Genomic DNA, 141,902 nt, shown 5'->3' on the forward strand with positions numbered 1-141,902 from the left:
GCAATAAATAAAAACACAACATAAAAAACAGCCAATAAACTAATGCAAGACAGTGATTGTGTGCATATGTGCATCTGAGAGAGAGCCTATGTATCAGTCCATTGGCATAATCTACCTATTATGATTCAAAAAAACACATGGGGGGTACCCTTCAATGATACAATAGCAGCCCTCAATTTTCCAAAGCTTAAAAAAAATGGTGCACGGAAATGGCACGAAACAACAGTTCAGTGGCTCCAGCACTGTCAGAATCTTATGTTTTATCTTGGCCGAAAAACAAATGCCTTCATCAGTGTAATGATACATAGCAGACAGGTAACAATCAAAGATCATGCCATCTTAGTGTTGACCACAATACGAAGATAAACATCACAAAATTAAGTCTGGAATTATCAATGATTAAGATTGGAAAAAATAGCATAAGGCACATACAAAACTATATCTTCCAGATACATCCAATGTAAAGTAGATGACGACAAAGAATTATGTCAGTGATGATGGATGCGATGATAATAGAGGCAGTGTATATTTCAGCTCTTTTCTTCTAAAACAAGAAGTAGGAATTGGAAGAAAATTGTTTTTCAGTAAATGGTTTAAAATAAGTAATTTATGGAGGGATTCTATGTAAGTGGTTTTGTGAATTAATAAATAAATAGATACGTAAATAAACATATAGATACTTGACAGAAGACACAATAAAAGTGTGTTTAAGCAAGTTTTTATTGCTAATGTGAGAATGTATCACTAAATATAAGTGTAAAAATAACTGTTTTTTACAGTCTACGGTCATAGTAGAACTACTTTCTGTGAAGCTGGCTATCAGACCTCTGCACATAGGACACTGTAGCCTATTGTGTGTGTCTCAGTCATTTTAGAATTTAAATGTGAAATGTCTGTAATTTGTGTAATAATGTAACATATGACATATGTAATTGTCTCCTGTTTTTGTTGTACTGTTGTTCTTATGTGAAGTGTCCTTGAGTGCTTTGAAAAGCACCTTTAAAGCACCTTTAAGCACCTATCTCTTCATATGTCCCACATTTCAGTCCTTGTACCATCATCTTCCCTTGCTATTTGCAGCATACATTGGAGACCTTGCTTTACTCTGTAACTCCATCTTAGTTGGTCTTCTTGAATGCACTTTTAGACACTTGAATGCTGCAGCCAAGCTTGTCTCCAACCTCTGAATATTATATAACTCATCATTCCTTTTTCCCCGGGATGCCTGCCTATGTTTCAGAACACTGTTGCAGCTATAAGGTTATCTAAATGCCATGATTCAACCTAACACTTTGGCCTCGCTTCTGCACTTGGTTGTTAACTAAGCCTCTATTCTCCGTGCCACATCGTGGTTCTTGCCCTCATTGACACAGTGGAAGCCTGTCCCCACATTGATCAGAGCTGCAGTCAGTCTATTTTACACCATTTACTGAAAACAAATTTCCTTCTAACCCTAACTTCTTGTTTTACCCAACCCTGACCACAGACACTATCCACAAACACTGCAAAGGCTTGTGTCCTTGTTGATAACATATCTGTAGACTGCTGACTGGGCAGATGCTGCTATACTATACTAATGTAGAACTTGCTGCTCATTGCACTCTGAAGTACTCTGCTCTTTACACAGTTGATGCTTGAAGAATCTTCAGTTTTTTTTTAACGCTTGCACTACTCTAGGTAAGCCCTGGATAAAACCATCTGCCTAATGGCTTATTTGCCCAAACTGTAATTATCTTTAAGAACACTAGAGCATGGAAGTGTCTGCTTTTGCATGCCTCATATTACAGAGTGTTATTTATTCTTATTTTTTTCTGAAGTTACATTTAAGTATTCTATAGGGCCATCAGCTGGCACACTCAGTAGTACTGCAAGAGTTTCATTTATGAATGGTCAGAGGGTCAAGTCGACCCACAAAGGATACATGACACACTGAAAACTGTATACCATTTCACTGGTAGTATACAGAGATGGTGTGGTTACAGATAAATCAAATTAGAATATAAGTTATATGCCAGTTATATGTAATGTAGAATGTAAATGAATAACGACCAATACAGTATGACATATCAATGAACAGTACAAACTGTATTTTATATTACTGAAAATAAAAAACGCTGCTTGTAACAGGGCAGCAAGTTAAGTAACCAAAATCTGAAGTTATGAGTGGTAGATCATGTTTGACAAATCAGAAGCATATTGTGTGTGACTATTGCAGGTTTTCAATAAAAAGTAGAACAGCAGTTAGTTCACAACGTCCACTTGGCCATTGAGGTGTCTGCACATATACACATTCAGAGCTAATCTTTAATAGTGATAGTTGTTTTCTTTTATTGTGAGGTGAGAGAGATGGTCAATGGGAAGTTGACATATCTAGGGGCCCCGGATCCATTAAACAGCTCTCTGTGTGTACAGTAAAGGTTAGCCGGAGGACAGATTCATATGGAGCAATCCACTGCATTCATCTCTTATGACAGTTGTTTAGAGTTGATTTAAGATATACATTTCTCTATCAGTATGAAGAGACCATCTGGTCCATTTCAGGCTATGAGTTCCAAGAAGTGGCCTCAGCGGAAGTTAGATAATGTATAGGAGGAGGTAGACTAACTTCTCTTTTTCTATTATTGGATAGATGGACCCTCAATCCACCAAAGTGATCAATAAGAAGAAGTGGGACGATGCAGGAATTAGACTTTAAAAAGGCCCGCACAAGCGGAGAAGGTGGTGGTATTATTTTGTAGTTTTCCAATATCGAAGGTGATAGGAATTCTGTTAGAGCAGAGGGCAAAGCATTGGGCAGGACTTTCTCATAAATTTGAGAAACCTGGGTCACGGCCGTGCCTGGATGGATGCTGGCATTGAGATCTGTTTTCAATAAAGATTGCTCTAACATTCCACCAGCCTTGCCTCCGAAGACTCATTTATCAACATACTATACACCGACACCTTTGATGGAGAAAGCCCAGAAACTACACCATCCTGCTAATGTTGCAAATCCTGGACTGAATCCTGACAAGAGGCTAGCAGCCTAGTGGTTAGCTGACACTGACACTTCAGGAGACAAGCAGCCTGGTGTCTAGCTTACACTGGAGATAACGGGAGGCTAGCAGGCTAATTGTTAGCAGACTCCACACTAAGTTTTGTATGGGAGTATGTGGAGTTTGTCTAATCTTATCCACTCTAGACAAGAGTTGCTTTCTGCAACCAGGGCTTAAACAACTCACCATCAAATTGAATATATAAATGGCTTGTATCGTGTCAAAAATGTATGTTTTATTTCTTAAAACGTAAAAACAGATTGTCCACAGAGACGAGGAAGGTCTAATTTTTCACATCATGTTACAATCCGCTCCCATATGGCCCCCCAAAAAAGAGATTAAAATGGAAAGGCACTTTGTTGTGAGGATAAAGTGTGGCCTTTTCCACTCCACAAGTATAGATTAGACGTAAAAAAAAAAATATACAAATCTACACCTTTCTTTCTTGCCTCTTGGCCCTGTTCTAAACTTTGTTCTTTTAGATTTAAGTTCCTTCAGTGTTACATGATACAAAATCGACAAATGATGCCAAAGGAGGATTACCAAGGCCATGAAACATAAAGGTTTCTTGGGCACCTGGGGATGAGGTTTGCATAAAAAGGACAGATATCTAAAAACGGTGAATGTTCCCTACAAAAGATGAATGCATATACGCCAGACATTCACTGTAATTTTTTAGTCGTCACTCTATGTTATCATTGAAATGTCTTATCATTTTCCAAACTACATACTTTACAAAATGCCACACTATAAAGTTTGTTCCAGTCTCAATGGAACAAGTGCTTTTTGTGTCGTGTGTGCATACTTCATCTGTCATGGAAAAAGTGTCTACAGAACACCCATCGATTTTCACTTTAATGCATAATCATGGGTTTTAATGTGGGCGAATATGGGTGTATGCGGTGCTTGTGACTGTTCATAAACACACACGGGTATATGCACTGTGCTCGTGATTTAGTTTGGTGTGTAGACAGTCCCTGTGGATTGGCTGTGCTGTTGGAAAGGCCAACATCTCTATCAAAATGCCATGTGTTTCTGTGTGTGTGGTAACAGGAGTTTTGAAAAGTGGCCAACAATTTAGCTTAAGCCCTCTATGTGAATGTTCCACACATGTGAGTAGCACTGCTGTTCTCATACTTTAAAATGCTTGAGTAGGTTTGTTAGTGCATATGCCTGCCTGTCAGTAACGGCATAATTTTTTAGACTTTTTCTGTAAGCATCTTGTGTTTTAGTGTACTTAGGCACAATGGCAAGGTTAATGACTGCTAAGGAACTGAGAAGCAACCAGAGAAATTTCCGATTTGGCCTCAGCGCAGGAAGGCAGCAGACACCAGAGCTGCTAATAGACAGAGTTTGGCTGATGTAAAGTGGATTCCCTGTTGTTGCCTCTCTCTTTAACCTACTCAGGGTCATGGATTAAAGGAGTCTGCCAGGTGGTTGTTTGTGTTGCTGCTTTGTTCTGCATCTTAAAAAGAATTCCACCCTCAGATCTTTTGTCCTTGATCCTTTTGTATGTTTTCTATCATCAGTGTGTTCTGATTGTTGCTCTGCAGGTGTTGCAGTATGTTATGATCAAGTGGTATAGTTTACTTTTGCGGTGCTTGGCTTCAACCATCTTGATCTGATTACTAATCAGTTGGTGATTTCTTACTTATTGAAGTAATGACCCATACCATTAACTCAAAACACTACCAATGTGATTGCATTGCATTATGGTCTATGGAAGCTTCTGTTGGTAGAAACAGGACCATTTCTGCCTCGGATTTGAAGGTACTACAGTGTGTAGTGCAGTAATTGAGGGGTGTTCAGATCCAAGTCCTAAGCTTTCTGAACTGCTCACAGACTCATCTATGCTGTCCTGTGCTGTCCTTTCCACTTAAAAATCTGGATGGTTACAATTCAAGTCAAGCCATTTCGGCTTTATGCGCCAATGAGCGGCCAAGGCGTGCCGTCTTCAACACTGTACCCAGCTTGATGCTAGCCCGTTAGCTACATGCTAACCTCCATTTTGTTTAGGTATGCCTCCCCATGAGATCACGTGAGCGGAATCACTGAAGCCACTGTAGGTGTCACGTGTCTAAACCGCACCGGATTCGACATTGCACTTTATTGGGCCATGAGCTTCAAACCTGCCAAGTGTCAAGAAGATTGGATGAACTTTTTTTCGAGATATGTGAATAACATACAAGAGAAAGAAAGACCCACATGGATTCCTTGCTTCATAGTTAGATGGTTGATTCTTATTCTAGAGATTGTGTTTGTTTGGTTTGAATTATTAAAAACGTGACAAAACTTTTTTTTTTTTTTTTTTATAACAAAAAAAGTGAAGAAAATTTGACCTATTTCAGGTAAATGCAGTCATGATCACACAGATTTTCCTTCAACTGAATTTATACTTATTTGCGCTGTGGAAGATGCATCCTGTTTGCTTGGCAACTATTACTGTCTAGCGTCAGAAAACTCCCACCTTCATTGGAGGCGGATCGGGCTGATGCAGGTCATCTCCCAAACACTGCCCTGCATTGTGCTGCTTATTTGAGGAACATAAAGTAGGGGAGACCGGGGAATGTGCGCGCATGTGTGTGAGTGAGTGTGTATGTGTGTGCGCATGTGTGTGTGTTTATACACCTGTAACAAAAGATATCCTAACATAATAAATTAAATACTTTCTATGTTGGGTAATCTGGATTACCACCAAAATGACCATTCACTGCAGTTCTAATAGTGATGGAATTCGGGCACATTTAGTGTTTTTACCAGTGCTTTTAATTGCATGTCATCTTGGTAACTGCCACTACACGCATATTACCTGCTAAATACTGTATTAGCATGTTGAATTTTTTATATTTACATTTACTTTACCATAGCATTAGCATAAAAAGAAACATATTTGGACTGTAACTTGTATCCATCACAATGAGTGTTATTGCACAAAGAGCCTCTTAAGGTCTCAGTAGGTTTCAATTAATCTAGGTTATTGATCAACTGTTTTTTAATGGTCCAAAAATATTTAGGTAAAACACTTAACATGAAAATGATTTACCTTTTTACCAGCCATGTCTGTACTGCTAACACACCAGACTGCAAGCTGCAATTGTTAAAGGTTATTGATATGCAGTAGAGTAGGCTGACATTTACACAGTGACCTCACTATCACAGCTCCTGTTTGGCCTTTTACACCAGCAGTTATGTAAAACAAGAAGTTATTTCCACCAGAAAACATGCTTGGTCATGCCCAGCCAGATAACCTCACATTGAGCTACAGCCAGTAGATTTCTGCTTCATTTCTATTACCACAGTAAGCTTTTCATTCCCTTTCAACTTTTTTGTGAGATTGTAACACAGTAAGGTTTTAAACCTCTCCCTGATCCCTTTACTGCTGCAATGAAGGCACACGTCTGTAATCCTTTGATTGGTGGTGATAAATTCAACCCAAACACACTCAATTCTATAGTATAGTTATCTTAATGTCTTTTTTGGCTGCAAGTAGCACTGAAACTTTTCAGAAAGGAGCTGCTGGCTTTTTATTATCCGCCCAGGCAACCAATCATATATTTGATTCTCCAATTGCTCTGATAATCCAGAAAATCATGGAGAGACTTGTTGTTCCTGTGTCTGTCAATCCTGACTTTAATCACACAAAGACTCTCATAACAGAGACAGAACATCCTTGTGAGAGCAGATTGTCTGTACACTGAATGTTGGTGGTGAGTGTGGTGCTTTTTTGACCCAACGTGTTGTAAGCTTGTGTTTTCAGCATTAGCAGCTGTCTCTCAAAACAAACATTCAGCGTTTTTCTTGTGTTGTGTTTGCTCTGTAGTTGTTACATAACCTTGCACCGCGTATGTGCATGCTTGCGCCTGTGTCACAGGTGCTCTCCTGCACAAACAGCAATACAACTCTGAATATAAAGTAGCATCATATTGAAACTAAAGTATCTGAAAGATTGCGCTTCAGTGCATTATTGAGTAATTATTACATTACATATACAGTTATGTATGCTCAAAAAACAACTGAGACTCAAATCAACTTTAACTGGTTTGCAACTGGTTTTTACACATGGCACTTGAATATGTTACGATTTGGCCCCATTCACCGTGTCATTAGGGGTATCTAATTCAAGTCAAAGACTCTACCAGGTCCCAGCACAGACCAGTCATGGATTGGTTAGGGTCCTGTCACAGAAGAACTGGAAGTTTGAGGGGGCTGCATCTGTAATCTGTGCAGTTGGCACCCTGTGGGGCAGCCACTGCCATCAGTAAGGGTCCTGCAATGAGCTAGCGACTCATTCAGGGTGTAACCTGGCCTTCGCCCATGAGTAGAACTGGATTTGGCCCCAGTAAGCCCCGCAACCCCTCAGGGGGATAAAAACCCTCACGGAAAAGCAGAAAAGAAAATGAACGAACGAATGTTCCAGGGTGGAAGCAAAAAAGGAGGGTAACATGGAGAGTGACTAAAAACAATGTATGAGACAGAGAGAAACATGATGTAGTGGCACCATCCACAGAGAAAAGAGCAACGTCTGCATCCAGTGCCAGGTTTAGGCAATGTGTTGGCCCAGCGTCTGAGAGAGAGAAGATAAACACAACCACACAGGGAACCATGTTGAGGGACACCTACACACTCAGAGCACTCACATCCAGCCAATGTGTACAATCATACAAACAGCAGACACAGTGTGGAGCAACCAGGAGTCAGTTGTAACTTTGCTCCCTAAGGTCTCTGTCACTGATATCTAAGGTCTCTGTCACTGCTATCTTAACAGGGTACAGCTGGATTCTTTATAAAGTCCACTAGGGCCCATCTACTGAAACTTTGTGTATTAAAGCTATTTTAAGGATCAGATTTAGTTTAAATCTTTAAGCCAAAAAAGATAGATCAAAGTGTTTATATAATCATTGTTATTAATGAAACAAAGCAGTACCACTGGAAATCGCAGGGTATGGCCAAATTACATAATTGCCATCAGTAAACAGCTGTCGTTGTCTGTCTCTCACGGCATCCAAGTGAAAGTTCACTGAAGTCTCTGTCAAGAGGGTTGACCGTTGCAGTGATTTTTTAAAGACAATGATTACAATAACACAACACAATATGACAAGGGGTCGTTAGGACAGACAGGATGAGAGAGGCTTTTTCACATGTAACTGAGTCAGAGACAGGGCGAGATGCAAGAGAGGAAAACCTCAGAATGACTTTATTTGCTCCTACCTACTGAATTATCTATATCCATATGTGTGCTTGTGATGGTTGAAGATCGTTTCTTGCACACCGTGTCACATGTCTGAATGAATGATTGTTAATGTATTAATCAATTTATTTGGAGGATCTACACAACCCTATTCCTGACATGTTACATTATATGGATACATCTGCTAAACAAAGAAATAAAGAATTACTATGTATGTTCAATGAAGTTTTTAGGATGTCTGAAGCAAACGTTTTTGGTGGTTTTATTTATCATTTCTGCAGTATCAACACAATTGTAACCATAGTACACTTAATCTAGGGTTAGATGCAATATGTAATTGTAGTTTAGAAAGTTAAAAATGAACTAAAATATTAACAGAATGTGAAAAAGTAACAGGTAGGACATGTCAAAGACATCTATGTACTGTGTTGCAGAGACATCTAATGACGTTTGTATGCTAACCATCTAGCCTTGGGCCTGTGAATCTGTTTTTCCCGGTGGTCTAAAGCGTCCATGCTTGCAGTGTAAACCAAGACTCCTCCAGTAGTCCAACTAGCTGCATGGCTAAAAAGTTACAGTCTGTATGTATAGATTACATTTAGCAGCAGTTAGCAGTTTTTTTTTTGGAGCATAAATTAAACAGGAGGCAACTTCTTACATATTGCACCTTTTAACATATTGTGCGACAATGGATGCATACTACAATGTGGTTGGATTTTGGGCTCAAAAAAGATGCTGAATTTTGCCCAAAAACATGGTCAATGCCTTCCTCTGTCTTCAAGTGTCTCTAAGTATAGATGGTGTCTGCTTTTCTCTGCCAAAGAACAGTGGTTATAATACTGTCTCCATCAAATCATTTGTTTGTAAATATGGAAAATTAATTGTGCACATTTATGCCGACAAGTGAATGTCACCTACTGATTTGGGTGACAGCATCATATTTCCTATATGAGACCATATTAGGTGAAACCTGAAGTAATATCTAGAGTCTTTACACATCAGGACACTGATATTCAAATTATGTTCCTTGAAATACTACTAGGAAGAATGTATTTTGGTTCAATTCAGTTCTCATTGTTACAGCATTTGCATTTCTCCGTTTTCACCCTCGCTATATACCCACTGAAGCATCACTGCAAGCCTCCAACAGTCTCTTTTCCATCAGGATTGGAGTTACTGGCTCAGCGAGGCACTGCTCTGTCAGACATAACTGATGTTGTGGGAAAGTATAGATTTGCTGATGCTGAATTGATGTGACAGGTTAGCATTATTGAATTTCACGGCCGGCAGTGTTGTGGTCTTTGAGAGAGTATTCACTGTGAACTGTGATACTTGACTCTCCTGGAATGTCCTAAAGGAGTTTGCCCTTTGGCCCTCTGATCTCCTCCCTCCTTGACAAAATAGAACTCCTTAGGTTAGGTACTTCTGGAATTGGTCATTTGTTTTTAATCAAAACTTTATTGTATCACTCTCTCTATGATAGATTGTGGAGAAACACTGACAGTGTTTTGCTGAGCACTGAGGTAAAATTGAGAAATGATTTGTCTAATTAACCAGTGCTTCCTTCATGTTTCCTGAATGCTGAATTACTTTTTCACAGCATACTGAAATATTGAGGTTGATCAAATTTGACAAGCTCCACACTCATCCTTGCCTTTTGTTTGGCTGTGGACTAAAAATGGAAATGACAAATTAAAATAAAAATAGAAAATAATATCAGTACCAAGAATGACAAAGTTTATCTATGAAAAATGTTTTGATGAGGCTTGGGGCCAATTAAACAACTGTAGGTCACTTCATTTACCTTTCAACCACTTTCATGAAGACATTGTACGGATGAATGAAAGATGTGACACTGTAGCTTGACTTTATTTGGCTAATTTATCAGGGACTTCTCTCAACAAAAGCTGTTGACCATCATCGGCCACCATCAGGTCTGGTTCTGCTCAATGTTTCTGCCTATTAGAAGGCAGTTTTTTCTCGCCACTGTCGCCCGAGTGCTTGCTCATGAGGGAAATGTTGGGTCTCTGTATATAAATAAAGGAGAATGGTCCACACTTGCTCGTTTTGAAAAGTAGTAGTATGAAGAGCGAGAAAATCCATAGTTGAGGTGGTTGGGTGGGTCATACAGTGGATTTCACTTTCAAAACCAGGACTGATTTATGTTGTGTACATCACATAATTTACACAACTCCCATTCTGAGAATCCTGAGACCCGAGCTTTTGTCTGGTGTGCATTTTTTATTTCTCCTTGCTATTTGGGATAAGTAGGACCTAATAAGCGTAATAACTAAATTTTGTTTTTGTACAGGAAGTAGTTTTTGCAAAAAATGATGTCCTCGTATGAGGACAGTGGGCTTATCATAACGTTAAGAAACAATATTTGCTGTTTGGGACCAGAAGGGCCCAATTAGTGTAAATTCTAAATTTTAGCTTTATACCACAAGTAGTTCTCTCAAAAATGTCCTCATATGAGTACAATGGGTTGATCTTACTGTATGACACAAATAGACACTATTGGTCAAAAAAAGTATGCAACAGTTTAAAATGTAAACACTGTGCAAACAGCTGTTTATTTAAATCCCTAAACGTGGCTTTACGAAAATTATAATCTAGGAAAGTACGTATTGCCTTATAACTCCCATAACACGCATTCAAAAACCTTATATCCATGTGTTCCCTGAATTTTGTTGAGTCTTGTGATATAGGCCACGCCCATTTCTGCCCACTGTTTTTTTTCCGCAAATTCGCAAAATGTCACAAACATACTTTTTCGAACTCCTCACAGGCGATTTCACCGAATTGCACAAAACTTTGCACACAGCATCTGTCAATCCTCGTGATAAAAAGTTATCAAAATAATTTTGATATTTCAAATAATACTCATGTTATTAAATAACAACTTCCTGTAGATTTTGTTCCAAACAGGAAGTGTTGCATATCTCCACATTGGTGTGACTGAATGACATGAAACTCTGACCCCTAGGTGACGACTGATGACCACTAGGTGGCGCTCTTTAAATTGATTTTTTTTATATCTCCACATCGGAAGGTCAGATTAACACGAAAACTTGGTATAATTATTGCCAATGCCCTCCTGACGATAGATACAAGATGACATGCAAATAAAAGGTGAGCGCACTCGCACAGCGTCGCCACCAATCAATAATCCAAAAAACTGGCAGGAGCAGGCCACCAAATCATAAAGGAACAACTTCCTCATTCCTATCTGGATCAAACTTCACTCGTTGATAAGAGTCCTGCCCTGAACACAAAGGCCAATATACAGTCATAGTCACAGTGCCACATGTTGGACACAAGAAATGACATTTAACCCCTTCCTGCACTGTCCGAAATGCAGACAGTTAAGAGATGCATACACAATATTCGGGCAAGTGGACCGGGTGCACGGCACAGCCGGACAGCAGCATGCCCCGACGCATCATCGCTGCTTGCAGCTTTAATTGGTTTTGTGTTCTCTTCTCATGGTGGTGGGCATTTTGTTAGTGGGAGTGGCACCCACAATGGCACAACATGAAAATGGGACTCTCCTCTTCCCGTCCCCCAAGCACCACCAGCAGCGTAGCATTTTTATATAGTTTTATTCAAAAAACATAGCTTGGACACAAACATGTTGGCAGTTATATCCCCAACTTTAGCTAACAACATGGTACAATCAATTACATAACATAATCTCAATGTCCTCAAACGAGTACTTGACATTTACTGATGTTCTAGTTTGCTACTATTAATAAAATGTGTCAAATTTTAATGCCATAGGAAGCTAGAGACATTATTGTACATAAATGCATTGGTTTCATTCATAAAATTTGGATATAATTTCTACCTTGCTCTTTTTTCTTTCAGGAGAAGCTGTAGAAGTCTTTCGCTGATATTCCCGCCATTTTGTTTTTAGTGACATTGGTGTAATGTTGTGATGTCATCACAAGATGACGTGGGCAGTGTCCCTAAATGTGGCTAATGGGTCAAAGTTTTAAAAAATGGAGTATCATGGTGTTAAGAGGCAAAAAAAGGATAAAGCAGGATAGTCCCGAAAAGTCATTATCTGTCATTATATGTGAACTGTTTGTCGGATAGCTTTTCTCTTGAAAGTTGCATATTATGACTTTGCATGTTACGTATTACTGATAACTTTACCGTAGAGCCCTTAATATGCAAAACTAGAGTAGGCAAGGTGAGGTAAAATCATAGATTGAAGCTTGAGGCTACTGACCAAATTTCTGTATTTGCCAAGTTGGGAGTCGGAACTGCAACAGACGTGTGTTTCCATCCTCCCATCATGTGAATATTATTTGGGTGCATCAAGACAGATCTTATACTTGCCACCAATGCAGAGGAACAGTTTATAACAGGATGATGCTATTAAAAAGCATCAGTCAAACCTCAAGCAATAGAAAACATGATTGAAATTATTTAGTTATGTGTTTTATTTGGTTGTTCTTCTGAGCAAACAACGAAAGTAGCCACTTAACTAAATGAACACTACACTCTTATGGCTATAACTGATGAATAATGAATTTATAATCTGAGAAATAACTGAGAGGGACATGCGGAATGTCATTCAGAACTGAGATTGACTTGTCCATACGATGCATTAATGTAATAATGGTGCTGCAGCCAATCGTGATAATGTCTCCAGTTTCTTTGTACCTCAAGTTGAGGTCGATGGTACAATCTTCCCTCTGGCTAGGGGAGACACAGTCTGGTGAGTAATTTAAGCTGTAATTTCCATGTAAAGGGTGAAGGAATACCATATTTCAAAACTTCCATTCAGTAAGATTCCCCTTTAAGTGAACAGTTCAGCATTTTTTAATGCCACTACAGCAAAACAGGGCTAAATCTCTGACTCCCGCTCTCCAAGCCTTCTGCTCTATGAAATATGGATTTTTAGACAGCTGCTGTTGAATGGATGTGGCAGATTAACAATATTGCATTTTAAAGCTGAGAACATTTGACAGTTAGAGTTGTGGTATTTCTGAACACGTATCCACTGTGAACTCTTATTTATGCTATGTTAAACCCCCTCAGATATGCTGCAATGATTCCATCACTTGAGTGGACTAATTTGATAATTTGACCTTCTATTGAGAGATATACACATGCAAGCTGTTTAACAAAATGTTGAACTGTCTGGAAAATAACAATAACCAATCAAATGTTCTAAGTATCAATGATTAAGGTGTCATTTAAAAAAAAAAGTTTAAAGGGGGGCGGATATTCTGAGATAGTGGCAGCGATGCCGGAGCCCCCTTTGTGAAAATCAGCATTTGAACTGTGATCCTGTTGAAATATCCCACAATACTCTCTGTGAAAGCTTTGTCCTTGTTGCTCTTTTCCTGAGTCATGCATCAACACAGACTTTATAGTGTAGGAGGTCATTGGCTTTCAACTTGTGAAACTGTCATTAGTGACATTTTGGGAGTTGTGGGTGAAAAGGCCTCCCTAAAGAAAGACTTGGGAAATCTTAAGCTCGGTCAGCTTCTTTCTCACAACCACAATTATATAATCATGTGTTTTTTTCTTCTAAAATCTGAAAGATCAAAGCATTTAACTAAATAATAAGGTCAATCCCAAGATTATGCCTCCCTTAGAAATTAAACCAATGTTTCTCCTTCTCTCTCAAGCACGGCAATGGAATTCCATCTTAACTTTAATCCCTTTCCCATCAGCCATAACCCCACTTTGCAACAATCCCGTTTTATTTGTCAGTAAAGGAAAAGGGGGAAAAAAATTATTTCATGATAAAATGAAAGGAGAGGAGTAACCAACTCAGGCCATTTCCGTAATAAAAGCTGCTTTTGAACCGTGACCAGCTACAAGATAAATACAATATACCTACACTATCTTATTTTCAGCATAATAGAGGGAGTTATTATCAACACTTTAACTGTTCTCTTTCCCCCATCTTAAAAAATGACCTGTCCTCCTGTGTCCACATATCCCTGAGTGCCCTGGACTGGACATGGAGGGAGGGGAGTGGGTCTTGCTAAATTTACTGTTAATCAGACCACAAATTAGACAAGAAATAGATTTTTAGCTTGCTGTTTTAGTGTTGGGTATAAATTTGGTGTTAATTTGTCTGCTCAAGAGTATTAGTGACCCAGAGAGGAGCAGCAGAAGGCGGGGAAGGAGGCATAAATGGTTGGTGTGTTTTCCTGGGAAACTATAGCTCGGAACCACCATATCAGAACACCAACAAAAACAGATGTAATCAGAGCTATACTGTAAGTTAACAGTTTGAGTCAAACTGTTTGATTTAAGCGTAGAGTGCAACCAACACAGGCAACCAATCAGAGGCAGACTATTTGGATTTGAAAATGGTCAATGTGCCATGGTTAAACTAGCACTCCACTGATTACACACTGAACTAAAGTAACATTTTAAATGCCTAACTAGTTTATATCAAACTTTCCCTCAGCAGGCTCCTTAGTTGAAGTGAGTTGTTAAAGCTTAATTTCCGACAAGTTTCTGTCCAACTTCTGCAGGTCAGTGAATTTAAATGCATTTTTTAACCATTCAAGTTTCAGTGATCACTTTATCATCAAGCCACCATAAATGGAGAATTACTAATAAATACAACTTCATAATCAAGAAGAAAGTGAGTAATTTCCAATTATGAAAACTTCATTTAATCATTTACTATTGGGGCCTAATAATAATGTCAGCTGGCTCCTCTCGATGTGGAGGAGCAGCAGCTCTACTCTGAGCTCCTCCCGGCTGACAGAGCTCCTCACCCCATCTCTAAGGGAGCGCCCTGCCACCCTGCGGAGGAAACTCATTTCAGCTGCTTGTATCCGGGATCTTATTCTTTCGGTCATGACCCAAAGTTCATGGCCATAGGTGAGGGTAGGAATGTCGATTGACCGGTAAGTTGAGAGCTTCGCCTTTCAGCTCAGCTCCCTCTTCACTATGACAGACCGACACAACGACCGAATTACTGCGGCCGCTGCACCGATCCCCCTGTCAATCTCACGTTCCATCCTTCCCTCACTCGTGAACAAGACCCCAAGATACTTAAACTCCTCCACTTGAGGCAGGAACTCTCCCCCAACCCGGAGGGAGCAAGCCACCTTTTTCCGGTCGAGAACCATGGCCTCGGATTTGGAGGTGCTGATTCTCATCCCAGCCGCTTCACACTCATCTGCAAACCGCCCCAGGAAATGCTGGAGGTCCTGGCTCGAAGGAGCCAACAAGACCACATCATCCGCGAAAAGCAGAGATGAAATCAAGTGGCTCCCGAACCAGACCCCCTCTGGCCCATGGCTGCGCCTAGAAATTCTGCTCCGACCCCGTACTCCCGGAGCACCTCCCACAGAATGCCACGAGGGGCACGGTCAAATGCTTTCTCCAAGTCCACAAAACACATGTGGACTGGTTGGGCAAACTCCCATGAACCCTCAAGCCCCTCCTGCGGAGGGTATAGAGCTGGTCCAGTGCTCCGTGGCCCGGACGAAAACCGCATTGTTCCTCCTGAATCCGAGGTTCGACTATCGGCTGAATTCTCCTCTCCAGTACCCTGGAATAGACTTTACCAGGGAGGCTGAGGAGTGTGATCCCCTGATAGTTGGAATACATCCTCCGGTCCCCCTTTTTGAATAGGGGGACCACCACCCTGGTCTGCCAGTCCAGAGGCACTGTCCCCGACTGCCACGCGATGCTGCAGAGACGTGTCAACCAAGACAGCCCCACAACATCCAGAGACTTAAGGTACTCAGGGCGGATCTCATCCACCCCCGGTGCTTTGCCACTGAGGAGCTTCCAGACTACCTCAGTGACTTCAGCTTGGGTGATGAATGGGTCAAACTCTGAGTCCCCAGCCTCTGCTTCCTCTATGGAAGGCGTGTCGACGGGATTGAGGAGATCCTCGAAGTATTCCTTCCACCGCCCGACGATGTCCCGAGTCGAGGTCAACAGCTCCCCACCTCCACTGTAAACAGTGTTGGTGGAGGACTGCTTCCCCCTCCTGAGGCGCCGGATGGTTTGCCAGAATTTCTTCGAGGCCGACGGGTAGTCCTTCTCCATGGCCTCCCCAAACTTTCCCAGACCCGAGTTTTTGCTTCAGCGACTGCCCGTGCTGCCGCACGCTTGGCCTGCCGGTACCCGTCTGCTGCCTCAGGAGTCCCCCGGGCCTACCAGGCTCGATAGGACTCCTTCTTCAGCTTGACAGCATCCCTTACTTCCGGGGTCCACCACCGGGTTCGGGGATTGCCGCCACGACAGCCACAGCTCTGGACAGCCGCGTCAACAATGGAAGTGGAGAACATGGTCCATTCGGACTCAATGTCCCCAGCCTCCCTCGGAATCTGGTCAATGCTCTCCCAGAGGTGGGAGTTAAAGATCTCCCTGACAGAGGGTTCCGCCAGACGTTCCCAGCAGACCCTCACAATACGTTTGGGTCTGCCAGGTCTGTCCAGCTTCCTCTCCTGCCAGCGGATCCGACTCACCACCAGGTAGTGATCAGTTGACAGCTCAGCCCCTCTCTTCAAACGAGTGTCCAAGACATACGGCCGGAGGTCAGATGACACGACCACAAAGTCGATCATTGACCTCCGGCCCAGGGTGTCTTGGTGCCACGTGCACATATGGACACCCTAATGCTTGAACATGGTGTTCGTTATGGACAAACTATGACTAGCACAGAAGTCCAGTAACAAAACACCACTCGGGTTCAGAATGGGGGGGCCGTTCCTCCCAATCACACCCCTCTAGGTAACACTGTTGCTGCCCATGTGGGCGTTGAAGTCCCCCAGTAGAACGACGGAGTCCCTGGTTGGAGCACTCTCCAGTACCCCTCCCAGGGACTCCAAGAAGGCCAGGTACTCTGCACTGCTGTTCGGCCCATAAGCCGAGACAACAGTAAGAGTCCTATCCCCGACCCGAAAGCGCAGGGAAGCGACCCTCTCGTTCACTGGGGTAAACTCCAACACATGGCGGCTGAGCTGGGGAGCTATAAGCAAGCCCACACCAGCTCGCCGCCTCTCACCGCGGGCAACTCCAGAATAGGAGAGAGTCCAGCCTCTCTCAAGGAGTTGGGTTCCAGAGCCCAGACTGTGCGTGGAGGTGAGCCCGACTATCTCTAGTCGGTACCGCTCAGCCTCCTGCACTAGCTCAGGCTCTTTCCCCCCCAGCGAGGTGACATTCCATGTCCCCATGGCTAAGTGTTTGAATGCAAAAATATAGTTGAGACTCAAAAAAATGCATTTGAACACAGTTTTTCTTTGAAAATGTTTTCTTTGATAGAAGTAAAGGTTTTTTGTTTGAAGCAACTTTTTTGAATGTTGTTTTGTGTTTGGGCCATATTATGGGTAGGACATTTGTGTCTTTATAATTCAATCAAAAAAGAAGTTGCTTCAAACAAAAAAAAAAAAATTCCATAAAAAAAATCACTTCAATCAAAAAAAAAAAAAAAAAAACTTTTTCAGTCATAGAAAAAAAGTTTTTGAATGCAAAAAAAAATATTTGGGACTCAAAACATTGCATTGCACTGAATGAATAACTATAGGCCCATTTCAAACCTCCCAATTTTAAGTAAAATAATTGAAAAAGCTGTCTTTCAACAGCTGAACAATTACTTAATAACAAATGGCTGTTTTGATGCTTTCCAATCAGGATTTCGACCACATCACAGCACTGAGACGGCCCTTGTTAAGGTCTTCAACGACATTCATTCAAACACAGACAGCGGAAAAATCTCAGTCTTAGTATTACTGGATCTCAGTGCTGCGTTTGACACAGTCGACCATAATATACTACTGGACCGACTGGAAAACTGGGTTGGACTCTCTGGTACAACACTAAAGTGGTTTAAATCTTATCTAAATGAGAGAGGTTACTTTGTGTCTATTGGTGACTACACATCTGAACGGATGAAAATGACAAGCGGAGTACCCCAGGGCTCCATTCTGGGGCCTCTACTATTCAACATTTACATGCTCCCTCTAGCTGAAATAATGGAAAACAATGAAATTTGCTACCATAGTTATGCAGATGACACACAAATTTACATAACCATATCACCAGGGGACTATAATCCCATACATACCCTGAGTAGATGCATTGAACAAATCAATGATTGGATGTGTCAGAGTTTTCTTCAGTTAAACAAAGATAAGACTGAAATAATTGTTTTTGGATCCAAGGAAGAACGACTTAAAGTCTCTGCTCAGCTTCAGTCTGTAATGTTGAAAACTACAGACCAAGTCAGAAACCTTGGTGTGACTGTGGACTCAGACATGAATTTCAGCAGCCATATTAAGACAGTTACAAAGTCAGCCTACTATCACCTTAAGAATATATCCAGGATAAGAGGGCTTATGTCTCGGCAGGATTTGGAGAAACTTGTTCACGCATTTATCTTCAGCAGACTCGACTACTGTAATGGTGTCCTTACAGGACTCCCTCAAAACTCCATCAGACAGCTGCAGCTGATTCAGAACGCTGCTGCTCGAGTCCTAACAAGAACCAAAAAAGTAGATCACATCACTCCAGTTCTTAGATCTTTACACTGGCTTCCTGTCTATCAAAGAATAGATTTCAAAGTCCTGTTGTTGGTTTATAAAGCATTGAATGGTTTCGGGCCAAAATACATTTCTGATCTGCTGCCGCGTTATGAACCATCCAGACCTCTGAGATCGTCAGGTACCGGTCTGCTTTCAGTCCCCAGAGTCAGAAGTAAACATGGAGAAGCAGCTTTCAGTTACTATGCGCCACATATTTGGAACAAACTCCCTGAAAATTGCAGGTCTGCTCCAACACTCACCTCTTTTAAATCAAGACTTAAAACATTTCTTTTTGCCACTGCTTTTAACTGAAGCAATTCAAGTCTTTGAACTGCATTATTACTCTGAGTTTTTTTTTTTTTTTTTTTTTTTTATAATGCAATTTTTAATGTCTTTTAAATGAAATGTTTGTCTTTTAATGTAATTTGTGTGTGCCTGTAAAGCACTTTGAGTTGCCTTGTGTCTGAATTGTGCTATACAAATAAACTTGCCTTGCCTTGCCTTGCCTTGCCTTGCCTTACTGCGGTCAAGCCAGCCGTGGTTCGCGTTTGCTTGGTCAAATCAGCCGCACGTTGTTTTCTAGTGCGCAAATCTACTAACATTTACAGTAATCGTAATGAAACCGCTCTGAAGAGCTGCTGGTAGTGACAGTGGGGCAGACTGCAGTTACACAGTCAGACCCGTGAAAATTACGATACCTTTACAGTAATTATTCCCCGTAATAAACTGAAGGTATCACAAAGGTATGCGTCCGGATTTCAAAGTAAAGGACAACAGAAAAAACTTAAGGATATTTCACCCAACTTTGACGTGGAATGAAAAGCTTATTTTCCATAAGTAGTCCATGATTCATATACCACTGAACTTAGTACTTCCTAGACTACTTGCATGCATAATATGAAGTACTTTTATTGTGTACTGTTGGAGTAATCCTTACATTTTTTAAATATGCTTAATTAAGTCAATTTAAGTTAGTATCCTTACATATTTAAATTTAAACAAATGTACATATTCATAGTAAACACACATAATATGCTAATATTATCTGTCAATATGATGTAACCAACCTGTATAAAGCATGTAAAGCAGAGAAATTAAGTCACAGTTTAACACACAGACAAAGAGATATTGGGTCATTCTATAATGAGGGGTACATTTCAACCAAAAAGTCAAAATAACAGTATGATTTTTTGATAAATAAACTAGATGTTTCCATAATATACACAATTGGCAAGCTTAAATTAACTTAATTAAGCATATTTAAAAATTTAACTTAAGCTCATTGTTTGGATACACATTTCACTGCTCTTTTACAGAAGCAGGGTATGTAGTCTATTGTATTTATAAGTGTTTTATACATTGTATAACTACACTATATGGAAATGGTGTTTGGAAGCAATTTATGCTGTGAAATTGACCAAGAGAATGTAATGTATTTACAGAAACTCTTTGAAAATGTGAAATTGAACTACATGAACCTGAGAAGAGGTAAAAAGATATGCATTGAGCTTATGTGACTGTTATGATACATTATGTTCAGTGTTGGGCACGTTACTTTTAAAAAGTAATTAGTTATAATTACTAGTTACTTCTCCCAAAAAGTAACTGAGTTAGTAATGGAATTATTCCACTATAAAAGTAACTAGTTACCAGGAAAAGTAACTATTGCGTTACTTTTATTCCTTCCCCCTTTTGAGCTCAGCATTCATTTGAGCGTACTCGGCATCTACATTAGAAAATGTCTTCCTGCATGGCGGACCGGCACCTGTTCTCCCCGATATTTTGCCAGTGAGTGCTCTGAAGGAGTCTGAGTCAACTATTGATAACGGGAGCAAGTTCTCAACAACATACCTGTCTATCATTGCATTCAGTTCAGTCTGTGTCACAAGTTTTTGTGAAGCTGTTAGCGGAGCTCACGTTAGCCACACCTGGCCTGCTGTCATCATCAACAGCGTCAGCAACTGAGTTTTTGGCCAGTGTTAGTTTTGTAGAAGCGTGATCCACTGAGAGATGCTTCATTAGATCAGAGTTGCTTACAACGGACATAGACAAAAGAGATTAAAGTAGTGTATGTACTTTCACTTTGAAAACGTTAACTTGCCCTCTGGACTCGCCATTGCCGTAGTTCACCTCGGTTAGTTTGTGGGTGTGAAGCTGCTGTGTGCGTGTGTGGTTTGTGTGTAAACCGAACATTGCCACTGATTGGCTTAAGAACTCTCACTCAACGTTAGAGAGCCAACCACCATCACTTATGCGGTTGTCTCGCCCCTCCCTCCTGCCTCACCGGAGGAAAAAAATACAGTTCTGCAGCTCCAGTGGCTGAGGGCCGAGTCGGATGACAACAGCTTCAATGATCAGCTTCAGTTTGTAACGCGCCACATTTAATAGTCAGTAACGGTAACAGTAACGGCGTTGTAACGATGGAAATAGTAATTACTTAGATTACCCGTTACTGAAAAAAAGTAACGCCGTTAGTAACGCCATTTATTCTAACACCGTTATTCCCATCACTGATTATGTTAAACAAATCATACAGAGAGGCAATCTGGAAAGGAAACAAGACAAACTGTGTCCTCATTCCCCTGCTTTACCTGCTTATATCGGTCACATAATTGTTACTGTGGTCTCCCAGCCCTGGGATCTTTTTGTGCTCCATCTTCTTGATGTTACTGTCAGCTAGGATTGGCAAATCTATCTCAACTCTTCTCTTCTGCTCCTAGTCAACCACAGTCAATGTCTGATGGCAGATGGTCAGCTGAATTCTCAAGTTGTATCCATGGCCATATATGCTTGGGGTGTTATGACTGTAAAAAGACCTACTCATGAATCCAAGTTTCAGAATTACACAGTGTTGGAGGAAATACTCTGATCTTTTACTTAACAAAAGGGCGAACTATCCTTATTATCCTTGTAATCTGTTAAGGATTTTGACACAGGATTACTCAAACAGTACACAGTAAAAGTACTTAATATTATGCATGCATGTAGCCTAGGAAGTACTAAGTTCAGTGGTATATGAATCATGGACTACTTATGGAAAATAAGCTTTTCATTCCACGTCAAAGTTGGGTAAAATCCGGCGCATACCTTCGTGATACCTTCAGTTTATTACCGGGAATAATTACTGTAAAGGTGTCGTAATTTTCACCGGTCTGACTGTGTAACTGCAGTCTGCCCCACTGTCACTACCAGCAGCTCTTCAGAGCGGTTTCATTACGATTACCGTAAATGTTAGTAGATTTGCGCACTAGAAAACAACGTGCGGCTGATTTGACCAAGCAAACGCGAACCACGGCTGGCTTGACCGCAGTAATCCACTGGGCTTTGTGAGAAGACTCAGGCTCTGCATGACCTGTTGCTGCTAAACAGGCAGCGCTGCGGGCAACAGTTGGCCTGTGGACTGTTGTTTGACCACTAATGGCGTTACTTATTATAACATAACATAGCACTAGCACATAGCAAGCCTCTGTACTTGCAGTGTGCAGGGCCATCAGCTAACGTTATCAGCTAGCCTGCCTGACAATATGAGGGCGTTAGATATCTAACACCATCACACAAATTAGTCAACATGAACTAAGTTAGCAAGCTTTATGTTTAATCGAAATATCAAACAGAGTAGGCTAATAACATGACACCAATCATTTTAATGCTGTAGTTAACAACAACTCCACCACTGCTCCCTGGCTTGCTGGCGGCCATGACTTGCTTGTCAGAAAGACGTTGTTGGTGTAGACACTTGTCACTCAAACATGTCTGACCAATGGAGAAGCACCCACCCACTGCGGGATGTTTGTGTCAAAATAATTCAATAAAAAAAAAAAACGACTTAAACATTTTTTTTCACTTCATTTAAAAAATAAATCACTTCAAATCAAAAAAAATATTAGCTACACAAGCTAATCACAGAATGTAGTGACAAAAAACTTATACTGGAGAGCCAAGGTGCGAACAACCACAGAGACTGACAAAACGATCTGGCAGCCAGCAGTAGGGATCCCAGAGCTTTTAAAGGGAGTTGATTGAAGATAGGATCCACCTGGCTGCTGCCTGTGGAGAGCAAACCACGCCCACATGCAGGCACACAGAACAGACAGGGGAAGGGACACAGGAGGAAAACAGACAGGGAGAACACACATACACAAGAGGGCAGGGCTGCCATGATGGGATCATGACACAAACACTTTTTTCTTTGATTGAAAAGGTTTTTTTTGATTGAAGTGAAGGTTTTTTTTGATTGAAAATACATATTATGATTGAAGCAAACTTTTTTTTGATTGAATAATAAAGACACAAATCTACCTTCATACCCCGCCCATGACTGCCACCCAAATCACACTGCACCAGCCCCTTCTAAACCCTCCTGCGGGTGGTGAGCCTACTGGAGGGTACCTGTGTATACTAACTGTATGTAAGGAGGAGGGCTTGATTGTTGATTGAGAATGTAAATGGTGAAAAAATACTTCTATTTCCTGACCTCTAGAAGTCAGAAGCTTGTAAGAAACTAGAAATTATGGTGCCACAACTCACTTCAATTTAGAGAATTACAGAATATTGTTATCAAATAATGTTAAGGATCATTTTCATTACATTTTGAGGTAGGTGTTGTGGTATTTTGAAGGTAATTTCAAAGAAATTTCAAACATATTGCATGGCAATTACCACGTACATACTTTTTTGCTGACATATAAAATTAATGGACATGTGTATACAGCCGTTTCTGCAGTAAAACATGTTGTCTATGATAAATGCATTTCTGCTAAACAAGGCCTCCCCTATTCAAGACTTGCAGGACCAAACTCGCGTGGACATATTCTTCTCACAGTGAGTTTCGAACCACCTCATTATATAAGTCTTATGACCATATCCTAATGCTCTCTCTATTTCCTTTGCCGACCTTTCTGCCTCTCCAGCACCCTGTACTCCTCCCCTCTCTTCTCCCTTTCTTTCTCTCTCCCCCTCTCTTCCATATGCTGGCTTGCACAACAGAACAGTCAAATCAGTATGGCCGGGGCGATTAATGCGGTGGCGGTGGCGGTGGCGACGTACTTATAAAGAGCTTTCATGGCCCAGTGAAGGATGAAATCACCCTCTGAGTCCTGAGATCTTAAAAACCTGAGTTGCACTGGGCAAAGTCAGGCAGACAGAGAGGGAGAGGAAGAGAATGAGAAAGCAAGGGGGTAGAAAGAGTGAGTGAGATCAGTGCAAAGTTCATTGGATCTCTTCCAATAGGTGAAAATGTAGAGGGATAGAGAAATTTGAAATCTTTGAGGAAGGCATTGGACCTTCTCCAATAACCAAGTAAAAGAGGCATGGGTACACTTTTGACAGCAGTGACATGTTGGAGAAGCTGAACGAAAGAGACTGCAGCAAGGACAGAGAGCTGGAGAGAGAATGACGTGGTTGATAATGCTCTTGGTGCTACTGTAACTCCTCTATTTAACGCTTTGTTGCTGCTGCTAAAGATCTCTGGGACTGAGGACAAGCTTTTACCATGTTAGCAGTCATTGTGATTGTCTGCTTAAATACATCTGACTGGCCTTGGAGTGAATACAGGAAGCAAGACAGTGTCATTAAATATGAGATCAGCTAGTATTTGTCGATAAAAAAAATAAATAGCCCAAATGGATAGTTGATATATAATAAAAACCAACCACCGTTCCACTGCTTCGTACATAACCTCAAAGTTTGTTGTATTAATGAATGAACTGCACTGTAAATATCAGTTAATGCTGGTGTTTTAATGCCAAATACAATAATTGAAATGTACTGTTGTTGGATTAATAATAATGCAAAGTGCAGAATAATGGTACACAAATGAGTGCAGAATGAATATCTTCACAGTGTGTTCAGTTAAGCAATTGTAACTGTCCTCACAGTAAGAACTACAGCATTGGTCCTTCATATTCACAGATTCTTGGCAAATAGTAACTGCTAATTAACGTGGACATATAATAATTGATCAAACAATCAGTGGTCAATCAGAGGACAAACCATGTTCTCAAGAGATGCTGCATCCTGTATTGACAGGATCTCACGTGTTGATCGAGAGATGTTAGTTGCCACCACTTTTTAAAAAGCTCCAACTACACAGTGTTCTGAAATAGATCAGATTTCAAGTAATGTTCAGCAAGACTCAGTGTTGCAACTTAAAGTTAAGTGTGTAAGTACGTAAGCGCAGCGGCACGCTGCTCAGTCAGTCTGTCACTCAGTCTCAGTCTGTAGACACAATGGCAGCGAGTAAACGGAGTCATGTGTGGATTTGTATTTATAAATACTCTGATGTCTCGTATTCTTTATGAAGCTATGAATTGAAATACACTACTTTTTTAGATTTACCAGACACATTAGGTGTGTTTGCACAAAGTATTGGTATCTGATCAGTATTGCCAATACCAGCCTGAATTTTATTCAGTATAGGATCGGAAAGGAAATTGGTGGTATTGAACATCACTAACTTCTGTAACTTTAAATTATAATTGTAAACCTGAGAATGTTACATAATGTTATGTACGTGGCAAACTCCAATATCTGATTAAGTTAAAAGAATTCAGCATTGTCTTCGCTTTTCCACTGGACATTAACAGTGGTCTCCTGAATTTAAGTTCTGTGCTTGTTTAACCCAAACATCCATCCCTGACCTCCTCCCTTCACAAACTTTTAACTCTTTACACTACTTCTCCTCACCTGCTTCTTTGCTGCCTGAAGAATGACAACAGCCACTAGGGGCTGCTGTCTAACGAAACTTAATATGGGTCGTAATAAACTGCTTACTTTTTCAACCTATATGGTCGTTTTCTCTACTATCTTTTTTTTTTTTCTGTCCACATTACTCTTTTCAGAGAGAGGGGTTTTATAATTTAAAATGTGCATAACCTGAAAATAAGCCTGGTAGGACAGGCCTATGGTGCATGTGCAAAATAAATCTGTGGCACATTTAATTGTCTCACTTTCACTGAAAGAGAGAAGTACACACCTGGTAAAAAAAAATGTTTTGTACACATGCTCTGAAATACCAACTTTTAAACTACATAAATTGCATCTAGTGTTGGCTTTGCTGAAATATGGAGTACATTTCACGACATGTTTTTTTCTGATTTAAAAAATAAATGTGTAAATCATGACTTCCTATGAGTAATAATCATTTTTATCATCACCCAAGCCATCAGGCAGCTTTTCGTCATGAAACCTCAATACAACTTCAACCTGTGGACCCACACACACACACACACACACACACACACACACACACACACACAGTTACACACAAGGTGACTGATCGTAACTTCCTTCCTAACTCATGTGTTGTGATGAAATGTGGTGATCAGCCAGAGTCGAAACGGCTGCCCTCCGCATCAGCTGGATGACTGAGGAGGAGAGAGAGAGAAAAGAAAAGAGAGAGAGTGTGGAAGAGGTGCATGGGTAAGATTAGAGAGAGAGAGATGGATAGGTGAAATGTATTTGAGATGGGGGGTGGGTACTGCTGCGGGGCACTGAAACACACACACTTCCATCACATGGACATTAAGGTTGTGGGCTTTATAACAAACACCTTGGTAGATGATGACTGTGTGCATGTGAATGTGTTCATGCCTAAAATTAATAACCTAACTTCTTCCTCGTGCATGAATCCCTCCTCTGCCTCCTTCTCTCCATCTGTTTTTATCTTCCGAATGCCCTCGTTCCTCCTCAAGGCAGAGCCAGAGGGTATGAAGGACACAGGTGACAATCAGGGCCCTACAGTGCAAGTATTTCATCACATTTGCTCCTAAAAATAATTATGTGCAAATCAAAGAAAAATAAAAAAATTTAATTTAATTTGCCCCTGCTGCTAACTGCTCTAAAAGGACAAGTCCTACATTCACAAAGCACAAATTTTATGTGCTTAAACTGGGTGTCAGGTTAGATTAAAGTGAGCAGCACTGAAAGGTGTTGGTACAATAATCTGAAAGTTAAAGTCATGCATGGTGACGTTGCTTAAAATGAACCCTGATTTTGAGTAAAAATGGGACAAAGAAGGGGATTTGCTAGATTCAACTAATAAGGTTTCAAAGATTTGACTGACTTGCTACTGTTAATGTGGCGTTAGTAACAAAAGGGTGGCTAAGAACAACGTTAGCACTGCTACCTTGATTAAATTTCCCCTGTCCTTTATTTTTTCCATTGCACATGTAGCTAAACAGAGACAATATGACTATAATATGACTTGCACCATCCTCCTTATCAGTTACTCCTTATTTATATGCTAGGGCTTTATGATCTCCATTTATCGGTTTCATAACTATTTCAAAATGATATTAAACATCAGTCAGTGGTAGGATTGTCTCTTATCAAGTCCCTCCATTTTGGAACCATCTTCAGACACAAATCTGAGAAGGACGCTCAGTTGACTCTTTCAGAAGTACACTCATAGCACATCTTTTTCACAACAGGACTTTTGATTATATTTAATGGAAGTCTTCAAATCAAATCAAATCTGACAACATTGCATTATATATGATATTATTATTGTGTTTAAAGTTGTACTGTATTAAGTTGTGTTTAACTCTTCTACTTTGAAATATCATGACATAATGTTCAACCCTACCAGTCATTGCATTAACTTGCCTCAATTGTAAAATGTATTTTTGTCTTCATAATGTGTACTTTTCTGTTAAGCTAATAAATACAAGCATTGCCTGTGCCACTTGTTTCAAATGGAATTTATTTATATGCTCATTGTGCCATTGTACCACAACAGCAATGTTTAATCTGTGCAAACAATTAGTAATGTAATTTTTGAATGTGAATGAAGTATTTACCTCCTGCATTTTATGGCATGAAGCACTTCTCCCATTTTAGAAATCAGTCACCTCTTTTGGTTCTGCATGCTCTCCTGACTCTGGCCTTTTTCACAGTCCTCATCAAAGTGCTTTATTGGTGTCAGCTCACCACTGGTCTGACATATTTCCTGGGTTATATAAAATTGCATATTTGTGCCTTGTCTGGCCATGACATATTTTAAAATGTTTACAATTGAAAGCCAATGCAGTGCTGCTGCCAGCCCCAACAACCAGCATGTATGGTCCTTTTCCATGAGATAGAAGCAGCAATAGCATTTTGGACTGCAGTTTCGGTGCCTCTGGGCTGTGTTTGTTTCTGCCTGCTTGCTCTGGAGAGGAAAGTCCAGCAGAATAACATGAGGGAGGTCTGGAGTAGTATGAAGACCATCGCCGGTTTCAGGCCTTGTCCACACGTACCAAAACAATCTTTTTTTCCTCCGTCTTTCTTGACATTGTTTCAAGAATATTTGCGTCCATACGGATCCACTGAAAATGATTCAAAACGCTGTAGTTCATATTCCAGGCGTATAGGGGGCGCTTGAAATTCACAGAGAAGAAGAGACGGAGCATGCGCATTGCGCTTGAACTCTGTATACAAACAGACAGTAGACGGTGAATCAGAACACAACAAGTAGAAGATGAAAATGGCTAGTGCATGGAAACCAGAATCGTTCGCGTGGACCGTTAATGAGGTCGAACTGCTGCTGCGACTTACACTCAACTACAAGGCAAGTATTTTGCAAGAAAGGCTCAATATCTTCTGTGGCACGAACAAAAGCATGTAGTCCGCCATGTGGTTGTCGTCGCAGGGTTCAGAGGTCGAAGGCAAGAGGTCGAGGGGTGGGGCGATGGCGTCATCGTTTTGGAAAGTATGCGGATTCACTGTCCACACGAAAACGGGAGGGCTGCGTTTTTTGGATTTTTCCACCCTGAGACCCGTTTTCAAAAAAGTGCGTTTTCAGGCACTGCGTTTTCAGGATCCATATATACGGTCGGCCAAAGCGATGCAATACATGTGCGTTTTCGCAAAAGAGCGTTTTCGTGGGGACGGCCTCTCAGACCAAATAGCAGTTGAGCTGATGGTACTGTGACAAGGGCCAATGAGTTAACTCTGTATTCCAAAGGGTGACACTGCAGCCCTGGCCCCTGCTGGCTCTCCTGTTGACTGTCTCCAGCCACCACCACTTCTGACACCCCCTCCTCCTCCTGAAAGCACCTCATCAAACTTGATGAGCCCCTCACACCCATCCCCCACTCCTCACACCTCCTCTGGCTCCCATGCTACCTGCCCTCCTCTCACTATGGACTCCAACTCTCCCCCACCTCGACCTGCACTGTTCAGTGCACTGTTAGACCGCTTCATGTTAGGAGACAGGTGAGCAAACTCCCCGCTGGGAAGGCTGCAGGTCCTGATGGTGTCAGCCCACGGGTCCTCAGAGCCTGTGCCGAACAGCTCGTTCCCTGTGATATGGAAGACGTCCTGCCTCGTTCCAGTGCCCAAGATGCCGCAGCCCAATGGTTTCTCGGACTACTGACCGGTGGCACTGACATCACATATCATGAAGACCCTGGAGAGACTCATCCTTGAGCAGCTCAGGCCTATGGTCAGGCTGCACCTGGATCCCCTCCAGTTTGCCTACCAGCCCCGGATTAGTGTTGAGAATGCCATCATCTACCTGCTGAACCGTGTCTACGCCCACCTGGACAAGCCAGGGAGCACTGTGAGGGTCATGTTCTTTGACTTCTCCAGTGCTTTCAATACCATCAGTCCTGCTCTACTGGGTGACAACCTGACGGCGATGCTGGTGGATCCCCCCCCTTGTGTCCTGGATTATGGATTACCTCACTGGCCAACCACAGTACGTGCGCTTGCGGCACTGTGTGTCAGGTGCAGTGGTCAGCAACACCGGGGCCCCACATGGGCCTGTCCTCTCTCCTTTCCTCTTCATCCTTTACACCACAGACTTCAGTTACCAGACAGAGTCTTGCCATCTTGAGAAGTTTTCTGATGACTCTGCTGTCGCTGGAAGTATCAGCAAGGGTGAGGAGGCTGAGTACAGGGCTGTGATGGACAACTTTGTCACATGGTAGCCCCATTCACACAGGAGAGGACGCATAAAAGCCGCCGCCGCGGTTCGCCAATTCTCCACCGATGGTGATAAGCAGCTCCACCTTAAAGATGAACCACCATGAATTCACACAGAAAGCTGGCGCTGCGGCTCCTAAAGAGGCGTGACGGTACACGTCATGATGATAACGTCAGTGTTTTTTCAAGGTGTTTCCCCGGTGTTCCCCTGTCACTCTGACTCCCTCACTTGCGAGATGGAGGCTGTTTTCTGGGGAAAAGTTCGCTGAAGTCTCGGTCGGGAGTGCTGACTGTCGCGTTGATTTATTTTCATCACAAACACTGAGTTAAAGTGTTTTGCCGGTGACAAACGCTGTTTTTTGGGCAGAAATGTGATGAAGAGTCGGTAGGACAGGCAGGAGGACAGACGCTTCTCCACGTATATCTGTGATATTTTTTTCCTCATATGAGTTGCAAAAGACAGTTACAGTTACTACGTTATTTTTGTTTGGTCATGTAACGTTGCTTTGTGGTAAATTTCTCTGTATTAAGTTGAGTGGAGGACCCGTGTAGTTAACGACAGTCCAATCGACACGCCCCTGATACGCAAAGCCGGCCTATTCGTTCACACTGGTTTGCATCACCAATAATATGGCCCTGATACTACCTCCAGAAGCGTATCAGCGCCGGAGCAAAATTTCACCCCTCACCGCCTCCAGGAGATTCACACTGAGACAGAGGCGGGGAATTGGCATACTAAAGCCGCACCCAAAAGCTAGTGTGAATGGGGCTAGTGTGAGCTGAACCACCTGCATCTCAGCACAACAAAGACCAAAGAGCTGGTGGTGGATCTGAGGAGAACCAGGACATCAGTGACACCAGTTTCTATCCTGGGGCATGGCGTGGACATCGTTGAATACTACAAATATCTGGGGGCGTTTATCAACAATACACTGGACTGGATTAAGAACACTGAAGTCCTTTACAAGAAGGGACAGAGCCGCCTCTATTTTCTGAGGAGGCTCTGCTCCTTTAACATCTGCTGGACTATGCTGAGGATGTTTTATGAGTCTGTGGTGGCCAGTGCCATTTTGTTTGCTGTTGTGTGCTGGGGCAGTAGACTGATTGGAGCTGGACACTTTGACAGCACTGTCAGACAGGAGGATGCTGTCAAAGTTTCGGGCAATACTGCAGTATGGCTCTCATCTATGGAGGACCAAACCTGACATAAGTATAAATAAATAAATAAATGCATAAATGCATAAATGCATAAATAAATAAATAAATAAATAAATGCTGAAATAAATGTATAAATAAATTAATGCATAAATAAATACATGCATAAATAAATATATAAATAAATAAATGCTGAAATAAATGTATAAATAAATAAATAAAAGTATAAATAAAAGAATAAATGCTTTTTATTTATTTATACATTTCTGTTTACCTACATTTATTTATTTCTGTATTTCTGTTCACCTACATTTATTTATTTCTGTATTTCTGTTCACCTACACTGTAAAAAAAATTCTGTAGAATTTACGGTAAAATACTGGCAGCTGTGGTTGCCAGAACTTTACCGTAGAAAATACGGTCACAATGTAACTGTAAATTTCACATTAGAGAACTGTTATTTGTTTACGGTAATTTGCTGAAAAATAACAGTTATCATATAAACCTGTTTACGGTAAATTCTTTTAAAAATAACATATATACTGTAAACCTAATTACAGTCCATCAGTGAAAAAACACGGTAAAACTGTAAGATATATTACGGTATTTTATTGCAAAGTTCAACTACGGTAAAATACTGGCAGCTGTGGTTGCCAGAATTTCACCGTAAAAAATATGGTACAACACACATGGAATTACAGTTTGTTGGCGTAGATTTTACAGTCTGCAAATGGTAAATTATAAAGGAAATAACCAATTAAGCCCATTGTAAACCAAAGTACAGACTATAATTGATAAACTTTAAGAACATCTCTTTGCATATACACATTCTCTTTGAAAAACAGAACTTGTCTAGTATACTCACAAGGCAGTGTTGACATCTTCAAAAGACAGTGTGTCCATACATATGAAGGATAGTCCATGGTAGAAGAAATAAACGTCATGAAAAAAGGAGCCACTTGCCCTGTGTTGATCAACACTAATGAGTCACTGAGTCCAGACTTGGCTGAAGAGGGCTCTTAACATGGACATGGTGTTCAAGAAACTGGAACTTAAAGCATTCAGCAGTCACCAGTTCTGCTTGAAGACTCATGTGTTGTCCATCTGGTGTCCACTGTAGACTGGCATGATCCTCTCTGCAGCCAGAAAAAAGAAACAAAGCAAAGGTTAGATTGATGCAGTGCCTGAGCATGATGCCTACAGAGATAAATTCAGCCTTCTGCTGTTAAACTGAGCTCCAATGAGCTATACATAGAATGAAACCAGTACTCTGGAATATAGTTTTGCAGGTCATCAGGAGTATTTCATTTATTTTATTGTATTAGTGTGAAAAGTAGAAACAGTCACTTTTCAGGACTAAGTGATCATCAGTATTTGTTTCACCCTTGTCGAATTGCAGCCTAAATCCTGAATCCTGTCCATAATACTGATGGTTTTTTTTTCTACTGTATGTTTGTATGAAGCTGTTGGCACCGTTCACTTGAGGGAGATCGATTGAGTGTAGTTTGAGTGCTTGCATCTACTCATTTGCTACACTGACATAAACCATAGCTTACCTCTAATTAGCCTTGACAAGACTGGTGTCTGAGTCATTGGGTCCAGACTTGACTGAAGACAGGTGGGACAGAGTCTCATACAGACATGTTACAATGTAAAGGAAACTGGAACTTTGGGCAGGTGTTGTCATCATTTCCTGCTTGAAAATTCACCAGCAGTCTTCAATCAGGTGTTTACTGTGGACTGGCATGAATCTCACTGCAACCAGACAAAGAAAGACAACAAAGAAAACATTGTTAATGATAATAATGATAATTATTATTATATAGCACTTACACTGTTGCAAAGTGCTTCCCGCAACAACAACAACAAAAAACAAAACATTAATTAAACAAGTTGGAACAGAAAAAAAATTTAATGGTGAATGAAGAGTAGGTTTAAAAAATCTCATAAAAAGGCCATCCTATAAATATGATTTCAGGAGGCACTTAAAACAGTTAACAGATTTAGCAGATCTAATAGATTGAGAGAGACTGAGGGAGAAACTGTGGAGAGTGACTACAGCTGAAAACACACAATCCTTTGGATTTGACATCGAATCAGTGATTTTGATTTTTTTAAGGATAGTTCTGAGGATTTACCCTTAAGGAACTCCAGATAACAGGGTAGTAGACATATATGGGAGACATAATTATTGATGTGGCCATGTAAGTATTTGACAGGTATGAAGAAACAAAAACATTTAATGGCAGCACCAGTTCAGAAGCCAATCTATTTAAATGTACTCACTGAAGATGAGTGCTGATAACGATGACGACGAATCAGAGTACTGGCCATACCGCATTCCTGCAAAGTTGATTGCCTTACATTATCCAGCTGCACCGTGCTGTGGAGAAGGTGAAATTATTTGTTAAAAAATTGTATGGCTAAGGTGTTAAAGGGATCATTCTCACTTGTTATGTCATCTTTGAATTCGCCTAGATCGAGTGTCAATAAATGTTTCCTTCGTAATACAGCCAAGTTTCCTTGTATCATCTTTTATTAAGAGTAAACCAGTTTCTCCATTATCAAAGTCTTAACCGACTTGCTACAGAAGTTACAGCTAAACATTTTTCTAGCATTAGCAACGTTAGCTGTAGCTAACGTTAGCGACTTCTCAGAGCCCGTAAGTGACTCTTTTATTCGGCAAAAAGCAGATAGTGACATGTCCAGCAACTTTTAAGATATAGCTACCTGAACTCCTCTGCTTGAAAGTCAACGAATAAGAGCTAACGTGGCTCTGCGGCTAGCTAACGTTAATCAGACAGTCTCAATGAGCTGTGAATGTGCTTACCTGAAGAAGAGACTCTGCTCCTGTGGGCGCCAAGAAATGGCGGTGACCTGAAATTTCAAGCTTCCGTTAACTCGCGGTCCTCTCTCTCTCTCTCTCTCTCTCTCTTCTCTGTCTGTCTGTCTTGTCTGTCTCTATCTATCTATCTATCTATCTATCTATCTAGCTGTGTGTCTGTGTGTCTGTCTCTCTGTCACAACAACAAACACTGCTCCTGTGGGCGCGAAGCAATGGCGGTGAACTGAAATTCAAAATTTCTAGCTTCCGTTAACTCAGCGGTCATCTCTCTCTCTCTCTCTCTCTCTCTCTCTTTCTCTCTCTCTCTCTCTCTGTCGTTCTCTGTGTCTCTCTCCTCAATTCAATAAAGCTTTATTGACACGAACAACTACAAACACAACAACGTTTTCATTGTCATGTTTTACATATAATAAAAAAAGGACATGTACAAGAATAAAATAAAAATAGAAATTGTGTTTTCACTATACAAAAGAAAGATATAAAATAAAATATACTATTATTTAATGGAAGCCCATTTCCGCCACTTGACAAAAATTATGAGATACTTTGACTTAGTATCTCATAATTATGACTTAGCTATCTCATAATTTTGACTTAGTATCTCATAATTTTTTTTCATCAAGTGGCGGAAATGGGCTTCCATATTATTTAAAAAGGATGTGTTAACAATGTTGCAATAAAACTCTATATGATAAACTCTAATGATTGTTGTAGGCCTATGTTTTCCTGTGGGACAATAAAGTTAATCTTATCTTAATTCACTGTGTTTTGACAATAATACAACATTTATAGTTTTCTATTGCATTAAGTGCTTTGTGTCGGCCCGAACAATGCCCCTTAACTGTGATATAATAAGCACATACCACGGCCTGTCATGATGTATTGCTTAAATATACCATACTTTTTAACATTCTACTTTCTATACAAATGATGGTATGATTTAATGGTTGTGTACCGTAAATTTAAACGTAAACATCAGCAAAATCTGTAATTCAGACAGAATGATACCGTCAATTTTAGGGTAATTACACGCTTGTGACATTACGGTATTTTACCGTGAATTTAGCAAACTTTTTATAACATTCACAGTAAATTCCATATTTTCTACTTAGTAAGGCCATAAAATTTAAGTTATTTACTGTTTCTTGATTTACGGTAATTCTTTGTGTAAATACATTTCTTTAATGTATTTACTACAGTGGTATACAATTTTTTATTTTACGGTATTTTACTGTTGCTATTGACAGTTTTTTACCGTAATTTCTACAGACATTTTTTACAGTGTACATATATTTATTTCTGTATTTCTGTGTCCATATGTAAATGAGGAGGTAGGAGGTCCTAACCTCAGTCAAGAGCATGATTGGTCAAATCGGAGAGCCAGACAAAAGCAAACGATTCCTGATCTCAAGCCTCGCTCTCTGTAACGTTGTAAAACAGCTCCAGTTAGCTTAATGGCCTCGACCAGTGTGACAGGTTAACTGGCGTTCATTTTAACTTGCGAGGGTCCCAGATGTGCTGGTGGTGTGGTTTGAGAATCCTGTCTGGAGAGCCATGTCCGCTAACCAGGAAAAACATTCTGCTTATCGCTCCAAGTCATGTATACGTGTATTCGTTTTGACGTGGCTTGAACACTTCTATCCACACGGAGAAGCCGGGGCTGCGACTTGCAAACCACTGCTAGACGAGCGCTACAGAGCACACATCGTCCAAAAGTGCATGTTGTCGGTCTCATATCTTTGTCGTGAATCTCTGTACTCTTAAACAACTCATGTGTGGAACAGTATTAAGCATTTGTTCACGCCGAGCGGCTCGAGAGCGGCGTGGACACCGCTGTTAGCAGTTAGCTGCTAGTTAGCTTTTAGCTGCTCGCTGTAGCGCTAAGAGCGTAGCGTCCAGGTTAACTGTTGACACATGTTACCACCGAGAGTGAAATACATGTCTGGGCTTTCCTGTGAACCATTGTCGCTACTGGTGTTTGTATCACAGGTTGATCTGGACGTCTCACGATTTGCCACAGCTGATTGACCTCACGCTGAGCTCGGGCTGGATGTCAACGTACTCTGCAGACTGTTTGACCAGCAGGCTGTATGACAGTGTACAGTTTTCACACCGACTTAGCTTCAGCTTAATAACGATGTATGCGGCTCAGAACGATGGCTTTAAGCGACCATTTGAACAGTGCGGAATGAAAAATACCCGATGGTAACCTGTGTCACAAGGTAGCCTGGACGCTGCGCTACAGCGAGCAGCTAACAGCTAACATAAGAGCTAAAAGGGGTCTCCGCTCCGCTCTCGAGCCGCTCGGCGTGAACAAATGCCTCAGCCTGTTCCACCCATGAGTTATTTGAGAGTACAGACATTCACGACAAAGATATGAGACCGACAACATGCACTTTTGGACGATTTGTGCTCTGTAGCGCTCGTCTAGAATACACATATACATGACTTGGAGCGATGAGCAGAATGTTTTTCCTGGTTAGCGGACATGGCTGAGCACCCCTCTCTCTCCAGACGGGATTCTCAAACCACACCACCAGAACACCTGGGACCCTCGCAAGTTAAAATGAACGCCAGTCAAATTCATAACTAAACCAGAGCTACATGAACAAATGTCAACAACTGCAGCTAACAGTTAGCTGAGCGGGCTTGCTGGTAGCCAGCAACATCCCTGTACAGTGTACAGGAATCAGCTCTGCTAGTAAGGCAGAAGTAGTAGACCCTCATCGAGCACACTCCTGTAACCAATCATGCTCTTGACTGAGGTAAGGACCTCCTACCTCCTCATTTGCATATGGACACAGAAATACAGAAATAAATATATGTAGGTGAACAGAAATACAGAAATACAGAAATAAATAAATGTAGGTGAACAGAAATACAGAAATAAATAAATGTAGGTGAACAGAAATGTATAAATAAATAAAAAGCATTTATTCTTTTATTTATACTTTTATTTATTTATTTATACATTTATTTCAGCATTTATTTATTTATTCATTTATTTATGCATGTATTTATTTATGCATTTATTTATTTATAAATTTATTTCAGCATTTATTTATTTATTTATGTATTTACTTATGCATTTATGCATTTATTTATTTATTTATTTATTTATACTTATGTCAGGTTTGGTCCTCCATAGTCACCCTCTCCACAATGCTCTGGTCAAAGAGAGGAGCACCTTCAGCCATAGACTAATTGCTCCTAAATGCATCACTGAGCGCCACAGGAACTCATTCCTACCTGTGGCCATTAAACTTTACAACTCCTCCCTCTGATGATCGGATGCATTTTGCTATGTATATATTTATCCCCCCAAAAAATAAAAATATTATCATTACTCATTCTCATTTAATTTATAATGCTAACTATTTCACTGTATATTGTATATATTTCCAGATTGTCTACTTCATTATTTTATCATTTTATTTTACTGTCTACTTAATTATGTTATTTCATTTTATTTTATTGTCTATTTTACTGTTTTATGTATATCTTTATCTTTCGTTTCCACTCATGCTGTATTTCTATTCTACTATGCACGGAGCATCTGGAACAAAAACAATTTCCTCCAGGGGATTAATAAAGTATTCTGATTCTGATTCTGTTTCTGATTCTGATTGCACTTAATCATGTTGCAAACAGTCCTCTGTCCATCACCTTACTTGATGGAATCAGGAAGTTCTGTTCTAGTAAAGCTAGTTTATGGATGGAAGACCCAATTTGTGTTTTGAGTGGCCTGGCCACCATGGGGCCTTACATTAGAAATAATATAAATGCCAATGAATGGAAAGAAACAAACACTTTTTTGATTCTGTTGGAAGTGTGCCATGAAATGCTGGATCTTCAATAAATGGATCTACACATGCACATTGATGACTCACTTTATGACCCTTCATCATTGAGTCTACTTAGTGTAAGTGTGTAAAAGGTTAGTGTAAGGTGTACAAAAAACTACAAAAAAGTAGTAGTATTAGTACAAAGTTGGACTGCATTTCTAAACTGAGGTGTGAAAACATTAGTTAAAGTAAAAGCACTAGCTAAAGCACGAACATTGCTGAGTCAATTCCAGAGTGGACAAAGCTGTCAGACTTGCAACCAAGTTTTAAATAAAACCTTTCTTCAGATTTTGCTTCATTGGGGATGGTGAATATCTGATCAGTACCATCTAAAAAAATGCCTGAGATGGATGATACAAATATGGACAGATGGATCAGGTCTGAACCACATATTCTGGCTTCATTGTGGTCAAAAAAGAAATACTGTCCTTCCAGTTTTATCAAATGTAGTGTGTTAAAAATAATGATGGGTACATTTTTGAAGCAGACACCAGGATAAACTCAGTTTTCTTTTCATCGGAAAAGTTTGAAAAACGCTGTTTTTTGTGCTACTTTCAAAAGTCTTTGAATCAGTTAAAGGATTAATGGAGTGAGTCATCCTCTACATTGGTTGATGTTGGCTTTGACTTTGAGTATGATTGCAGCCAAGGGCTTACAAATAGTAGCTTGTGTTCTGGCTCCTTTGGGAGGATTTTGGAACTTTCCGAGTGGCCTCAGCAGCAACAATATCAAAACCTCTATAAAACATTCCAAATATTGGGGAACATTGTTCCATTTACATCATTCCAAAGGGACGTTGTTTCATTATTCGTGTGGCAGTGATTGCAACCACAAATAAAAACAACCTGATGGCTGTGCGTAAATTGGTCTGAACCAGGTACAACAGCAAGACTTTCATTCAGTAACCACTAGGCCTCCTCTTATTTGGCGGGACAATTACATTCCAAGGAAAAACTTCCATTGTATAACACGATGTGTTTACATGATATGTCATGGCTGGTAAAACTCTAGTTGAAGGTCTACATGTGGCCAGATGTGGTTTGATGAGTAACAGGGAATTCCGATTGGCCCTATATTTACATATTTGGTGTGCAAATGAGTCATAATTACCAAAAGTTTGGTATATTATGGTATAATATGTCATTTTCAATGCTTTGAAAGCACAATGATAGCCTTGTTGGTAATAGTGACCAATTGAGCAAAGAGCAGGAACTGAATCTACCTTCTAACCAACAGTTGCTGTTTCTTTTAGCATATATTAAGCTATGCTCTCATCTTTCACAATAGGATAAGTAGCCAACATCTTACTTTCAAATTTCATCTCCTTCCCATCTTGCAACTCGCCAGTGGTCCCTCTCATACATCTGTACATTTTTCATTTTGACTGTTGTCAATTTGCTGTGTTTTGTTCATCAAGTCGAGAAGAAGACAGTGACATACTTTGAAAATCTGTGTGTGTGTGTGTGTGTGTGTATGAGTGAGAGAGAGAGAGAGAGAGAAAGAGAGAGAGAGAGAGAGAGAGAGAGAGAGAGAGACTTTGACTTTAAAAATAACTTTATTTAGTTATTCTCAAAGATTAATTAAAGTCAGGTATGCATCATCGGAACAAATAAAAGCCAACAAACAAGTGCGCAACCAACAACCAATCAAAAAGAGAGCAGCAGTACACGCATGTTTTTTTCTCACCAGATATTTGGGACCATAAATGAACAAATCTCAAGAAAATTGTTCCCCAAAACCTGAAACCCAAGACTCCAACAGCCCCAGCAGATCAGCCAAGCGGGACACTGGGTGAACAAGCACAGAACGGACAGCCCACCCCATGACCAGGGTCCAGGTGTGCTATGTGTCTGTTCGTAGCTATTGTTCCGTGTATAATCCTGCACTGAATCTCAGCTGAACGCTTTTCTACAGGCAGCTTATACAATAGAGGACCTCCAGCTGCCTCTCGGAGACTTATCCCGGCCAAACACCTCAGTCCACCTCGACACTTTCACTCCGACCAAGGAGCCCAGACGACACACCTTTACACACAGCTGATATATTGGCTTCTCCATTGACTCCAACTTCCAAATCTTGGGAGTAACGAAAGTCAGTAGTTTGTCCTTCTCCTACTGCCACTCCCCCACCACAGGAGCAACTGTTATGGCTGGAAAACTGTAAGGGCCTCTGTCATCCTACAGTTCATTACATTTTAAGTTATTGACATAGGTCCTTGCGGGTCCTGGCAGGGAAGCACAGACCTCCTTTACCAGTCTGTCTAGGATCCTAGTGGACCTGATGTCCACCCTCTGAGCTAAACCCTCGAGAGACGTCCCTGCGTCGTGCATCAGATGTCCCAGTTTGAGACATCCAGCTCTCTGCAGAGCACCACACAGACTGGAGGATGACAGTATTTGTGATGCTATAAAGTTATTGTTTAGTAATGGTTCCTCCAAGAGCCACCTGCCAGGTGAAGCAGCAGAGTCCCTGGTGAGTCTGAAAGACATCATTTTTCTTATATCCACCAGTCCCTGTCCTCCTTCCTCCACTGGAATATAAAGAGCTGCAGCCCTGATCCAGTGCTGTCCAGCCCAGAAGAAATCCACCAGATGCTTTTGGATGTCGTCTACCAGGCTCCCTGGTGGAGATAACACTTATAACCTATGCCACAGTGTCGAGGCGACCAAGTTATTAATAACCAAAACTTGTCCCCTGTATGACAGCTGAGGCAGCAGCCAATGCCATTTAGACAACCTAGCACATACCTTCACTGCCACACCCTCCCAGTTCTGTTGTTGGAAATCTTGAACTCTCAGATACACCCCAAGAACCTTCATCCCATTCATCTTCCATTGAAGTCCTGATGGAAGAACAGGCATCATGTTTATGTTTAAAGAGCCACAATACAGAGCCTCAAATTTAGCCCAGTTAACCTGAGTAGAGGAGGCTCTTTGGTACAGTCCAAGGCTTTTTCTCAGCAAGCTCAAATCAGCTTGTCCTGTTATGAAAATGTTTACATTATCTGCATAAGCAGCCACTGTTAGATGCAAGCTGAGTGAGCTGTTGGGCAGATGGAAACCTTTGAGTTTGTTCCTTATGTTATTAAGCAAAGGTTCAATAGCCAAGCTGTATAACTGACCAGAGAGTGGACAGCCCTGCCTTATTTCCCTCTGGACCTGTATACGTTTACTCAGCCCCCCCTCTACTTTCATCATGCTGCTTGCACCATTATATAACAAACCCAGGATGCCCCAGAACTGCTGGTAAAAGTCAGCCGGCAGCCCGTCTAATCCTGGAGCTTGTCCTTGAGACAGCTGCTGTGCCGATGTGGTCAGCTCCTCCAGGCTCAGTTCTCTATCCATGTCAGCCTTCTCTCCATCATTGAACTGAGGAAAACCCTGTAAAATCTCCTCAGCACAGCCCTGTCACATCCCTCAGCCCCGAACAGAGAGGATTAATAATCCACAGCATGTTGTCTCCTTTCTGCCGGGTCTGTTGTCATCCTCCCATCAGGAAGAGGCAGACAGGCCATGAGTCTTTCCCTTGCCTCCTTCTTTTCTAGATTGAAAAAGAAGGCAGTTGGAGCATCCATGTCTTTAAAGTCCATGTAAAGCAGAAATACATTTTTGTTATGAGTTTGTCACACCACAGAAACATGTATCATTGACCACTGAGCCAAATTTGAAAGATTTAAAAAATTGCCAAGTATATAAAATTAGGTCTCAAAATCATGGAAAAACAAGCACTTCTCTCTGCTGTGGAACGCTGGGGGCGTGTCAGTGAGAGGTGCTGGAACCACGCCGAGGGGGGGAGCCTCCTCCATGTACTGTACAAGGACGTGACCTACAGTAACAATGGAAGCTAACAGCATCATCGGACAGACCCAGCCCGACCTGTTTGAGCCATCAGAGCCAGAAACGGACTCTGAGTCAGACACTGATAGTGCTCAGCCTCGTTCCTCACAGTCCATGTTTTACATTACACACAAACGTAAAACCCCAGTCTACATATAATTCCTTGTCATAGCTATATTGGTGCACATAAAATATTACCTGAAGATCATCATTGTGCTGTCAGATGGACTCCACTCAGAGAATGAGGCCAAATCATGTCATGATTAAATGCAATAACATTTGCAAACATTACATGGGCATGACAGGATGCACGATGTAAAATCATTTTCAGGATTTGCACCTTCAGCAAAATGCATTTAATTGCCCAAATGTACATCATGTATAACATACATAAACACACACTTACACTTAGAGCTTAGATCTGGCCCAAAAAAAATCAAGCCTGACCGACCGAGCCGAGCCCGTACAGTGATGCCGGTAATGTGTTACTCTAATCTGACCACTTTTTCAGTGAGGAGTAATCTTTATCTTACTTATTTTACGCGGTAATATTACCGCGTAAGATAAGATAAGATAAGATAAGATAAGATAAAAACAAGCACTTCTTTCTGCTGTGAAACGCTGAGGGGGGGGGCTTCCGTGTACTGCACAAGGACGCAGCCTACAGCGTGACGGTACACGTCATGTTAATGACGTCGGTGTTTCTCCAGGTGTTCCCCTTGTCTATCTAAACCCGCGGACAGTTTATAATCATATGGATGCTGTTATAATGTGTAGTGGTTAAGATCCTGACCCACCAAACATCCTTGAAAGTGACAGAATTAAGTTTTCCGCGCTAAATTACATAATTATACATAATCACCATCAGTAAACAGGACGCTGTCTGACTCTGTCAGTCGCGGGGACGGAGGCTGTTTTCTGGGGGAAAGCTCCCTGAAGTCTCGGTCAGGAGGGCTGGCGGTTGCGGTGATTTATTTTCGTCACAAGCACCTGGTGAGTTAGAGTCTTTGCCGGTGACAGACGCTGTTTTCTGAGCAGAAATGTGACGAAGAGTCGGGAGGACAGGCGGAGGACGGACAGGAGGACAGACGCTTCTCCACATACAGCTGTGGTATTTGTTTTCCTCATATAAGTTGCCAAAGACAGTTACTACATTACTTTTGTTCGGTCATGTAACGTTGCTTTGTGGGACATTTCTCTGTATTTAGTTGAGTGAAGGACCTGTGCAGTTATCAGACTGTCAGACCGACACGCCCTCGCTCCGCGCCTCCAGATTATCCGTTCACACTGGGACTGCTCAGCAATAATGCGGCCCATATACTACCGCCACATACCGCCGGTGGGACCCGCTGTCAGTGGGACGGAGAGGGTCGGCTGCGGCGGCCACATTATGCTGAGTGACCAGCGTCAACGGACTCTGCAGAAATCCAGACATTACCTGGTGATAGTTGCTGAAACTATCAGGGGTAAAGTGGACACTGCAGAGAGGTGTTGGTGGTGATGTTTAACTCCCCACATTAACGTTAGCTCCTCTTGACAAAATCGATCCACCGTTTCCTTATGTTGTCCTCCTTAGGAAACTTAAATAAGCTAACAGTGCCGTCACTCTACACACTGTGGCATCCAGGAAAGATGCACAAGCGATGTGGAGGAGACATGACTGGTTAGCTGACTGGTTGGCTGGTTAGCTAGCTGCAAACTATTGTAAGCAATGCTATCCAAGACTGGAGAGCGAGTGGGAGAACCGCTGAAGCTGACGCGCTGAACGTATTTATACCACTTCCGCAGCAGGGCCGGGTTTATGCAAATCATATGGCTGCGTTACGTAACGCGGCCATGATTTGCATGATTTCTGACCCGCCCATTAAATCCTGAACAGAAATATTGAAAAACAGTTTGTGAGCCTAGCTCCAAAATTAAATTCTAAATGGTCGAATGGCTTTTACATGTTTTAAGTAAACACATTTATGACCTGTTTAATGTGTTTAGAAGAAAATGGATGATTTTGCTTTACACAGACTTTAAGTCCGATGAAGCGAGATCTTATGAGTGCCCCCTTCACTTTCTCCTGTAACAAAACTCTCAAGTCTCTTTTCATTTCCCCCAACATGTCTTTGTTCGACTGAACATCTATGTGTTTTTCACACTGCCTTATTTCCTCTTCTAGTTTTTTTTTTTAAGCTGCTTTAGCCTTGGCTGTGGAGTAAGATGTGTACTTCTGACAAAAAACCCTGTGCCTTTCCTAATTCCCACCACTGACCTAAAGAAACAAAATGCCCTTTCTTCCCTCTCCAGTTATTCCAAAACAAACAAAACTGTTGGCAAAAGGCCTTACCCTGAAGTAATTTGTTGTTAAAATGCCAATAAGAGGATATTTTTCTTGTTTGAGAGGAGATTAAAGTGGCCATGATGAGATGATGATCTGTAAAACCTACTGCTGTTATGGAGCTGTCACTGAGTGTTGGTCTGAGGCTGTGAGAGATGTATATCATGTCTAACCTGGCTGCACTGACTGTGTTGTTGTTACTGACTCTGAACCAGGTGTACTCTCTGTCACCTGGATGTTTGACTCTCCATGTGTCACAGAGGTCTAAAAGAGCAACCAAATTGTTCAGTATCCTGGATGACTTTGGATGAGGTTCTTCATTCATCCTGTCAAAAATAAAACATATTGTGCAGTTCCAATCTCCCCCATTATGATGTTGACAAGATTTAACTGAGACAGTTCGTCTCGTCACTGTTCAAAGAATTTCACTCTGTCTGATCCTGTGTTTGGAGCATACACATTAATAAAAGAAAAAGTGACCCCATCTATTTCTGCCACAACCACCAGGGCCCGACCTCTCACTATTTCTACTGAGGACAGGATTTTAAAATTCAACCCTGTTGAGAAACAAATGGCCACTCCCCCCTTAAAATGTGTTCCATGACTAAAAACACAAGAGACATTGGTCCATGAAGCCCAGTCAGTCTCGTTGCCAGCACAGAGTGAGTTTCCTGAAGAAGCATTACATCTATTTTCCTCTGCTGAAAAGTCTCTTTAATCAGCGCTCTCTTCTGTTTATCTCTCCCTCCATTCATGTTTAAAGATCCCACCCTAAGCCCATCCATGGAGAGGGAAAGAGCAGAGAGAAACAGCAGCAGCAGCAGCAGCAGACATTCAGCCATATGAAACACCCTGTGATGCATGACACTGTTTACTTGACCTTCTCTTTCTGAGAACGGCAGCAGTCTTTTGAGCGTGGTGACATGTTTCTTCAACCTGTAGCGTTTCTTTTCATTCAGGGCATCAAAGCAAACCTGTTTTTTTTAAATTATAGCTGAACGCACACATTTTCCTGTGTCCTGAAAATAATCTTTCACTTTAACAGACTTTCCAAAAGTCTTATCTAGAAAGCCACTGATCTCCTCCAGAGAGTAAAGGTCAGCACTGGCATACACCATATAAAACCCCTCCCTATACTTGACCCTGAAGGACACGTCCAGGCTCTGTGAGTCCAGGAACATAAACACCTGTCTTCTCAGAGACATCACGTGTTTCAGTTTAGGACCTTTACATCCCAAACCAACTGTCTTAAACCCGCTGGCGAACTTCCCAAACCTCCACAACTCCTTCTCCAGCAGTTTGTTTAGGCTGAATGGCGGGACACCAGACACAGTAACTAGTGGACGGCACTGCCAGAGGAGACACCTGGACAAACACATCCTGAATCACCACCCCACTCTCCACCAACTTATAAACACACTGCTCCTGTTTCACAAACACCACCACAGCCTTGTTCATGCGGGAGGCATCAACCAGCTGATCATGCTCGACCCAAGAGAGAGAGAGAGAGAGAGAGATAGAAAGACAGAGAGAGAGAGAGATCATGAGAGCTAGATGGATTAGCACCAATAGGGCATACTGCTGTGATGCTGTTGCAGAATTACAGCTCATGTATCAAACCCACAAAAATTCATCTGATGCACACACACTGACACATACAAACACACACATCAATCATTCAGGCTTGCAGAGTGTGTTTGCTTATGTACGTGTGTGTGTGTGCTCAGCATTTAACACCATAATTCCAGACATTCTCATCACCAAACTGCTGGAACTACAGATCCCCCTCCCCACCTGCATTTGGATTAGAAACTACCTGTCAAGTCGCCCACAGTCTGTGAGACTCTGCCCCCACCACTCCACTGCACTCACACTCAGCACTGGTTCCCCTCAAGGCTGCGTTCTGAGCCCTCTTCTGTACGCCCTGTACACCTACGACTGCTCTCCAACTCACCCAACCAACCGCATTATTAAATATGCGAATGACACCACAGTGGTTGGACTCATCCAAGGCGAGGACGAGACAGCGTACAGGGCTGAGGTGGAGGAACTGTCGCTATGGTGCTCAGACAACAACCTGACCCTGAATATCCAAAAGACAAAAGAACTCATCATGGACTTCAGGAAGAACAGACATGACCACACCCCCAGGGAGACAGGTGGAGACTGTCACCACCTTCAGGTTTCTGGGCACCCACATCTCCGCAGACCACTCCTGGACCTACAACATCAGGGCCCTGGTTAAGAAGGCTCAGCAGCGACTACACTTCCTGCGTGTCCTCAGGAAAAAACAAACTGGACACAAAGCTGCTGCTGGCCTTCTATCACTCCTCTGTGGAGAGCGTACTGACGTACTGTCTGAGTGTGTGGTACGCAGGCTCAACAGCCGAGGACAGGAAGGCGGTGCAGAGGGTCATAAACACTGCCCAAAAGACCATCGACTGCCCTCTGACCAGCCTGGAACACATCGCCACATCCTGCTGTCTCAGGAGAACCAAGGCCATCACAGGAGACCCCTCACACCCTGCCTACCCCCTGTTTGATCTGTTGCCCTCTGGGAGACGCTACAGGTCAACAAAGTCCCACACCAGCAGGCTGACAGACAGCTTCTTCCCCTGGGCCATACGAACTACAAATACGAACGGATACACTCCAAACCACCCCCCGACAAGAACAAACCCAATCTACCTCCTCCTACCTCCCTTTAGCACCTTAAAGAGCTATATATATATAATTTATTTATATTTATATTGCTATTTGTTCTATGTGTTGCTTTTTTTATTTGTTGCTGCGGGAGCACCCTCAATTTCATTGTACTCTCCTGTACAATGACAATAAAGACTATTCTATTCTATTCTATCAGAAGATACTGTAGCGACTGGAAACGAGAAAAGCACTATGTCCAAAAGAAAACAATAGGGGAGGGCCAAGACAAATTGCAAATTTGACAACACTGTGGTGCTAAATGAAAAGTACGAGGATTATCACAGTGATTGTCATGAGCGCCACTGCTCGTGAAAATCCAACCAATAGTTGTCCAGACTCTTCTGTGGAGATCTTAAATGGGTTCCCCCGTCGGGGGACCACAGCAAAAGTCAAGGATTGCCCACAGTTACTTGGAATTAACTTCTGGGAACCATGAATTTCTGTCAAGAGATGTACTAGATATCCAATCGAGATGTTTTTGAGGAAGCCTTCATGCTCGCACGACTGCAGAAATGTCCCATTTTTTAAATTATTTCATGCATTGGTGGTTCAGTGGTAGAATTCTCGCCTGCCACGCGGGAGGCCTGGGTTGGATTCCTGGCCAATGCAAGGCCTGCTCTAGAATCAAAATCATCCTGGCTTTTGACAGAGGTTGCTTTATCTTGGGCACAATTTCCATCTTGCCTCAAACTAGAAGATACTGTAGCAATTGGAAACGAGAAAAGCACTATGTCCAAAGGAAACCATGGGGGAGGGCACAAGACAAACTGCAAATTTGACCCCACTATGGTGCTTAATGAAAAGTATGAAGATCATCACAATGCAAGGCCTGCTTTAGCTTCTACGTTTAAACTTCAACGTTCCCTACATTGTGACATGAACGCAAAGACTTGCTCCACAGAATCATCCTAGCTCTTGTCAGATGGTTGCTTTTTCTTGGGCATTTTTCTGGAAGCTAATCTGTTGAGTACATTGGCTGTTTCTCAGTTCAGGGTCTGCATTCTTCGAAAGACCCGGCCTTTGTGGTCTTTGAAGGAGAGACCTTCGAAGGCAGGGTCAACCATTGTTAAATGGGACAGTCTAGCTTTCGGAACATTTCCTGGTTGCTTCACCAGATGTCCCTGCCCTTACCATTCATGCCAGCCAGGTCCACGAAAGTGATATGAACAATAAAGTTTGACTGTCAAATATGTTTCAGCTACAAGAATTCCTGATTGCCATTTTAATCCTAATCCTTGTGGAGTAAGAGGAGAAGTGGCTCTGTCGGCATCGCCGGTGGCTGGTTTATCTCCGGTTGAGAGGGTACCGTGGAGAGGTAAACCTGTTATTGAAACCACAGTAATGTTATAATTTCTAGAATTATTAGCTAGCTTAAGGTTAAGGGTAATTAACATACCGATACATTACATTAATGCTAGACATATAAACTGTTGATCGCTATGGTTTAATTTTAATTTTAAAGGCATTATTTCTATTTCAAGTGTTTGGTAGATAGCTTTGTTTGTTGAAATATTTTATTATTATTTTTATTATTATAATTACATTATGAAATTATAATTCATGCCTGTTTCCTAAAAAATTCCTAGTGACATGGCAGCTGTCGATCAAGTCGATCAAGTCAGCCAGTCAACCCAGTTGATGGACGATGTGGTGGACAGTGGAGACTAGACCTTCAAACACCCTGAGTACTATGATGATGTCTTACTGACACCAGGGTCTTTATTGTCGCATCCCATCCAGCCCAGCCACACTGCCAGGGACTCCTGCTCAGCATATTATTGGACATTATTTGTATCTGTTTTAATATTTTTGTCAATGATGATTGTTTTGTAAATAGTTAATAATAATCTGTAAATAGTTATTCATGTTGTAATTTTGTAAAGTTGTAAATGTTAAGAAAATAATTTTGAAATAACTCATAAATTAAGTAAATAAAAACAGAATTAATGTTTTGATTGGCCATCCTCTCGAGCATAGAGAAGAGCCTCTCTATCCTCTATCTGCTCTCTTCTGCCTCCCTCTGCAGCCTCATATCCTCCTTCATCCTCTCTCCTCCTCTTTCTCCTTGGCCCTGACTGGCTCTCCTCCTCCTCATCATTGTCATCTTCCTTCTCTTGGTCACCCACTGTACCACTTGGCCCTGGTGTGTCCTAGGGGATGAAAGTGGTTAGGACGGGTAAGCAATGGAAGGCCTCTGTCCTAATACCTCATCCATGAGGACAAACAAGGGCCCAGTAGCAGCGCTGGACCTCCCGCTGACCCCCTCTCCTGTCCCTAGATATTTGCAATGCAAAGAAAGTGGAAATCAATCACGTCAGCAATTTTATTATAATTATGTGTTAACTTTCATGGGTAAAACATAATTTTGTTTTGACATCATCATTCACACTTACAAACCTGAATTGTGCAAGGCCATCGAATTAACATGATTTAAATAGTTAGCAGAGGATGGTTTCAATCCATCGACCTCTGGGTTATGGGCCCAGCACGCCACTCTGCTCTGCACTGCACTACAAAGTTTTGAGGCCGGGACAAAAGTGCAGCAACCTAAACGATGATCATTCAAGAATGAGAAAAAGTGGCCGTAATAAACAGTCATTGATTCACTTTTAAAAAGTGCAGAGATTCTTTGCCAGTGGCCACTGTTAAAAGAAGAATGCGCGAAGCATTTGCCAGCACATTCAGCTACCAATATAGTTCTTGAAGTAGAGGCTACAGTATACACTCTTCTCCATCGACCAAGGCTTCAGACAAGCCCAGTACGTGCCTGAATTGTGCAACCCCATCACATTAACAGATGATTAACACTGTGAAATGGCAGTGGTGGGATTTGAACCCACGCCTTCTGAGAGACTGCAGCCTTAATCTAGCGCCTTAGACCACTCGGCCACACTACCTGCATTCCCTTGAATTCTACAGTCAAAAATGGAGTGCAGTATGCGGATATGCACAAAAACATGGACGTGTTTCTACCAGAAAGACACACTGCATGAAAAGTGGGATTTTAACCCCCGTAAACACCCGGAAATCTCCCTAATTTTCGGCAGTTAACGACAATTTACAGGCTGTGAAAGTGGCGTTTGTCTGTGCCGAAAATTGTCGGAAAAGAACCACGACGTCAGTGGAGCTCCCTGAGGTGCGAACGGCTCTAATTTGCATATGAATAGCAGCGAAACCACGCCTGGGCAAAGAATGTGTGGGCTGGCTTGAATATCCTCACTCAGTATTGGATGAAACCACTACTCATAAACAATCAAAATCGCTTGTGATTGGTCACCCTGGGTCTTTATTAATGTGAACCCCAGTTAGAAAAAATTATATATATATATATATATATATATATATATATATATATATATATATATATATAATTTTTTCATTCATTTATATTTGATATAATCAAGGACATGAATGAATTTATTGAGGAAAGGAACATTTGGCAGGAAGGTATTGTTTATTCACAGAATGAGTTTTATTAGTACAGCTTGTACAAAGCATCATCTGCCCACACAACGAGCTTGCAAGAGGCCCAAAATCCTACAGCACCCGTGTACTTCGGAATCGCCTCTCATGTGACAGCAGTGCGGCACAGAGCTCGGTGAGCTCCCGGCTGCCAAAGGACGGAGGTCGCACAATTCATTTAGACACCCCGCCATCGCGTGCCATCTTCCTCCTCAGACATCAGGTCCATGGCGGCGCACTTCGTAGGGTCCACCTCATCCTCAACTAGCACCCTGTCTTCCAGTTTTCAGCAGCTGTAAAAACAATAAAGACGATCTGTACTGCGCGATGCACTGCGTATGGATACAACATATAACGTCTCTGATACAACACATCTAGTATTTAATAGAATAATAGTCACATTGACCAAAAACAGATCTCATCTAATGAATCTTACCCTCTTTGTCCTCGACTCCTCACAGCGTTCGCCTGCGATGCAAGATCTGCTTGTTTGTTGTCCTGCGTACTGTCTCGCAATGTCTCACAGGCAGCTGGAAAACAATTAAAAGAACGGTATGAATAAAGAAACGTAAGTCACAGTAAAATTAAACGAGGGAGAAAACAGTAACCGTTACTTACACATAATGGCGTCATTATCAGCATCGTGTAAATCTGGACTTGCCGACGTAGCTCCGAGCTAACAGGAGGTCGCGGCCTTGTTATGAGGCGAGGTTAGTCTGTGAAAACAAAATGCTCGCAGCGATAAACATCCCTGTCCCTCTGCGGCAGCGAAGCTCCGTCCGTCTGCGACATTCTTCGTGGCTACACGGCAAGGCTTCTCCTGTCCGCGCAGACATCCTCTTGACAATGGCCGGGCCGCTAGCCTAGCTCCTGCTAGCTAGCCTAGCTCCTCCTAGCTAGCTTAGCTCCTGCCAGCTAGCTTAGCCGAACTTGGTTCGTGTCCATTAAAACACAAACACTTCGACTGCGATGGTGAGTCCAACTCACACACTCCCAGCACGTCGTCCGACAACAGCTCACAGTCTGTTAGTGATAAAATACGACACTGACGACACACAAAGTCCACTGTCAGCGGCTCGACGCCATTAACTCTCTCCTCCTTCCTCTTCGTCACTCACGCTCCGGTCTACCCGGAAATGTAAAAACTCTTACAGGTCATGAACTCTCAAACGTTTATACCAGAGATTTTCTTAAAATGAAGTTAACACCTTTTAGAAAGGTCACCTGGGGTAAAACTCCCCCTGCTACCCTGATTTGCATTTGTATAGCTCACAGCATTTTCATTTACATGTTAAAGCCTCCCCTAGAATCAGGGGGAGGGGGGTCACTGGGGGACAACTGCCAAGCAAGGCCCACGTCAATTTCCGACAATTTACGTCAGTTTTCAGTGTTGCCTGCAAATTGCCGCGTGCAGCCGCAAACCTGAAATTCCACGTCAATCTACAGTGCCGCATACTGACGAAAATCCCGCTTTTCATGCGGTGACAGCCAAAACATTCACAACTTGAAATGAATGAGCAACCTACAAGGAGGGTGAAAACTCTGTTGATTACTCTTAGAAGATACATGTGTCTTGTATGTGTGCCAAGGACATTACTTATTACCCACCTACAATACTGTACTGAGTTTTCTCCCCGGGCAGCTTAACAACCATTCGCACCTGGGCTCACCGAGCCTTTGCAACCCACATGAAGGCCGCTTGGACCAACCACCCACAAGTGGCCCTAACGACTCTGAAACTCGGAGCTCACACGTGGCCTTGAGGACTCTGTAAAGTCACACCCAAACAGAGTTTAAGAGCCGGCCAACTTCTCTCCAGTTAATTAGAAGCGAAGAAGCCTCTTGGACAACAGGTGAAACATCTTCAACAAACAAATCCAGTTGCCAACAACACAGCACCTACAGTTACCATGAACTGGATGTCTGAGAGCCTTTAATAGCAGAGGATGGTTTCGATCCATCGACCTCTGGGTTATGGGCCCAGCACGCTTCCGCTGCGCCACTCTGCTATGCGTGTACAAGATTTGAGCCTGGGACAAACGTGGAGCCATCTCAAATGTTGATGATTCAGGTCTTGTAAAAGGTTGCGCTAACAGAAAATCGTTGACACATTTTTCAACGTTGTGGTGAGAAAAAAATGTGCCAACATTCTTCTTGCGCCACTGTTTGAATGAAAACTTGCATGAACCACTTGCCACCATAATAAGCTGCCAATATCTTTATGGAAATAGAGGTTGTGGCATACACTCTTCTTCATAGAGTAAGGATTTGGAGGAGCCCATGAGCGTTTTGAATTGTGTTACGCCATCACGACTAGCGCTGTCAAATGGCAGTGGTGGGATTTGAACCCACGTCTCCTGAGAGACTGAAGCCTAAATCCAGCGCCTTAGACCACTCGGCCACACTACCGGATGCAGCATTTCAATGTGGACGTGCTTCAACAAAAAAAGAGCCGAAATGTTCACACCTCGAAAGGAATGAGCAAGCAACAAGGGAGGTGAAAACTCTATTGATTAACATTGTCTTAATCAAAACTTGCATGATGCGCTTGCCAGCATAAGAAGTTGCCTTCTGGAAATAGAGATTGCAGTATAGACTGGTCTTCACAGAGGCTACGGCAAAGGCCGCATACATGGCTGTACTGCGATCAAGTTAACAGATGTCTCTCTTGAAAGGAGTGAGTAACCTTCAAAAGAGATGGAAACTCTATACAGTATATGACACTCAGAAGATACATTGGTCTTGTACTTATTTATCTTCCATAAACTGGTCCAGATGATGTAGAGTTAGCAGAGGATGGGTTATGGGCCCAGCACGCTTCCGCTGCGCCACTCTGCTCTGCACTGCAAAGTTTTGAGGCTGGGACAAAAGTGCAGCCACCTAAACGATGATCATTCAAGAATGAGAAAAAGTGGCAGTCATTGATTCACTTTTAAAAAGTGCAGAGATTCTTTGCCAGTGGCCACTGTTAAAAGCAGAATGCATGAAGCATTTGCCAGCACATTCAGCTACCAAGGAAGTTCTTGAAGTAGAGGCTACAGTATACACTCTTCTCCATCGTCCAAGGCTTTGGACAAGCCCAGTACGTGCAACTCCATCACATTGACAGACCTTTAACACTGTGAAATGGCAGTGGTGGGATTTGAACCCACGCCTCCTGAGAGACTGGAGCCTAAATCCAGCACCTTAGACCACTCGGCCACACTACCAGATGCAACGTTTTAATGTGGACGTGTTTCAACAAAAAAAGAGCCGAAATGTTCACACCTCGAAAGGAATGAGCAAGCAACAAGGGAGGTGAAAACTCGATTGATTAACATTGTCTTAATCAAAACAATGTGGCTCTCTTGAAAGGAGTGAGTAACCTACAAAAGAGATGGAAACTCTATACATATACAGTATATGACACTCAGAAGATACATTGGTCTTGTACTTATTTATCTTCCATAAACTGGTCCAGATGATGTAGAGTTAGCAGAGGATTGTTTCGATCCATCGACCTCTGGGTTATGGGCCCAGCACGCTTCCGCTGCGCCACTCTGCTCTGCACTGCAAAGTTTTGAGGCTGGGACAAAAGTGCAGCAACCTAAACGATGATCATTCAAGAATGAGAAAAAGTGGCAGTCATTGATTCACTTTTAAAAAGTGCAGAGATTCTTTGCCAGTGGCCACTGTTAAAAGCAGAATGCGTGAAGCATTTGCCAGCACATTCAGCTACCAAGGAAGTTCTTGAAGTAGAGGCTACAGTATACACTCTTCTCCATCGTCCAAGGCTTTGGACAAGCCCAGTACGTGCAACTCCATCACATTGACAGACCGTTAACACTGTGAAATGGCAGTGGTGGGATTTGAACCCACGCCTCCTGAGAGACTGGAGCCTTAATCCAGCGTCTTAGACCACTCGGCCACACTACCTGCAATCCCTTGGTTTCTACAGTCAAAAATAGAGTGCGGTATGCGGATATGCACAAAAACATGGACGTGTTTCTACCAGAAAGACAGCCAAAACATTCACAATTTGAAATGAATGAGCAACCTACAAGGAGGGTGAAAACTCTGTTGATTACTCTTAGAAGATACATGTGTCTTGTATGTGTGCCAAGGACATTACTTATTACCCACCTACAATACTGTACTGAGTTTTCTCCCCGGGCAGCTTAACAACCATTCGCACCTGGGCTCACCGAGCCTTTGCAACCCACATGAAGGCCGCTTGGACAAACCACCCACAAGTGGCCCTAACGACTCTGAAACTCGGAGCTCACACGTGGCCTTGAGGACTCTGTAAAGTCACACCCAAACAGAGTTTAAAAGCCGGCCAACTTCTCTCCAGTTAATTAGAAGCGAAGAAGCATCTTGGACAACAGGTGAAACATCTTCAACAAACAAATCCAGTTGCCAACAACACAGCACCTACAGTTACCATGAACTGGATGTCTGAGAGCCTTTAATAGCAGAGGATGGTTTCGATCCATCGACCTCTGGGTTATGGGCCCAGCACGCTTCCGCTGCGCCACTCTGCTCTGCGTGTACAAGATTTGAGCCTGGGACAAACGTCGAGCCATCTCAAATGTTGATGATTCAGGTCTTGTAAAAGGTTGCGCTAACAGAAAATCGTTGACACATTTTTCAACGTTGTGGTAAGAAAAAAATGTGCCAACATTCTTCTTGTGCCACTGTTTGAATGAAAACTTGCATGAACCACTTGCCACCATAATAAGCTGCCAATATCTTTATGGAAATAGAGGTTGTGGCATACACTCTTCTTCATAGAGTAAGGATTTGGAGGAGCCCATGAGGTGTTTGAATTGTGTAACGCCATCACGACTAGCGCTGTCAAATGGCAGTGGTGGGATTTGAACCCACGCCTCCTGAGAGACTGGAGCCTAAATCCAGCACCTTAGACCACTCGGCCACACTACCGGATGCAGCGTTTCAATGTGGACGTGTTTCAACAAAAAAAGAGCCGAAATGTTCACACCTCGAAAGGAATGAGCAAGCAACAAGGGAGGTGAAAACTCTATTGATTAACATTGTCTTAATCAAAACTTGCATGATGCGCTTGCCAGCATAAGAAGTTGCCTTTCTGGAAATAGAGATTGCAGTATAGACTGGTCTTCACAGAGGCTACGGCAAAGGCCGCATACATGGCTGTACTGCGATCAAGTTAACAGATGGCTCTCTTGAAAGGAGTGAGTAACCTACAAAAGAGATGGAAACTCTATACATATACAGTATATGACACTCAGAAGATACATTGGTCTTGTACTTATTTATCTTCCATAAACTGGTCCAGATGATGTAGAGTTAGCAGAGGATGGTTTCGAGCCATCGACCTCTTGTCCCAGCCTCAAAAAGTGCAGAACTGGATGTCTGAGAGCCTTTAATAGCAGAGGATGGTTTCGATCCATCGACCTCTGGGTTATGGGCCCAGCACGCTTCCGCTGCGCCACTCTGCTCTGCGTGTACATAATTTGAGCCTGGGACAAACGTGGAGCCATCTCAAATGTTGATGATTCAGGTCTTGTAAAAGGTTGCGCTAACAGAAAATCGTTGACACATTTTTCAACGTTGTGGTAAGAAAAAAATGTGCCAACATTCTTCTTGCGCCACTGTTTGAATGAAAACTTGCATGAACCACTTGCCACCATAATAAGCTGCCAATATCTTTATGGAAATAGAGGTTGTGGCATACACTCTTCTTCATAGAGTAAGGATTTGGAGGAGCCCATGAGGTGTTTGAATTGTGTTACGCCATCACGACTAGCGCTGTAAAATGGCAGTGGTGGGATTTGAACCCACGTCTCCTGAGAGACTGGAGCCTAAATCCAGCACCTTAGACCACTCGGCCACACTACCGGATGCAGCATTTCAATGTGGACGTGTTTCAACAAAAAAAGAGCCGAAATGTTCACACCTCGAAAGGAATGAGCAAGCAACAAGGGAGGTGAAAACTCTATTGATTAACATTGTCTTAATCAAAACTTGCATGATGCGCTTGCCAGCATAAGAAGTTGCCTTTCTGGAAATAGAGATTGCAGTATAGACTGGTCTTCACAGAGGCTACGGCAAAGGCCGCATACATGGCTGTACTGCGATCAAGTTAACAGATGTCTCTCTTGAAAGGAGTGAGTAACCTACAAAAGAGATGGAAACTCTATACAGTATATGACACTCAGAAGATACATTGGTCTTGTACTTATTTATCTTCCATAAACTGGTCCAGATGATGTAGAGTTAGCAGAGGATGGGTTATGGGCCCAGCACGCTTCCGCTGCGCCACTCTGCTCTGCACTGCAAAGTTTTGAGGCTGGGACAAAAGTGCAGCAACCTAAACGATGATCATTCAAGAATGAGAAAAAGTGGCAGTCATTGATTCACTTTTAAAAAGTGCAGAGATTCTTTGCCAGTGGCCACTGTTAAAAGCAGAATGCGTGAAGCATTTGCCAGCACATTCAGCTACCAAGGAAGTTCTTGAAGTAGAGGCTACAGTATACACTCTTCTCCATCGTCCAAGGCTTTGGAGAAGCCCAGTACGTGCCTGAATTGTGCAACTCCATCACATTAACAGACCGTTAACACTGTGAAATGGCAGTGGTGGGATTTGAACCCACGCCTCCTGAGAGACTGGAGCCTTAATCCAGCGTCTTAGACCACTCGGCCACACTACCTGCAATCCCTTGGTTCCTACAGTCAAAAATAGAGTGCGGTATGCGGATATGCACAAAAACATGGACGTGTTTCTACCAGAAAGACAGCCAAAACATTCACAATTTGAAATGAATGAGCAACCTACAAGGAGGGTGAAAACTCTGTTGATTACTCTTAGAAGATACATGTGTCTTGTATGTGTGCCAAGGACATTACTTATTACCCACCTACAATACTGTACTGAGTTTTCTCCCCGGGCAGCTTAACAACCATTCGCACCTGGGCTCACCGAGCCTTTGCAACCCACATGAAGGCCGCTTGTACCAACCACCCACAAGTGGCCCTAACGACTCTGAAACTCGGAGCTCACACATGGCCTTGAGGACTCTGTAAAGTCACACCCAAACAGAGTTTAAAAGCCAGCCAACTTCTCTCCAGTTAATTAGAAGCGAAGAAGCCTCTTGGACAACAGGTGAAACATCTTCAACAAACAAATCCAGTTGCCAACAACACAGCACCTACAGTTACCATGAACTGGATGTCTGAGATCCTTTAATAGCAGAGGATGGTTTCGATCCATCGACCTCTGGGTTATGGGCCCAGCATGCTTCCGCTGCGCCACTCTGCTCTGCGTGTACAAGATTTGAGCCTGGGACAAACGTGGAGCCATCTCAAATGTTGATGATTCAGGTCTTGTAAAAGGTTGCGCTAACAGAAAATCGTCGACACATTTTTCAACGTTGTGGTAAGAAAAAAATGTGCCAACATTCTTCTTGTGCCACTGTTTGAATGAAAACTTGCATGAACCACTTGCCACCATAATAAGCTGCCAATGTCTTTATGGAAATAGAGGATGTGGCATACACTCTTCTTCATAGAGTAAGGATTTGGAGGAGCCCATGAGGTGTTTGAATTGTGTAACGCCATCACGACTAGCGCTGTCAAATGGCAGTGGTGGGATTTGAACCCACGCCTCCTGAGAGACTGGAGCCTAAATCCAGCGCCTTAGACCACTCGGCCACACTACCAGATGCAACGTTTTAATGTGGACGTGTTTCAACAAAAAAAGAGCCGAAATGTTCACACCTCGAAAGGAATGAGCAAGCAACAAGGGAGGTGAAAACTCTGTTGATTAACATTGTCTTAATCAAAACTTGCATGATGCGCTTGCTAGCATAAGAAGTTGCCTTTCTGGAAATAGAGATTGCAGTATAGACTGGTCTTCACAGAGGCTACGGCAAAGGCCGCATACATGGCTGTACTGCGATCAAGTTAACAGATGGCTCTCTTGAAAGGAGTGAGTAACCTACAAAAGAGATGGAAACTCTATACATATACAGTATATGACACTCAGAAGATACCTTGGTCTTGTACTTATTTATCTTCCATAAACTGGTCCAGATGATGTAGAGTTAGCAGAGGATGGTTTCGAGCCATCGACCTCTGGGTTATGGGCCCAGCACGCTTCCGCTGCGCCACTCTGCTCTGCACTGCAAAGTTTTGAGGCTGGGACAAAAGTGCAGCAACCTAAACGATGATCATTCAAGAATGAGAAAAAGTGGCAGTCATTGATTCACTTTTAAAAAGTGCAGAGATTCTTTGCCAGTGGCCACTGTTAAAAGCAGAATGCATGAAGCATTTGCCAGCACATTCAGCTACCAAGGAAGTTCTTGAAGTAGAGGCTACAGTATACACTCTTCTCCATCGTCCAAGGCTTTGGACAAGCCCAGTACGTGCAACTCCATCACATTGACAGACTGTTAACACTGTGAAATGGCAGTGGTGGGATTTGAACCCACGCCTCCTGAGAGACTGGAGCCTAAATCCAGCGCCTTAGACCACTCGGCCACACTACCAGATGCAACGTTTTAATGTGGACGTGTTTCAACAAAAAAAGAGCCGAAATGTTCACACCTCGAAAGGAATGAGCAAGCAACAAGGGAGGTGAAAACTCAATTGATTAACATTGTCTTAATCAAAACAATGTGGCTCTCTTGAAAGGAGTGAGTAACCTACAAAAGAGATGGAAACTCTATACATATACAGTATATGACACTCAGAAGATACATTGGTCTTGTACTTATTTATCTTCCATAAACTGGTCCAGATGATGTAGAGTTAGCAGAGGATTGTTTCGATCCATCGACCTCTGGGTTATGGGCCCAGCACGCTTCCGCTGCGCCACTCTGCTCTGCACTGCAAAGTTTTGAGGCTGGGACAAAAGTGCAGCAACCTAAACGATGATCATTCAAGAATGAGAAAAAGTGGCAGTCATTGATTCACTTTTAAAAAGTGCAGAGATTCTTTGCCAGTGGCCACTGTTAAAAGCAGAATGCGTGAAGCATTTGCCAGCACATTCAGCTACCAAGGAAGTTCTTGAAGTAGAGGCTACAGTATACACTCTTCTCCATCGTCCAAGGCTTTGGACAAGCCCAGTACGTGCAACTCCATCACATTGACAGACCGTTAACACTGTGAAATGGCAGTGGTGGGATTTGAACCCACGCCTCCTGAGAGACTGGAGCCTTAATCCAGCGCCTTAGACCACTCGGCCACACTACCTGCAATCCCTTGGTTTCTACAGTCAAAAATAGAGTGCGGTATGCGGATATGCACAAAAACATGGACGTGTTTCTACCAGAAAGACAGCCAAAACATTCACAATTTGAAATAAATGAGCAACCTACAAGGAGGGTGAAAACTCTGTTGATTACTCTTAGAAGATACATGTGTCTTGTATGTGTGCCAAGGACATTACTTATTACCCACCTACAATACTGTACTGAGTTTTCTCCCCGGGCAGCTTAACAACCATTCGCACCTGGGCTCACCGAGCCTTTGCAACCCACATGAAGGCCGCTTGGACCAACCACCCACAAGTGGCCCTAACGACTCTGAAACTCGGAGCTCACACGTGGCCTTGAGGACTCTGTAAAGTCACACCCAAACAGAGTTTAAAAGCCGGCCAACTTCTCTCCAGTTAATTAGAAGCGAAGAAGCCTCTTGGACAACAGGTGAAACATCTTCAACAAACAAATCCAGTTGCCAACAACACAGCACCTACAGTTACCATGAACTGGATGTCTGAGAGCCTTTAATAGCAGAGGATGGTTTCGATCCATCGACCTCTGGGTTATGGGCCCAGCACGCTTCCGCTGCGCCACTCTGCTCTGCGTGTACAAGATTTGAGCCTGGGACAAAGGTGGAGCCATCTCAAATGTTGATGATTCAGGTCTTGTAAAAGGTTGCGCTAACAGAAAATCGTTGACACATTTTTCAACGTTGTGGTAAGAAAAAAATGTGCCAACATTCTTCTTGTGCCACTGTTTGAATGAAAACTTGCCACCATAATAAGCTGCCAAAATCTTTATGGAAATAGAGGTTGTGGCATACACTCTTCTTCATAGAGTAAGGATTTGGAGGAGCCCATGAGGTGTTTGAATTGTGTAACGCCATCACGACTAGCGCTGTCAAATGGCAGTGGTGGGATTTGAACCCACGCCTCCTGAGAGACTGGAGCCTAAATCCAGCGCTTTAGACCACTCGGCCACACTACCGGATGCAGCGTTTTAATGTGGACGTGTTTCAACAAAAAAAGAGCCGAAATGTTCACACCTCGAAAGGAATGAGCAAGCAACAAGGGAGGTGAAAACTCGATTGATTAACATTGTCTTAATCAAAACAATGTGGCTCTCTTGAAAGGAGTGAGTAACCTACAAAAGAGATGGAAACTCTATACATATACAGTATATGACACTTAGAAGATACATTGGTCTTGTACTTATTTATCTTCCATAAACTGGTCCAGATGATGTAGAGTTAGCAGAGGATTGTTTCGATCCATCGACCTCTTCCGCTGCGCCACTCTGCTCTGCACTGCAAAGTTTTGAGGCTGGGACAAAAGTACAGCAACCTAAACGATGATCACTCAAGAATGAGAAAAAGTGGCAGTCATTGATTCACTTTTAAAAAGTGCAGAGATTCTTTGCCAGTGGCCACTGTTAAAAGCAGAATGCGTGAAGCATTTGCCAGCACATTCAGCTACCAAGGAAGTTCTTGAAGTAGAGGCTACAGTATACACTCTTCTCCATCGTCCAAGGCTTTGGACAAGCCCAGTACATGCCTGAAATGTGCAACTCCATCACATTGACAGACCGTTAACACTGTGAAATGGCAGTGGTGGGATTTGAACCCACGCCTCCTGAGAGACTGGAGCCTTAATCCAGCGCCTTAGATCACTCGGCCACACTACCTGCAATCCCTTGGTTTCTACAGTCAAAAATAGAGTGCGGTATGCGGATATGCACAAAAACATGGACGTGTTTCTACCAGAAAGACAGCCAAAACATTCACAATTTGAAATGAATGAGCAACCTACAAGGAGGGTGAAAACTCTGTTGATTACTCTTAGAAGATACATGTGTCTTGTATGTGTGCCAAGGACATTACTTATTACCCACCTACAATACTGTACTGAGTTTTCTCCCCGGGCAGCTTAACAACCATTCGCACCTGGGCTCACCCAGCCTTTGCAACCCACACGAAGGCCGCTTGGACCAACCACCCACAAGTGGCCCTAACGACTCTGAAACTCGGAGCTCACACGTGGCCTTGAGGACTCTGTAAAGTCACACCCAAACAGAGTTTAAAAGCCGGCCAACTTCTCTCCAGTTAATTAGAAGCGAAGAAGCCTCTTGGACAACAGGTGAAACATCTTCAACAAACAAATCCAGTTGCCAACAACACAGCACCTACAGTTACCATGAACTGGATGTCTGAGAGCCTTTAATAGCAGAGGATGGTTTCGATCCATCGACCTCTGGGTTATGGGCCCAGCACGCTTCCGCTGCGCCACTCTGCTCTGCGTGTACAAGATTTGAGCCTGGGACAAACGTGGAGCCATCTCAAATGTTGATGATTCAGGTCTTGTAAAAGGTTGCGCTAACAGAAAATCGTTGACACATTTTTCAACGTCGTGGTAAGAAAAAAATGTGCCAACATTCTTCTTGTGCCACTGTTTGAATGAAAACTTGCCACCATAATAAGCTGCCAATATCTTTATGGAAATAGAGGTTGTGGCATACACTCTTCTTCATAGAGTAAGGATTTGGAGGAGCCCATGAGGTGTTTGAATTGTGTAACGCCATCACGACTAGCGCTGTCAAATGGCAGTGGTGGGATTTGAACCCACGCCTCCTGAGAGACTGGAGCCTAAATCCAGCGCTTTAGACCACTCGGCCACACTACCGGATGCAGCGTTTTAATGTGGACGTGTTTCAACAAAAAAAGAGCCGAAATGTTCACACCTCGAAAGGAATGAGCAAGCAACAAGGGAGGTGAAAACTCGATTGATTAACATTGTCTTAATCAAAACAATGTGGCTCTCTTGAAAGGAGTGAGTAACCTACAAAAGAGATGGAAACTCTATACATATACAGTATATGACACTCAGAAGATACATTGGTCTTGTACTTATTTATCTTCCATAAACTGGTCCAGATGATGTAGAGTTAGCAGAGGATTGTTTCGATCCATCGACCTCTTCCGCTGCGCCACTCTGCTCTGCACTGCAAAGTTTTGAGGCTGGGACAAAAGTGCAGCAACCTAAACGATGATCATTCAAGAATGAGAAAAAGTGGCAGTCATTGATTCACTTTTAAAAAGTGCAGAGATTCTTTGCCAGTGGCCACTGTTAAAAGCAGAATGCTTGAAGCATTTGCCAGCACATTCAGCTACCAAGGAAGTTCTTGAAGTAGAGGCTACAGTATACACTCTTCTCCATCGTCCAAGGCTTTGGACAAGCCCAGTACGTGCCTGAAATGTGCAACTCCATCACATTGACAGACCGTTAACACTGTGAAATGGCAGTGGTGGGATTTGAACCCACGCCTCCTGAGAGACTGGAGCCTTAATCCAGCGCCTTAGACCACTCGGCCACACTACCTGTAATCCCTTGGTTTCTACAGTCAAAAATAGAGTGCGGTATGCGGATATGCACAAAAACATGGACGTGTTTCTACCAGAAAGACAGCCAAAACATTCACAATTTGAAATGAATGAGCAACCTACAAGGAGGGTGAAAACTCTGTTGATTACTCTTAGAAGATACATGTGTCTTGTATGTGTGCCAAGGACATTACTTATTACCCACCTACAATACTGTACTGAGTTTTCTCCCGGGCAGCTTAACAACCTATTCGCACCTGGGCTCACCGAGCCTTTGCAACCCAAACGAAGGCCGCTTGGACCAACCACCCACAAGTGGCCCTAACGACTCTGAAACTCGGAGCTCAATCGTGGCCTTGAGGACTCTGTAAAGTCACACCCAAACAGAGTTTAAAAGCCGGCCAACTTCTCTCCAGTTAATTAGAAGCGAAGAAGCCTCTTGGACAACAGGTGAAACATCTTCAACAAACAAATCCAGTTGCCAACAACACAGCACCTACAGTTACCATGAACTGGATGTCTGAGAGCCTTTAATAGCAGAGGATGGTTTCGATCCATCGACCTCTGGGTTATGGGCCCAGCACGCTTCCGCTGCGCCACTCTGCTCTGTGTGTACAAGATTTGAGCCTGGGACAAACGTGGAGCCATCTCAAATGTTGATGATTCAGGTCTTGTAAAAGGTTGCGCTAACAGAAAATCGTTGACACATTTTTCAACGTCGTGGTAAGAAAAAAATGTGCCAACATTCTTCTTGTGCCACTGTTTGAATGAAAACTTGCCACCATAATAAGCTGCCAATATCTTTATGGAAATAGAGGTTGTGGCATACACTCTTCTTCATAGAGTAAGGATTTGGAGGAGCCCATGAGGTGTTTGAATTGTGTAACGCCATCACGACTAGCGCTGTCAAATGGCAGTGGTGGGATTTGAACCCACGCCTCCTGAGAGACTGGAGCCTAAATCCAGCGCTTTAGACCACTCGGCCACACTACCGGATGCAGCGTTTTAATGTGGACGTGTTTCAACAAAAAAAGAGCCGAAATGTTCACACCTCGAAAGGAATGAGCAAGCAACAAGGGAGGTGAAAACTCGATTGATTAACATTGTCTTAATCAAAACAATGTGGCTCTCTTGAAAGGAGTGAGTAACCTACAAAAGAGATGGAAACTCTATACATATACAGTATATGACACTCAGAAGATACATTGGTCTTGTACTTATTTATCTTCCATAAACTGGTCCAGATGATGTAGAGTTAGCAGAGGATTGTTTCGATCCATCGACCTCTTCCGCTGCGCCACTCTGCTCTGCACTGCAAAGTTTTGAGGCTGGGACAAAAGTGCAGCAACCTAAACGATGATCATTCAAGAATGAGAAAAAGTGGCAGTCATTGATTCACTTTTAAAAAGTGCAGAGATTCTTTGCCAGTGGCCACTGTTAAAAGCAGAATGCTTGAAGCATTTGCCAGCACATTCAGCTACCAAGGAAGTTCTTGAAGTAGAGGCTACAGTATACACTCTTCTCCATCGTCCAAGGCTTTGGACAAGCCCAGTACGTGCCTGAAATGTGCAACTCCATCACATTGACAGACCGTTAACACTGTGAAATGGCAGTGGTGGGATTTGAACCCACGCCTCCTGAGAGACTGGAGCCTTAATCCAGCGCCTTAGACCACTCGGCCACACTACCTGTAATCCCTTGGTTTCTACAGTCAAAAATAGAGTGCGGTATGCGGATATGCACAAAAACATGGACGTGTTTCTACCAGAAAGACAGCCAAAACATTCACAATTTGAAATGAATGAGCAACCTACAAGGAGGGTGAAAACTCTGTTGATTACTCTTAGAAGATACATGTGTCTTGTATGTGTGCCAAGGACATTACTTATTACCCACCTACAATACTGTACTGAGTTTTCTCCCGGGCAGCTTAACAACCTATTCGCACCTGGGCTCACCGAGCCTTTGCAACCCAAACGAAGGCCGCTTGGACCAACCACCCACAAGTGGCCCTAACGACTCTGAAACTCGGAGCTCAATCGTGGCCTTGAGGACTCTGTAAAGTCACACCCAAACAGAGTTTAAAAGCCGGCCAACTTCTCTCCAGTTAATTAGAAGCGAAGAAGCCTCTTGGACAACAGGTGAAACATCTTCAACAAACAAATCCAGTTGCCAACAACACAGCACCTACAGTTACCATGAACTGGATGTCTGAGAGCCTTTAATAGCAGAGGATGGTTTCGATCCATCGACCTCTGGGTTATGGGCCCAGCACGCTTCCGCTGCGCCACTCTGCTCTGCGTGTACAAGATTTGAGACTGGGACAAACGTGGAGCCATCTCAAATGTTGATGATTCAGGTCTTGTAAAAGGATGCGCTAACAGAAAATCGTTGACACATTTTTCAACGTTGTGGTAAGAAAAAAATGTGCCAACATTCTTCTTGCGCCACTGTTTGAATGAAAACTTGCATGATCCACTTGCCACCATAATAAGCTGCCAATATCTTTATGGAAATAGAGGTTGTGGCATACACTCTTCTTCATAGAGTAAGGATTTGGAGGAGCCCATGAGGTGTTTGAATTGTGTCACGCCATCACGACTAGCGCTGTCAAATGGCAGTGGTGGGATTTGAACCCACGTCTCCTGAGAGACTGGAGCCTAAATCCAGCGCCTTAGACCACTCGGCCACACTACCGGATGCAGCATTTCAATGTGGACGTGTTTCAACAAAAAAAGAGCCGAAATGTTCACACCTCGAAAGGAATGAGCAAGCAACAAGGGAGGTGAAAACTCTATTGATTAACATTGTCTTAATCAAAACTTGCATGATGCGCTTGCCAGCATAAGAAGTTGCCTTTCTGGAAATAGAGATTGCAGTATAGACTGGTCTTCACAGAGGCTACGGCAAAGGCCGCATACATGGCTGTACTGCGATCAAGTTAACAGATGTCTCTCTTGAAAGGAGTGAGTAACCTACAAAAGAGATGGAAACTCTATACAGTATATGACACTCAGAAGATACATTGGTCTTGTACTTATTTATCTTCCATAAACTGGTCCAGATGATGTAGAGTTAGCAGAGGATGGGTTATGGGCCCAGCACGCTTCCGCTGCGCCACTCTGCTCTGCACTGCAAAGTTTTGAGGCTGGGACAAAAGTGCAGCAACCTAAACGATGATCATTCAAGAGTGAGAAAAAGTGGCAGTCATTGATTCACTTTTAAAAAGTGCAGAGATTCTTTGCCAGTGGCCACTGTTAAAGCAGAATGCGTGAAGCATTTGCCAGCACATTCAGCTACCAAGGAAGTTCTTGAAGTAGAGGCTACAGTATACACTCTTCTCCATCGTCCAAGGCTTTGGACAAGCCCAGTACGTGCCTGAATTGTGCAACTCCATCACATTAACATACCGTTAACACTGTGAAATGGCAGTGGTGGGATTTGAACCTACGCCTCCTGAGAGACTGGAGCCTTAATACAGCGCCTTAGACCACTCGGCCACACTACCTGCAATCCCTTGGTTTCTACAGTCAAAAATAGAGTGCGGTATGCGGATATGCACAAAAACATGGACGTATTTCTACCAGAAAGACAGCCAAAACATTCACAATTTGAAATAAATGAGCAACCTACAAGGAGGGTGAAAACTCTGTTGATTACTCTTAGAAGATACATGTGTCTTGTATGTGTGCCAAGGACATTACTTATTACCCACCTACAATACTGTACTGAGTTTTCTCCCCGGGCAGCTTAACAACCATTCGCACCTGGGCTCATCGAGCCTTTGCAACCCACATGAAGGCCGCTTGGACCAACCACCCACAAGTGGCCCTAACGACTCTGAAACTCGGAGCTCACACGTGGCCTTGAGGACTCTGTAAAGTCACACCCAAACAGAGTTTAAAAGCCGGCCAACTTCTCTCCAGTTAATTAGAAGCGAAGAAGCCTCTTGGACAACAGGTGAAACATCTTCAACAAACAAATCCAGTTGCCAACAACACAGCACCTACAGTTACCATGAACTGGATGTCTGAGAGCCTTTAATAGCAGAGGATGGTTTCGATCCATCGACCTCTGGGTTATGGGCCCAGCACGCTTCCGCTGCGCCACTCTGCTCTGCGTGTACAAGATTTGAGCCTGGGGCAAACGTGGAGCCATCTCAAATGTTGATGATTCAGGTCTTGTAAAAGGTTGCGCTAACAGAAAATCGTTGACACATTTTTCAACGTTGTGGTAAGAAAAAAATGTGCCAACATTCTTCTTGTGCCACTGTTTGAATGAAAACTTGCCACCATAATAAGCTGCCAATATCTTTATGGAAATAGAGGTTGTGGCATACACTCTTCTTCATAGAGTAAGGATTTGGAGGAGCCCATGAGGTGTTTGAATTGTGTTACGCCATCACGACTAGCGCTGTCAAATGGCAGTGGTGGGATTTGAACCCACGCCTCCTGAGAGACTGGAGCCTAAATCCAGCGCCTTAGACCACTCGGCCACACTACCGGATGCAGCGTTTTAATGTGGACGTGTTTCAACAAAAAAAGAGCCGAAATGTTCACACCTCGAAAGGAATGAGCAAGCAACAAGGGAGGTGAAAACTCGATTGATTAACATTGTCTTAATCAAAACAATGTGGCTCTCTTGAAAGGAGTGAGTAACCTACAAAAGAGATGGAAACTCTATACATATACAGTATATGACACTCAGAAGATACATTGGTCTTGTACTTATTTATCTTCCATAAACTGGTCCAGATGATGTAGAGTTAGCAGAGGATGGTTTCGAGCCATCGACCTCTTCCGCTGCGCCACTCTGCTCTGCACTGCAAAGTTTTGAGGCTGGGACAAAAGTGCAGCAACCTAAACGATGATCATTCAAGAATGAGAAAAAGTGGTAGTCATTGATTCACTTTTAAAAAGTGCAGAGATTCTTTGCCAGTGGCCACTGTTAAAAGCAGAACGCTTGAAGCATTTGCCAGCACATTCAGCTACCAAGGAAGTTCTTGAAGTAGAGGCTACAGTATACACTCTTCTCCATTGTCCAAGGCTTTGGACAAGCCCAGTACGTGCCTGAAATGTGCAACTCCATCACATTGACAGACCGTTAACACTGTGAAATGGCAGTGGTGGGATTTGAACCCACGCCTCCTGAGAGACTGGAGCCTTAATCCAGCGCCTTAGACCACTCGGCCACACTACCTGCAATCCCTTGGTTTCTACAGTCAAAAATAGAGTGCGGTATGCGGATATGCACAAAAACATGGACGTGTTTCTACCAGAAAGACAGCCAAAACATTCACAATTTGAAATGAATGAGCAACCTACAAGGAGGGTGAAAACTCTGTTGATTACTCTTAGAAGATACATGTGTCTTGTATGTGTGCCAAGGACATTACTTATTACCCACCTACAATACTGTACTGAGTTTTCTCCCGGGCAGCTTAACAACCTATTCGCACCTGGGCTCACCGAGCCTTTGCAACCCACACGAAGGCCGCTTGGACCAACCACCCACAAGTGGCCCTAACGACTCTGAAACTCGGAGCTCACACGTGGCCTTGAGGACTCTGTAAAGTCACACCCAAACAGAGTTTAAAAGCCGGCCAACTTCTCTCCAGTTAATTAGAAGCGAAGAAGCCTCTTGGACAACAGGTGAAACATCTTCAACAAACAAATCCAGTTGCCAACAACACAGCACCTACAGTTACCATGAACTGGATGTCTGAGAGCCTTTAATAGCAGAGGATTGTTTCGATCCATCGACCTCTGGGTTATGGGCCCAGCACGCTTCCGCTGCGCCACTCTGCTCTGCGTGTACAAGATTTGAGACTGGGACAAACGTGGAGCCATCTCAAATGTTGATGATTCAGGTCTTGTAAAAGGATGCGCTAACAGAAAATCGTTGACACATTTTTCAACGTTGTGGTAAGAAAAAAATGTGCCAACATTCTTCTTGCGCCACTGTTTGAATGAAAACTTGCATGATCCACTTGCCACCATAATAAGCTGCCAATATCTTTATGGAAATAGAGGTTGTGGCATACACTCTTCTTCATAGAGTAAGGATTTGGAGGAGCCCATGAGGTGTTTGAATTGTGTCACGCCATCACGACTAGCGCTGTCAAATGGCAGTGGTGGGATTTGAACCCACGTCTCCTGAGAGACTGGAGCCTAAATCCAGCGCCTTAGACCACTCGGCCACACTACCGGATGCAGCATTTCAATGTGGACGTGTTTCAACAAAAAAAGAGCCGAAATGTTCACACCTCGAAAGGAATGAGCAAGCAACAAGGGAGGTGAAAACTCTATTGATTAACATTGTCTTAATCAAAACTTGCATGATGCGCTTGCCAGCATAAGAAGTTGCCTTTCTGGAAATAGAGATTGCAGTATAGACTGGTCTTCACAGAGGCTACGGCAAAGGCCGCATACATGGCTGTACTGCGATCAAGTTAACAGATGTCTCTCTTGAAAGGAGTGAGTAACCTACAAAAGAGATGGAAACTCTATACAGTATATGACACTCAGAAGATACATTGGTCTTGTACTTATTTATCTTCCATAAACTGGTCCAGATGATGTAGAGTTAGCAGAGGATGGGTTATGGGCCCAGCACGCTTCCGCTGCGCCACTCTGCTCTGCACTGCAAAGTTTTGAGGCTGGGACAAAAGTGCAGCAACCTAAACGATGATCATTCAAGAGTGAGAAAAAGTGGCAGTCATTGATTCACTTTTAAAAAGTGCAGAGATTCTTTGCCAGTGGCCACTGTTAAAGCAGAATGCGTGAAGCATTTGCCAGCACATTCAGCTACCAAGGAAGTTCTTGAAGTAGAGGCTACAGTATACACTCTTCTCCATCGTCCAAGGCTTTGGACAAGCCCAGTACGTGCCTGAATTGTGCAACTCCATCACATTAACATACCGTTAACACTGTGAAATGGCAGTGGTGGGATTTGAACCTACGCCTCCTGAGAGACTGGAGCCTTAATACAGCGCCTTAGACCACTCGGCCACACTACCTGCAATCCCTTGGTTTCTACAGTCAAAAATAGAGTGCGGTATGCGGATATGCACAAAAACATGGACGTATTTCTACCAGAAAGACAGCCAAAACATTCACAATTTGAAATAAATGAGCAACCTACAAGGAGGGTGAAAACTCTGTTGATTACTCTTAGAAGATACATGTGTCTTGTATGTGTGCCAAGGACATTACTTATTACCCACCTACAATACTGTACTGAGTTTTCTCCCCGGGCAGCTTAACCCTTTGATGCAAAACATGGGTCAAAAGTGACCCGGCAGAGTTTTTATTTTCTATATCTTTGCAATTAATTACTTTCATCATTCAGTATTCAAGGTATTCCTCAATTAGCTTGTTTTTGATCATCATACATCTTTATCTTATTTTTTCCTTTCTTACTTTTTGAATAAAAACCCCTTTTTTATCAGTAACCCTCTAATGCACAACATGGGTAAAAAATGACCCATATTCATTTTCTATGCTATTTCATCGATTGCTGAGTGTTTCTATGATATGTCTTTGAAAAAAAAATAATTGTATCATTTATTATTCCAAGTATGCAGTAAATATCTTGTTTTTGTTTCACACAAATCATATTTTATCTTTTTTCTTTCTTACTTTATGAACAAGCACAGCTTTTGTATTTCTACATCAACTTCACACACATGGGTCAGAAACGACCCACATAAGTTTGCTATATAATTTGGTGTCAACTGTGCTTGTGACATTTGCTCCCTGTGTAAGTATTGTCAATATTTTTCAATTGTTCTAACATTACCTTTGAAAATATTTGATGACAACTGTGAAAGATAACTGTACGTAACATGTTTACCTTGAGAGTGGGTACATTACTTGACAGAAAGTTAAAAGTAATTACTATGAGTTAGCGAGCTGTTGACATATTCTATTTTAGTTAGCTAATTCTACCATAGTTAGGTACTATTGTAGTTAGTCCAGCTAACTAGATGAATTTCAGACACTTTGAGTCGAAATCGCTTGAAAAAGCAGTTCTCATTCAAATACAACTTACTGCACTGTAAGTGGCAGAAACAGGCTCCAATCGCTCTGAAAACCTCAAATTGACAAGCAAAGACTTCTGACTGAAAGTAATGACTAAAATCATGTTTGCAATGCTACAGTTAGATAAAGTTCATACACTTTGAGTGGAATCCAACTTGAAAAAGTAGTTTGGAGTGAAATATTACTTAATCTGTCACAAAGGGCAAAAACATGCGTCTTTCGCTCTGAAAAGCTAAAAATTGCAAGAAAAGGCTCCTAACTGAAACTAATGACAGAACAACCAATTCTGATGATGATGACCCAGAATATTTGCCACAGGGTCAAGCTGGAGTTGTGGGTGTGTCTGGGGATCCAGCTCTCCTACATGAAGACTCCTCTGATGATAAAGATGACTCGTCTGATGAGTCCTCAGAGGACGAATCTCAGACTCAGTCCAGTAGACTGAGTAAAAACGAGTCTTACTAGAATGAGAATCCCCCCACCCAGAGGAAAATTTTACTTCTCAAAGCTTGCTCCTTTATGGCTATGGAGCCGTAAAGGAGCTCAATGAGAGTTCTCATTGCAGTTTCGTTGTAGTCTTTTTTGGTCTCAAACATTTCTCATGTGTTTCTCCTAAAATTCCTTAGGAGCAGTAGGTGAGACTTGAGACTTTACCGCTCAAACCTTGCTCCTTTCCAGCACTGGGGAGACATTCTGAAACTTCATTGAGAGCTCGATGAGATCTTCTTTGAAACTTACAGGGAGCCCAAGTTGAGCTTTTCTGCACCTGTTTCTTAGGAGAAACAATTGAGAAACAGGAGAAATCATCCACAGCCTCACTTTGGTCTCACATAGATATCATAGTTGTCTAGGAGAAATGAATGAGACGCTACTGAGATCTCTTTTCCAATTTTCGTTTCCTCTGGGCACTCATGGCAGAACAAGAGGCCATAATATTCTGAGGAGCTGCCCAGGCCCAGGTGGCAATTCTCGCTCTAGTTATGTGTTAAGTTGTATTTTATTTTGTTAGGTCACATTTCACCAGTTTACAGTTCAGTTCAATAGCTGTGTTATCTGTTATCAAAGGTATGTGTCATGGTTGTGTTATTTAGTTCCTGTTTTATTTTGTAGTAGTTTTTCTCTTGTGTTCTGTTTCATAATTACTTCCTGTCTTTGTCTTTGCTCACACCTGTCCTTTTGTGCCACACCTGTGTCTTGTTGTATCAATTGTTGATCCCTGCCTCCTAGTGTCCTACCCACCAATCTGTGTTCTCCTCATCCCTCCCCTTTTTTTCCTGTACTTTTTTGTTTATATAACCAATGCTTTGTTCAAACTGTCTCGGCCTATGGTCTCTGCATTTGGGTCCACCCACTTCACCACCCCCAAAACCTGACAGTATGTGTATGTGTTACAAAATGACAATGTTGCAAATATTATGTACAGTAAGTAAGTAAATAGGTGTTTGGCCCCACTCACTGATAAAGTAATTACTTGAAACAAATTATTATTATTATTATAGTATTAAGTCTTTTAATTATAAATCACACTTGGATGAATGGGTCATTTTTGACCCATGTGTGTAAATTTGATGTAGTATTATAAAAACAATTTTTGTGCATAAAGTATGAAATGAAAAATGGAAAAAATGATTAGTGGTAATCGAAAACATGATATTTAAAGAATACTTGGAATATTAAATCATAATATTAATTAATTTCAAAAGATAGAACAAAGAAAAACTCAGGCAGCATGAAATAACATGGAAAATGAATGCGGGTCATTTTTGACCCATGTTGTGCATTAGAAGGGGTGCACATATGTTGCGCATCAAAGGGTTAACAACCATTCGCACCTGGGCTCATCGAGCCTTTGCAACCCACATGAAGGCCGCTTGGACCAACCACCCACAAGTGGCCCTAACGACTCTGAAACTCGGAGCTCACACGTGGCCTTGAGGACTCTGTAAAGTCACACCCAAACAGAGTTTAAAAGCCGGCCAACTTCTCTCCAGTTAATTAGAAGCGAAGAAGCCTCTTGGACAACAGGTGAAACATCTTCAACAAACAAATCCAGTTGCCAACAACACAGCACCTACAGTTACCATGAACTGGATGTCTGAGAGCCTTTAATAGCAGAGGATGGTTTCGATCCATCGACCTCTGGGTTATGGGCCCAGCACGCTTCCGCTGCGCCACTCTGCTCTGCGTGTACAAGATTTGAGCCTGGGACAAACGTGGAGCCATCTCAAATGTTGATGATTCAGGTCTTGTAAAAGGTTGCGCTAACAGAAAATCGTTGACACATTTTTCAACGTTGTGGTAAGAAAAAAATGTGCCAACATTCTTCTTGTGCCACTGTTTGAATGAAAACTTGCCACCATAATAAGCTGCCAATATCTTTATGGAAATAGAGGTTGTGGCATACACTCTTCTTCATAGAGTAAGGATTTGGAGGAGCCCATGAGGTGTTTGAATTGTGTTACGCCATCACGACTAGCGCTGTCAAATGGCAGTGGTGGGATTTGAACCCACGCCTCCTGAGAGACTGGAGCCTAAATCCAGCGCCTTAGACCACTCGGCCACACTACCGGATGCAGCGTTTTAATGTGGACGTGTTTCAACAAAAAAAGAGCCGAAATGTTCACACCTCGAAAGGAATGAGCAAGCAACAAGGGAGGTGAAAACTCGATTGATTAACATTGTCTTAATCAAAACAATGTGGCTCTCTTGAAAGGAGTGAGTAACCTACAAAAGAGATGGAAACTCTATACATATACAGTATATGACACTCAGAAGATACATTGGTCTTGTACTTATTTATCTTCCATAAACTGGTCCAGATGATGTAGAGTTAGCAGAGGATGGTTTCGAGCCATCGACCTCTTCCGCTGCGCCACTCTGCTCTGCACTGCAAAGTTTTGAGGCTGGGACAAAAGTGCAGCAACCTAAACGATGATCATTCAAGAATGAGAAAAAGTGGTAGTCATTGATTCACTTTTAAAAAGTGCAGAGATTCTTTGCCAGTGGCCACTGTTAAAAGCAGAACGCTTGAAGCATTTGCCAGCACATTCAGCTACCAAGGAAGTTCTTGAAGTAGAGGCTACAGTATACACTCTTCTCCATTGTCCAAGGCTTTGGACAAGCCCAGTACGTGCCTGAAATGTGCAACTCCATCACATTGACAGACCGTTAACACTGTGAAATGGCAGTGGTGGGATTTGAACCCACGCCTCCTGAGAGACTGGAGCCTTAATCCAGCGCCTTAGACCACTCGGCCACACTACCTGCAATCCCTTGGTTTCTACAGTCAAAAATAGAGTGCGGTATGCGGATATGCACAAAAACATGGACGTGTTTCTACCAGAAAGACAGCCAAAACATTCACAATTTGAAATGAATGAGCAACCTACAAGGAGGGTGAAAACTCTGTTGATTACTCTTAGAAGATACATGTGTCTTGTATGTGTGCCAAGGACATTACTTATTACCCACCTACAATACTGTACTGAGTTTTCTCCCGGGCAGCTTAACAACCATTCGCACCTGGGCTCACCGAGCCTTTGCAACCCACACGAAGGCCGCTTGGACCAACCACCCACAAGTGGCCCTAACGACTCTGAAACTCGGAGCTCACACGTGGCCTTGAGGACTCTGTAAAGTCACACCCAAACAGAGTTTAAAAGCCGGCCAACTTCTCTCCAGTTAATTAGAAGCGAAGAAGCCTCTTGGACAACAGGTGAAACATCTTCAACAAACAAATCCAGTTGCCAACAACACAGCACCTACAGTTACCATGAACTGGATGTCTGAGAGCCTTTAATAGCAGAGGATTGTTTCGATCCATCGACCTCTGGGTTATGGGCCCAGCACGCTTCCGCTGCGCCACTCTGCTCTGCGTGTACAAGATTTGAGACTGGGACAAACGTGGAGCCATCTCAAATGTTGATGATTCAGGTCTTGTAAAAGGTTGCGCTAACAGAAAATCGTAGACACATTTTTCAACGTTGTGGTAAGAAAAAAATGTGCCAACATTCTTCTTGCGCCGCTGTTTGAATGAAAACTTGCATGAACCACTTGCCACCATAATAAGCTGCCAATATCTTTATGGAAATAGAGGTTGTGGCATACACTCTTCTTCATAGAGTAAGGATTTGGAGGAGCCCATGAGGTGTTTGAATTGTGTCACGCCATCACGACTAGCGCTGTCAAATGGCAGTGGTGGGATTTGAACCCACGTCTCCTGAGAGACTGGAGCCTAAATCCAGCGCCTTAGACCACTCGGCCACACTACCGGATGCAGCATTTCAATGTGGACGTGTTTCAACAAAAAAAGAGCCGAAATGTTCACACCTCGAAAGGAATGAGCAAGCAACAAGGGAGGTGAAAACTCTATTGATTAACATTGTCTTAATCAAAACTTGCATGATGCGCTTGCCAGCATAAGAAGTTGCCTTTCTGGAAATAGAGATTGCAGTATAGACTGGTCTTCACAGAGGCTACGGCAAAGGCCGCATACATGGCTGTACTGCGATCAAGTTAACAGATGTCTCTCTTGAAAGGAGTGAGTAACCTACAAAAGAGATGGAAACTCTATACAGTATATGACACTCAGAAGATACATTGGTCTTGTACTTATTTATCTTCCATAAACTGGTCCAGATGATGTAGAGTTAGCAGAGGATGGGTTATGGGCCCAGCACGCTTCCGCTGCGCCACTCTGCTCTGCACTGCAAAGTTTTGAGGCTGGGACAAAAGTGCAGCAACCTAAACGATGATCATTCAAGAGTGAGAAAAAGTGGCAGTCATTGATTCACTTTTAAAAAGTGCAGAGATTCTTTGCCAGTGGCCACTGTTAAAGCAGAATGCGTGAAGCATTTGCCAGCACATTCAGCTACCATGGAAGTTCTTGAAGTAGAGGCTACAGTATACACTCTTCTCCATCGTCCAAGGCTTTGGACAAGCCCAGTACGTGCCTGAATTGTGCAACTCCATCACATTAACATACCATTGACACTGTGAAATGGCAGTGGTGGGATTTGAACCTACGCCTCCTGAGAGACTGGAGCCTTAATCCAGCGCCTTAGACCACTCGGCCACACTACCTGCAATCCCTTGGTTTCTACAGTCAAAAATAGAGTGCGGTATGCGGATATGCACAAAAACATGGACGTGTTTCTACCAGAAAGACAGCCAAAACATTCACAATTTGAAATAAATGAGCAACCTACAAGGAGGGTGAAAACTCTGTTGATTACTCTTAGAAGATACATGTGTCTTGTATGTGTGCCAAGGACATTACTTATTACCCACCTACAATACTGTACTGAGTTTTCTCCCCGGGCAGCTTAACAACCATTCGCACCTGGGCTCACCGAGCCTTTGCAACCCACATGAAGGCCGCTTGGACCAACCACCCACAAGTGGCCCTAACGACTCTGAAACTCGGAGCTCACACGTGGCCTTGAGGACTCTGTAAAGTCACACCCAAACAGAGTTTAAAAGCCGGCCAACTTCTCTCCAGTTAATTAGAAGCGAAGAAGCCTCTTGGACAACAGGTGAAACATCTTCAACAAACAAATCCAGTTGCCAACAACACAGCACCTACAGTTACCATGAACTGGATGTCTGAGAGCCTTTAATAGCAGAGGATTGTTTCGATCCATCGACCTCTGGGTTATGGGCCCAGCACACTTCCGCTGCGCCACTCTGCTCTGCGTGTACAAGATTTGAGACTGGGACAAACGTGGAGCCATCTCAAATGTTGATGATTCAGGTCTTGTAAAAGGTTGCGCTAACAGAAAATCGTTGACACATTTTTCAACGTTGTGGTAAGAAAAAAATGTGCCAACATTCTTCTTGCGCCGCTGTTTGAATGAAAACTTGCATGAACCACTTGCCACCATAATAAGCTGCCAATATCTTTATGGAAATAGAGGTTGTGGCATACACTCTTCTTCATAGAGTAAGGATTTGAAGGAGCCCATGAGGTGTTTGAATTGTGTCACGCCATCACGACTAGCGCTGTCAAATGGCAGTGGTGGGATTTGAACCCACGTCTCCTGAGAGACTGGAGCCTAAATCCAGCGCCTTAGACCACTCGGCCACACTACCGGATGCAGCATTTCAATGTGGACGTGTTTCAACAAAAAAAGAGCCGAAATGTTCACACCTCGAAAGGAATGAGCAAGCAACAAGGGAGGTGAAAACTCTATTGATTAACATTGTCTTAATCAAAACTTGCATGATGCGCTTGCCAGCATAAGAAGTTGCCTTTCTGGAAATAGAGATTGCAGTATAGACTGGTCTTCACAGAGGCTACGGCAAAGGCCGCATACATGGCTGTACTGCGATCAAGTTAACAGATGTCTCTCTTGAAAGGAGTGAGTAACCTACAAAAGAGATGGAAACTCTATACAGTATATGACACTCAGAAGATACATTGGTCTTGTACTTATTTATCTTCCATAAACTGGTCCAGATGATGTAGAGTTAGCAGAGGATGGGTTATGGGCCCAGCACGCTTCCGCTGCGCCACTCTGCTCTGCACTGCAAAGTTTTGAGGCTGGGACAAAAGTGCAGCAACCTAAACGATGATCATTCAAGAGTGAGAAAAAGTGGCAGTCATTGATTCACTTTTAAAAAGTGCAGAGATTCTTTGCCAGTGGCCACTGTTAAAGCAGAATGCGTGAAGCATTTGCCAGCACATTCAGCTACCAAGGAAGTTCTTGAAGTAGAGGCTACAGTATACACTCTTCTCCATCGTCCAAGGCTTTGGACAAGCCCAGTACGTGCCTGAATTGTGCAACTCCATCACATTAACATACCGTTAACACTGTGAAATGGCAGTGGTGGGATTTGAACCTACGCCTCCTGAGAGACTGGAGCCTTAATACAGCGCCTTAGACCACTCGGCCACACTACCTGCAATCCCTTGGTTTCTACAGTCAAAAATAGAGTGCGGTATGCGGATATGCACAAAAACATGGACGTGTTTCTACCAGAAAGACAGCCAAAACATTCACAATTTGAAATAAATGAGCAACCTACAAGGAGGGTGAAAACTCTGTTGATTACTCTTAGAAGATACATGTGTCTTGTATGTGTGCCAAGGACATTACTTATTACCCACCTACAATACTGTACTGAGTTTTCTCCCCGGGCAGCTTAACAACCATTCGCACCTGGGCTCATCGAGCCTTTGCAACCCACATGAAGGCCGCTTGGACCAACCACCCACAAGTGGCCCTAACGACTCTGAAACTCGGAGCTCACACGTGGCCTTGAGGACTCTGTAAAGTCACACCCAAACAGAGTTTAAAAGCCGGCCAACTTCTCTCCAGTTAATTAGAAGCGAAGAAGCCTCTTGGACAACAGGTGAAACATCTTCAACAAACAAATCCAGTTGCCAACAACACAGCACCTACAGTTACCATGAACTGGATGTCTGAGAGCCTTTAATAGCAGAGGATGGTTTCGATCCATCGACCTCTGGGTTATGGGCCCAGCACGCTTCCGCTGCGCCACTCTGCTCTGCGTGTACAAGATTTGAGCCTGGGACAAACGTGGAGCCATCTCAAATGTTGATGATTCAGGTCTTGTAAAAGGTTGCGCTAACAGAAAATCGTTGACACATTTTTCAACGTTGTGGTAAGAAAAAAATGTGCCAACATTCTTCTTGTGCCACTGTTTGAATGAAAACTTGCCACCATAATAAGCTGCCAATATCTTTATGGAAATAGAGGTTGTGGCATACACTCTTCTTCATAGAGTAAGGATTTGGAGGAGCCCATGAGGTGTTTGAATTGTGTAACGCCATCACGACTAGCGCTGTCAAATGGCAGTGGTGGGATTTGAACCCACGCCTCCTGAGAGACTGGAGCCTAAATCCAGCGCTTTAGACCACTCGGCCACACTACCGGATGCAGCGTTTTAATGTGGACGTGTTTCAACAAAAAAAGAGCCGAAATGTTCACACCTCGAAAGGAATGAGCAAGCAACAAGGGAGGTGAAAACTCGATTGATTAACATTGTCTTAATCAAAACAATGTGGCTCTCTTGAAAGGAGTGAGTAACCTACAAAAGAGATGGAAACTCTATACATATACAGTATATGACACTCAGAAGATACATTGGTCTTGTACTTATTTATCTTCCATAAACTGGTCCAGATGATGTAGAGTTAGCAGAGGATGGTTTCGAGCCATCGACCTCTTCCGCTGCGCCACTCTGCTCTGCACTGCAAAGTTTTGAGGCTGGGACAAAAGTGCAGCAACCTAAACGATGATCATTCAAGAATGAGAAAAAGTGGCAGTCATTGATTCACTTTTAAAAAGTGCAGAGATTCTTTGCCAGTGGCCACTGTTAAAAGCAGAACGCTTGAAGCATTTGCCAGCACATTCAGCTACCAAGGAAGTTCTTGAAGTAGAGGCTACAGTATACACTCTTCTCCATCGTCCAAGGCTTTGGACAAGCCCAGTACGTGCCTGAAATGTGCAACTCCATCACATTGACAGACCGTTAACACTGTGAAATGGCAGTGGTGGGATTTGAACCCACGCCTCCTGAGAGACTGGAGCCTTAATCCAGCGCCTTAGACCACTCGGCCACACTACCTGCAATCCCTTGGTTTCTACAGTCAAAAATAGAGTGCGGTATGCGGATATGCACAAAAACATGGACGTGTTTCTACCAGAAAGACAGCCAAAACATTCACAATTTGAAATGAATGAGCAACCTACAAGGAGGGTGAAAACTCTGTTGATTACTCTTAGAAGATACATGTGTCTTGTATGTGTGCCAAGGACATTACTTATTACCCACCTACAATACTGTACTGAGTTTTCTCCCGGGCAGCTTAACAACCATTCGCACCTGGGCTCACCGAGCCTTTGCAACCCACACGAAGGCCGCTTGGACCAACCACCCACAAGTGGCCCTAACGACTCTGAAACTCGGAGCTCACACGTGGCCTTGAGGACTCTGTAAAGTCACACCCAAACAGAGTTTAAAAGCCGGCCAACTTCTCTCCAGTTAATTAGAAGCGAAGAAGCCTCTTGGACAACAGGTGAAACATCTTCAACAAACAAATCCAGTTGCCAACAACACAGCACCTACAGTTACCATGAACTGGATGTCTGAGAGCCTTTAATAGCAGAGGATTGTTTCGATCCATCGACCTCTGGGTTATGGGCCCAGCACGCTTCCGCTGCGCCACTCTGCTCTGCGTGTACAAGATTTGAGACTGGGACAAACGTGGAGCCATCTCAAATGTTGATGATTCAGGTCTTGTAAAAGGTTGCGCTAACAGAAAATCGTTGACACATTTTCAACGTTGTGGTAAGAAAAAAATGTGCCAACATTCTTCTTGCGCCGCTGTTTGAATGAAAACTTGCATGAACCACTTGCCACCATAATAAGCTGCCAATATCTTTATGGAAATAGAGGTTGTGGCATACACTCTTCTTCATAGAGTAAGGATTTGGAGGAGCCCATGAGGTGTTTGAATTGTGTCACGCCATCACGACTAGCGCTGTCAAATGGCAGTGGTGGGATTTGAACACACGTCTCCTGAGAGACTGGAGCCTAAATCCAGCGCCTTAGACCACTCGGCCACACTACCGGATGTAGCATTTCAATGTGGACGTGTTTCAACAAAAAAAGAGCCGAAATGTTCACACCTCGAAAGGAATGAGCAAGCAACAAGGGAGGTGAAAACTCTATTGATTAACATTGTCTTAATCAAAACTTGCATGATGCGCTTGCCAGCATAAGAAGTTGCCTTTCTGGAAATAGAGATTGCAGTATAGACTGGTCTTCACAGAGGCTACGGCAAAGGCCGCATACATGGCTGTACTGCGATCAAGTTAACAGATGTCTCTCTTGAAAGGAGTGAGTAACCTACAAAAGAGATGGAAACTCTATACAGTATATGACACTCAGAAGATACATTGGTCTTGTACTTATTTATCTTCCATAAACTGGTCCAGATGATGTAGAGTTAGCAGAGGATGGGTTATGGGCCCAGCACGCTTCCGCTGCGCCACTCTGCTCTGCACTGCAAAGTTTTGAGGCTGGGACAAAAGTGCAGCAACCTAAACGATGATCATTCAAGAGTGAGAAAAAGTGGCAGTCATTGATTCACTTTTAAAAAGTGCAGAGATTCTTTGCCAGTGGCCACTGTTAAAGCAGAATGCGTGAAGCATTTGCCAGCACATTCAGCTACCATGGAAGTTCTTGAAGTAGAGGCTACAGTATACACTCTTCTCCATCGTCCAAGGCTTTGGACAAGCCCAGTACGTGCCTGAATTGTGCAACTCCATCACATTAACATACCATTGACACTGTGAAATGGCAGTGGTGGGATTTGAACCTACGCCTCCTGAGAGACTGGAGCCTTAATCCAGCGCCTTAGACCACTCGGCCACACTACCTGCAATCCCTTGGTTTCTACAGTCAAAAATAGAGTGCGGTATGCGGATATGCACAAAAACATGGACGTGTTTCTACCAGAAAGACAGCCAAAACATTCACAATTTGAAATAAATGAGCAACCTACAAGGAGGGTGAAAACTCTGTTGATTACTCTTAGAAGATACATGTGTCTTGTATGTGTGCCAAGGACATTACTTATTACCCACCTACAATACTGTACTGAGTTTTCTCCCCGGGCAGCTTAACAACCATTCGCACCTGGGCTCATCGAGCCTTTGCAACCCACATGAAGGCCGCTTGGACCAACCACCCACAAGTGGCCCTAACGACTCTGAAACTCGGAGCTCACACGTGGCCTTGAGGACTCTGTAAAGTCACACCCAAACAGAGTTTAAAAGCCGGCCAACTTCTCTCCAGTTAATTAGAAGCGAAGAAGCCTCTTGGACAACAGGTGAAACATCTTCAACAAACAAATCCAGTTGCCAACAACACAGCACCTACAGTTACCATGAACTGGATGTCTGAGAGCCTTTAATAGCAGAGGATGGTTTCGATCCATCGACCTCTGGGTTATGGGCCCAGCACGCTTCCGCTGCGCCACTCTGCTCTGCGTGGACAAGATTTGAGCCTGGGACAAACGTGGAGCCATCTCAAATGTTGATGATTCAGGTCTTGTAAAAGGTTGCGCTAACAGAAAATCGTTGACACATTTTTCAACGTTGTGGTAAGAAAAAAATGTGCCAACATTCTTCTTGTGCCACTGTTTGAATGAAAACTTGCATGAACCACTTGCCACCATAATAAGCTGCCAATATCTTTATGGAAATAGAGGTTGTGGCATACTAGTCAGGACCGAAAATTGAAGAAGTCCCTTAGAAAACAACATGGTAGGCATTTTTGAGGAAAAGCACTTTATGCATTGTTTCTGTATGATTTTTTAGTGCTGAATCCATTTCTGCCGGTTGCCCAGCTGTAAAAGTTACCGTTTAGTCATAATTATTGATTGATTAGCATAATTATTGATTAATCGCCCAAAGTTAGATATGGCTATCAATTTCCTATTTGTTAATATTCTATATATGATTGTTTGGTATCATTGTAAAGGGGACCTTCTGGCCTTTCATTTAAGCCCATGGTTGTATCTTTCTGACAAACACAGAGGTCACATGACCTTTTTAAAACATAAATTACACACATTTTCCAACAATTTTCGCCTAAACTATATAGTTTCTTTTATCCATGTGGGATCAAGGGATATCATGGACCCAAAAGCCAACAATCTAAATACTAAATGGACTTTGAGGATTCAGGAAATGTATGATATACCCATACTATTTCTTTGTGAGAGGTTATTGTGAGCCTTAAAATAGTAGTAACCGGCTCAGGCCCATTCACCTCCATTCATTCTTTGGACCAGCATTACGTAAAAAAACCCACACCAATTGTTTAGATGTAATGATATTATTACTAACACTAATGCAATAATAATCAAAGGCCAGATAGACATTTTTTTCATCCTTTTAATTAATCAGTAAAATTCACTGAACATGGCAACTAATTAGAAATATGAATAGTAATGATTGTAGTGGCCGTTTGTCAAAAATAAACTTAACTAAAACTTATCAAAATCAAAAAGGACCACTTTGGCACCATGGGGGTGTATCGTACGCAGGCAAGTCATAATGTCCAGTCAAAGCTCTTATTTTTCTTCTTAATTATTTATTTTCCCAAAACAAGCAAGCAAAACAATAAAATCTTGCGCCGGTAAAAAACCATGTGCCCACCCAGGTGCATTCTGGTCCCCCACCTACATTCATCCCTATATAATCTTTGGTGCCCAGTGCTACCCAATTAACAATGCAGAAACAAAAACAAAAACAAAAATAAGCTAGACAAAATAATAATATTTACCTCAAATTACTAGTAATAAAAAATAATGTCATGAAATAAATCAAAATAAAACTATACTAATCAAACATTATCAATAACAAACAAATAACCAAATAGCTCCAACACTCCAGCCCCTAATTGTGCCTATATCACAATTACCATTACATTACCAAAAGAGGAGCTATTTCCACTATAAGAACTATGAACATAGCAGCCCTCTATAGTTCGTGCATTTATCTTAATCGAATCTTCTTATTCCTGATGAACCTACAATAAATAAAAAGAAAGAAGATTGAAAGATTAATAAAGAAAGAGAGATAGACGAAGAGAGAACGAGATGACGATCAGTCCATGATGCTAGACTGCTGCTTCCAGCAACAGACGGAGCTTCGTCACAGGCCTCTCCAGAATGCTGGTCCTTGTTTTAAGGCGCACCGAGCAAGCCAGGCCCTTTGCATCTGGTCTGTCATCCAAAACTTTCCCCATTGTCCAAGATCCTCTTGGCATCCACAACAAGGACAATGTCTCCAGGAGTGAGGCTTCTTCTTGGCTTTGTCCATTTTTGTCTCTCCTGCAGCATAGGTAAGTACTCAGAAGTCCACCTTTTCCAAAAGAGTTGAGCCATGTACTGTATTTGCTTCCACCTTTTCCTGGCGTATAGATCACTTTGGTCAAAAAGTCCTGATGGCATGATTGGTTTCCCCTTCAACATTAGAATGTGATTTGGTGTGAGCGCTTCAAGGTCATTCGGGTCATCTGAGACCTTTGTAATGGGTCTGTCATTTAGAATTGCCTCAACCTCACAGAAAATGGTTTGGAGCCCTTCATCATCCAGAATTTGCTGTTTCAGAACTGAAGTGAGAACACTCTTCACTGAACGAATCAGGCGCTCCCAAACACCAGCCTGATGGGAAGCTGCTGGTATGTTAAAGCTCCAATTTATGCCATCCTTGACCAAAGCTCTTTGAATTTTGCCATGATTTAAATCAGCCAGACTTTCTTTCAGCTCCAGATTGGCTCCAACAAAATTTGTGCCGTTATCAGACCTGATAGATGAGACTGGTCCTCGTCCATAGACAAACCTCCGAACTGCATTTATATAGGAGTCTGCATCAAGTGTATATGCGACTTCCAAGTGTACAGCCCGACTGGTCAAACAGGTGAAAAGTACTCCATACCTTTTAAGATGACTTCTGCCTCTTTTAACATCAATAGGGCCAAAATAGTCAACTCCAACATCAGTGAAAGGTGCTTTGTCAGGCAACACTCTCTCCTCAGGCAAGTCTGCCATCTTCTGTTCACCAGGCTTTTCCTCAAACAACACAGTCCGATATTACCTTCCTGGCTGCACAGTTTGCACTAATTATCCAGTACTTCTGCCATAATCTGGACAGCATGTGATTTCTTCCTGTATGCCCCAGTTGCTGATGGATATGGCGCAGAATTAGCGTGGATATGTGCAGGTCTTTGGACAAGATGACTGGATGTTTGGATTCTGTTGGCATTGCTGCTTTACTCAATCGACTGCCCACCCGGAGGATTTCACCATCAATCGTTCAGTTTGTACAGTAGACTGTCTTTGGGAATGTTTTTGCAGCCATCCTTCAGTGAAGCAATTTCGCTTCTGAACTTGTGTTTTTGCACATATTGAATAATTGACTGCTCCGCCTTAGCAAGATCTTCAGGAGTAAGATTTTGTCCTTTGAGTGTGTCCTTAAAGCTAAAAATTTTCCTTTCCACTTCCTGTTCTTCAATCTGGAGATTGTTCTATCCAAGATAGAAAAACTCCTTTCTCTTCTGTCCCAATAACATCAGAGTTTCCTTGACCTTCAGAAACCACGCTGCAGATGTTTTTAACTTCATCCAAGATGAAAAATAACAGATGAGGTGGTCAGTGGCATTTTCCATGTTCTTGACAACAGCGTTCACCATTAAGTCCTTCTTGACCTCTGGGTCATCCGCAGGAATCACACCAAGATCCACATCCAGTTTAGGCCATTCCTCCTTTGACCTATAGAGAAACTGAGGTCCATTATCCATCTCCTGCCATTCAAGAAATCCTCAGCTCTCCTTCCTCTTGATGCTTCATCTGCTGGATTTTCCTTAGTGCCCACACATCTCCACTGATCAACATCTGCTGCTTCCCTGATAACAGAGGTTCTGTTTGCCACAAAGGTATGAAATCTCCTGTTTTCATTACAGATGTATTTAAGGACTGTTGTGCTGTCGGTCCAGAAAACTGACTTCTCCATCTTAAGTTGCAGCTCTTTCTGTAGCATTTTATCCACTCGAACAGCAAGAACTGCAGCCGTGAGCTCCAATCGAGGAATTGTAGTCTGCTTCAGAGGAGCAACTCTGGCTTTTCCCAAGAGAAATGCAACATGCACTTGTGATCCCTCTCAAGTCTTAGATAAGACACAGTTCCATATCCAGCTTGACTGGCATCTGAAAAGTGGTGAAGCTGTGCTGTAACAGGATCTCCAAAGTCCCTGGGTTTAATACAGCGGTCCACTTTGAATTCAGCCACCTTTTGGAGGCCCTCCAGCCAACCAGACCATTGCTCAGCAAAGGAATTGGGAATTGCTTCAACACGGATGCGCTCCGACTCTGACTGCCCTTGCACCTGGACGCCACACACCTCGATCACGTGCATGGCCAGAGTTTACCCTACACACGGCTCTCATCTTTCGCCTCTCACAGACTCCTTGGCGTGTGATTACTCCTTTGAGCCTGCGTTCAACCGCAAAAGGAGCGGCACCGAGTGCGCTGCGTAAATGAAGGCCACGCGTGGCTCAGAAAGCACCTGCCGCAGGAGCTGGAAGACAAACAAATCAGCAAGGTGGAGACCATGCGGGCGGCTATTTACTATATCAAACACCTGCGGAGCCTGCTGGACTTGAACGCGTCCGGGACGGAGGTGTCACTCGGAGACGCGCATAACTGCGCCGTGTCCGAGTGACACCTCCATCCCACCCGCAGTGTCTCCACCTTGCTGAGTTGTTTGTCTTCCAGCTCCTGCGGCAGGTGCTTCCCGAGCCACGCTGGCCTTCGTTTACGCAGCGCACTCGGTGCCGCTCCTTTTGCGGATGAACGCAGGCTCGAAGGAGTAATCACACACGCTGAGGAGTCCGTGAAAGGAAAACAGGAGAGCCGTGTGTAGGGTAAACTCTGGCCGTGCACGTGATCGAGGTATGCGGCATCCAGGTGGACGGGCAGTCGGAGTCGGAGCTCATCCTTGTAGTGTGCTCCGGTGTTATCAATGGAGAGGCCGTGGAGAGCACGCGTGGACATATAAAACAGGCTCCACTAACGCCTCTCTATGAATTAAAAAAGGATAGATCATGTTTGTTCTTTGTGTTTTTGAGGCTGGAGGTATGGGGAGTGTGATCCGGGGCGGAGAAGTAGCCCTATCTCTCTCATCAATGTAAATTGTTTACATAATGTTCCTTCCGTCGACACTGTGAATTATTGATATTTGGAAATTGACTCGCGGGCCGCATTGAGTGAGGACGAGGGCCGCATGTGGCCCGCGGGCCGCCAGTTGCCCATCCCTGACTTAAAATGTCAAGCAACTCTGGAATGGAACTAGTAGGACTAATAACTAATTAATAGTTATTATTACTACTATTAATAACTACCACTGCCACATGCTCACGAGTATAGCCTGCTAGCTGGGCTAAAAATCTATGGACTTTTCAGCATTACATCACTGACTTATATTTTAAACAATAAACACAAAGGTCATTTAATGAAGATAAATAAAGTTGAATGAACTTGGATTAGGTAGGCGATAAGTAAGCTATAGCCTGGTAATGAAATCAATGAAATCCAAGAATTAACAATAGCTAGCTAGCAAGTAGAAAATAGCTAAAATCTATGGATAATCTAGCTAGCTATCTTTAATCTATGGAATTCATTGATTTCAAATAACTTCATTGATTTACATAAACATATTCATCAAATCAAAAATAAGTGTTAGTTACCTTACCAGAGTAGATGGATACCAACAAAGTATTGAAAGCTGTCAGCATGCGTGTTGGCCTCTTGTCTGCAGTAACTCCCTAGTCAGGTTCCAGGCTCATAGTAATCCTCCAGATTGTAATAATATGGTGATGTTATACATTTTCTGAAACTCCATAGGCAAGTCAGTATTGCAGTATCTGTTTTTTGTGTCTCTGGTGTTCCTAGGTACCACAGGGTTCAAACAAAGAAAATAACTTAGGCGGAATTTGTGGAAAAAAAATACGTCTAACATCCAATTTACCATGGGGAGGGGGGTTAACTTGGAGGAGGAAATATAGAAAACCAGGGGCCTTATTTGAAGGGCAACCGGTGGATTCTTGTTTGGGACACCTTGAACTTTCAAAAAATGCTGGTTGCCCACTTTTCCTCAAAAATGCCTACAGGGTCACATGATTCTAAAGTTACAGCCCAGTCTATACACTCTTCTTCATAGAGTAAGGATTTGGAGGAGCCCATGAGGTGTTTGAATTGTGTAACACCATCACGACTAGCGCTGTCAAATGGCAGTGGTGGGATTTGAACCCACACCTCCTGAGAGACTTGAGCCTTAATCCAGCGCCTTAGACCACTCGGCCACACTACCTGCAATCCCTTGGTTTCTACAGTGAAAAATAGAGTGCGGTATGCGGATATGCACAAAAACATGGACGTGTTTCTACCAGAAAGACAGCCAAAACATTCACAATTTGAAATAAATGAGCAACCTACAAGGAGGGTGAAAACTCTGTTGATTACTCTTAGAAGATACATGTGTCTTGTATGTGTGCCAAGGACATTACTTATTACCCACCTACAATACTGTACTGAGTTTTCTCCCCGGGCAGCTTAACAACCATTCGCACCTGGGCTCACCGAGCCTTTGCAACCCACATGAAGGCCGCTTGGACCAACCACCCACAAGTGGCCCTAACGACTCTGAAACTCGGAGCTCACACGTGGCCTTGAGGACTCTGTAAAGTCACACCCAAACAGAGTTTAAAAGCCGGCCAACTTCTCTCCAGTTAATTAGAAGCGAAGAAGCCTCTTGGACAACAGGTGAAACATCTTCAACAAACAAATCCAGTTGCCAACAACACAGCACCTACAGTTACCATGAACTGGATGTCTGAGAGCCTTTAATAGCAGAGGATGGTTTCGATCCATCGACCTCTGGGTTATGGGCCCAGCACGCTTCCGCTGCGCCACTCTGCTCTGCGTGTACAAGATTTGAGCCTGGGACAAACGTGGAGCCATCTCAAATGTTGATGATTCAGGTCTTGTAAAAGGTTGCGCTAACAGAAAATCGTTGACACATTTTTCAACGTTGTGGTAAGAAAAAAATGTGCCAACATTCTTCTTGTGCCACTGTTTGAATGAAAACTTGCATGAACCACTTGCCACCATAATAAGCTGCCAATATCTTTATGGAAATAGAGGTTGTGGCATACACTCTTCTTCATAGAGTAAGGATTTGGAGGAGCCCATGAGGTGTTTGAATTGTGTAACGCCATCACGACTAGCGCTGTCAAATGGCAGTGGTGGGATTTGAACCCACGCCTCCTGAGAGACTGGAGCCTAAATCCAGCGCCTTAGACCACTCGGCCACACTACCGGATGCAGCGTTTTAATGTGGACGTGTTTCAACAAAAAAAGAGCCGAAATGTTCACACCTCGAAAGGAATGAGCAAGCAACAAGGGAGGTGAAAACTCGATTGATTAACATTGTCTTAATGAAAACAATGTGGCTCTCTTGAAAGGAGTGAGTAACCTACAAAAGAGATGGAAACTCTATACATATACAGTATATGACACTCAGAAGATACATTGGTCTTGTACTTATTTATCTTCCATAAACTGGTCCAGATGATGTAGAGTTAGCAGAGGATGGTTTCGAGCCATCGACCTCTGGGTTATGGGCCCAGCACGCTTCCGCTGCGCCACTCTGCTCTGCACTGCAAAGTTTTGAGGCTGGGACAAAAGTGCAGCAACCTAAACGATGATCATTCAAGAATGAGAAAAAGTGGCAGTCATTGATTCACTTTTAAAAAGTGCAGAGATTCTTTGCCAGTGGCCACTGTTAAAAGCAGAATGCGTGAAGCATTTGCCAGCACATTCAGCTACCAAGGAAGTTCTTGAAGTAGAGGCTACAGTTTACACTCTTCTCCATCGCCCAAGGCTTTGGACAAGCCCAGTACGTGCCTGAATTGTGCAACTCCATCACATTAACAGACCGTTAACACTGTGAAATGGCAGGGGTGGATTTGAACCCACGCCTCCTGAGAGACTTGAGCCTTAATCCAGCGCCTTAGATCACTCGGCCACACTACCTGCAATCCCTTGGTTTCTACAGTCAAAAATAGAGTGCGGTATGCGGATATGCACAAAAACATGGACGTGTTTCTACCAGAAAGACAGCCAAAACATTCACAATTTGAAATGAATGAGCAACCTACAAGGAGGGTGAAAACTCTGTTGATTACTCTTAGAAGATACATGTGTCTTGTATGTGTGCCAAGGACATTACTTATTACCCACCTACAATACTGTACTGAGTTTTCTCCCCGGGCAGCTTAACAACCATCCGCACCTGGGCTCACCGAGCCTTTGCAAACCACATGAAGGCCGCTTGGACCAACCACCCACAAGTGGCCCTAACGACTCTGAAACTCGGAGCTCACACGTGGCCTTGAGGACTCTGTAAAGTCACACCCAAACAGAGTTTAAAAGCCGGCCAACTTCTCTCCAGTTAATTAGAAGCGAAGAAGCCTCTTGGACAACAGGTGAAACATCTTCAACAAACAAATCCAGTTGCCAACAACACAGCACCTACAGTTACCATGAACTGGATGTCTGAGAGCCTTTAATAGCAGAGGATGGTTTCGATCCATCGACCTCTGGGTTATGGGCCCAGCACGCTTCCGCTGCGCCACTCTGCTCTGCGTGTACAAGATTTGAGCCTGGGACAAACGTGGAGCCATCTCAAATGTTGATGATTCAGGTCTTGTAAAAGGTTGCGCTAACAGAAAATCGTTGACACATTTTTCAACGTTGTGGTAAGAAAAAAATGTGCCAACATTCTTCTTGTGCCACTGTTTGAATGAAAACTTGCATGAACCACTTGCCACCATAATAAGCTGCCAATATCTTTATGGAAATAGAGGTTGTGGCATACACTCTTCTTCATAGAGTAAGGATTTGGAGGAGCCCATGAGGTGTTTGAATTGTGTAACGCCATCACGACTAGCGCTGTCAAATGGCAGTGGTGGGATTTGAACCCACGCCTCCTGAGAGACTGGAGCCTAAATCCAGCGCCTTAGACCACTCGGCCACACAGTTGCAGCGTTTTAATGTGGACGTGTTTCAACATAAAAAGAGCCGAAATGTTCACACCTCGAAAGGAATGAGCAAGCAACAAGGGAGGTGAAAACTCGATTGATTAACATTGTCTTAATGAAAACAATGTGGCTCTCTTGAAAGGAGTGAGTAACCTACAAAAGAGATGGAAACTCTATACATATACAATATATGACACTCAGAAGATACATTGGTCTTGTACTTATTTATCTTCCATAAACTGGTCCAGATGATGTAGAGTTAGCAGAGGATGGTTTCGAGCCATCGACCTCTGGGTTATGGGCCCAGCACGCTTCCGCTGCGCCACTCTGCTCTGCACTGCAAAGTTTTGAGGCTGGGACAAAAGTGCAGCAACCTAAACGATGATCATTCAAGAATGAGAAAAAGTGGCAGTCATTGATTCACTTTTAAAAAGTGCAGAGATTCTTTGCCAGTGGCCACTGTTAAAAGCAGAATGCGTGAAGCATTTGCCAGCACATTCAGCTACCAAGGAAGTTCTTGAAGTAGAGGCTACAGTTTACACTCTTCTCCATCGCCCAAGGCTTTGGACAAGCCCAGTACGTGCCTGAATTGTGCAACTCCATCACATTAACAGACCGTTAACACTGTGAAATGGCAGTGGTGGGATTTGAACCCACGCCTCCTGAGAGACTGGAGCCTTAATCCAGCGCCTTAGACCACTCGGCCACACTACCTGGCAATCCCTTGGTTTCTACAGTCAAAAATAGAGTGCGGTATGCGGATATGCACAAAAACATGGACGTGTTTCTACCAGAAAGACAGCCAAAACATTCACAATTTGAAATGAATGAGCAACCTACAAGGAGGGTGAAAACTCTGTTGATTACTCTTAGAAGATACATGTGTCTTGTATGTGTGCCAAGGACATTACTTATTACCCACCTACAATACTGTACTGAGTTTTCTCCCCGGGCAGCTTAACAACCATTCGCACCTGGGCTCACCGAGCCTTTGCAACCCACATGAAGGCCGCTTGGACCAACCACCCACAAGTGGCCCTAACGACTCTGAAACTCGGAGCTCACACGTGGCCTTGAGGACTCTGTAAAGTCACACCCAAACAGAGTTTAAAAGCCGGCCAACTTCTCTCCAGTTAATTAGAAGCGAAGAAGCCTCTTGGACAACAGGTGAAACATCTTCAACAAACAAATCCAGTTGCCAACAACACAGCACCTACAGTTACCATGAACTGGATGTCTGAGAGCCTTTAATAGCAGAGGATGATTTCGATCCATCGACCTCTGGGTTATGGGCCCAGCACGCTTCCGCTGCGCCACTCTGCTCTGCGTGTACAAGATTTGAGCCTGGGACAAACGTGGAGCCATCTCAAATGTTGATGATTCAGGTCTTGTAAAAGGTTGCGCTAACAGAAAATCGTTGACACATTTTTCAACGTTGTGGTAAGAAAAAAATGTGCCAACATTCTTCTTGTGCCACTGTTTGAATGAAAACTTGCATGAACCACTTGCCACCATAATAAGCTGCCAATATCTTTATGGAAATAGAGGCTGTGGCATACACTCTTCTTCATAGAGTAAGGATTTGGAGGAGCCCATGAGGTGTTTGAATTGTGTTACGCCATCACGACTAGCGCTGTCAAATGGCAGTGGTGGGATTTGAACCCACGCCTCCTGAGAGACTGGAGCCTAAATCCAGCGCCTTAGACCACTCGGCCACACTACCGGATGCAGCGTTTTAATGTGGACGTGTTTCAACAAAAAAAGAGCCGAAATGTTCACACCTCGAAAGGAATGAGCAAGCAACAAGGGAGGTGAAAACTCGATTGATTAACATTGTCTTAATGAAAACAATGTGGCTCTCTTGAAAGGAGTGAGTAACCTACAAAAGAGATGGAAACTCTATACATATAGAGTATATGACACTCAGAAGATACATTGGTCTTGTACTTATTTTTCTTCCATAAACTGGTCCAGATGATGTAGAGTTGGCAGAGGATGGTTTCGAGCCATCGACCTCTGGGTTATGGGCCCAGCACGCTTCCGCTGCGCCACTCTGCTCTGCACTGCAAAGTTTTGAGGCTGGGACAAAAGTGCAGCAACCTAAACGATGATCATTCAAGAATGAGAAAAAGTGGCAGTCATTGATTCACTTTTAAAAAGTGCAGAGATTCTTTGCCAGTGGCCACTGTTAAAAGCAGAATGCGTGAAGCATTTGCCAGCACATTCAGCTACCAAGGAAGTTCTTGAAGTAGAGGCTACAGTTTACACTCTTCTCCATCGCCCAAGGCTTTGGACAAGCCCAGTACGTGCCTGAATTGTGCAACTCCATCACATTAACATACCGTTAACACTGTGAAATGGCAGTGGTGGGATTTGAACCTACGCCTCCTGAGAGACTGGAGCCTTAATCCAGCGCCTTAGACCACTCGGCCACACTACCTGCAATCCCTTGGTTTCTACAGTCAAAAATAGAGTGCGGTATGCGGATATGCACAAAAACATGGACGTGTTTCTACCAGAAAGACAGCCAAAACATTCACAATTTGAAATAAATGAGCAACCTACAAGGAGGGTGAAAACTCTGTTGATTACTCTTAGAAGATACATGTGTCTTGTATGTGTGCCAAGGACATTACTTATTACCCACCTACAATACTGTACTGAGTTTTCTCCCCGGGCAGCTTAACAACCATTCGCACCTGGGCTCACCGAGCCTTTGCAACCCACATGAAGGCCGCTTGGACCAACCACCCACAAGTGGCCCTAACGACTCTGAAACTCGGAGCTCACACGTGGCCTTGAGGACTCTGTAAAGTCACACCCAAACAGAGTTTAAAAGCCGGCCAACTTCTCTCCAGTTAATTAGAAGCGAAGAAGCCTCTTGGACAACAGGTGAAACATCTTCAACAAACAAATCCAGTTGCCAACAACACAGCACCTACAGTTACCATGAACTGGATGTCTGAGAGCCTTTAATAGCAGAGGATGGTTTCGATCCATCGACCTCTGGGTTATGGGCCCAGCACGCTTCCGCTGCGCCACTCTGCTCTGCGTGTACAAGATTTGAGCCTGGGACAAACGTGGAGCCATCTCAAATGTTGATGATTCAGGTCTTGTAAAAGGTTGCGCTAACAGAAAATCGTTGACACATTTTTCAACGTTGTGGTAAGAAAAAAATGTGCCAACATTCTTCTTGTGCCACTGTTTGAATGAAAACTTGCATGAACCACTTGCCACCATAATAAGCTGCCAATATCTTTATGGAAATAGAGGTTGTGGCATACACTCTTCTTCATAGAGTAAGGATTTGGAGGAGCCCATGAGGTGTTTGAATTGTGTAACGCCATCACGACTAGCGCTGTCAGATGGCAGTGGTGGGATTTGAACCCACGCCTCCTGAGAGACTGGAGCCTAAATACAGCGCCTTAGACCACTCGGCCACACTACCGGATGCAGCGTTTTAATGTGGACGTGTTTCAACAAAAAAAGAGCCGAAATGTTCACACCTCGAAAGGAATGAGCAAGCAACAAGGGAGGTGAAAACTCGATTGATTAACATTGTCTTAATGAAAACAATGTGGCTCTCTTGAAAGGAGTGAGTAACCTACAAAAGAGATGGAAACTCTATACATATAGAGTATATGACACTCAGAAGATACATTGGTCTTGTACTTATTTTTCTTCCATAAACTGGTCCAGATGATGTAGAGTTGGCAGAGGATGGTTTCGAGCCATCGACCTCTGGGTTATGGGCCCAGCACGCTTCCGCTGCGCCACTCTGCTCTGCACTGCAAAGTTTTGAGGCTGGGACAAAAGTGCAGCAACCTAAACGATGATCATTCAAGAATGAGAAAAAGTGGCAGTCATTGATTCACTTTTAAAAAGTGCAGAGATTCTTTGCCAGTGGCCACTGTTAAAAGCAGAATGCGTGAAGCATTTGCCAGCACATTCAGCTACCAAGGAAGTTCTTGAAGTAGAGGCTACAGTTTACACTCTTCTCCATCGCCCAAGGCTTTGGACAAGCCCAGTACGTGCCTGAATTGTGCAACTCCATCACATTAACATACCGTTAACACTGTGAAATGGCAGTGGTGGGATTTGAACCTACGCCTCCTGAGAGACTGGAGCCTTAATCCAGCGCCTTAGACCACTCGGCCACACTACCTGCAATCCCTTGGTTTCTACAGTCAAAAATAGAGTGCGGTATGCGGATATGCACAAAAACATGGACGTGTTTCTACCAGAAAGACAGCCAAAACATTCACAATTTGAAATAAATGAGCAACCTACAAGGAGGGTGAAAACTCTGTTGATTACTCTTAGAAGATACATGTGTCTTGTATGTGTGCCAAGGACATTACTTATTACCCACCTACAATACTGTACTGAGTTTTCTCCCCGGGCAGCTTAACAACCATTCGCACCTGGGCTCACCGAGCCTTTGCAACCCACATGAAGGCCGCTTGGACCAACCACCCACAAGTGGCCCTAACGACTCTGAAACTCGGAGCTCACACGTGGCCTTGAGGACTCTGTAAAGTCACACCCAAACAGAGTTTAAAAGCCGGCCAACTTCTCTCCAGTTAATTAGAAGCGAAGAAGCCTCTTGGACAACAGGTGAAACATCTTCAACAAACAAATCCAGTTGCCAACAACACAGCACCTACAGTTACCATGAACTGGATGTCTGAGAGCCTTTAATAGCAGAGGATGGTTTCGATCCATCGACCTCTGGGTTATGGGCCCAGCACGCTTCCGCTGCGCCACTCTGCTCTGCGTGTACAAGATTTGAGCCTGGGACAAACGTGGAGCCATCTCAAATGTTGATGATTCAGGTCTTGTAAAAGGTTGCGCTAACAGAAAATCGTTGACACATTTTTCAACGTTGTGGTAAGAAAAAAATGTGCCAACATTCTTCTTGTGCCACTGTTTGAATGAAAACTTGCATGAACCACTTGCCACCATAATAAGCTGCCAATATCTTTATGGAAATAGAGGTTGTGGCATACACTCTTCTTCATAGAGTAAGGATTTGGAGGAGCCCATGAGGTGTTTGAATTGTGTAACGCCATCACGACTAGCGCTGTCAGATGGCAGTGGTGGGATTTGAACCCACGCCTCCTGAGAGACTGGAGCCTAAATACAGCGCCTTAGACCACTCGGCCACACTACCGGATGCAGCGTTTTAATGTGGACGTGTTTCAACAAAAAAAGAGCCGAAATGTTCACACCTCGAAAGGAATGAGCAAGCAACAAGGGAGGTGAAAACTCGATTGATTAACATTGTCTTAATGAAAACAATGTGGCTCTCTTGAAAGGAGTGAGTAACCTACAAAAGAGATGGAAACTCTATACATATACGACACTCAGAAGATACATTGGTCTTGTACTTATTTATCTTCCATAAACTGGTCCAGATGATGTAGAGTTAGCAGAGGATGGTTTCGAGCCATCGACCTCTGGGTTATGGGCCCAGCACGCTTCCGCTGCGCCACTCTGCTCTGCACTGCAAAGTTTTGAGGCTGGGACAAAAGTGCAGCAACCTAAACGATGATCATTCAAGAATGAGAAAAAGTGGCAGTCATTGATTCACTTTTAAAAAGTGCAGAGATTCTTTGCCAGTGGCCACTGTTAAAAGCAGAATGCGTGAAGCATTTGCCAGCACATTCAGCTACCAAGGAAGTTCTTGAAGTAGAGGCTACAGTATACACTCTTCTCCATCGTCCAAGGCTTTGGACAAGCCCAGTACGTGCCTGAATTGTGCAACTCCATCACATTAACATACCATTGACACTGTGAAATGGCAGTGGTGGGATTTGAACCCACGCCTCCTGAGAGACTGGAGCCTTAATCCAGCGCCTTAGACCACTCGGCCACACTACCTGCAATCCCTTGGTTTCTACAGTCAAAAATAGAGTGCGGTATGCGGATATGCACAAAAACATGGACGTGTTTCTACCAGAAAGACAGCCAAAACATTCACAATTTGAAATGAATGAGCAACCTACAAGGAGGGTGAAAACTCTGTTGATTACTCTTAGAAGATACATGTGTCTTGTATGTGTGCCAAGGACATTACTTATTACCCACCTACAATACTGTACTGAGTTTTCTCCCCGGGCAGCTTAACAACCATTCGCACCTGGGTTCACCGAGCCTTTGCAACCCACATGAAGGCCGCTTGGACCAACCACCCACAAGTGGCCCTAACGACTCTGAAACTCGGAGCTCACACGTGGCCTTGAGGACTCTGTAAAGTCACACCCAAACAGAGTTTAAAAGCCGGCCAACTTCTCTCCAGTTAATTAGAAGCGAAGAAGCCTCTTGGACAACAGGTGAAACATCTTCAACAAACAAATCCAGTTGCCAACAACACAGCACCTACAGTTACCATGAACTGGATGTCTGAGAGCCTTTAATAGCAGAGGATGGTTTCGATCCATCGACCTCTGGGTTATGGGCCCAGCACGCTTCCGCTGCGCCACTCTGCTCTGCGTGTACAAGATTTGAGCCTGGGACAAACGTGGAGCCATCTCAAATGTTGATGATTCAGGTCTTGCAAAAGGTTGCGCTAACAGAAAATCGTCGACACATTTTTCAACGTAGTGGTAAGAAAAAAATGTGCCAACATTCTTCTTGTGCCACTGTTTGAATGAAAACTTGCATGAACCACTTGTCACCATAATAAGCTGCCAATATCGTTATGGAAATAGAGGTTGTGGCATACACTCTTCTTCATAGAGTAAGGATTTGGAGGAGCCCATGAGGTGTTTGAATTGTGTAACGCCATCACGACTAGCACTGTCAAATGGCAGTGGTGGGATTTGAACCCACGCCTCCTGAGAGACTGGAGCCTAAATCCAGCGCCTTAGACCACTCGGCCACACTATCGGATGCTGATGTCATAACTGTGATGTTCTCCGGGACCTGAACATGCTCAGCTTTGATAATTATATAGCCTCATCCAACATTAACTTAATTTACAAATGCTTGCATGGTCAAGCCCCTCAGGTTCTCCGTGACCTGGTTCAAGTAGCAGGCTGTAGGGCGGTCAACGAGAAGAGCCGCTGCAGGGAACTGTAGGGTACCTCACCGTAAAACCTCCTTTGGCCAGTCATCATTCCTTATTAAGGGAGTTAATATATGGAATAGTCTGCCAACCGAGCTCAAGGCCATTCACAGTCATGGGCGGTTCAGGAGCAAAATTAAGGAATTCCTAAAAGACAATCAAGTATGTGGCCACATATAGGAAAATGTGGGTGTATTTTAAGAGTGTGTGTGTGTGTGTGTGTGTGTGTGTGGCAGGGGACGGGGACGGGACTGTGAATTGTGTGTGTGTGCGTGAATGTGTGTACATGCATGTACCTGCATCATGATAGTTAATTTCTAGGCCAAGATTCAGGGAAAGATAGGCCAATATGTTATCATGTTATTTAATATATTTTATGGATGAATGGAGGGATGGCTGAATGGATAGGAAGATATTGTTTATGCATTGATGGATAGATGGTTGAGTGGAGGGTTGGATGAATGGATAAGATGTTTTTTAAAAAACAGGTTTTTTGTATGTTATTTTAAAGGCCCCTCTAGGGACGGGCATTGGAAATTAGCTAAGGCTATAAATGCTATGATGCTTTCTGTTGGATTGTTGTACAACCCACATGATCTGTATCTATCCCTATCAAATAAACCATATACAATACAATTAACACAAATAAAATATGAGTTCGTGTCACTTTGGCTCTGAGTTAATATCTTTGGTTTTAGGAGAAATTTGGTCAGGTCTCTGTTAGCATTAAATAATTCTCTGAATATTTAATTGAATTTGAATTGAATTGAATTTACCCTACCTTGATTGATGTTGATTAAGTTAACCTTGTTTAGGTCGACTTTGATTAATTTCCTCCGGATTAGTCAAACAGATAAATGACGGAAGTGGTGCCCCTATTAAAAAGTGCTTTATTAATCTGAAGTGATTTAATTTATAAGCATGTCATACTACACTTAGGTCATAACTTGGAATGCAGTGGGGAAAAGGGCCATATGAGCTGAAATGTAACTTTTTCCAGCTTATTCTTTGAATAATGTGAAATTTCAAAAGCTGGGCAGAAATGCAACAACTCTTGCACACAGCAGCACCTGAGTATAATACCAAAAGTGTACATTTACATATTTCTAGTATTTCCTGTTTTCTTCCTATCTTCTTTGTATCTTTGTGTCCTTTTTGCCCTTTACGACTTAGCTATCTGTTTATATACTTCATTCTGTATTTGCTTCACCTTCATACTCCCTCTATTCATCTCTGACTTGGCTTCATCTTAACATAGACCTCCATATTTCTCTGCCTCCTACTTCCTTTCACTCGCACCTCTATATATATTGCCCACAGTCAGACAGTTCAAGGAAATCATGCTCTCAGCATCTCTCAGACACTCCCAGTGGTGTGGAAGGAGAGCTGCTTCTCTTTAGCTCTCTGTCTTTGCTTTTGTCTTTCAGTTTGATGGAAGGAAGGCTGCCTTTTTTGATCTATTTCCACTCGGTGCTCAGGGAAACTTGAAGATGCAAAGAAGCAAACAGACAAAGATCCACAATTGCATATGTAGAATGTCATAGAAGTACATTTGTTAGCCTCTGCATCTCATGAATATAGAATAATCTTTTGGTGCATTTGAGGCAGCCGAAACCCCCAAACTACCTGACTGTCCTGTTTTGTTCCCTTCTTCTGCACGAGGAAGAACTGGAGCGCATAAATATCTCATAAATACACAGGTTGGCAGAGCAATAGAGACAGATAGATAAGACATTCATCATACTTTCTGGGGATGTTTGCCTGTCCATTTGCTATAAATTGAACAGTTTGACTGCAGTGCATTACATATTTTGGAGTTGTGATGTGCTGGTGTCTGTGCATTTTAGAATTAGATTGATTTGTGGTGGTAGAGCTGTTTACATGCTGAGTAATTTGTCATGGCCTGGTGGCAGACCAAAGACAAACTTTGTTGTTATCTATTATTCAGAAAAGGGAGGTTGACTCAGCACCTAATTGCTATTGCTAAAACTTAAAAATGAGAACTACAAAAATCACTTTTTCTCTGCATACAACAAGTAGCAAAGGGACCCTGTCTTAACATCCTATAAAACAGCTTTATTATGAAGCAGAATATAATGTATTTCTTTGGATTGCTGGAATCAGTGGCTCACTCAAGGAAAAATCGTTTGCAAATTCACCAAAGTTTAATTTTGATGTGTGAATGTGCACAGCTTACCAATTGCGGTCCTGAGTTTTGAGCTGCCTAGGTAGCTTGGAAAGCTGTTACTTGTGAGTATCATTAGGGATGAGCAAGTACAGCGTTATTTGGGGTTGATACCATAAAAATATCATCAACGTTATTCTTAGTTCAATGTTTCTTTTTCTCCTTTTCTTCAACCACTCAACTACTCGACAATTGCAAAATGTTTCATCACACCAAGGGTATATTTCCACATATGGAATACTTTTCTTCCCTGCTGTCACCTTTGATGTGTGAATGACAGGTTCACTGCAACTAGTGTTGAGAGGCTGGAAGAATTTCACCATCAAATTCTGAAGTAGCACCTTCCAAAAAAGGAATAACAAAGCTAAAGCTTATTAGTAACTCATTTGTTTGGTTTACTTTTTTCATTTTCAGTTCTTTATTACTGAAAGCAGTTTCAGGGCTCTCCTTATTACGACCGGACTTGATTTAGTGTGAACTAGTGACCAAGATATTCTGTCAGCAGGAAAGACGGCCTCGAGATGCATAGGCACACAAAACAAGGTGAAAATCACTTTAAACTGACCTGGTTTTACAGTAGTATAGAATCCACATATTTTTGATGAAACCCATACTAATACCGGATCACAATATTTAACTATTTGGATATGTGTTTATATCTAAAACATAAAAAAAAAAAAAAAACGTGTCCATCGACTGACTCAGCCTCAATCCACCACATGATTATTAAATACAAAATAACGTTTCACCTATTGGCAATATCAGTGTTGAATCAAAGTATTCATAAGACAGGCTTCCCAGTCACTAACCTACCTCTAAAAACTCTCATCTGACACTGTCCCTCATTTGAACTCAAACAAAAGTTTTGGTCATTTTCTACAGAGGGCAACTTCACAAGTAGAGCCATTAAATTCTCTTTCACCCCTGATAGAGCCTCAAATTGAGTGAGTGTGTCTGTGTTGTTTATGTCCTTAAAGTTTATGTGCATTGTGTGTGTGAGAGAGAGGGAGAGAGCAAAAGGGAGAGAGAGAGGGGGAGAGAGAGCAGAGAGAATGTCCATCTCTGTGCATTCATGCAGGCCTTTTCCAGCAACACTACGTGTGTCTGAATCAATTCAGGATTTATTTCCTGGCACACTGGGTGTGTCTCACACTTTTGTGGAGCCTCATTGTGTGTGTGTGTGGGTGTTTGTGAGAGCGAGTACACATGTGTGTTACTGTCCCAATAGCCCATTTCCCTAAAGTCATTTCTAATCTCTGTGATGGCCGTTGTTCCAAGGATTCTGGCTCATACCCTGGCTTTTTTACCACCACCACCAAACCACTACACAAATACAGCTGAACTGCTGTAGTTTTCTCAAACATTATCTTTTATGGTGTCTGTGCTTTATTAAGTGGAACAAACAGGGTGATGACGGGAAAGATAGACAGACTGGTGTTCGTGCGAACTCAGCATGTGATGAGCATCTACAGGATTATAAATCTTGGTTTGATGAGGAAGAAGGTCACCTTGCAATTTCTGCATTCTTCTTCCTCAAACTCTGCATCTATCCACTAATATACAACTGTATGAAAAAGGTATATACATGTCAGTGGCGGCTGGTGACTGAAAAAATTAGGGAGGACAGGAGGAAAACCAGTCCACGGTGTCATGTTATTTTATACAAGTCAACTACTTATCCCTACTTCCTTATATTCAATGAAAATGAAGCAATAAAACAATGACTTACAAGACTTCTTTAAAAAACATTTTATAAAATGGCTGATATACAAGACAAAAAAAGTACCAATGTGTACCCCTTCCAGGATTTGATCCCTAGTCTCCTGTGTGTCAGGCAACTGCTCTACCCACTGTGCTATCTGTATTGTAGTTTGAGCATGTCGCTAACGTTATCTCCTCTAGCAGGACGAACGAAACGAAAACTATGAATTAACTTTCTGACTGCTTCTCTCTGATTTCTCCTAACAGTTGTTTTTCTCTCAGAAATTTGCTTATATTTCCTTTGAAACCGATTCCAATATCGCTGAAAACTCCATATTTCTTGTCCGAGCATGGCTGGCAGTGAAAGCTGTAAAATGCATAGAAGTATTTTTTGTTTACGGTTGTATAAATGTGAGAATGAAATTTGGGAACTGTTATTGGACCAACCTGCTGTCAATCTTGTATTGTGGTTGCTGATTGGTAAGGGAGGACGTCCTCCCTTAGCGTGTCATTTTACGTGTCTTAGCCAATCATAGATCAGCATGAAAACATCCTAAATGCATTGAGTGAATGGAAGGAGATCCCTCCCACGGAGGACAGAAGCCCTCCGTCCTCCTCTAGCTTCACCTTCCTGCTCCCTGCTCCTCTCACAGACTGCTCTGTCTCCTCCGTCTGCATGATCTAAATGATACTGAGATTTGGTAATGATTTATTTCAACCAGTTACTCTTTCTTAAAAAAAAAATGATCTTCCTCTTGCCTCTCAAAAATAGAGGAGGACCAACCTCCTCTGTCTCTATGGACGAGCCTCCTCTGATACATGTGTTTTATCTTAATCCATGTTCAAACAGAACTGTCTGCCATGAGAAAATTATGATTCATTCATTTAATTGCCCCTAAAATACATTTTGAAATGATTCAATATATTTGTTGAATCATCAGGCAAAATGTTTGGTTTCAATCTGAATATGGTGAGATGCATTTTTTCCCTTATTATGAATGTGATCTGATATAGAAAAACATATTGATATAGTGTAATAACATTCTCATGATGTGTATACTGATATATGCCCTGTTGAGAGTAAATAAACACAAGTTACTGTATGTGCATATTTAATATTTCTTACCGAATGCTTGAGTATGCCTGAGGCCTGACAAACAGTGTATGTTTTATATAAAAACTTTACAGGGCTGTGTTGTAGGGACCGAGGATGGAGAGGTGATGCAGTGTCACTGTTGCCTGCTCTCCTTCTTCGTCCTCTTCCTCGTCCTGCTGCTGCTCTTACTCTCCCTCTTCCTCTTTCTGCCTCCATGTTTCCAAAGTTGGCACAAAGGAGCTGAGCTCACATCAGGTGTATTTGTAGTGCTATGGCTTAGAATGATTGGTCTACAATTAGATTTTACAGTTTTTCTCAATTGTTTACACACAAAAACTGGTACTTGAGACACAATGACCACGACATGTAACTATTGCACCAACCCCCTGAACCAATTCCGCTAAACTAGAAGCACAATTCCTGCTTTACACTCAAATTGCAGTTCTAAAACACACTTTTTTCAAAACACTACACACAATTCTCTGCATTTGGCACAATTTTCATGAAGAAAATCTCTTGCTTTCACAAAGAACACTCTGTCATTCAAAATTCTAAAGTGAACTGCCCTACTATGCACACTGACTCATCAAATGGGTAAACACCTAGACACCCTACACAACACACTCATTCCACCAGAGCAGCTCAGGTACATTGTCATTTGGGACAACGTAAGTTTCCACTGGGCTGCTCTGGTTCGTAACTGGTTCACTGCCCAACCACGCTTTATCTCCCTCCATATTCTCCATTCCTCAATCCTATTGAGAATTTTTTGTAAAGTGTATGACCGAAATCCACAAATGTGTATACCCCTTCTCCAAACTATGGAAGATGCATGTGGATATATAGCAGTTGGTGCTTTTCATGGCTGGATTCACCATGCTAGGTGATATTTCTCTTGCTGCTTGGCCAGGGAAAACATTGCTTGTGATGTGGATGAGGTGCTGTGGCCAGACCGAAACAGAGGAGAGCATGCTGCACAGTTTTTTTGTGTTGGGCTTTTTTTTTTTACAGTTTTTCTCAATTGTTTACACACAAAAACTGGTACTTCACACAGTAGTCCAGGACGGGCCAGAGCAGCCCCAGTTTGTTGTCTTCTGGGATAATGTCAGTTTCCATCGGGCTGCTCTGGTCCAGGACTGGTTCATCAACCATACTAGATTTATTGCCCTCAACTTGCCACCATACACCCCATTTTTGGGGGGCATAGACACCTTTATTTGACAGTGGATAGACAGGAAAGGGGAGAGAAAGGGGGTGTGACATGCAGTAAAGTTCCTCTGGCTGGATTTGAACCAGGGTCCACTGTGTATGTAGTATGCACTCTAACCACTTGACTACCTGCGCAACTCAAATACCCCATTTTTAAATCCAATTGAGGAGTTCTTTTCAGCATGGCGCTGGAAATGTTATGAACGTCAGCCACATGCCCGCATGCCTCTTCTACAAGCCATGGAAGAGGCATGCGGCGACATTGAGGTAAGGCTCATACAGGGTTGGATACAGCATGCAAGGCGATATTTCCCCCGTTGCTTGGCAAGGACAAAACATTGCCTGTGATGTGGATGAGCTGATGTGGCCAAATGCCAACAGGAGACAGGATCCATAGCCTAAATGTCTTCTAATAGTTCCCTTACAACACTATGTTTTGTAGAACATTCTAGTTGTACCACGTCTTTGTATTTTGTTTTTTTTTTTTACTTTTGCAAAAACCTGAAAAACAAAAAAAACCTGAAGTGTCTCCATTTTGTTTTCATGTGTCTAGATCAACTGTAGTGGATCAATCTTTCACAAAAAAAAATCTGTATGAGACTTTTAAAGTCAAAAACCATCGAAAGTACTGAATCTAGCTGTGTTTTGCATAAAGCACATCTGTGTGTTGTTGCTGCTAGGAAAGAGTGCAAACAAAGGTGCATGTGTTTAATGTTTTGATGCTAAAAACAGTTTTAAAATGGTATTGTTAGGTTTTGTTTCAAGAGTTTCATTTTGCCATATAAGTTAGGAGTTTATCTCCACGTGCTGTGTCTTACTCGGCCTGTGTGTTAAGTTATGACACAGTGAGCCAAAGTCTGCAACATGTGTGTGTAAGCATTCGGCAAAAACTGTAATACTAACAGAGCAGCAATGGTTGGCTGCCAGCTACAGGCATGTCAGACCACAACAAAGACATGATGCAATGTGCAGATAAGGCTGGCCAGACCTGATTGCTTCTCACAAATGGAGACAGAGCTAATTTTCTGCTGTGGTTGATTGCAACAGTAGAAGCTTCCAGACAATAAGAGGCCACCTAGGGGCCGCTCTCACTTACAGCCATCTGTTTTGGACATGATCGACTAGCCATGAACAATGGGTACTATAACACATACACACAGTACTAGTTTACTGTACATACTTGGTCAGTGAAGTAGCTTCAGGTGAACAAAACAAGGACACGCACTGTCTCACCACTGCAGGATCAGATATGTGTGATTGCCTGTCATACATGGAGATGGAACATATTTTATGTTGACAGAGATTACAACAGCAAGTTCAGGAGATGGAGAGGAAAATGGATGTTCATTTGTGTGTGTGTGTGTGTGTGTGTGTGTGTGTGTGCATGTGTGTGCGTGTGTGTGTGTGTTTGTGTGTGTAATGAGATAAAATAGACTAGGCTCTGTTACCTGTTTGAAGTCTGCTTATGAAAAGGGAAAGGGATTCGGAAAGGTTTCTGAGTCACCTCAATACATTTGATTGCTTTTCCAAAATAGGCAAGGATCATTCAACAACTTCCAGTAGGTGGAAGAGAGGAGGCCTGGAGGAGTTAGCTTCACTTTAAAAGGATCAATAGTCTGTATTCACAAAAAAATTTGATTTTGACTTGGTCATAGCCATTAACGAAATTTGAACGCACTTGTGTGGAGGCAGTTAACAGGGAAAGGAGCTGGTAGGTAAAGATGGAAATAGGTGGGACGGAACGAAGCAAAAGGACGATGGTGGCACAATATCTAATGATCAGGACAGTGGATCCAGGGAGTAGCGGGGATCAGGGCCTGCAATTCATGCAACCGCTGGGTGTGCATGTGGTCTTGATAGGTGCATGTATCTCTCTCTCTCTCTCTCTCTCTCTCTCTCTCTTTCTGGGCACACCGTGAAGGATTCATAGGGGATGAGCAAAAGGGAGGAGTGAGAGGAAGGAGACACCTCTCCTCAGGCTCCCCATGCGAGCATTGTCCCCCTTCCACAGGCCTTCCATCAGTCCATCAATCTCTGCTTGATCTACAGGTCCCACCTCCTGCCTGAGCCATTGGTCCTCCGCAGCTGCAGCCGATGAGCCTGACGAGCTGTCAAGGAGTGGTCCAGTTTGAAATAGCAGTGCTCTTCAGACAGCATTCGAGGGCTGTCACTGTGCAGTGTGACTTTCCTCCTCATTTGCGTGAACTGCTGGTCTGAGCTTTGTTAGAGTTGTGTTTAGTTCAATTTCTAGTCGTGGTTTTTGTTATCCTGTGTGTGTTAGTTACTGAACTGTGCTAACCCTTTTTGCTGTGCTTCGGCACTAGTCTTAGTCACGCACTTTGTACATGGCACTTTTTGCATTTCAAATTTCTTTTGTTAGGAAGTGGTAAGGGTGTAACTGCTATTTATTTTGATTCCCCTTTCTCTCCTGTTTTTGTTAGTTTAGAGAGTTAGGTTTAGCCATTGTAATTTTATTTGTTCTTTTGTTTTTCCCTCCCAGGGAAAGTTAGTAGTTAAGAAAACAGTTTCTTTTGTTTCTTATTTTGGCCTTGATTCACCCCGAAGAAACGCTTCACTTTGTTTTCTGGTTTATTTTGTTTTGACGGTGTCCACCATTTTTGTACAGTGCTCTTTGTTTACTATGAGCTGTGAACAATACATTACAGCTTTCCTGGTTGCAAAATGTTGTTCTCCGCCTTATTTATGTTGTGCCCCTGTTCCCCTAGCCTGGGGCGTAACAGGAAGACAGTAACAGGCTGTCACAGGTTAAAGAGCCACACATTGGTGCAGTTGGATTCAGCAACAAAGCCAAATCCAAAGGGACAGTCCAGCAAAGTGAGGCCACCAGTTTTACCTATCCACCCATGTCCTCGACGTATATTTACATTTGTTGCTCAGACATCAACCTATAGCGGCTGTAGTAATTACTACAGCTTTTAAGGAGGAGGTAAAAGGAACTAGTATAAGGAGGGAAAAGTCCATATAGGGAGGAGGTCGGGGCTGGTCAGTTGGATAAAACAAGCACCATCTCTAACCCAGGAGACTGCTGTTCATGTCCAGTGTGAAACTAGAAGTTAATGGTCATTTCTTTTAACTTACAAATTTAGTGAAGTAATGTCATGTTTCTAACTGAAGTTACAGAAGCTGCGGAATTTCGGCTCACCTGACCATTCAGGAGAGATGAAGAAGACTCGAAGACACTGATGACTTAGGTTGAAGTCGTGTATACAAACTTCATCAAGAAGAAACAAAATAACTGCACATCTGTGTGAAGTCATGTTAATCCTGAATGTCATCCTACAGGTTTACACAAACAATCAGCTTTGGTTTGTCTGGAATCTCTTCTGTAGACATATCTACAGCAGCTTTGAATCGCTAAGTTTGCAATGACCATGAGAGATGATAACTCAGAGCAGATGTCACAGTGCCCTCATCCATACCTTCACATTTATACAGGTTACATGAAATTCTATCTTATGAGGCCAGGATGTTCTGGACCTTAGATATTTCTCCCACAGAAGTGACATAGTGATTTTAACCCAAACCCCAATGTTGTCTTGAACCTAACAAAGTGGTTTTCTTTCCTAAACCTAACCAAACTGCGACTGTGCGACAAAGGTCCAGTATGTATCTTGCCATTATGCCCAGTGATGATTGTTGTTTTCGGAGATGCTGAGAAATTATCTATTTAGTTGCTTAGGTATGAGCATGTGTTGCCAAGCGAGATATACATAATACACAGCCCTGCTCACAGTGTGCTGCGCTTGACTCGGCTACATCCCAGGTTCCCAAAGCTGTTTCTTCTGAGTCCTAAACTGAAGTCACTTTCTGAGGCAATTTCATTGAAAATCATAGCCTTTTTGTGAATAGTAGGTCAATATCCCTTGACTCATTTGTTTATTTGTTTATTTAATGAGATACTTACCTTAAGCTAACAAAGCTGCCCTGCTTGACATTTACAGTCCTGGCAAGTGCCATACTGGTGTTTATGTTGATGAAGCACTTTGTTTAGACCTACAGCTACCTGCTACACTGTGTTCTATTATGCATTATGTCTAGTTTCTGAATTGTTACAAAATTGGTTCTCTGAGCAATAATAATAATATTTTGCGCATGAGAGTGCATTCAAATCATACTCGGTGTGACTGATATTAAACATTTGTATCTGGGGCGCCACAGTTGCTCACTTGGTAGAGCGTGCGCTCCATGTACAGAGGCTGTGTTCTAGCTGCAGCAGGCAAGAATTTGAGTCCAACCTGTGGCCATTTACTAAATGTCATCCACCTTCTTACTCATCTCTGAGCTGTCCTATTAAATGAAAAAACACCTCTTAAAAAGGTTGATTTCTTATGGTTTAATAGAAGCTTCTAGGCTTGTTTAAACTTAACAAATGAATGTTATCCTTGTTCCGCCCAACTGTCTGCACACAGCAGCCATTGTGTTATTTCCTGCTAAGCCACTGGGCTGAGCAGAACAATGGAACCACTGCTTTGGCTGTCATGGCCTCAGCTTGCTCTAACTTTCATGCACTTCTGTTACTCCAGATCTTGATATTCCCAGTCCCAACACCAGTCACCCAGTGCGTTACCTACAGCATATCCCCACACCCACCTTCACACCTGTTCCTGATTTCCCAATGTACACATACCTGCCAGTGTCCAACCTGCAACTTCAGTTATTTATCCTATGTTTTCCCTGTTTTGTGCCCCCTCGGACTTGTTTGCTTATCCGAGCCATCAGATGGTTTATTACACAGAGCCATGTGGAAAGGAAATGCTAGGAAGGGGCCAGATGATGAATCAAAATCTTACTAAAGCTAGTTAAGAGAGAAACATCTTCTCAATTAATAAAAGACTTCAGTGCCAAATTGTACTCTTCATTTACATAAATATACTCTTCTGTTCTAATATAACTGATGCCATTGCAGCTACATTAACCTTTTGAGGAGCCCTCATTGTTGTTTTAAAACAAACATTGCTTCTTTCACCAGTCTTCACATCTAAGTCACACCTGTATCTGCCAGTAGTTCCTCAAAGGACACTGATTGGTTCAACCACTGTGGTTTGGCAGATGTTTTTTTTTTCCCCTGAGCAAGTTGCTGTTACTACAACAAGTTGTTGCACCACACTAATCTCAATTTTGTATCATAGCCCTTTAGGCTAACATTACTGCTGACTAAAATGTTTTATATCACCTCCAGTTCTTGCTGAAGAATAGAAAACCCCTGTTGACTAAAGCAATGCATATTTGTTTACGTCTGCTTCCCCATGAGTTCACATGAGAGGGATCAGCTGATCTCAGCTTCAGTCTGCAGAGCCATGAAGCCAGAGGGCTAAAGCCATGCCTGAGCTGCTGCACAAAGCTGGGTTGGGTGTTCATTCAGGATATTACACCAGATTTATGATTTCCTGGGTCCTCAGCAACAAGCCTGCCAGTGTGAAGTACATGAGATGAACGGTTTTTGAGATATGCAAAAAACAGAGAGACAGAGATCCCTTACTGTATAGTTAGATACACAAAGTTTATTCTAGGTGGTATTTGTATGCTCCCAATATACATGCACTGTTGTTTGTTCTGATGGTTGATGGGTTAACTCTCAGCTGTAGTTTCACTCTTGCCTATAATGGTATAGGAATGTTGTCTGGCAGAATTTATTACTGAGTTCAGACAGTCAAACAAAAAAGGTGCCAAACATATTTATGAATCAGTCACTGTTGTAGCAGGCAAAGCCATATTACAGTCACATTTCAGAAGAATGGGAAGCAATGCTGTGAATCTAGCATGCATGCCTGAAAATACCCCTTAGACATGTATGCTAGTATAAATAAATGACATTACAGTTGTCTATATAGTGTTTTGATATTTCCCCAAAGATTTCTGTCAGAAACTTTTACTGTTAACTTTCTACTGCTAAGTTTAGCAACTAGTTTTTGTAGTAAGATTACTAAATGAGGTCCTAAACTTGGCAGTGGAGGGAGGGAGCTGGTCCCAAGTTGCCAAAGGCCATGTGAGGATTACACAAATGACCAGACTAGACAAGTTTGTATGCCATTCTTTTTTTTTTATAATGTGGCCTCAAGTCTTATTTTAAGTATTTCTGTGTAATTTGGGATTTCAATGTTGGGTCAGCTCTGATTTATGAATAGGAGGAGTCACACGCACATTTTATTAATCTGCTTTGCTCTCCCCCTAATCTGACGCAAAACATGAAACTTAAATAGGAAGTACAGCACGCTGTGTTATTCCCACTAGAACTGATTTTAATTGCATGCACATTCAGCTGCTCTTATTAAATTAAATACATTTCAAATATGGAAAGTTCACAAACTGCATATGCCCCTGCTGCAGGCATTTGGCTGATCATGACCTGAACTTGGACTGAACTTATAGTTTATTTTTGCTCTCAATATTGTACATACTGCAGTGGACAGCTGTTGCTGTCATTACTTTGGTAGTCAGAATTGGTTGAAAAGTGCTGATTGGATTTTGTAAATCACTCAGTTTGTTTGCATATGAATCACATATCAACATTAGAGTTATGTATCTGAATGTGTGGCAGTTGGATGAAATCTTAAGTCAAATCGGAACTCTTGGTATTTTCTTTCTCTACTTGTACTCTAGTAATGATAAACATATTGTGATTATAAGAGCAACAAATCCTTGGGCTCCCTAGTTTATCAGTGTCATACTTCATGGGTCATTGGTGCAGCTGTAATTTGTGAATTTTCACTGATGATAAGAAAGATTATCAAGAGACCAGCATGGTTTGACGTCTTGGGTGCTTGATGTCCGTCTCCAGTGTGTTTGCCAGAGAGACACAAGGATGTCGAGAGGCGATTGCGTGTATGTCAGTTAAAATTATATTAGTTTTCATCCCCTTTATGTATAAATATATATATGTATATATATATGTATATATATATATATATATATATATATATATATATATATATATATATATATATATATATATATATGTATATATATATATATATATATATATATATATATGTATGTATGTATGTATTTCACTGCACTACCGCTTTTTGCAGAGTTTTTGTAGAGTGAATTGCATTGCAATGATGATAAAGTTGAATGAATCTCATAGTATTTTCATTATTAGTCTATATTAGTCTTATGTATAGCACACAGCGATTATCTGTTTTTTTATCAAAATGTAACATCCAGTGGTCACATATACTTCTCTTCTCTCTTTAGATGCACTTTTGAAATATCCCCCCCAACAGCTTAATCCCAGTCTTTGGCTAAATGCAAGTGAATCACTTGTAATGTCCTGTGCGGTCCAGCAACATGCATATAGTGAACAACCATATTTCATTTGCGTTTCTCATGACCATTTCGTTTCAAACTATTTTTATTTATTTTTTTACAATAGAAAAAAAAACATGGCACACCCAATTGTAACAAAACAACACATAGTAGCTTATTACTCTAATATAACCCCTTGCGGTTGGGAGAAAATAACTTCTCCTGCCAGTAGAAAGAATTGTAATTTGAAAATTGTATAAAATCTTTAGGTTTAAATATTTCATTCACGGTTCAAGGAGATTTATTTGTCACTGTACAACACAGGGTTGGATAACTAAACACAACTTAGCAAACTCCTTCACACTACACGGAAATATGAAGTTATTTTATACACTAAACATACTCAATATACATAAACTAAGAATCCAACGCTCCCCATCCATCTGTAGTCCTGCACTATGAGCTTGAAACTTGGTCCACCCATTGAGTGAAACAGCTTGATCCAGGATGTTGTGGTCTCCGTTTGCCTGGCCAGCCTGATAGCCCATCGGAAATTAGCCAGGAGCAGCCCTTAAATCCATGCTAAATTCATAATCTTAATTAAACAGTATAAGAAAACACAACATTTTACCATCAGTTTATCATCAAATAAAAAAAATTAAATAAAAAAACACCACTTACTTTCAGAAAACCCAAATTCATCCAAATCTGAAACATGCAATTTGTTATATCAGTATGCGTGGCTGGCTCTGTTTATGTTTCTGTTTTCATAAGTGTAAAACAAGTGTCTTCTTTTACAGGAGTTCATGTGGAAATCTGTAATCTATGCAAAGCTGAAAGTAGCTGGAAATTGTTTCTTGTTTTCTTATTCTTGATTTACAGCTTCATGTACTTTTCCTGGGTAACACGTTCTCAGCAAACATAATCATAAAGCCTTGAAAACTGATTACTCTAGTGTGACTGTTGAGATGGAGAGCTCTCCTAGCTGCAGAATATGTTTGCGTGATTGCTCCAAATCAATGAATACGTTCTGAGTAGCCAATTTCCTTATACCATAGTAGGCGTGCTTCATTGGCCTCGGGGTTAATTTGGGCATCACTTTGTGCTGCATACTGATCTGAAAACAGACAATAAATGCAAATGAAGACATATATCCTATTTCACCTTTAATATTTAGACTGTTCAAGTTCCTGTGGGGACTTGTTATTTTCTACAAAGCCTGGATATGTAAGAGAAGCAAAGGAGTTAAGTTAAATTCAAGTAATGTTTCCAATAAGGGAATTATTGGGTTCAAATGTTATTGTTATGGTTGACCATATAGTACAAGTGGGAATGACAGCATTCCACCAGCTGTAGTGTCCAAGTTGCTCACTGTCAGTATATCAGTGTAGTCCTGGTCCTTAAGCAAAACTAGCTTTCATTAGCTGCATTTTTTATGATGATCTAAGTGAATGTATGCATTACGTATGGTTGTATGGTTCTGTCCCATTCTCCTTCAATGGGAGAAGACACCTTAAAAAGTATATTGTTGCTTTTGTAACTGATGTCTATGTTATACATAGGTTGTGATGCTTTGGTAAATGATTCATATTCTAGATCTTCCTCCTTGACCCCAATGGAATCAGATAAATTAGTGACCTGGTTTGAATTAGATTAGTGACATGGAGTCAAAATGAATTCAAAAGACATTAAAGGGGCACTATGTAGTTTAACGGAAGAAACTCAAACAAACTCTCTTTGTTTTCACAACTGAATAAACTGAATAAACAAACTGACCTTAAAGCCCCTGTACAGACTTTTCATTTAGGGTTGATTTTGGCGGCCCCGCTGGACGAAAGCGGTAGTGTTTTGCCGGAATGAAGACTGCATTTCCCATGAGCTCTAGCGCCCACTGTCGTGAAGACGTTTGTCTGGCCGGCGCGTGTAGATTTGTTTTGGAAACGTCGGAAAGACGACGGGACTTGCTTTGAAAACTTTTTTTTTTTTTTAGCAGCTATCTGCAGCGTGCATATGGACGAGGTAATGTGTCTATTTGTATTTCTACTTAATATAATATGCCGCCGGTGAAACAAAGTAATGCTGCTGTTGCACTGCAATTTCCCAGCTATATATATTACCCACGGTGCTACAGAGCTAGCGTTACAGCAAAGTCACAGTGATTGTGATGGATGTTTTGTTCTAAGTAAGAAACTGAATCATTTATAATGACAGAGGATATTACCGATGCATCGTTGCAGGTCGGCTGTGCTGAGGCATACACACAGCTGAAATGGATGCGTGATCTAAGACGTTTGTTGTCGTTTTCACAAGTGTAGTATCTAGAGCTAATCTAGTGGTAATGTTAGCCAGCTTTGTTGTAACAACATGAATTCATGTATTGCTGTAAACTACGTCCCGCATTACATTTCATAAATGAAATAAAATTTACAAACCTGTCTAGGAGGAATCGGGCAAATTCTGGATCCGACCCTCCCTTCAAGCCCCGCAACTCTCTCCATCTCTGGAAAGAATCGCCAATGTTTATCCGTGTTTTAGCCCTAGCTCGATCGGATTCCCTCTTGGCCTTTCGTTGGTCTTCGGTTCGAATTCTTTTTCTTTTCTTTGTCTCATTATCAGCCATGACAAAAGTTTTAGCTCGGTTAGCACTGGCTAGCGTAGCAACAAAACAGCTATGCCGTATCCTGAATGTCGTCAGTTCTGGTCTGACTGCCGTAAATCGTTTCGTCAGTGGTCCGACCCGACCAATGCCTTTCAGAGGTATAGAATTAGACTACTTAGAAAAAGCGTATCTTCACGCTGATGGGATCATTTGCTGTTGTAGGTAACAGAGACACATCAGCAGAAACCAGAGACTTTTCTATATCCAGTTAAAAACTCCGTACAGGGGCTTTAATGGACAACACAATGTCATGCTTTGTTTATATGTGGTGGACCCTGCCACCTGTCTTTTCAAACAGTGTTCTGGGGACCTTATTTTCCTCTGAGAACAGCTTGTTTATTCACTTATAGAACAATTTTTTTTTTTTAAAAATGCACCTGAGTTTGTGTTTTTACCATGTTAATGTCGTAAATATTAGAATCCTGAGTTTGAATGTCTTCTCCAAAACTACACTGTGCCCCTTTAAATACTTTTGACAATTCTCCTAAGTTTTAAAGGTTAAAACTGAAGGAACCTGAAGGAACAAAAAAACAAATCACGTCACCTCCTGCTTTAAGAGACGGTGTAATTCAATGCTCAAAACACGAAGAAGCTTTTAACAGTCATTAACACCCCCGACAGACACATCGGCTCCCAGTGGCTTTGGTGCAGACTCTGCTGGCATTTCTTCCCTTGCCTCTGCCTCACAAACATAATTTAGCAGTCCACTGCAAAAGATTTCTATAGTTTAAGAGAAAATCCTGCCTGAATCATTGCCATATGAAAGCAATAAGCTGCTTTGAAAAGGCTTTAAATGCATCAATCACTTCACTCAGTTTTTAAAGGAACGCTTTCAGGTGTATTTTTTCATATTAAGTCTGAATTTTCTGTACTCCAAAGGAGGGTAAAAAAAAAAAAAAACTGCATTAAGACGATTATATTTGATATATGGCTGTCAAATCCATCATGACTAAACCTGTTAGAAATGAAAACTGAAAGTGTTTGAATAGCAGAGGTGCTGTCTGGAAAAAGCACCCACCAAACTTCTGAAGAATAAAAAAAGTCTTATCTTCTAGAAAAGGTGCACGTGTGCCATTTAGTGAGGTTTCATTAGGCTTCAAAGAGTGCAGGGTCATAAAACTTTGGGTTGTTCCTAAAATCATCGTGACAAAAAGGGGCACAGTATTGATATGACAGCTGTCATATTCTTGTAGCTTCTGTGAACACTAAAACTCACTGAAGTGTCAACATTATGAACAGCGCAGTCATAAACGCAGCAGATGAGATTTTTCTCTCACACCTCAAGCAGTGGGTGGTTACATCATATATTTAGCACTCCAAAACTGTGTGGATATGGCGTGTGCCTAAATTCCTTGACAGGTCTTTTATTATTAAAAAAAACAAAAAAAAAAGAGGGTCTCAGCTCACTCTCCACTTCAAAATGGAAGGTGAACCCTAGAACACAAAAATCCTTGAATAAAGAGCCAAAGCACAATGGGCCTATTTAACTTTTTCATGGCATCAAATCATGCCTATCAAGACATTATGTTGCTGTGATTTTTCTCCACGTTCAACCAAATACAGACTACATCAATTGCAATAAAACTAATGGTCATATAATAAAAGTTAAAGAATAAGACAAAATGAAATACTGGACATTAAAGATGATTTAAAAAAAATAAAGTTGAGAAAATATGATAATGATAATAATAACAACAACTGTTAAAGGTAAATACAAATCTATATAAAATATAGATAAAACAAAATAAAGGCTTATGATATGATAAGTATAGAAATATTAACCTTAATTAGACACTACATAAAAAACGTTTACAAGTGTCAAGGTTCCTGAGGGGCCTCCCCAGGTCATGAACTAAAAGCATTTTTGTGATGTAGTCTGGTGCAAGGCAATGTAGTGCCTCATGTAAAAGAGGCTCTGTGGAACTTCTGTGTTAAAAAACTGTGCAGCATGCTCTCCTCTGTTTCGGTCTGGCCACAGCACCTCATCCACATCACAAGCCATGTTTTCCCTGGCCAAGCAGCAAGAGAAACATCACCTAGCGTGGTGAATCCTGCCATGAAATGCACCAACTGCTATATATCCACATGCATCTTCCATAGCTTGGAGAAGGGGTATACACATTTGTGGATTTGTGGATTTCGGTCATACACTTTACAAAAAATTCTCAATAGGATTGAGGAATGGAGAATATGGAGGGAGATAAAGCGTGGTTGGGCAGTGAACCAGTTACGAACCAGAGCAGCCCAGTGGAAACTTACGTTGTCCCAAATGACAATGTACCTGAGCTGCTCTGGTGGAATGAGTGTGTTGTGTAGGGTGTCTAGGTGTTTGCCCATTTGATGAGTCAGTGTGCATAGTAGGGCAATTCACTTTAGAATTTTGAATGACAGAGTGTTCTTTGTGAAAGCAAGAGATTTTCTTCATGAAAATTGTGCCAAATGCAGAGAATTGTGTGTAGTGTTTTGAAAAAAGTGTGTTTTAGAACTGCAATTTGAGTGTAAAGCAGGAATTGTGCTTCTAGTTTAGCAGAATTGGTTCAGGGGGTTGGTGCATGAGTTACATGTTGTGGTCATTGTGTCTCAAGTACCAGTTTTTGTGTGTAAACAATTGAGAAAAACTGTAAATGACCATTGACCCCCACGAAGGACAAGTTGTGGGTTTAAGAGCTCATACACACTAGTGAGGTAGGATAGGTTATGTTAATGTATGGCTGATATTGACTTACTTAACAAATGCAGCTTGACCTTACCCCTCAATGCCAATATATTGATTCAAATCCATGCATGTCATAAAAGTAACACTCTCTTGCTTTTCACTGCAGCCTGTTTCAAAAGTATCACACATTTCTCTTGTTTTAGACTTCGGCAGAGTTTTTCTTCTCTCCTCTCAGTTATTTTTTGAGCTGTCTAAGTTTATCTTAATCCTATAATGGAGCGGTATTTTAAGTTGTGCTTTGCCTTTGAAAATAATCAAAGGAATTATTTAAGTGAGCAAGGCCAGACAATAGTATTGGGTATTGAGTCATTTGTTTTCTGCACGTCAGAATCATACAGAAAGTAAACGAGTCAATACGCTTTCTTCATTTCTTTTTTCTTTTTTTTATTCTCAGGGCGCAGATGCAAGGAGCTGCTGATCACAGCCACTTCATCAGGCTGGGCCTCGCTCGATTCCACAACACTCGACGGTAAGTGACAGTTAAAAGCGCAGAGAAAAAACAGTGTCATCCACAGCAGGTGCTGCAGCCCACATGAACACACACTCCATATTAAAAGCATAATAATGTGAAAATGACTTCAGTGTCAACTAAAGTGGATGTAGAGACAGTCGGCTGCACTCGTCTCACATCAAAAGGAGTCAGCAGGCATCTGCATCTGAATGGCAGCTGGGGAGGGTGTGTGTGTGCATTTGTGTACGTGTGTGTGTGTGCAAGAGAGAAAGAGAGACAGAGGAAAAGAAGAATTACCAACCACTGCTGCGAACACACTGACATCAACTCACACACGCTGCCGTCACTATAAAAGACACTGTCTTCACAGAATGTAGATTCTAACATTAGGATGGAAATTACTGCAATGACCTGTTTAATGCCATTAAAGAACAATTCATTTGTTTTCCTTTAAACTGGTTTATATTTATGTATTGGCAGTTTTTCACCAGTTATAAAATGTTCCAAGAGATGTTATCAACAACAATAATCCCACAAAACATACAAACAAATCGTAAAAATAAAATAAAAAATAAAAAAGACCAATCTTAGAATGGAACAAAGATCAATTTAAACAACCTTCGGAGAGGTACATTTTGAGGTCAGCCCATCTGAAATGCCAACAATAATCCTTCATTACATATCATACACATATATTATGTGTGGATGCATCATTATTATTATTATTGCTATGGCGATGGTAGCGCACACGGATGCAGCGGCCCCTCCAGGGATCAATGACAGTGAAAGTTTTGGGTGTCCTACCTATCCCAGACTTTCAGTATTCAAAATTTACAGCCGAGAGATACTAAGAATCAGGGTAATGCAGGCTGCAAAAATATGATGAATGGTTGTAATTTGGACATTTTACACCAGCACGGGATCTTATGGACAATATCCCAGACGCGGCCATACGTCTGAAGGGGATATCGGCTTTCCGAGCGGACAGAGATGCAGCTACCTCCAGTAAAAGTAGAGGAGGAGGCCTGTGCCTCTATATTAACAAAGACTGGTCTGTAAACGCCACGTTAGTCACTAAACACTGCTCTCAGCTTGCAGAGTTACTCATTGTGTACTCAGTCCATTGCTGATTACACTGCTAACACGCGACTGTGCATCCAGATTCGAGGGGAACCAGATCATCAAGTTCGTGGATGACACCACAGTGGTGGGACTCATTCATAGAAATGATGAATCAATGTACAGAGAAGAAGTTAAACACCTAGAGGGTTGGTGCAGAGAAAATAATCTGGTGCTCAGTGCGGATAGAGCTAAGGAGATGATTATCGACTTCCGGAGGTCACAGCCCGAGCACGCTCCTCGCAGCATAAGTGGCCGCACAGTGGAGAGAGTGGAGAACATCAAGTTACTCAGAGTGCAAATCTCGCAGGACCTAAGCTGGAATAAAAACACCTCAGGGATCACGAAACAGGCCCAGCAGAGACTGTATTTCCTGAGGAAGCTGAAACAAGCCTCTCCCCGTCAGCATCCTCAGGACCTTCTACAGTGGTGTGGTGGAGAGTGTTCTGACGTATTGTATCTCGACATGGTACTCCAGCTGCAGTATGTCATAGTGAGAGGAGCTGAGAGGCACCTCCTGCGCGTTGCCGTCATGGCAGGCAAAAAGTGTCGATCCCCGAGTGCAACCTGACAGGCACGCTTGAGGAGCGGTTCACCATTACTCTCCTGCCTGTCAGGTCAACTCTTTTTTTCTGGCATGACGGCGACGTGCAGGAGCGCAGCAGCTAACGTGAGTAGTTCAAAAACCTTCTTTTTCATAAACTCTGTGTACACAAACAATGTTCTCAATGCTCGTGTTCATGAGTAGAGACCCTAGTGATGCTACGAGCAAAGTTTCATGTTGTGTCGAGCCTTCTTAGTGTTCTAAAAATAGCGATTTTGAAGCTAGCATGTCTTGCCCCATGCACTCCCGTTCAAAATTAACGTGCCCAAAACCGAAACTACGGTAAATCTTAAAAGTGCCTCTTTCATCGTAATTATGCTTTCACACGAAGGTTTGACTCATATTCAATCCCAAATAAAGCCTCAGTTGCTTTTTGGCGAGCGTTTCGCTTTAACCCCGAAATTCCACTGGATACGTGTCTGCTGCGTTATGGCCAGATCAGGTGTTTTGCTCCGCCGTCCGGTAACCGTTGCGTTTTGAATCGGACACGGTGCAGTACGGTAGGCAGCTGGCGTCGCGAGGCCAAGGAGTTCCCGCGATAATCACATGATCACTCGCGACCGCAGTTATAGGTCTGTGTCATAAAAACAACAACACGAAGTGTTCCCGACCGAAGGATCAGAAGAAGAGCTTGTGTTTGTCTCTTTTTTGAGATTTGTGTGCTGGTGTAAACACGGAGTGTTTTATTTTGAAAAGTAACCGGATGTCAAATTGTTGTTGTTTCAGTGCTTTACTTCCTGTCTGCTCGGTGCTAAATTAGTTTTTGAAATTTAGACCAATTAGAGAGCAGTTTCCTCACGCATCACACATTTTGGTCCACTTGTAAATGCTGCTGTGTGAACACAAACCAAACTCGAGGCAATATTCAACATTGTAACAAGTTGGTCCCTCATTCGGACCAGAGCAAACAAACTATAGGAGTGAAAACGCCCTAAAGCAGTTATTGTGATTTTGAACATTTTGACATGCATATAATTACGTCAAAATGTATAGTGTAAATTAAGTTTGAACAATTCATACTTTGAGGTTGAAAAGGAACCCAGTTTCCTTTTAACACCATAAATGTTTCCACCAAATTAAGTGATTGACCTCCTCAAATATGGTAAATGTAAAGACTCTCATGAATTGAGTGATAAAGGAGGTTGTGTCCATGGCACGAAAAACCATTAAGTCGAAGCCCTTGAGTCATAGTAGACACTCCTAAGACTCATCAAGGTCACGGACACACTGCGGATATGATATTCTCCAGACTTCATTGACCATTATTTTCATGGCTCTGTCTCAAAACGTTATCTTGGTAGCTTGACGAACACACACAAACCCAAACAGACACACACACACACACAGTCTGACACAACGAGTATAATACTTCTAGGAAAGGGGTGAAATTTATTTACCTTCAGGGATTAACCTTCACAGAGTCTTTCGAGAAAAAACTTCGCTGCCCTTCAGGGATTTGTATCACCCGACCTTGAACTCAAAACTTAGCCTAACATCAGCATCATCCTACTATTACGGCATTCAAGATTTCCATTTAGAAACTGCGCCATAAAGAGGAAAACCAGACTACACATTTAAATTCAGATTTTTTTCAGCACAGTAATGACAATCTATGGCAAAGCGGGACACGGTGTGTGCAATGTGTGTGTGTCGGAGGGACAGATGCTGGCGCAGCAGGTGCACCGTCCCCTGACAGGTGACAACTCTGCTGCTTTGAAAACCTTATGGCTAACAGTGCAGGGTCACATTGTCAGTTAAATACTTTGCGTTCTCCAGGGGCGATCGATTTAACCTGCCTGACAAACCGTATGGTGGACTGACCGACGCCATATTGTTTGAGAACAGCGGGGGTGGGGGGCATTTTTTAACCCCAAAGATACAATTTGGAGAGATATACGAAGGACAAGGTCACATCTGGGAGTAAACATTTTCTCATTGTACAGGGGAGAATGTTAACGCAGTTTGTTTGGAGTTAAAGGTGTAATTTGACATGCATGTTTGTATGAAAATAGCCAGTATAAAGAAAGTTTGAGTTGAGTTAACCAATCATGTTCTGGTTACGAGGTAGATTCTGATACCAATCTGCTGGGCAACCCATCATAAGAATGGATTCTTATGATGGGTAGGACAGTTTCAACCCTATTCTTTCAAACATTAGAATCAATGTCCGTGGACTTGATGTTTGAGTTGTTCTCCGTGTCACAGATGGATGTTTTTTCTCTGATCCTTCATCCATTTCAGCTGGAAACTCTGCCTCCTCCTTCTGTTTTGGCAGAACAAAAAAATCAGTTAAATACTGCAAGGGGACACAGGAGTTCACACAAGATGCAGAATCCACAAGTTAATAGCCCTTTTTAGATAGAAAAGGCGGCACATTTGCTCCAAGGTAAGGGCGGCAATGTGCCGGCCTGTCTTTCTAAAACGGAGGCGTAATATTCCTCCTTTTCCAACAGCTGCCTCTAAGGTAGGCGTAAACATGTGACGTGACGTGAAGCTCGAAGTTGGGCAGTGAACAGTGACAACGAATTTGATTTCAAAATAAGAGCTTTACATTGCACCCCATTGGAGTTCAGAACTGGGTTCTCAGCTGGAGGCTTTTAACTTGAAAGTAGCGACCGTTCCTAGCCTGCCGACACAACAACAAGCTAACACAACCAAACAGCAACAGAGACTGAGGAGATGCTAGCATCTCCTGGATCTCAGCAGCTGTCCAGTTGCTCATCTTAATGTCCGCGGATGAACTGATGGACAGACTGCTGTGATCAGCTGTTTCTTGGTTTTAAAACTCCCTGGCTTTGCGTTGTACAACAGTGCAGGTCATCGACACCTCTGCCCACCTCACGCAGAGGCCGGCACATCGTTTTTAGATAGGAGGCGGGGCGGAAATAAGTGTACCCTCCGAGGCGGAAAATCAGCGGACCAAAACAGACCCCCAATTTGCCGGCCTCTGTCTAAAACCACGGACCGAGCTGCTAAAAGGACGGGCAAATTGCCGGCTTGGTGCCCTGTCTAAAAACAGCTACTGTTAGAGTTCAGTCAACTGGTAACACTAGAAACCTTCAAGTATGGAACATACCTTGCAGCAAGGCCAAAACATGCAATGCCCCAGGAGTTTCTTTTTTTTTCATCAGTAGCAGATAGGATAGTACAACCAGACTCAACACGGGTGATGAAGGAAAACACAGATAGTACTGTCTGAGCCAGTCATTGTGATGAAACCAAGAAGGTGAGCAAAACTTTAAAATGTATAACCATTATTATATTAAAGATCTGACTAAAATTCAAGGCAAAGACTTAGTAAGTGAAACATATTAACTTACCGACTTAATTTCAAAGTTGGTAAGTTGATGCAAACCTCTGCACTCATTTCTTTTGTATGACAAACAAGTGTATTTTTTTCATAACTTCTTTGTGTAATTATTACTAGATTGAAATACATAAAAAATAAATAAATAAATGAATTAAAAAAAAACTTTATATATCTGGAATATATTTGATTTGAAGAGGGGTGATAGACAATAAAAGAATGTCATACCTCTTCGGTAGCAGAAGTAAAAGTGCCATTGATGTCAATCATCAGTACATAGTGCAGAAACAAGCGGTGAAGGGACACACTGGCTGCAACACGGACACAATTCTTCCTATTACAAGACATTGTAACTCCAAATGTTTTTTTTATGTAAAAATGTAAAACAGTTGTTGTAAGTTGATGCAACATATCTTAATTAACATGCAATTGATTAACTTACCCTATTGGAAATGTCACATCGACCTCCAGCCCACCGATTCTTAAAGCGTATTGCAGGAATAATCTCCCCCAGTGACACACAGTTATGAAAATACAATTTAACAAGCATTAGCTACATAGCATCAGACAGGTGCCGACCATATTTCAGGTGTCAAATTAGCCTAATTAATGATCCAAAAGACATGCAGTGCTAGTTGCACTTGTGGTATTACACGTACAATTAAATACACAGTTTGTTAGGAAAATAAATAAATAAATGAATAAACAACATCAAAAAGAGTTAAGAAGAGAAGTTTTGTACCAGACGGGGATATAAGCGTTTTCCTCAGGAAGCTAGACAGAACAAAATGCAATAGATACTTAATACCTGTTGTTCCAATCACACGATCCAACCTTGCATAATTCAGAAAGCTTTGACTGTCGCCATGGAGTAGTTACAAAACACATAAGACAAAGAGTTTATGCAGATATGTCAAATGTAGATTGTTGTCATTTAGATACTTAAATGACTAGGCCTTGGCACTAGACCACACTTTCTGACAAACAAGGAGCTCTAGTTTGATCAAGCTTCACAGGAAGTAGTGCTACTATGACCATGGGCTGCATAAAATAGCTCTTACCTTTATATTCTGTTTGAAACTCATATAACTTCGTTGTCACATTAGCAATAAAAAGTTGTTAAAAACACACTTCATCTTCTATGCAATATTTTCTTTTTTTCTGTCAAAACCACTCAAATGACTTCTAACTGTCTTAGAAGAAATGAGATGAAATACAAACTGTGTCTACTATGGCCCCATCCATCAGAGCTGACGTAATGTTGCCATCTACATTTGGTTTGAAAACAAGTGATTACACTTGATAGGCATTTCTTTTGTTTTGACAACAGAGGATTATTTGAGTCTGTCAGAGACTCTGCCGGGTTTATAAATGTCCTTGTATTTTGGATAAATTTGGTGGATTTGTGGCTGGATCAACACAGAAGGCTCAAATGTGAAAATGATTGAACATAAGTCACAAACCAGTAACTTAAAAAAAAAAAAAAGAAAATAAGTGAAACATCTCAAACTGCACAGAACAGAGACGAGACAGAACCATGAAAGTCATTATGCACATGGTCTGTGATGATCCCTGTCAGCTTGCCAGTGGACAAACTGATGTCACAGACTTAGGGTGTGAAATATGTCAGTATTTATTTCACTAGGTAATGTCTAAGTCGTTACCGTGGAGAGTTACCACGGTAACGGACTGAGCAGACATGCTTAAGAGTAGCTCCTGAACAATATAAACAATATTTTCGTTTTTTTGTTCAGAAATGAGATAAACACTGAAAAATAGTAAAGAACTTGAATACAGAAGTCGACAGAACAAGCCAGAGAGGAGAAAGAGGAGAAAGAGAGGAAAAACAGCTGGAACAGGACCCTGGAGACAAAGATCAAGACTTTTAGCTGGTTGAATACAATGTTGCTAACCTAAGCAATCAAAACAACTAGAAGAAAAGAAAAGAAGAAGACAGAGGAGGACAGAGGAGGACTCAACTAAACAAACAAGAAGACTAAGTGAAAACTACTGGACACTGGCAGTAAGTTTTAACACTTTAAATTATAAATTAATTACAAATAGAATCCCAACTGAAATATTAAAGCTAACAGCTAACTAGCCTCCACTAGCTAAATAACAGTTGGACGGTTGCCTAGCAACGGCATCAGTGGCATCTCCCTGCAGCAGTAGCAACAGAACTTTCCTGTTCAAAAACTCACAGACCTCAGAGTGTTAACTGCTGTATCATGATGTCTACCTGCTCTGAGACAATAGAATATCCCCCAGCTGTAAAAAGCAAGACAGCAAGGAGCAAATATAAACAACAAGTTCTCCGGGAAAGACCAGAAACACTCTTTCTTGACCTGTATAAAGATGGGAGGGCATGTAATCTAATCTTCTACACTGATGAAGCTTATGCCTGGCTAGATGTCATCAGCTCCCACTACTCCTCAGTAAAAAGAACAGGGATCTGCAATGGATGGAAGATAAGTGTGTTTGAGGAAAATGACCCAGATAACACAGTCATAACAGTCAACCTGTTTAAAAATGGAACTGCCATGGTACAAGGACACCTGGCAAAGTTTGAAGATGTCTTCCCCGCTATGAAACTCAGGGCTCAAAAGGAGAAGGAACGTCTTACAAATACCCCACCAACCCATGGAAGCAAAACCTCCATCTCTTTCCCCACGTCTGACAGAGAGCCTGCAGACGCTGACACTGACCCTCCCCTACTGGAGCACCCAGAGGCTCTGAACATCATGAGGGAACAGTTCTCCCAGATGGAGATAGAGCTGGTACAGCTCAGGGAGCAGCTGGACCAACAGCAGCCTAACTCTCCCTCCTTCCAAGATACCCTGACCATCTTCAGGAGAGAACAAGAGGACATACTCAGCGCTCGGTTGAGCGAGTTTCATCAGGACAGAGCCAATCATAACAGACAGCTGGACTACCTCAGTGAGGAGGTGAAGCAACTGAGAAGCGACAGAGACAGCTGTAGGGCAGAGATAGCAGCACTAAGAGAAGAGCTGCTGGAGAGGGACAGAACTCTGCTCAGTCTACAGGAGAGCCTGAGAACACAATGCTGTCTACCCACAGCCACCCCTCAGAGCCAGACCATCCCCACCCAAACCAGCCCTGCACCCGCTCAGCCTCCGCACAGCCCTACCCCTGGGAGCTCACCCCACCTACCTCAACAAGCTTCGGCCTCCAGCCACAGCCATGCTCACACCCCAGCACCAGTGGATTCAACTCCACACTCCACTGAGACTGCAAAGGCACACAGAGGCAGAAGGGCTGAAATCATCCTGCTCATGGACTCCAACGGGAAGTTTCTAGTTGAACAGACTCTTTTCCCAAGACACAGAGTCGAGAAGATCTGGTGCCCTAACACCCAGAGAGCCCTGGAGCTCTTGACCGTGGCTGAGCTGGGATCCCCCAGCCACATAATCATCCACACAGGCACCAACGACCTAAGGTCCCAACAGGAGAGAGTGGCAGACTCACTCAGGAGAATTATTGAAAAAGCCTCCACCACCTTCCCAACCAGCAAAATCATCATCTCCACCCTCCTGCCAAGAAGAGACTTCCACCCCCACACCATACACAGGGTGAACGCCAGCGTCTCCAGGGACTGTGCCCTAAAACCCAACGTGTTCCTGGCTCACCACCCAACACTAGGTCCAGACTGCCTGTATGACCACGTACACCTATACAGAGAAGCAGTCCCCATCTTGGCCAAGACCCTGAAGGACATCGCCTTCAGCAGGAACCTCACCACTGCTCAGAGTAGCAATCGGCCAACACAGACCCCACCCAGACCTTCTAGACCTCCAAGACCTCCCATAGCTCCTAGACACCACCAGCCCAGACTAGCAGCAAGGACACCCAGAACACTCTGGCCCCCGCAAGATCACCACCATCACCAACACACCCCGCAACCAAGTCAACACAGGCCCCCACAGCCTAGACCCCCTCCCCCCCCGCCTACTTCCAGCAGTACAGCCAGCTCTACAGGCACCCCAGCCTACTGGACAGAACTATGCTGAGGTTGTGAGAGGAGCGGCACCCCCACCCCCCACTGGTGACCTCAGGGAGATCCAGTACATGCTACACCTGCTCTGCTCTAACCTCATAGCTAAGTAATAGATGAGCAGAGACAGAATCGTGAAATGTTTGAGATAAACTCATATACATACATACATACATACATCATACATCACACACTCTAAACTATCCCCCAACATCTCTTATTTAATCAAATGTAATTGTTTATTTCTTGTTTTTGGTAATTTATTATTTGTTTTGGTGTTTATCTTATTTTTAAAACAGAACACATTCAAAGATGAAATCCTTTCAAATAACATGTTGGAACATTCAAGGCCTTAGATCATCTGCTTTTGGTTTAAAAAGCCAAAATCCAGATTTTATTAGAGAAGTAAAAGACTCTGATATCACCGTCTTACAAGAGACATGGTACAGAGGAGACAGTTCCACTGGTTGTCCTTACGGTTTCGTCGAGATTATTATTCCATCAATTAAACTCCAAACAGTAACCCAGGGTAGGGACTCAGGAGGCATGATCATTTGGTATAGATCACAACTAACCCACTCAATTGAAATAATCAAAAAAGTAGAATCCCATATTTGGCTGAAAATTAGCAAAGAAATAATATGTGCAGACCAACATGTCTACCTATGTGCTATTTACATACCCCCCTCAGAATCTCCCTACTACAACGAAGATATTTTTTCCACTCTAGAGGGGGAAATAAACCAATTTAAAACTTTAGGAAATGTGCTAATCTGTGGGGACCTGAATGCTAGAACTGGAGAGAAAGCTGACACTATAAACATCCTGGGAGATCAGCACTCAGGCCTACCTGGAGAAACCTGCTTTCCTCTCCCCGAACTCCCCCCAAGACACAATTTTGATAAAATTACCAACACAAGCGGTACCCAGCTTTTACAGCTCTGCCGCACGCTGGGTCTGTATATAGTCAATGGTAGGTTACGAGGAGACTCTCTGGGCCGTTACACATTTAGTTCAGCTCTTGGCAGTAGTACGGTAGACTATGCAATAACAGATCTGGACCCAATGTCTCTCAGAGCTTTCACAGTCAACCCACTCACACCCCTCTCGGACCACAGCAAGATCACGGTCTATCTGAAGAGGGAACACAGTAACTATGAGGCCTCTAAACCCAGTGAACTGTACAACACCACACATTCATACAGATGGAAATCAGACAGCATGGAGAGCTACCAAAAGGCATTTGAAAATTCCAAAATCCAATATTCAATTGATTTATTTCTTTCTGAAATATTGCCCCATAATAATGATGGTGTAAACACTGCTGTGGGCAAAATTAACGCAATTTTTGATAAATTGGCAAAGTTATCAAACTTGAAAACATCTAATCATAAACCAAAACAGACACACAATAACAAATGGTTTGACAGCGACTGCAAAAATATAAGGAAAACTTTAAGAAAGTTATCAAACGAAAAACATAGAGACCCAAATAACCAAAATATACGCCTTCGTTACCACGACACCTTAAAACAATATAAACACACACTGAGAGCTAAGAAAGAACTACAGACCAAAACCCAGCTCTCTGAAATAGAAGAATCTTTAGAGTCAAACCAGTTCTGGCAGAAGTGGAACACTCTAAACAAAACACAACAAGATCAATTGGCAATACAAAATGGCAGCATTTGGATGAATTATTTTACTGAATTATACAGCAATTTTGCAAAGAACAGTGACCAAAACAAAACACACGCCAAGTGGAAAACTTTAGAATTAGTCATCAAAGACAACCAAAACCCTCTAGATGCTTCAATAACAGGGCAGGAACTGACGGAAAGCATCCAATCCCTGAAAGCTAAAAAGGCCTGTGGAGTCGACAGCATCCTAAATGAAATGATCAAATATTCTGATCATAAATTAAAATTGGCTATACTCAAACTTTTTAATATAATTCTAGCAGTTGGCACTTTTCCTGACATATGGAATAAAGGTTTAATAACACCACTTTATAAAAATGGAGATAAATATGACCCTAATAATTACCTGCACAGTAAATCTGTGTAAATAGTAACCTGGGAAAAACCTTTTGCAACATTATTAATAAAAGACTTATCAGTTTTATCAATGACCAAAATGTTTTGAATAAATGCCAGATTGGATTCTTACCAAATTTTCGGACAACAGATCACATCTATACCCTCCACACCCTGATTGAGCAAGAATTAGACAAGAAGAAAGGAAAGGCCTATGCATGTTTTGTTGACTTCACAAAGGCCTTTGATTCCATCTGGCATGAGGGTCTTTTCTACAGACTGCTCAACAGTGGCATTGGAGGAAAAACATATGATGTAATAAAATCTATGTACACAAACAGTAAATGTGCAGTTAAAATAGGAGACAAACAAACAGCCTTCTTTCCCCAAGGTCGTGGGGTGAGGCAGGGATGCAACCTCAGTCCAATCCTCTTCAATTTATACATCAATGAATTTGCATGTCAATTAGATCAATCCACGTCACCTGGTCTCAATCTGAACGGCACAGAAGTTAAGGGTCTCCTGTACGCAGACGACCTGGTGTTGCTGTCACCAACCAAAGAAGGTCTACAGCAGCACCTCAACCTTCTGCATACATTCTGTCAGTCCTGGGCCCTGACAGTCAACCCAAAGAAAACCAAAATTATGATCTTCCAGAAGCAGTCCAAAAGTCAGGACAACACACACAATTTCTATTTGGACACCACTAAATTACAGCATACAAAAAAACTACACATACCTTGGCCTCAACATAAGCTCCACAGGAAGCTTCAACTTGGCTGTGAAAGATCTGAGAGACAAAGCAAGGAGGGCTTTCTATGCAATTAGAAGAAATATCAAACTGGACATTCCAATTAAAATCTGGCTTAAAATCTTCCAATTTGTATTAGAACCGATAATTCTCTATGGCAGTGAAATTTGGGGACCAAAACTAAACCATGAATTTGACAAATGGGACAAAACAATAATAGAATCTTTCCACACAGAGTTCTGTAAGAACATCATGCACGTCCAGAGAAAAACACCAAACAACGCATGTAGAGCAGAACTCGACCAATTCCCCCTCATATTGAAAATACAAAAAAGAGCAATTAAATTTTACAATCACCTAAAATCTAGTGACCCCCACACATACCACCACAAAGCCTTAACCTGCCAAGAGCTGAAGCCAGAGAAGAGTCCCCTCAGCCAGCTGGTCCTGAGCTTCTGTCCAGACAACCCAACACGGCCCGGACAGCCTCGGGACCACAACACCAAGCCAATCAGACCAAACCAAATTATCAACCAACAAAAAGAAATCTACATCGCATACTGGAAGGAAACAACTAAAAGACAGAGTAAATTAAAATGTTATCTGACCCTAAAAAGAAACTTCACATTAGCAAATTATCTGAGCACAGTAACAGATCCTAAATTAAGAAAAGCCTTGACTATGTACAGACTCAGTGAACACTGCCTGGCTGTAGAGAAGGGTCGGCACAGACAGAGCTGGCTGCCAGAGGAGGAGAGACTCTGCTCCCACTGTGACCGACAAGAGGTCGAGTCAGAACTGCACTTCCTCACCTCGTGCCCCAAATACCAGGCTCTGAGATATCAACACTTTCCCAAAATAATACAAATACACCCTGAATTTGAACACACAACAAACATGGAGAAACTCCCATATTTACTTGGGGAAATACCCAAATGTGAGAACATTGCAGCCAAATTCATCATCTCATGTCACGACCTGAGGACAGCCAGTGGAACCTGAGAAACTACTCAGAATGTACTTCTTTTTATTTGTTTTTAATTGTTTCACTCTTACTTATTCATTTATTTATTTACTTATTTTTCGTATCAACATAAATGCACACACACGCACACACACACACACACACACACTTACACTCACCAACACACACACACACACACACGAACACCACCACTTACCCCCACACACACTTACACTCACCCACACACACACACACGCACACACAGACACACACACAGACTTCCACAGTCTTTGTGCCTGCCATAGACTGAGAGACAGGAAGTGACAATCATTTTTTATTTATTTTTATTTATTTTTTTTGTTTGTTTATTTGTTTGTTTGTTTGTTGTTTTCTTATTTTTGTTATTACAGTCCTGATGTGACTATGACTGAGTCAATCATAAGTTATACATATTATACATACAGTATAACTCATTTATTGTAAATATTGTCCTCCTTTATTGTTATTATTATTTTGAATTCTAAATGCTTGCTTTGGCAAAATGTACGGTGTTACCTCATGCCAATAAAGCTCTTTGAACTGAATTGAATTGAATTGTGTGTAGAGATGTTGATCTTTAGCTTACTGGACACCTGACCTCCTCCTTGTAGACATGATCTGGGGAAAGTTCATATCCATGCATCTTTTATTCAATTACTCTCATTTGCAGCTATGATTTCTCCATAATAAGGGTTTATGTTAATTGGGAGAATGTTAATATATGGTCAGGAGAATGGTAGTAATACAGTATATATTTATATATTGTGAGTGGGACAATGCTGGGCATAGGATAATCTTTTACAGCCATACACATCAGCATAAGCACGTTGGATACATTTTGATTTGGGCAATTTGAATGAATATGGTTGTTATTCATGACTAATATAGATTTAGATGATGTTTATTGAAATTATACAGCAACTTAAAAAAGGCTCAAAGAAATAAGAGAGATTATCCTGGAAGAAAATTGATCACCAGAATTGTTGTTTCTAACTTACCTTAGGGCCTCCATACCTTTCAAAACAAAAAAGGAAACAATTGTCTCCAGTGTGCCCTGATAGAGTGCTCCAGGGATGATGTATTTTTATAGGCTACACCGGAAGTTAGCATCACCCTGGTTGCTTCAGCAAAAAAAAAAAAAAGGGGGGATTTTTGAATTGGATTTTAGATTAATGCAGAACACCATTTTTATGATTGTTGAAACTTAAACGAAGTCGCCATGCAATCTCAAGGCAAAGAATAAATGACACTTTGGTTGCGTGACTTCAACGTCACCACCACTAAGCATCTTACTACGCTATTTGACACACTTAACTATAAATTGATCAAGTTGTCACGTTAGAGATTAGAGAATTGTTTGCAACTGAAGTCCACCTGTAAAGAGAGACTAGTGAGTAGACGAGCCTCTCTGTCTCTGTTTCTGTGTTGGCTGTGATGACGGTGATGACCTTGACAACCTCTGCAGTCTCATTTAGCCACTATAGTCACTTACAGCAATGATTATACAAATTATGGTAGATCAATTATGTTAGCAGGTCAAAATAAACATGATAGACATCTGTTTATAAGATAGATAGAGAGGACTAGTTAGCTAGAAATGTTTTTGGTAAAAGTCTGTAGTTTCTCCCTTGAAAGTATTCTTATGGATTTGAATGGTGAAATGTTACTGCAGTCTAGGTGTTAGGTGCTTCCCTAAAAAAGATCTATTAAAACTAATGGGCATCATCGGTAGCTTTCGACATGTGCACCTACCATGTGTGTGGAGTGTGCAGTACGTTATGGGACAGTTTAGACTCTTGATTGATGTCATGAAAAGTTTCTTCTTCTATTTTTGCTCCAGTGTCTCTCCTTTTTCCTTGTATGTTGTTTAATTGCCATCATAGAACCTTGAAATAAATGTACATTTTACAATCAAGTTGAAACATTTTCAACACCTGAAATTCATACCAACCAAAATTTGCTTCACAAGCTCTCTGAACACATCATTAGACAGCAACGATAACAACAAATGGTGTGGCCTCGAGGTAGGTCCTGGTGTGCTGGAGAAATTTGTTACAACCATACATTATTATTACAATACGAGTAATTCAGTTATTTTCTAAATTTACCATATCAGTACTTTGTACACAATCATTTCCCAAGTCAGAGATAAAGTATACACCCTATAAAAAAATATTTTATAAAACCTTCTAAGGGACAACAGTATGACACACCAAAGGCTCTGATTGAAAGCCAGTGTTTGGGAGGATAACAAGGGGGGGAAACATGGATTGCTTTCATGGCAGAGCAGTTGAAACCTTTAGATTTTGCTACCTGTCGGGTTTAGAGGCGCATGTTGCTGCTTTTGTGTCATTTTACAAAGCCTATGTTTGTGTTTATATTTGAAGCTTGTGTAGTTGTCTGTGGTGTGGAAGGTGGTGTTGTGCTCAGGATGGGTACTTGGCGTGGTTGCTGTGGCTGGTGGTCTCAGTCTTTTTGACCTCACTCCTATGAATATCATAGACCGAGCTCTTGATACAAGAAACAGCAGTGAGCAAGAACCAACACTAGTTTCAGATTAACTTTTTAATGTGTTTACATTTGTACTTGTAAACGTTAGAGCAAAAAAGGCTTGCATTTTGAGTTTTGGTGGATCAAAAAGAGCACAATTTCTTCTTAAGAAGTCCCACAGATCAACAGTGTAGGTTTAAAGAAAAAGTCCTGTAGCACCCCTTAAATTAAAGTGTTTTTATTAAGTATTTTATTATTGACAGCGTGTTGTCCCTGCGTTTTTGTTACTGACTGTTTTATTTATGTGTTCCTGTTCTTATCGCTTGCTATGTATGTGTGTGAGGGGGTGGGGTGGGAGGTATTGTTTTCATTGTTCTCATTGTGTGAAGCACTTTGTGTTACTTTGCTGTATGAAAAGTGCTATACAAATAGAGTGTGTTTGATTGATTGATTGATTGAATGTGTCCCATTCGAGAATGTTTGAATAGATCAGGTTTACAGAGATCACTTTGCCACATATCACATCAAACTGCATTACGTTACAAAAAAAAAAATAAAAAAATGTATGAAAGCTGTTTAAAAGCTGTCCTTATCACACTTTAACAACTTGGTTTGCATTTTTCTAGTTTTGGTTGTAATTTCTGCCAGCTATGATAAGATTTCAACTGTTACAAAATATTTAAGTAAACATAAAAAATGATTGCTACAGACCATCAATAAATACAAATACACCCACAAATACAATGTAGCAATACCAAATGAATCTAAAGAGCTATCTGTAGATCTGCTGAGCTGGAGACAAGAGTGATGATGTATGGACGAGGCACTAGGATAGGAAAGAAAACTAAGACGAGAAGCTGGTATAAGGCAGGAATAGGCGCTAAAAAAAAATAAAAACATGAGGATGGAGCTGTGAAAGGCATGTAAATGGAAAGAGAGTGAATGTAATGGCAAACTCAAAAGACATGCTTTAATAAAACGGTTTCCCTGTCAATAAAGCCTGTGTGGTCTCATTTTTGGCTCCAAATGAATGAAAACCCTGTCTCGATAAGAAGTGCTTTAGAGATGGAAAATGTAATAGTATTTTCGGATTGACACGGAGCAGAAAAGGGCTACAATTTTCAGGGTTTCATTTGCCCTGCTGTTATGAAAAATGTTCATTCCAGAGAGCAGGCTGGAAGCTTTTCACTGTCACTTGAACAGCAAGGAAATTGGAAAAGCAGGGACTAGTGGGGACACAGTGTCACAGGAGTCATGTATTGAGTCCTGTAACTAATAGAACAGATGTTGTGTATAGACTAGAAGGCTCAGCCTGCTCATTAATAAAGTCATGTATTATGGTTAGCAGTTAATGTATTGACAGTATGGTCAGTGTGTAGTGCCCTGAGGTGGTGTAGAGATTTATGATCACAGTGAAGGTTCTGCAGACCTCTTACGTACTTTTATAGTTGCGTGTGCCTATACTTGCGAAGCCTAATAACATTTTTCCCTTATGTATTGGAAGTAGTTTCTATTTACCTTTAATGCTGCTGGGTTTTGCATGGCTCGCAGAGCACTTAGTCCAAACACAGGTGATTATGCACACAGCGTACACACAACAGCAAGCAAAGCAACACAGCAAGAGTTACAGAGAAGCCGAAAGGAGAACTCACTTGTTAGAGTAGCAGTGGAGAGTTTACGCCGGGCCGCTACAAGCAGAACAGTATCCAAGGGAGAAGCGGAAAATCTCAAAACAGGGGTAGAAAGCAGGTGAGTTTATCAGGTGGGACTGGGACATGTTTGGTTTGTAGTTAGCACCTACATCACGTCTGACAAATTGTTACAGACCTGGGGTTAGTCTGTTTTACATTAAAAATGTAAAACAGACTAAGAGACAACTTATGCAAAGCAATGTTTCAACCTGGATTTTCACTCATTATACTACTTGGCCTCACTTCCTCCTTTGCAATTGTAATAATTACTACAGCTACTAGAGGTCGCCACCTAGCAACAAACAGAAATATGCATTGTGATGAGCTTTGTTAATTTTTACATTTTTAACTTGTTTATAACTTGATAAGTTATCTTCTTTCTGTATCATTCAAAATTGTTTTGAAACAATGTTGTATTCTTCAAACTGTCTTCATAAAGCAGCAACAAGAAAGTACCTCATATTTTGTGAAGTTTATCGTTTACAGCTGTACGCTTCACCCGCTGCTGTTGACCTTCATGTGTGAGATTGTCCAGTCCAGTCGCCAAGATTGACCATCTAAATCACTGCCTCTCTCCATAAACTGATGTTCACCTTCCCTTTGTCCTGTGAAAGGAAACACCATATTTTGTATATTATATCACAATAATACAATAACAGACATTTCATTTCAATGAAAACAAAAACATTAGTCTAGGTCATTCCAAGGGGTGAGTCTGAGCTACGTTTTGACCTTCAGATAAACAAATGAACCATTTTATCCATATCCCACTTGCTACAATGTCAGTATTTTCAGAGTAATGAAGGCCTTCCTGGACCGAACTTTTGTCACTATACACCAACTGAACAACAAGGTGGATTGCTATCTCAATTCAATTTCATACATTTTACAACATATTCAAGAACTCAACTTAATGTTATTATAATGAGATCATTAACTGTATAATGTTTTTCCGCGAGTCATGTTCTTCATCAAGAACGTGCTAGAAAAACGGAGCAGTAGAAAGCAGCAGATGGTGTACCACTTCAGATCAACATCACGTTAAAAGTTTAAAAACATTTTCTGTAGCTGATGATTTAAGCAGCAAGGTAGTGAGACACCTTTCCTCTTTCTCATATCTGTCGAGAGATACAAGCACAGCATCAGTTCGGCCGCTGGTAATGCTCGGTTACTGAACCAGAAGTCACTGAAAATGGAGTCATCGTAACTTTTTTGGATCTAGTTTTCTCTCTACCTTCAAACCCAGCGTCAACTGAATGATGGTTAGAACAGAGACGGATTGGAAAACGTCCACACACAAGCATATTTAAGTCAAAATGGCAAAAGTAATTCAACAGATGTATGTAAGTAAACCTAAATTATGTACTTAAATTACATCACATACATATCATGCATAACACACAGAATCTATTTCGTGCCTTTATAGGATGGTTGACAATAGAAGAATGATGGGGTACCCTGCTGAGCTGATGTGGCCATGTTAGTCGTTCTGTACTTAACATAGAAAAGAGGTGAGTGACGGCTGATAGTCACGCTTCTGCTCGTCATGATTCACCTAGCAACAACAGCACAAAATCCAAGCAGAGCAGGCTGCTTTGTAGGCTTCTACAAAAAAAGCGATGCGGTGAACCTTGCATTGTTCAGCTTTCAGAACACATGCAGTGTGATCAGGCCCTGCTCTGTGTTTGTTGAAGGGAGACTGTCCCCTCCCATTTCATCACTTTGATCGCCTGACGCAACATTTTTCATCTGTCTTCCCTCTCTCTTTGACTCCGCTGAAGAGCCATTCAGCAGATGTTTGTTGACTGTGGTATACAAAGAATAGCTTCGCAGTGTCAGTTTATCAGAGCATTTTGGCAGGTGAGTCTTTTTCACAGTCATGTGATCTAGAGAATGCTCAGGTTATGTCCCTGCAGCTGCTGTGTGGTCCCATTTTCTCAATTCTGTCAGTTCAAACTGCTTTATTTAAGTGGGGTTAATTTCAAAAGCTGCATGTAAATCTTTATCTCCACTGACTATCTTTTTTATTTATTTTTTTTTTATTATTATTTTATTCAAAATATGCAAATAGAACACGGCTTTCTGTTTGCTATTTAACAAATTATTTGCACAACATAATATAGAAATGAAGATTTTGAGGAAGCAAAATAATAATGAAGCACGGAAAAAAATGAAAATAAATAGATAAATGACATATTCGAAAAGGAGTAGGAAGAAGCATTGCTTGTTAGCTCTCACCCCTTTGTCTAAATGAAATTAATATATATATATATCTACATACACATATACACACCCACATATACATGCATATGTATACATACACACATATATACACATACATACATACATATACACACATATACACATATATACACATACATATACATACATCCATATATACATTCACATTCTCTACCACTCATCACCATGCCACATCAATTAATAAATAATAATCACCAATACTCATTAATGACCATTATCCATTGTATCCGCTAAATAACATGTATTTGTACATTTTCTTGAACTGGTTGATATTTGGACTTTGCTTGAGTTCCTCACTTAGGTTGTTCCATAGCTTGACACCAAAAATAGATATACAGAAACTTGTCAAGGTTGTTCGTCTGTTTAATCTTTTGAAGTTATGTTCCCCTCTTAATTGATAACCTCCCTTCCGATTCCTAAATACATTTTGTATATTTTCTGGTAATTGTCTGTTTTTTGCCTTATACATGATGATTGCTGTTTGGTAAGATACAATCTTCCACTTTCACTAATGACAATTTGTCAGAAAACTAGTCTACATCTGATTGTATGACTTTACTGTGATGTGTCACTTGATTTGTGCAATAATGAGGCCCTCTCTACACTTAACATGCCAAATGCATTCATGAAAGATCTTGAATCCCAGTGCAGTATACCCCTAATCTTGGGCTATTCCACTCGTGTGACCTGCACAATTGAACCTCCTTACTCTATTACCACATTTACTCGATTAACTTTGTTTGTTTTCAGCCTCTCAGTGCAGCTCTCAAGAGCCCACTTACTGCAGATAGCACGCTTTGTCAGCATGCATAATCAATTTAAGACATTATATTTTATGCAGCTGCTAAATGTGATTTATTTTCTGCGGGGAAGGAGTGGCACTTCGCTAATTTTCCTTTTTCTTACCAAGTCACGCTTTTGCATCATCCATCACTGTGTGACTGCCACATCTGCCCTGCTTTTTTTTATAAGTATGTTCTAGTCACTGCTACTAAAATACAGTTTGCTTGCTCAGCCTAGTGGTTATATCCTCCTGAAGGATAAGAGATCTGTACATTTCAATACATCACAATGGTTCAATATATATTTGCATTATGAATGAAGAGAATGAAGATGAATAGCGTTTTCCTGAGGTGAACATGAAAGATTTCTTTTCAAGTCCAAAATGGTACAAGTTTGGCTGGACCAGCAACATATTCCGAGACAGAAAGCACTTTTTTAAAAAGTTTGTGCCGTGGGAGCTAATTGGCTAACAACAATTAGTCACTGCAGCGAAAGATTGCGACAGCAAGTTGTATAGAGAGCTGCAGTCCATAACTTAGGCAAGGCAAGGCAAGGCAAGTTTATTTGTATAGCACAATTCAGACACAAGGCAACTCAAAGTGCTTTACAGGCACACACAAATTTCATTAAAAGACATAAACATTTCATTTAAAAGACATTAAAACTTGCATTAAAAAAACCCAAATAATAATAATAAAAAATAGTAATAATAATAATAATAATATAATAATAATGAAAAATAAATAAAAATAGCATTTTAAGACCAGTAAAAACATTAAGAGACAAACATCAAAACAAGTAGGCTAAAATAGAAAAGCTTTAAAAGAAACAAGACTGTAGAGTCAGAGTAATAATGCAGTTCAAAGACTTGAATTGCTTCAGTTAAAAGCAGTGGCAAAAAGAAATGTTTTAAGTCTTGATTTAAAAGAGGTGAGTGTTGGAGCAGACCTGCAATTTTCAGGGAGTTTGTTCCAAATATGTGGCGCATAGTAACTGAAAGCTGCTTCTCCATGTTTACTTCTGACTCTGGGGACTGAAAGCAGACCGGTACCTGACGATCTCAGAGGTCTGGATGGTTCATAACGCGGCAGCAGATCAGAAATGTATTTTGGCCCGAAACCATTCAATGCTTTATAAACCAACAACAGGACTTTGAAATCTATTCTTTGATAGACAGGAAGCCAGTGTAAAGATCTAAGAACTGGAGTGATGTGATCTACTTTTTTGGTTCTTGTTAGGACTTGAGCAGCAGCGTTCTGAATCAGCTGCAACTGTCTGACTTAGTCTGTCTGTTGTTTGCTGTTAGGCAGGTAGTGCACAGTGGATTTATCAGAGCCATTTATTTGAAAACACTTGCTTCTGTGGCTGGAAATGAGGCGGCTGAGAGGGCTGAGAGTGAACCAAAACAACAAAGGGGCAGGTTGTTAAAGCAATTGTTGAGCTAAAAGTTGCTGAAAAAAAAGAAGCTCTGTCTTTGTAATCAGACTGCATGATTCCAGATCTGCTACAGATTGTTAACACGTCTCTTCTCTCAGGTGTTTTCCCCCAAGCCATTAAGACTGCAGTCATTAAACCACTCCTGAAGAAGAGAACTATAGACACATCAGTAATTAATAACTATAGGCCCATTTCAAACCTCCCAATTTTAAGTAAAATAATTGAAAAAGCTGTCTTTCAATAGCTGAACAATTACTTAATAATAAATGGCTGTTTTGATGTTTTCCAATCAGGATTTCGACCACATCACAGCACTGAGACGGCTCTTGTTAAGGTCCTCAACGACATTCATTCAAACACAGACAGCGGAAAAATCTCAGTCTTAGTATTACTGGATCTCAGTGCTGCGTTTGACACAGTCGACCATAACATACTACTGGACCGACTGGAAAACTGGGTTGGACTCTCTGGTACAACACTAAAGTGGTTTAAATCTTATCTAAATGAGAGAGATTACTTTGTGTCTATTGGTGATTTCACATCTGAACGGATGAAAATGACAAGCGGAGTACCCCAGGGCTCCATTCTGGGGCCTCTACTATTCAACATTTACATGCTCCCTCTAGCTCAGATAATGGAAAACAATGAAATTTGCTACCATAGTTATGCAGATGACACACAAATTTATATAACCATATCACCAGGGGACTATAATCCCATACATACCCTGAGTAGATGCAATGAACAAATCAATGATTGGATGTGTCAGAGTTTCTTCAGTTAAACAAAGATAAGACTGAAATAATTGTTTTTGGATCCAAGGAAGAACGACTTAAAGTCTCTGCTCAGCTTCAGTCTGTAATGTTGAAAACTACAGACCAAGCCAGAAACCTCGGTGTAATTATGGACTCAGACATGAATTTCAGCAGCCATATGACGACAGTTACAAAATCAGCCTACTATAACCTTAAGAATATATCCAGGATAAGAGGGCTTATGTCTCGGCAGGATTTGGAGAAACTTGTTCACGCATTTATCCTCAGCAGACTCTACTACTGTAATGGTGTCCTTACAGGACTCCCTAAAAACTCCATCAGACAGTTGCAGCTGATTCAAAACGTTGCTGCTCGAGTCCTAACAAGAACCAAAAAATTACATCACATCACTCAAGTTCTTAGATCTTTACACTGGCTTCCTGTCTATCAAAGAATAGATTTCAAAGTCCTGTTGTTGGTTTATAAAGCGTTGAATGGTTTCGGGCCAAAATACATTTCTGATCTGCTGCCGCGTTATGAACCATCCAGACCTCTGAGATCGTCAGGTACCGGTCTGCTTTCAGTCCCCAGAGTCAGAAGTAAACATGGAGAAGCAGCTTTCAGTTACTATGCGCCACATATTTGGAACAAACTCCCTGAAAATTGCAGGTCTGCTCCAACACTCACCTCTTTTAAATCAAGACTTAAAACATTTATTTTTGCCACTGCTTTTTACTGAAGCAATTCAAGTCTTTGAACTGCATTATCACTCTGACTCTACACTCTTGTTTCTTTTAAAGCTTTTCTTTTTTAGCCTACTTGTTTTGATGTTTGTTTCTTAAAATGCTATTTTAAATTTTTTTAATGCAATTTTTAATGTCTTTTAAATGAAATTTTTATGTCTTTTAATGTAGTTTGTGTGTGCCTGTAAAGCACTTTGAGTTGCCTTGTGTCTGAATTGTGCTATACAAATAAACTTGCCTTGCCTTGCCTTGCCTAATATGCCACTCTGTACAAACAAAAGTATTGATGAGTGAAGCATTAAATTACAGTTTTTTTCACCTTATAAATCAGAAGAAATAATAAAATATTGTGTTTTGTTACCCGTTTCAAATGTGTTCCGTGTTTAGTCTGCCATGGAATAAGATCAAGGGGAAAATGTTTTTTGCACATTTTATAGAACATCAGATTATAAATGTTAACTTAATAGATTATAATAAACGTATTGCTGTGTATGATCCCGTTTAAATGGCAGACATCACTTTACTGTTGTTTAATGGCTCTTCCCATAGAGGAGTGAAGTATCTCATCACAATTACAGAATAATTAACCAACCTGATATGATCCCTTTTTGCAGTCTGCAATTCTCCTGCAGTAAATGTTTAAAAACACTCCTTTGCTATTCTGCCAATCTACGGTTATCTATTAAAAGAGCTCCTGAGAGCTCTTAGCTCGACTGTAATGAAACAAAGTTAATCTGATCATCTCTTGAAACACTGTGAAGATCCTCAATTGGAATTTGGATTGGTGTGTCATTTAGTTTTATGGAACACTCCAATCCATTAATGGAATAATAATCAGAGATTTAAACTTGATATGATTACCCACAATTTAAAATCTGAGCAAAATAAAATTCTTTTGGCAGACTTTAATGCTATTTATTCAATGTATTTATAAATAGGGCCCATGATGTATTATCCTACATCACATGAAGGTTTAATGTGAAAAAGCTACAAAAAGTGTTGAAAAACAAAGACTTAACTTTGTCACAGGCATTATTGTATTAACATTACCAATGATACTCACTATATTTGTTACATCAGCCCTTTTTACACAGCGTCTCCGCATTTTCTTCCGGTCGTTCGCCAATTCTCCGCCGAGGGTGATTCACACAGAGCGAAGCATCTCCGCCTTACCACCTGTAATTCACACAGAAAGCCGGCGCTGCGGCTCCTAAAGAGGCGTGACGGTACACGTCATGTTGATGACGTCGGTGTTTCCCAGCTGTTCCCCCTGTCCAGACAGTTTATAATCATGTGGATGTTGTTATAATGTGTAGTGATTGAGATTCTGACCCACCAAACATCCTGGAAAGTGACGAAGTTACGTTTTTTGCACAGAATTACATAATTACATAATCGCCATCAGTAAACAGGACGCTGTCTGACTCCCTTACTCGCGGGGAGGCTGTTTTCCGTAGGACAGTTCACTGAATCTCGGTCAGGAGGGCTGATGGTCGCGGTGATTTAATTTCATCACAAGCACTTGGTGAGTTAAAGTTTTTGCCGGTGACAAACGCTGTTTTTCGGGCAGAAATGTGAGTAAGAGTCGGTAGGACAGGCGGGAGACCGTCGCTTCTCCACGTACAGCTGTGGTAATTGTTTTCCTCATTTAAGTTGCCAAAGACAGTTACAGTTACTACGTTACTGTTGTTTGGTCCTGTAACATTGCTTTGTGGTACATTTCTCTGTATTTAGTTGAGTGAAGGACCTGTGTAGTTATCAGACTAGTCAGACTGACACGCCCCCGCTCCGTGCCTCCGGCTTATCTGTTCACACTGGGACAGCTTACCAATAATGCGGCCCTGATACTACCTCCAGAGGTGGATCAGCACCGTGGCGAAATTTCCCCCCTCTCTGCATCTGAAACTTTCACACAGAGGAGGGTGCGGAGAATTGGTGCAGGATCCCCACATGCAAACGGCAATGTGAATTGGGCTAGCGTTAGTTTGTTATTGTTGTTTGACCCAAAACTGACAGTAAGCCGATTTCAGTTGCGTTAACAAGCAATCTGGACCAATTTGATTGTGCTTTTATTTAGACAAGTTCTCAGACATGGTGGGAGGTAAGTAGGTAAATCTGAAAGTGTGTTTGATCTAACCTTTTGGGTCACTGTTACACTGTGTAGTAAAATCCTGTGTCGTTTGGGATAATGCAAAATAATGTGGAATTCATGGAAATGTGTTAATTGAGTATACATTTACATAGTTGGAGTTTAAGGTTGCACATTTCTATAAGTAGAAAATAAAACTACCTAACTGAGGTTCAAACTGAGTTTTCTCATACAGGATACTAGTTATTTTCTCTTGCCTTATAATGTCACTCATTATCCTGGATGACAAATGTTTGACAACTTGTTTTTTTCATACCTTTTTCATCTTTTATTTGTATAATTTCCTTGCTGTTATTATGAACATCA

The 141,902-nt window shown here is 42.0% G+C and overlaps 56 non-coding genes across 56 annotated transcripts; all 56 read right to left on the reverse strand.

Moving 5' to 3' along the window:
- Positions 1-51,760: 51,760 nt before the first annotated feature.
- Positions 51,761-51,832, reverse strand: trnam-cau (transfer RNA methionine (anticodon CAU)). Its single transcript has one exon. It is a non-coding gene; the product is annotated as a tRNA-Met (tRNA).
- Positions 51,833-52,150: 318 nt separating this feature from the next.
- On the reverse strand, positions 52,151-52,232 carry trnal-uag (transfer RNA leucine (anticodon UAG)). The gene has a single exon. It is a non-coding gene; the product is annotated as a tRNA-Leu (tRNA).
- A 718-nt stretch (positions 52,233-52,950) lies between these two features.
- On the reverse strand, positions 52,951-53,032 carry trnal-uag (transfer RNA leucine (anticodon UAG)). The gene has a single exon. It is a non-coding gene; the product is annotated as a tRNA-Leu (tRNA).
- A 624-nt stretch (positions 53,033-53,656) lies between these two features.
- Positions 53,657-53,738, reverse strand: trnal-aag (transfer RNA leucine (anticodon AAG)). The gene has a single exon. It is a non-coding gene; the product is annotated as a tRNA-Leu (tRNA).
- Positions 53,739-54,274: 536 nt separating this feature from the next.
- Positions 54,275-54,346, reverse strand: trnam-cau (transfer RNA methionine (anticodon CAU)). The gene has a single exon. It is a non-coding gene; the product is annotated as a tRNA-Met (tRNA).
- Positions 54,347-54,664: 318 nt separating this feature from the next.
- Positions 54,665-54,746, reverse strand: trnal-uag (transfer RNA leucine (anticodon UAG)). Its single transcript has one exon. It is a non-coding gene; the product is annotated as a tRNA-Leu (tRNA).
- Positions 54,747-55,210: 464 nt separating this feature from the next.
- trnam-cau (transfer RNA methionine (anticodon CAU)) lies at positions 55,211-55,282 on the reverse strand. The gene has a single exon. It is a non-coding gene; the product is annotated as a tRNA-Met (tRNA).
- Positions 55,283-55,600: 318 nt separating this feature from the next.
- Positions 55,601-55,682, reverse strand: trnal-uag (transfer RNA leucine (anticodon UAG)). Its single transcript has one exon. It is a non-coding gene; the product is annotated as a tRNA-Leu (tRNA).
- A 730-nt stretch (positions 55,683-56,412) lies between these two features.
- On the reverse strand, positions 56,413-56,494 carry trnal-aag (transfer RNA leucine (anticodon AAG)). The gene has a single exon. It is a non-coding gene; the product is annotated as a tRNA-Leu (tRNA).
- Positions 56,495-57,420: 926 nt separating this feature from the next.
- On the reverse strand, positions 57,421-57,502 carry trnal-uag (transfer RNA leucine (anticodon UAG)). Its single transcript has one exon. It is a non-coding gene; the product is annotated as a tRNA-Leu (tRNA).
- Positions 57,503-58,248: 746 nt separating this feature from the next.
- trnal-uag (transfer RNA leucine (anticodon UAG)) lies at positions 58,249-58,330 on the reverse strand. Its single transcript has one exon. It is a non-coding gene; the product is annotated as a tRNA-Leu (tRNA).
- Positions 58,331-58,954: 624 nt separating this feature from the next.
- trnal-aag (transfer RNA leucine (anticodon AAG)) lies at positions 58,955-59,036 on the reverse strand. Its single transcript has one exon. It is a non-coding gene; the product is annotated as a tRNA-Leu (tRNA).
- A 536-nt stretch (positions 59,037-59,572) lies between these two features.
- On the reverse strand, positions 59,573-59,644 carry trnam-cau (transfer RNA methionine (anticodon CAU)). The gene has a single exon. It is a non-coding gene; the product is annotated as a tRNA-Met (tRNA).
- Positions 59,645-59,949: 305 nt separating this feature from the next.
- Positions 59,950-60,031, reverse strand: trnal-uag (transfer RNA leucine (anticodon UAG)). Its single transcript has one exon. It is a non-coding gene; the product is annotated as a tRNA-Leu (tRNA).
- A 614-nt stretch (positions 60,032-60,645) lies between these two features.
- Positions 60,646-60,727, reverse strand: trnal-aag (transfer RNA leucine (anticodon AAG)). Its single transcript has one exon. It is a non-coding gene; the product is annotated as a tRNA-Leu (tRNA).
- Positions 60,728-61,263: 536 nt separating this feature from the next.
- trnam-cau (transfer RNA methionine (anticodon CAU)) lies at positions 61,264-61,335 on the reverse strand. Its single transcript has one exon. It is a non-coding gene; the product is annotated as a tRNA-Met (tRNA).
- A 305-nt stretch (positions 61,336-61,640) lies between these two features.
- On the reverse strand, positions 61,641-61,722 carry trnal-uag (transfer RNA leucine (anticodon UAG)). Its single transcript has one exon. It is a non-coding gene; the product is annotated as a tRNA-Leu (tRNA).
- A 614-nt stretch (positions 61,723-62,336) lies between these two features.
- On the reverse strand, positions 62,337-62,418 carry trnal-aag (transfer RNA leucine (anticodon AAG)). The gene has a single exon. It is a non-coding gene; the product is annotated as a tRNA-Leu (tRNA).
- A 536-nt stretch (positions 62,419-62,954) lies between these two features.
- Positions 62,955-63,026, reverse strand: trnam-cau (transfer RNA methionine (anticodon CAU)). Its single transcript has one exon. It is a non-coding gene; the product is annotated as a tRNA-Met (tRNA).
- Positions 63,027-63,331: 305 nt separating this feature from the next.
- On the reverse strand, positions 63,332-63,413 carry trnal-uag (transfer RNA leucine (anticodon UAG)). Its single transcript has one exon. It is a non-coding gene; the product is annotated as a tRNA-Leu (tRNA).
- A 614-nt stretch (positions 63,414-64,027) lies between these two features.
- trnal-aag (transfer RNA leucine (anticodon AAG)) lies at positions 64,028-64,109 on the reverse strand. The gene has a single exon. It is a non-coding gene; the product is annotated as a tRNA-Leu (tRNA).
- Positions 64,110-64,645: 536 nt separating this feature from the next.
- Positions 64,646-64,717, reverse strand: trnam-cau (transfer RNA methionine (anticodon CAU)). Its single transcript has one exon. It is a non-coding gene; the product is annotated as a tRNA-Met (tRNA).
- A 318-nt stretch (positions 64,718-65,035) lies between these two features.
- trnal-uag (transfer RNA leucine (anticodon UAG)) lies at positions 65,036-65,117 on the reverse strand. The gene has a single exon. It is a non-coding gene; the product is annotated as a tRNA-Leu (tRNA).
- A 729-nt stretch (positions 65,118-65,846) lies between these two features.
- Positions 65,847-65,928, reverse strand: trnal-aag (transfer RNA leucine (anticodon AAG)). Its single transcript has one exon. It is a non-coding gene; the product is annotated as a tRNA-Leu (tRNA).
- A 536-nt stretch (positions 65,929-66,464) lies between these two features.
- Positions 66,465-66,536, reverse strand: trnam-cau (transfer RNA methionine (anticodon CAU)). The gene has a single exon. It is a non-coding gene; the product is annotated as a tRNA-Met (tRNA).
- A 305-nt stretch (positions 66,537-66,841) lies between these two features.
- On the reverse strand, positions 66,842-66,923 carry trnal-uag (transfer RNA leucine (anticodon UAG)). The gene has a single exon. It is a non-coding gene; the product is annotated as a tRNA-Leu (tRNA).
- Positions 66,924-67,537: 614 nt separating this feature from the next.
- On the reverse strand, positions 67,538-67,619 carry trnal-aag (transfer RNA leucine (anticodon AAG)). The gene has a single exon. It is a non-coding gene; the product is annotated as a tRNA-Leu (tRNA).
- Positions 67,620-68,545: 926 nt separating this feature from the next.
- trnal-uag (transfer RNA leucine (anticodon UAG)) lies at positions 68,546-68,627 on the reverse strand. The gene has a single exon. It is a non-coding gene; the product is annotated as a tRNA-Leu (tRNA).
- Positions 68,628-69,356: 729 nt separating this feature from the next.
- Positions 69,357-69,438, reverse strand: trnal-aag (transfer RNA leucine (anticodon AAG)). The gene has a single exon. It is a non-coding gene; the product is annotated as a tRNA-Leu (tRNA).
- Positions 69,439-72,571: 3,133 nt separating this feature from the next.
- On the reverse strand, positions 72,572-72,643 carry trnam-cau (transfer RNA methionine (anticodon CAU)). Its single transcript has one exon. It is a non-coding gene; the product is annotated as a tRNA-Met (tRNA).
- Positions 72,644-72,948: 305 nt separating this feature from the next.
- trnal-uag (transfer RNA leucine (anticodon UAG)) lies at positions 72,949-73,030 on the reverse strand. The gene has a single exon. It is a non-coding gene; the product is annotated as a tRNA-Leu (tRNA).
- Positions 73,031-73,644: 614 nt separating this feature from the next.
- trnal-aag (transfer RNA leucine (anticodon AAG)) lies at positions 73,645-73,726 on the reverse strand. The gene has a single exon. It is a non-coding gene; the product is annotated as a tRNA-Leu (tRNA).
- A 925-nt stretch (positions 73,727-74,651) lies between these two features.
- trnal-uag (transfer RNA leucine (anticodon UAG)) lies at positions 74,652-74,733 on the reverse strand. The gene has a single exon. It is a non-coding gene; the product is annotated as a tRNA-Leu (tRNA).
- Positions 74,734-75,462: 729 nt separating this feature from the next.
- On the reverse strand, positions 75,463-75,544 carry trnal-aag (transfer RNA leucine (anticodon AAG)). Its single transcript has one exon. It is a non-coding gene; the product is annotated as a tRNA-Leu (tRNA).
- Positions 75,545-76,470: 926 nt separating this feature from the next.
- Positions 76,471-76,552, reverse strand: trnal-uag (transfer RNA leucine (anticodon UAG)). Its single transcript has one exon. It is a non-coding gene; the product is annotated as a tRNA-Leu (tRNA).
- Positions 76,553-77,281: 729 nt separating this feature from the next.
- On the reverse strand, positions 77,282-77,363 carry trnal-aag (transfer RNA leucine (anticodon AAG)). The gene has a single exon. It is a non-coding gene; the product is annotated as a tRNA-Leu (tRNA).
- Positions 77,364-77,899: 536 nt separating this feature from the next.
- Positions 77,900-77,971, reverse strand: trnam-cau (transfer RNA methionine (anticodon CAU)). Its single transcript has one exon. It is a non-coding gene; the product is annotated as a tRNA-Met (tRNA).
- Positions 77,972-78,276: 305 nt separating this feature from the next.
- trnal-uag (transfer RNA leucine (anticodon UAG)) lies at positions 78,277-78,358 on the reverse strand. Its single transcript has one exon. It is a non-coding gene; the product is annotated as a tRNA-Leu (tRNA).
- Positions 78,359-78,972: 614 nt separating this feature from the next.
- On the reverse strand, positions 78,973-79,054 carry trnal-aag (transfer RNA leucine (anticodon AAG)). Its single transcript has one exon. It is a non-coding gene; the product is annotated as a tRNA-Leu (tRNA).
- Positions 79,055-79,978: 924 nt separating this feature from the next.
- On the reverse strand, positions 79,979-80,060 carry trnal-uag (transfer RNA leucine (anticodon UAG)). Its single transcript has one exon. It is a non-coding gene; the product is annotated as a tRNA-Leu (tRNA).
- Positions 80,061-80,789: 729 nt separating this feature from the next.
- trnal-aag (transfer RNA leucine (anticodon AAG)) lies at positions 80,790-80,871 on the reverse strand. The gene has a single exon. It is a non-coding gene; the product is annotated as a tRNA-Leu (tRNA).
- A 536-nt stretch (positions 80,872-81,407) lies between these two features.
- trnam-cau (transfer RNA methionine (anticodon CAU)) lies at positions 81,408-81,479 on the reverse strand. The gene has a single exon. It is a non-coding gene; the product is annotated as a tRNA-Met (tRNA).
- A 5,807-nt stretch (positions 81,480-87,286) lies between these two features.
- On the reverse strand, positions 87,287-87,368 carry trnal-aag (transfer RNA leucine (anticodon AAG)). Its single transcript has one exon. It is a non-coding gene; the product is annotated as a tRNA-Leu (tRNA).
- A 536-nt stretch (positions 87,369-87,904) lies between these two features.
- trnam-cau (transfer RNA methionine (anticodon CAU)) lies at positions 87,905-87,976 on the reverse strand. The gene has a single exon. It is a non-coding gene; the product is annotated as a tRNA-Met (tRNA).
- Positions 87,977-88,294: 318 nt separating this feature from the next.
- trnal-uag (transfer RNA leucine (anticodon UAG)) lies at positions 88,295-88,376 on the reverse strand. Its single transcript has one exon. It is a non-coding gene; the product is annotated as a tRNA-Leu (tRNA).
- Positions 88,377-89,628: 1,252 nt separating this feature from the next.
- On the reverse strand, positions 89,629-89,700 carry trnam-cau (transfer RNA methionine (anticodon CAU)). The gene has a single exon. It is a non-coding gene; the product is annotated as a tRNA-Met (tRNA).
- A 318-nt stretch (positions 89,701-90,018) lies between these two features.
- On the reverse strand, positions 90,019-90,100 carry trnal-uag (transfer RNA leucine (anticodon UAG)). The gene has a single exon. It is a non-coding gene; the product is annotated as a tRNA-Leu (tRNA).
- A 631-nt stretch (positions 90,101-90,731) lies between these two features.
- Positions 90,732-90,813, reverse strand: trnal-aag (transfer RNA leucine (anticodon AAG)). The gene has a single exon. It is a non-coding gene; the product is annotated as a tRNA-Leu (tRNA).
- Positions 90,814-91,740: 927 nt separating this feature from the next.
- On the reverse strand, positions 91,741-91,822 carry trnal-uag (transfer RNA leucine (anticodon UAG)). The gene has a single exon. It is a non-coding gene; the product is annotated as a tRNA-Leu (tRNA).
- Positions 91,823-92,457: 635 nt separating this feature from the next.
- trnal-aag (transfer RNA leucine (anticodon AAG)) lies at positions 92,458-92,539 on the reverse strand. Its single transcript has one exon. It is a non-coding gene; the product is annotated as a tRNA-Leu (tRNA).
- Positions 92,540-93,075: 536 nt separating this feature from the next.
- On the reverse strand, positions 93,076-93,147 carry trnam-cau (transfer RNA methionine (anticodon CAU)). Its single transcript has one exon. It is a non-coding gene; the product is annotated as a tRNA-Met (tRNA).
- A 318-nt stretch (positions 93,148-93,465) lies between these two features.
- Positions 93,466-93,547, reverse strand: trnal-uag (transfer RNA leucine (anticodon UAG)). The gene has a single exon. It is a non-coding gene; the product is annotated as a tRNA-Leu (tRNA).
- A 635-nt stretch (positions 93,548-94,182) lies between these two features.
- Positions 94,183-94,264, reverse strand: trnal-aag (transfer RNA leucine (anticodon AAG)). Its single transcript has one exon. It is a non-coding gene; the product is annotated as a tRNA-Leu (tRNA).
- A 926-nt stretch (positions 94,265-95,190) lies between these two features.
- trnal-uag (transfer RNA leucine (anticodon UAG)) lies at positions 95,191-95,272 on the reverse strand. The gene has a single exon. It is a non-coding gene; the product is annotated as a tRNA-Leu (tRNA).
- Positions 95,273-95,900: 628 nt separating this feature from the next.
- Positions 95,901-95,982, reverse strand: trnal-aag (transfer RNA leucine (anticodon AAG)). Its single transcript has one exon. It is a non-coding gene; the product is annotated as a tRNA-Leu (tRNA).
- A 926-nt stretch (positions 95,983-96,908) lies between these two features.
- On the reverse strand, positions 96,909-96,990 carry trnal-uag (transfer RNA leucine (anticodon UAG)). Its single transcript has one exon. It is a non-coding gene; the product is annotated as a tRNA-Leu (tRNA).
- Between the last annotated feature and the right edge of the window lie 44,912 nt (positions 96,991-141,902).

The sequence above is a fragment of the Sparus aurata genome, chromosome 18 (assembly GCF_900880675.1).
Source record: "Sparus aurata chromosome 18, fSpaAur1.1, whole genome shotgun sequence".
NCBI classification, from domain to species: domain Eukaryota; kingdom Metazoa; phylum Chordata; class Actinopteri; order Spariformes; family Sparidae; genus Sparus; species Sparus aurata.